General features: G+C 46.8%; 2 protein-coding genes across 2 annotated transcripts; one reads left to right on the top strand and one right to left on the bottom strand.

Moving 5' to 3' along the window:
- Nucleotides 1–19,123: 19,123 nt before the first annotated feature.
- Nucleotides 19,124–36,138, top strand: LOC119390740 (somatomedin-B and thrombospondin type-1 domain-containing protein). The gene is made up of 4 exons (XM_037658431.2): nucleotides 19,124–19,522; nucleotides 26,375–26,569; nucleotides 29,861–29,977; nucleotides 33,492–36,138. Exons 1-4 carry the CDS (start codon nucleotides 19,216–19,218, stop codon nucleotides 33,773–33,775), a joined length of 903 nt encoding a protein of 300 aa, XP_037514359.1. The 5' UTR covers nucleotides 19,124–19,215; the 3' UTR covers nucleotides 33,776–36,138.
- Nucleotides 36,139–56,117: 19,979 nt separating this feature from the next.
- LOC119390739 (fatty-acid amide hydrolase 2) lies at nucleotides 56,118–100,569 on the bottom strand. The gene is made up of 8 exons (XM_037658429.2): nucleotides 99,813–100,569; nucleotides 80,227–80,440; nucleotides 67,624–67,833; nucleotides 66,883–67,002; nucleotides 65,870–66,027; nucleotides 64,826–64,921; nucleotides 62,251–62,444; nucleotides 56,118–58,504 (listed from the first exon to the last, which is right to left on the bottom strand). The coding sequence occupies exons 1-8, from the start codon at nucleotides 99,999–100,001 to the stop codon at nucleotides 58,084–58,086; spliced, it is 1,602 nt and encodes a 533-aa protein (XP_037514357.1). The 5' UTR covers nucleotides 100,002–100,569; the 3' UTR covers nucleotides 56,118–58,083.
- Nucleotides 100,570–121,896: the final 21,327 nt, after the last annotated feature.

Raw genomic sequence — 121,896 nt, 5'->3', positions numbered from 1 at the left:
GCAGCACCTCCACCAGATGTCACGTGGTCCTGACGTCGACGAAGAAAGCAGTCAGCACGTCCGAGATGAAACTGTTTATTTGGCCGAACTTGTGGCCGGGAAACTGAAAAGCAATACACTGATAGCGGCGAACAGAGAGTCGACCGTCGATCAACTGACAAGCGGTCAAGCGCATCGGCTTTTATACAGGCGCTATCGAACTTTCCAGCAATATAGCTGGTGGCGGCGTTATCTCTAGACAAAGCTGGATCATTCGCGTGCGGGGCGCAATCTTAACAAAACGATCTACTACACTCGCGAAGCTTCTCGAACACTGCTTCGCGGGCAGCGTCGAGCGTTGACAACCGTCCCTGCCGGTCAAACCCGAATAGATCAAAACAAGACAAGAAGTGGGCGTGGCAATATTATAGGCGCCTGATTTGCTTCTTGCGCAACCAGCGTTTATTCAGATATTTGTGAAAGTACTTGTGTCGCTAGGTCTTTTATTCGTGCCTTGTTTCCCTCCTCAGGATCTAAAGAATCCACCAACTAGAGCTGGGAACGAAGACCACGAACTTTCGTGGCCGTTTTTTTTTTTTTTTTTTGAGCTCATGGACACAGCGATGTCAGGAAGGCCGATCATAACAGCGCAAGGGGTGATTGCGTCAGCTCTTGCCGATGAACGAATGGAGAACTTGGAGGACGCAGTGAGTACTTCAATGTTATACTGTTGTAAATGCATATAGCCCTTTACCGAAAGTTGCACTGCTTTACTGGATATTTTTTATCAACTACTAAAAGCGCACGTTGCTTCACGGGGATGGAAAGCCCAGTAACTGCGCATTTCACTGCATATACATTTTAGCATTATGTAGTACACCACTTGTGGAGCGACCCTTCTATTCATACCAAGACAAAGAAATGAAGTTATAATGAGACGTATCAGAAAACTTGAGCCGCGAAGTAATGATCGTGTGCGTATTAGATCTGGTGCAGTTATTTGTGTTATAATTGAAAACGTGCATATAGACACACTGTTTGAATAACCCTCTGAAATGTAAAAAAGGCAGAAATTGTGGAAGCTTGAAGAGATGAAAAATTCGTGAACACGGGGTGTCACTGCAGCCGACGTTTCGGCAAGGGGACTTGTCTTCTTGAAGTTGCAGCCTTGCAGAAGGCAAGTTCGCTTGTCGAAACCTCGACTCAACGGACACCCGATGTTCACGAATTTTTCATCCTAAATATAAGTGGTGACCAGTAATCGCTGTAACCTGTTGTATTTCGTTAAGGTTGCACATTGTGTTGCATAAAGTGGCTTTTGTTTCGTGCAGAATGACCAGCATCCCAGGGAGGCTAACAAGCGGAGACGACGAGAAAAAAAAGCACGACGTGATGGAGCGCCTCCTCACCAACGTCGAAAAATCAACAGAACTGATGGGGAAGATGTTTCATTTTTTCATGAGGCGCGCCGATGAGAACTAGCCACCGAGTTGTGGTTAGACCATGTACGTTATGTAACAGCAGATACTGTCACTTTTCCCAAGGCTTTGTGGTTACATTTATTAATAAAGTAATGCTTGATAAATAAAAGTCCAGCTGCTTGCAGACTATGAGCTAATTCAAAAAGCTGGTCTCAGATGACCGCATGGTAGTCATGATCGCTGCATGGCGCACGGCAGGAAAGTATGGCGGCCACACGGTCTCTCCTTTGCGCTGATTCTGGATCCTGGGATGGAGGTTCCGTGTCATGGTCCCCATCAGTGTCGATGTCTTCTTCACGCTCCTCTGGGGATGCGCCACCCATCCGCATGCACACTTGTGTATGTCTGCACACGCAGCGACAACATCTGGTGTCTTGTACACAGAAACTTCCGGTGCCTTTGTAAATACAGATCTCCAGCGACCTTTCATCAAGCCAAAAGAACGCTCAAGAATTGAACGCGCTCTTGCGTAGTCAGTGTTGAAACCTAATGCCACGGGCCGGGTGGTGTCATTATACGATGTTGTGATCGCGATGGGTGCCACAATGTTGGGATAACTGGAGTCGCTTAGAATGGCATATCCAAGAGGGAAAGAGGGGGGGGGGGGGGGAAGGCGTCTTCCGTAGATCGTACTGTTCTTTAGAGCCCGGGTGTCGTGGACGCTGCCTGGGTATCCAACAAAAATGTGTAGGAATATGCCACGATGCTCACAATCTGCCTTGCAACTGAATGGAGTAGAAATGCTTCCTGTTATAATAGTCCCGGTGCATAATGGCTGGAGCTGGAATTAATATGTGGGAGCCATCTTAGGCTCCAACAAAACCATCGAAGTGGCTCAACTTTGACACTAGCGTGAAATCTTGCAGCAATTTGAGGTAGTTGTTCTGAATTTATCATCTTGCTGAATTTCTTCATCAATACTTCCAAGACACTCGTTACTACACGGAATGTTGTCGTCCTTGGAATATTAAAGCACGCTGCCACTACCCGAAATGGTGCTCCATAGCCCAACCAGAAAAGAAAAAAACGCCAGGCCTGCGCGGAAAGCGCAGCAGTCACAGCGAAAGCTCGAAGAGCGGCATTTCCAAAGCCCGTTATAAACTCTCTTGTGGCTACTAATACAACGACACTAGCAACGTACCCACTATGCCACACATCCTATTATTTGTGAAGTTGGGAAGCACCCACCACGACATTACTCGTCATTATGCGGAGAAGCGCGGTACCATCTGTAAGGCATTATGTGCAGTTTCTTGATGCGACGGCTGATGACGATGAAGAATTATGACTGAGCCCTTTGTAATGGGTTGGAAGCTTTAATGGACCCACAAGTTACTTAATTCGCATTGTGTGACGCCCGGTCGTTATTTCACTCTCCCACAACGCTTTATAACATACGCTAACGTGAGAAAGATATAGAGAGAGGGAAGTACCTTTGTTGAGACCCTGAGGAAATGGATCATGGGAGCCTTATGGGCTTCCATAGCAACCAATAAAATTGCACTTGCGAGGAACCCACTACGCTATAAATCATCATAATTTTTGTGAAGTAGGGAAGCAGCCACTATGCAATTTTTCGTCATTCTGCGGAGAACCGTGGTACCTGCTAAACACCTGTAACGCATCGTCTGCACTTTGTTGATGCTGTGGCTGATGACGATGAAGAAATATGGCAGAGCCCTTTGTAATGGGTTGGAAGCATTCAACAACCCACTCGTTGCGCAATTCGCATTGTGTGACGCCTGGTTACAGAATTCGCGTTGTGCGACGCTTGGTGCTTATTTTACTCTTCTACCACGCTATATTGCATATGCTAATGTGGTTCCTTCCCGACATGAAGCCTGTATAGGACATTTCTGCAAAGCACTGTCAAGCACCGGCATGGCTCAGAGGTTGAATACTGTGCTCCCACGCAGAGGGCCCAGGTTCTAACCTCGTTCCATCCTGAATAATTTTTTTTCGCTTTCGTTTTTTTCTTATTTCGAGCGATAGAGGTTACCGACACCGGCGACGGTGGACAATTACCTCGCCGAAAACTGCCCTTGTTGTGATCTCATAACAGCTTTCGCTGTAAAAAACAAGTATCACCGTTGCCTTCTCAAGTACGATGAGCTATACATGTTTGTTGAGCGTTACAGGAAGGCGTTCTCATTCACGTCTTGATTAAGTCAACTGTTTAGTTTTACAGCGAAAGCTGTTATGAGATCACAACTAGGCCCGTTTTTGCGCCGTAGTTGTCCGCCGCCGCCGCCGGTGTCCACTATCGCTCGAAATAAGAAAAAAAAAACGAAATAAGAAAAAAATTTTCCAGGATGGAACGAGGTTCGAACCTGGGCCCTCTGCGTGGGAGCCGATTATTTTACGTCAGATCCATGCCGGTGCTTGAAGCTGCTTTGCAAAAAGGCTTCACAGGGGATATTTGGCGCTGGGATATTTCGTTCGCGCCGTGCTCAAGAAAAGCGCCCCTTCCACTTCTTCTTTTACAGCGAAATCTGTTATGTGATCACAACAAGGGTCGTTTTTGGCGCCGTAGTTGTCCGCCGCCGCCGCCGCCGCTGGTGTCCGTAACCACTATCGCGCGAAATGAAAAAAAAAAGAAAATTAAAAACAAAAAAAAAATGTCCAGGGCGGAATGAGGTTCGAACCTGGGCCCTCTGCGTGGGACCCAGTATTCTACCTCAGAGCCATGCCGGTGCTTGAAAATGCTTTGCAAAAAGACCCTATACAGGCTTCATGTCGGGAAGGAACCACATTAACATATGTAATGTAGCGTGGTAGAAGGGTAAAATAACAACCAAGTGTCACACAACGCGAATTTTGTAACCGGGTGTCATACAATGCGAATTGCGGAACGAGTGGGTTGTTGAATGCTTCCAACCCATTACAAAGGGCTCTGCCATAATTCTTCATCGTAATTTTTCACAGCATCAGCAAAATGCACGTATTGCCTTACAGGTGTTTAGCAGGTACCATGGTTCTGCGCAGAATGACGAAAAGTTGCATAGTGGCTGCTTCCCTGCTTCACAAAAATTCTGATTTATAGCGTAGTGGGTTCCTCGCAACTGCACTTCTATTGGTTGCCAAGGAAACCCATAACGCTCCCATGATCCATTTCTCCAGGGTCTCAGTAAAGTTAATTCCCTCTCTGTATCTCTTTCTCACGTTAGCATATGTTGTAAAGCGCGGTGGGAGAGTGAAATAACGACCGGGCGTCACACAATGCGAATTACGTAACTAGTGGGTCCTTTAAAGCTTCCAACCCATTACAAAAGGCTCACTCATAATTCATCATCGTCATCAGCCGTCGCATCAAGAAAGTGCACATAATGCCTTACAGATGGTACCTCGCTTCTCCGCAGAATGACGACTAATGTCGTGGTGAGTGCTTCCCAACTTCACAAAAATTTTGATTTGTGGCGTAGTGGGTACGTAGCTAGTGTAGTTGTATTAGTAGCCACAACAGAGTTCATGATGGGCTCTAGAATGCCGCTCTTCGAGCTTTTGCTGTGACTGTGCTGCGCTTTCCGCGCAGGCCTGGCTTTTTTTTTTTGTTACGTAGAAATTGAAAAAAAAAATCTGTGAGGAGGCATATTTTGATGTTTCATACTTGCATATGATGGGCCGTATTCAGAAATGTAGCTAGTGGTTTGTGGATTGCACTAGCGTAATTCATGAAATAAGTACGAATTTTGGAAAAGAAACGACGTTCAAACGTAAAATCTGAGGATGAATATTTGCCATTTCGAAGCAAACGTAAATAAGAGTGCTATGTAAAAGTCCTTTAGAAAAATAATTAATATTCATATCTGCGATTTGATACACATATTGCCCCGCAAAAACGGGCTCTATCAACTTGAAATTCAGAAGTAGTTAGAGAGGCGGCCAAATCCCGATGATATTCACTGAAGGAGCTAATTAATAACATTGCGCATCGTTTTAGATAGCATATAGCGCTGATATTTTTTGCTACATTGTTTAAATCGTGAAAACTAATTTCTTTGCCCCTAAAATATGTGGGGACCATCGTTGGACGTGAGAATACTTTATTAAGCTTGACTTATAACAGCTGGCTCTCTTTGAATCCGGTGACTCTGCTCAGCTACCATGGCAGGCACTTACTGAATAACTCTTCAAGACACTCACCACTTGTTTCACTCTTTCTCGCTGAGTAGTAGAAGTGTTTTGTTTCCTGAGAAGTTTCAACAGAAATGAACAATACAATGTGCTCGTCCCCTAACTGTCTCTTCTCTGTCTCCTTTTCACAAAATGTATTTCGCGCCGTAAAGAAGTACATTTGGTAAATAAAAGCACAAGCTGGCCCAAAAATAAGTCCTTTTTTTGGTATAATTCACGACTTTCCCCTGCAACCCCATATAGGAAACTCCTTAAAAGAACACAGCAGAAATATAGTGCGCTATTCGATCGGCATTCTAATTTTCGAGTATTCGCACTCCTAATAGAGGTATGCAGTTAACAAGACCAAGCGTCTTCTGCACAAACACCACGCAGACATCGCACGTCGCTAACAGGGCCGCATGAAAGTTGTCCTTGATCGGTGATAGAAAGTAACGCGCATCGAGGGTCGCGGTTACTTGTCGCTCTTTGCTGGCCGCCAGCATCGACTATCCGACAAGCAAGCGCCAGGAAATTGCTCTCTGCCATGCGTGCGAATGAAAGACTTGCTTACTTCTCTTGCTTGCTTCTCTTGCTTACTTCTTTAACGATTGCTTACTTTAACGACTGCTAAAACTCTTGCTTACTTCTTTAACGATTTCCTCGGTAGCATCAGGAAGCAAAACAAGGATGCCTGTTCGAAAAATTGCAAGCATAGCTCTGCCAGAATCATTTAATTATTGAACGACTATGGGGCTGCGTTCACTAATATTTTTTCCCGTAGCAAAAAAAAAAAAAAAAAACGTGGGCACGGGCTCGGAAGCCCACTAATTCTTGTTTGCTTCCTGTTAAGTGAGAGTCATTCGAAATTCTAGTGGGTGGATACAAATTAAAGCTCACGGTGTTGAATTTAAACGCCTTAACAAGCGCAAAGCAACGCTCACACAAAGAAGAGAAACAAGACAGCCCGTACTCTCTGTATATGTATCTTGCTTGTGTTAGTGTTCTTTTGCGACTGTCATGTCTAAGCTTAGTTATCACCTACTAGACCGAATTTGCGCGTTCAGTATTCGTGTCGTTGGCTGTAAGTGCTGCTAGCACCGAAAAAAAAAAAGTCTAGAAATGGAGTGAGCCAGAAAGATGCTCCGACACGTTTTAAATGAGAAGCATTTCATGATGAACCCAAGGCAGTCTGAGCGTTTGTATCTATCTATCTATCTATCTATCTATCTATCTATCTATCTATCTATCTATCTATCTATCTATCTATCTATCTATCTATCTATCTATCTATCTATCTATCTATCTATCTATCTATCTATCTATCTATCTATCTATCTATCTATCTATCTATCTATCTAGCCGCCTACGTCTAAGTAAGAGGGTTTCGCGAATACGAGTGCCTGGTCATGACATGAATAAAACGTGAAAACCCTGTCGCGTACGTCGTCAAACGCTTTCCTCCAGACACGTGTGGCACATACCCGCTTACCACGGGCCGTGGTGCACGGTTATACGCCACAGGTGATTGACAGTTTATATCTACCTAGGAACGGCGAGAACAGACATTGAATTTAATTGCGTGAGCGTTAAGAAAAACCGACATCGGGCAGCGTTCATCCGACGAATGCAAAGAATAAAAATTAGGATCCCAGCAGGAAGCGGACCCAAGCATTCCGCATGACAGTCAGGTATTCTACCACAGAGCCACGCCAGGTCTATAAAGTGTTTTGGAAGAACACCCTATGCTGGCGCAATGTCAGTGGAACATCAATTGTAGTTGTGATGCTGGCTATCTAATTTCATAACAAAGCAATAAACACTCATGTACTTCTGTGATACAGGCACCATGTCCGCCGCGGTGGTGTTGCGGTTACGGTGCTCGGCTGCTGAACCGAAGGTCGCGGGTTCGATCCAGGCCACGGCGGTCGCATTTCGATGGAGGCGAAATGGTAGAGGCCCGTGTACTTAGATTTATTTGCACGTTAAAGAACACCAGATGGTCGAAATTTCCGAAGCCCTCTACTACGGCGTCTGTCATAATCATTTCGTGGTTTTGGGACGTAAAACCCCTGATATTATTATTATTATGATACAGGCACCATGTCCGGTTAACGTCAATTGTGGCTCCAGTGATGGCTCCTCTTTTATATCAGTGTAATGAACAGTACATTTGTATTTCTATGATTCAGCAAGCTATATTCAAGCGTTGCTCGACCCCGGAGGAATACGCTAACGAAAGTTACGTATGATATTCACACCATCGCACCGTAGCATGAATTTCGTTTAGATAACACAGACGTCTGTGCTCTAGCGTGAATGCTGATATTACTTCGTACATTAAGTTACCATTTAAACGTCAATGTAGTCGGCATTCCTGGTAAGCCAACGATGTGCACACAACTCCTCCATTTACAAATTTAGAAAAAATGTCGATCGACCTTGTAACGCTTGAATCAAAGCCAAAAAATGCAGCTACTGGCTGACTACTGGCTGACTACTTCACATGGAACCTGTTCCCACAAGGCGTGGGATCTGCCAAATTTTTTCTATGCGCGGTCGTCTCAAGGAAGTGTTAGAAAGTATGGCAGAAATTAACAAGCACGAATTATCTTTCTCAATGCGTGTAGGAGAACAGCGACTTGATGACGTTCTGTTAGCGTTTCGAGAACGCGACAGGTGGCTGGACGCTTGTCTTGCCGGAAGGAAATTTTAAGGAAAAAGTTAGTTTCGTCGAGAGCGCGAAGCTATGAAATTGTAATGGCAACAAATTTGAACGTTATACGATGTAAGGCTAGCGGCTAACTATTCTAACATCTAACCTGGCTTGACTCAACAAACGCCGACGTTAGGAAACACTGCCGCTCCCGCTAGCAAAGCGACCTTCGTGTTGTCTATCACAACATGGCGAACGGAGCAGTCAGAACAGCACGTTAAAAGGTGTGAGTCCTTTGCTGATATCTTTCAAGGTAAAGCACGTGTTACCGCATGGGGCCTAGCAAAGTGCGGAGTTCGTGCCCGAGCCGGACAACAAGAAAGGTGTCTGAAGTGTGCTTACCGCTTTCAGTATGTCACAGTATCAACTATTCAGGACTTGACCCTACATTAGGTTAAGTTAGCGAACCCGTGATATGTGTATGCGCTTGATACGAATAGTTGAGGTGTTCAGTTATTTGATTCGTTTGTCTCATATAGGTTTGTCTCATGTTTGAGGCACGTGTACTTAGATTTAGGTGCACTTTAAAGAACCCCAGGTGGTCAAAATTTGCGGAGCCCTCCAGTACGGCGTCCCTCATAATCATATCGCGGTTTCAGGACGTTAAACCCGAGGTCTTATTATTACAGGCTGCTCAATATTGATGCGTCCTGTTCTTCTAGTTATTTCACATCTGCAAGCATATCAGCACTAGCAATAGCAACAAGAACAAGCTATATACAGTCAAACAATTCTTTTTGTAGGTTTACCACATATATAGAGAAATACTCGAGTACTTCTAAGCCAAGAGGTATAGTCAAGTTAGGTCAGTAAGAGTTCACAGCCGAATTTCGTCGGTCTCTAAAGTTCAAAGTGAAATAGGGTTCCATTTCGAAACTCCAAGTCTTAGTGTTCAGTTTCACTATTCAAAAACACGTCCTCCATATCACCTTCCACGATTGTATTGGGACAGCGAATGTATACGCCAGGCTCTCGACCCAGTCCCTCCCACTGTTAACAGTTTTCTATCCCAAACAATGGACACAGCTGTTACAGCTAACGAAGTGTGAGTGTAACTAACAACCGCAGTGTAACAACGTAGCACCGAATTATATGTTGAGATAATCACACATTTTCTTCGATTTTGTGCGATGTCTCCGTATTCTTACTCCGGTGTTAATCTGGTGGATCGGGCATTACCCATTAATAATTTCTGTGGCTTATCTTTAAAGATCATGTTGTATTGCTTGTTCTATGCACACTTATATTAATTTCAATAATTATTTAATTTCGTTCTCCCTACGCGATGCCCCTCCTACATGGGCCCTTTCCAGCCCTGCAATATTTCTGTAAAAGCCACGGTGCAAAATATATCTATCATACACCGTCGTGACACCAGCGAAAAACGTGCTCCGAAAAGCACGTTCGCCTATCTTAGGGGCGGCGCTCTCTTTGAAAGCCCGGCTTAACGTCCTCGCTCGCCATTTAATGATCGTAATTAAGCGCAAGTGTCGGGGCGGTAAATTGCCCTTGAAGACGGACTCCCACGCCACACCGAGCCGAGCGACCAAGGCCACGAACGTGACGCCCGCCCACCTAACGTGCGTCTTCTCCCTGCTCACTGAGTGCTAAAACTGTATACCACGAACCGATCACCCGTCGAATGTCAACAGCGGTGAATTGACAACGAATGATACTGCCGGGCCTAACTTCCTGCGGTCGCTTGCTTCAGCGCGCAGCTGGAAAATGGGTGTTGATGTGAAGTGGTGACACTGAATCACTGTCGTTCCCAGAAGGAGCCAGTGAAGCTGGCATGGAGCCGGAAATTGCTCAAGGGGCTCCGGGCACCGCGTAGGAGTTGGTCGTGGTTAAGTGTTTCGTGGCGCCCATTAAAAGCCAGTATATGAGCTGGTTTGCTGGTTCTCCTTTTCTTTATTTTTTCTTTTTTTTTTCTAGCAGGGACACTGCAGCGTGCAGAGTTGAGGGTGATTAAGGCTCTCATTATAGAACCACGATGCGGAATTGTTGCATGGAGGCAGCAGCTGCGGAAGTGCGCTACATACCTGCTAGTCAACGCATCACTATGCGAAAAAAGAGAGAGAAAGAAAAAGGCTGCAGCGATGGGACTCAACCAAGCGTAATAGGAGTCTTGTTTTTAGAAGGCCTAATAGTGTTGCTCTAGGGCCAGCCGTTTGTATGATACATTCGATACAGTCGTTTATGCGATATTTACGATAAATTGTGCATTCCTGATGAATTAAAGCGGAATGTAGGTGGGGCATAACCAGCAACACCGTATCGTGCGCGATTTATGTAAAATATTTATGTACAATATTTATTTACGCGATTTATGTACACACTACTCGGCACCAGCTTCATACGTTCATATCATTCCCATCTAGGTCGATATTATAGAATTTGTGTGCGTTGCTCAGCACGGTAATTATTTCTCCTGTTTTGCCTTATCCTGGATGTCAAGAAACCATACGCGTTGGTGAGATGATTCTTGGAGTATAGTATAGTCAAGTTGGAGTGCAATATTTGGCTTTCTCGCAAGATGCGTTTGTAACAATTTCGGCGTCATAGAAAAAAAAAGAACATTCAAGAATACGTAAACATATTGCAGGCAGCCTCTTCTTCTTCAGTGGCTGATCCTGAAATCCTGAATGCTCACTTTCTCACTACGCTATCAAGTCTTGCTGCGAATTATAGGTTAAGTACTGAGTTGTTGCATGCATATCGGTGAGTGCAATAGCTCTTAGCGTATTTGTCATTGTTAAATAGATAGCAACGCCGAGGATGCGTTAGGAAGTGTAAAGAGCATGTAAAGCATTCAAGTATTATTTTTATTTCTCCGCACTAATGCAACGCACTATCACTTTAATTGCTAGACACTGCGGACTCGATAGATCTCATTCAGTGCTGACCTGTTAACTTTGCCATTAAAGTGAGAGTGTTTGTCGTCTTTCTTCTGGATACTGCTATAAGCCTATCACTCTTGATTTGTACTTTTCCATCTCCTTCTAAGTAAAATAAATAAATAAAGTGAACATAAGCATACATACTACGGTCTTTCTAGTGATCTGTCGAATCATAGCTCTCTCTTCACGCTCTCCTTCTCTCTTCATTCATATGTACGCCACTAGAGTAGTGGCTGCTTAGAATTTTCGCATAAGTTAAAGTTCGGTTCTCGAGCTCCCGGCAATCATAATTATTGTGACGGCCATCTGAAGCTTCTCGAATTAATTAGGAGGTCAGCTTTTCGATCTTTCTTTAAGTAGTTCTAGAGAGGATGAACTTCGTTTTTTTTTCCCGTTACTGTGACTTTTGAACGTTGACTTTCCCATCGTTGCTTGTCTTATGCACCACAGGCGCTCCTTAATGAGGCAGCTCGGATTATTTCCTGCATTTGTCTGAATGCGAGTAGTATGCATGTTTAATGCGCTTCTTTTTTTTTTGTGCGTGTGGAATCGTTCTACGTACTGAACTGAACCTGCACAGAGGTTCTCTGAAATGAAGAACTAATCGAAAGCATCCTAATGGCACAGTTTCGGTAAGTAACGCGGACGCCACGTAAACATGAATAATCATCGCGTAAGTACGCGGTGCCGAATTAGGCGGTTTGTGTTCGCCAAATTCTATACAGACAAACGGAACGAAATGCCACACAGAAGTATAGCGGCGCGTGAAACACCAGCAGAATCGTTCTCGTGCAATCTCCATTAGGTAGTAGTCATATGCAGTTCATCCACAAGTAGGAATAACATTTTTGGGCTGACTTGAAATGCGTCCAATACTGTGGTAGGTGTTAGCTACTTTTGCTTACGTATGTACATAGAGCACTGTATGCCAGGCCCGTAGCCCGGGGGGGGGGGGGGGGCGCCCCCCCTTTTCGAAATTTTGGAGAAGTAGGTGTTCTTACCAGAAATAAATAATTAAAATAGGTGTTTTTCTCAAATAATCATGGTTTTCAGCAAGTGCCCCCCCCCCCCCCCGCCACCAAAAAAAATTCCTGGCTACGGCCCTGCTCTATACAATACGTCTACATCTCTGTTAACTACGTTTTCATACGGTAAAGTACGCAGAGTAGTGCATCCAACTCCTCCCCTGCCTTCCTCCTCGGCTTTTCACGCACCTTCCTACGGCCAGCCAAAGTTTGCCCGGTCTCTAACGACTGCGCGAACCCTGCTTGACCCGTCTTCCCTGTTTACAAGACATGCCCTCCACCGAAGTGTAGCGGCACCGCGCTGCGGTGCGCGACGCATCCAGCGACGGTTCCACCCGGCTTGGCCGCCGTGGCGACGGCCGCTTGTGTAAACACGAGCCCGCAGATCCACCAGGGATGAGAGCCCGAAAAGGACGGAACCCCCCCGCAAAACGGCAGAAAGCAAAGCGTAGCACAACGCGGGGGGACTGTCTGAGAGGGGGCGAGGAACACGTAATATCGCTCGCCGGCGGCATCCGAGCGTTCTTCCTTCCGGCGCCGCGAGAAGAAAATGGCCCGTCTATGGTGCGCATATGTGGGCGTGCTTAGCGGCGCCTGTCCCAGCTGGAAGACAAGAACAGCGACCAGATGAGGGCCCCGCGCGTTCACGCGTCCCGCTCGCGTGGTACGCATTTTTCACTCGTTGCTTTGTCGGCGATTTCCTGCGGCGCGTTTCTTCTTCCGAGCAGTGCACTCCGTGTGCACAGCGTTGGTGCATTTCGCTCCTTCCTCCTTTCCGTGCTGTCCTCGCTTTGCCATCGCCCGCCATTGTTCGCGCCGCCAGCTCCCGCCCTCCGTTTATACACGACCCCTCCTGAGAAGCCTTCAACACCACTCCGCCTTTGGTCTTCTAACACACAGCCGCATGCATACTCATCGCATGAGGGCTCTTTCTTTTTTGCCCGTTCGGGGTGTGCGGTGAAAGTCTGCTCCGGCGGCTCATCACAGCGGGGATGCCCCTCCGACGGCGTCGAGATCTAAGAGCTGATAAAACGCTTCCGAGACGTGCGCCCGCCCTGACAACGGTGGTAGCCTAAACTTGAGCGATCGGAAGGCGCCGAACGTAATGACCGACAAGAGTGTGACCAGGCTGGGCAAGAAAGGACGTATGAATGGTTATACCCCCTAGCGTTCGTTCTTCGGCGTTGCAGTTGCATTGAGCAAATTTGATGCCTTTCTTCGTACGTTTCGCTTTGCAATGTTATGCGCACTGTGAATTTGCACAGCGGCTTTCGGGATACTTCGTATTCCCGTAGTGGCTGTACCTGATGCACAGGGTATGTTATTTGCTGTAACGACGCGTTCTGGGGCGCACGCCACCTGCTTCTTACAGCAGCGCGAATCTAATACAGTGGGCGGGTATGAAAGTATACCAAGCATGGCATGATGGAACGTTTGAGAATACGTCTTCGTAAACATATACCCTGTTGCTAATGAGCCAATAAATTATTTCATTCAGTTTACTTGAAAAAGAAACCACATGAGCGAGCGGCAAATACGAGCTACCGCTTAAAAAGTTCATAAGCCCGTAGCCTTACTGCAACGGTTCACGGCAGCATAGGTTGCACAAATTCAGAAAAACCACGTCAACAGTGCATCGAGACATGGTTCACTTGCGCTAACCGGCCTTTGTTTTCGAGCTGTTTGTAAAGCAGAATAGCAGACGTTGCAAAGTCATGGTTCGCCTGCATGTCACTGTTCGCCTATATCAGAGCCCATATCGAGCTATGGCACTGTTCTGTGGAAGCCGTGCAACTAATGTTATGGTTTAAACAATTATTATGGCAGCTTTGCTCTAGTGGTGCCAAGGCTGAATGAAGAGTGGAGCTGGCCGGTCTTCCTTGTTTCCCTCTGTTTCTCTTTATCTCTGTTTCTTGTTTCTTTTTTGGTATATGTTCCTTTCTATTTCTTTGTTTCTCACTCTACATTGTTTTCTCTTTCTCGCTCGTTCTATATTTGTTTCTTTTCGCTTTCTCTCTCTCTATTTATCGCTCCCTCTTTCTTTCTCTCTCTTTCTTTCTTTATTCCCTTTATTTCTCTCTATTTTTCTCTTCCTCTCTTTTTTCTGTCGCTCTCTTTCTTTCTATACATATTCTATCGCTTTCTTTCTTTCTCTCTTTTTCACGTGAACGTTTCGTTTGACACTAGCACCTGCTGTACACGGCAGTGGGGCTTGCTCTATTCCTGTGGCGCATGCCCAACCCAGGCGTTTTGCACGACGGAGCACAAGTTGGCAATAGTTTAAACAGCTTCCTGTAAAGAGAATGAAGATAGCGCGTGCCAGTTCATGATGATGATAGTTGTTACGACGGAGCACAAGTTGCCGATAGCTTAAAGGGACTGTCTACCGTCCTTCATCGCTTTTTTGTTTTATACCGCAATAGAAAGCGTACCGTCTGAAGTGTCCAACCTTGCAGCGGTTTCTCTGGAAAGTGAGTAGAAATTTTTGAAACAAAATTTTCGATCTGCGTTGTTTTCTTCCATTGGCGTGAAACATGCCCACAACATTGGTTGGTGGACGCGATGATGATTGTAGTGCCGGTAAAAATTAAAACCGAAAGCACATGTGATTTCTGTAGGATTACTTTATTTTCGCTGAACACTATTGTAATGAATGTAACAGTCGTTTTCAGCGCGCTAGCGCTTATATGAAGCCCTATTATACGATTACAGAATAGTTGTTTTCCTGTAATCGCAGTCTATTCGTTTATTTTAGCACTGCTGCCGCAATCCAAGTCAAGTCGATTCATCAAAAAAAAGAGACTATAAATGCACACCTTCACAGCGCACCACATGTGAGACATCCTAATAACAATACAGCTGCACAGTACGACCAGCTCGGTGAGCCGCATGGCATAGCGCATGAGTTAAAGCAGACAGAATCGAAGACGGCGCCGCAAGCAGCGCCACCGGGCGGTTTTTTTTTTTTTTTTTTTTTGATGCGTGAGAAAAAAGACAGCAAAAAATTACTCTCTGACGCAGCCATAAGCTGCCTGAAGTGCGTGAAATACAATTTCAAGTTGTACATGCTTGTTTTTAAGCAGAGTGAGTCTACCTGCGAGGATTTCTTGTCCTACCAATAGATTGACCGCATTGCTGTTGGGTGACGCTAGCGGTCATCCTTTCACGATTTTCAACATCAAATTAAAAATATAATTCCTTGCTTACGGGGCAAAAGCGTGCTCGTTGCCGCCGATGTGACGAACGATCTTCTCATTTTCACCACAATCAGAAAAATTTTCCCGAGCGGTAGACAGTCTTTTTAAACAGCTTCGTTATTAAAGAGAGACCAGCATCTCCGCATTTTAAGATGAACTGCAGATTATCTGTTGCACTAAACCAGTGAAGCAGAGCCGTTTTATCGACGAAGTTTTCTGAGCGCTAAAAGCTAGGTAAACAAATCGAATTGTTACTTACATAAAGCTGGACTCAGCGCGTCACCATTATGTCAGTTTTGCGGTGAAATAGAGACAATTGAGCATTTCTTTTTCTTCTGTCAACGGTATTCTAATCAGAGAAAAAGATGCCTCGTCGCTCCCCTTCAAAAGTTAGGATTACAAATCAATGTTGCGCAAATTTTATCATTTGGTGGCATTATATTAGATTATAGCCACAGGGAGGTCCACTCTGCAGTGTTTGATTACATACAGGAAGCGAAAAGATTACCATGCTTGTGTATATTGGCTTATTTTCATCATTAATTACAACCCGTTGTGACATCCGTCAAACGTCACATCTGATAGTTTGACGGTTTGCTCTATGCAATTTTCAAGTATTAGCAATGGTTTTTTTTTTTCTCCTTTAGTCTAAAGTTACAGCGTTTGTCTTTAGATTCATAAGTATTTAACTCAAAGATCCTGCCGCCCGGTTCATGGCCCATCCCCCTTTGTGGGTGAGCGCCATCAGCAAGAGGTCATAACCATCATCAATAATAATAGCGTCGACATCAAGGAGAATATGTGATAAAACAGCAGAATGAACGCTATGCTCACTGCTCAATAATTACACACTTGTGGTAAAAACGATAAGATTCAGCAATTTGGGTTCATATTATGAAGACCTTTCACAACGCTCTTGCGACTCACAATACATGAGAAACAGGAAGAAGTCTTCCCTTTCTATGTTCTGGGCGTTGCTGCCATTTTGAGGACCTTTTGACACTTCTTTTTTAGCAAGGCGCACAAACGAGTATGGCGCTCTTTACGCGATTGGCTAACGGGTAAATGTCTTACACCTACAGTGGCTGGCCTGCCCAACCCATCCTTCGTCCGGAAATCTCATTCGCGGTCACTGCGGTAGATATGGAAGTAACCCCACCCAAGTGCAGCTCTACTACATCCCTAGCCCAGGTTGCAGCTCTGCTGATCTTCAGTAACATTTTTTCTTCAGTCCATGGACAAAATTAAAGATATATTATTTGTTTTAACTCTGTCGGTGTGGAACTTTATTAGGACCAGGATTGACCAGGGTCTGAAGTCATTCGTAATGCTACCAAGCGCGAACACTATACACACAGGACAGGCGAGAGAACAAAGACGCAGCGCATTCTTCCAACTAAAGTGAATTCTAAAGGTGCGCCCATATACTATATACAGGGGAAATTAACCTAGCAAAAAAACTAAGAAAAGCCCGGGTGTAAAAAAAAGACAAAAAATAGTGCCAGGTTAGGAAAAAAATATTACGTCAGCCCCATGCAGTATGAACGCGCTTTTCCCTACGTCTCGCCAGAAACAAGTGTTCTTTATCAGAAAGGTATTTTTTGCTTGGTTCTTTTCGTTCCAGACAGCTACCTTAGTTTTCTGTCATGTCAGCCGATGCAGCCCCCCCCCCCCCTTTTTTTTTTTAATGCTGGTGCGCAATAAAGCACTCGTTGAAGCAAATACGGAGTGGCGAGGTTGTGTGCAAGTTGACAAACGCGTGACTATATATAGTAGGTTGCTCACGGGGCTAGCCATATGGTGATGCAAGTTTCTCATACCGATGCGCAGAGCGTGTTCTCAAGTTAACTTGGACAAAAAGACACCCTCAACAAAGCGAGGCTGCGTGGTCCATCTTCAACCACATTTCACATTTCAGCGCCAAAAGCGTTACACTGGCAAGGGGAGGGTGTTGCTGCATGGAATAAAATATATTTCGTTCACCCCATGTGCTTACTTTTCGGTCAACCTGTGTCGCTGGTTTACTGTGCGGACAAAAACAAAAAAAAATGAGTTAGTATGCATGTTTGTCTTGGCGGGTACTCCAGGATTTCGCATTCATAATCAATACGCTTTGACGTGTAATGAGGTTTCTTTAGGTAAGTCTCCTTCGTAATACCACTTTTAGTGAAGTGCACATAAACCTTTCAATCTAAGTGTATTACGACGCGTACAAAGGGATTCCCTCCTATGCTCAGCCTTCATTGCAATGCAGCTCTCCCTCCTTCCGTACCGCCCCTAGACGAACATGGCAGCTCGGTTTTGCAATCGCTCTGGAGCGTGAATGAAGGTGACCTTGGCGGTGTCGCGCAAAACATAGGCATCCTTCAAATCGGTCGATCACAGGTGACATATGCGATAAGTTTCAAATTCACATGCTAACGTCGCAGATTTCTTGCATATTCAAAATGTTACTGTTCATTGGTCAATAATAATTCTATTCATAATACAGCTTCTGTTCTATTTGGCTACAAATTTGGCGATCAAATTAAATTAAGTAGAATGGCTATTTTTAGCTTGAGTTATGGCTCCTTTTGAAATCCACCCAACGGCTACCCTGGATTAAAGGTGGCCCGTCATCCTCGCTTTCTTACCAGTGAAAAAAAGAAGACGGCCTTCAAATGCACCGACTGGGGAGCCTCAAGCATTTTTTTTTGAGCATTTTCTCCTGCAATCTCGCCAATATAAGGATCAGCAATTTCATTTTTCTCATAGGTTGATGATGCTGACGATCGTTAATGTTCAATTACAAAAAGAAAGCAATCCGTGGTCATGTCCCGCTAAATAAAAGCCGTCTCTTGACAGACCTACCAGGTTTTCTTGTAGATAGTAATCTAATTAATATGCTTTGTTATGTAGACTTCAGGAACCTGTGTATATTGTATGTCGGGTTATTTTGTGCATGAGTACAGATAAATATATTCTTTTACAGACTCCAGTAGACATCGCTTATGAATTCTCCTTCGCTTTCCAGGCTAGTCACCATTAACCCCTAACATTATATATAATCACTGGATGCTATTCGTGCCTTTGTATTGCACTTTCTTTTGTTTGGCCTCTTCATTTCCGAGCAACGGATTTCCGACGTTGTCACGGTGGTTATGCGACGTTATTCAGTTTTCAAATCAGTTATGGAAATGAGCGTTAGTGAGAGAAAAAGACAAACCCTGCTGACTTTCTTTTCTTGCCCTCGCCTTCGATTCTATGAATGCGATGCCCCTGTTTACGCGAGGTCCGGCACCACGCGCGTGACACGCACTTTGAGCCGATTTCGCGAAACCGCACTGGCCACCCGCCGACCGCCGTCCTATTATAACCCCAGCGCTAATGGCCCCGTAGTCGTACGGCCATCACCCCCACTGCGAACCACACAGAGTGCTTACTAGAACACGCAAAACACCCTCCTTCGGAGCGGTGAGGTTCCCACTCCCTTTCACCATCGCGGATGCCCTCCTTCTTGGCGACCAGCTGTGTCATAAGTGATGGGAGGGATGACACTACGGGACTCCGCTCGCTACTCCTCTCGCCCTACCCCGTATAAGCACCCCCTACAGTTAAGACCCCTCTCCAGCCCATCCTCGCGGACGGAAAGGCGAGGAGGGCAATATGAAGGAGGAGGAGGACGATCGACGTCTTCGGGCCTACGGCGAGCCCGCGACCACACACCGCCCCTTTGGCCGTGAGGGCAGAGACGCCGAGGAAGCCCGAGCCACAAAACAGAACACGCAGTAGCGCCGACAGAGCAGCAGCAGCAGCGACAGCAGGATGACACGCTTGTCGAATTGGTCGGCCCTCGGCTTCTGGCTTCTGCTGCTGCTGCTTTGCGGTCAGGCCGTGCTGGCCGCACCGGAGCGCAGGCACCGCGGCGACGGTTCGTGCCGGGCCGCGGGCATGTGCTGTCCTGGACGCGACGCCTCGTGCGTGGTGCGCAAGATGATGACACACGCATCCATCGGCGTCACCGGCGGACCGAACGCTCTGGTCGAGGAGCGCGACGAGCAGTCCTGCTACTGCGACCACGCCTGCATGCAGCTCGGAGACTGCTGCGACGACTTCAAAGAGTCGTGTGGAGGTGAGGTCATTTTTTGTTTCTTTTTGCCACACCATGCAAAATGCACGTTTCCATGATTTGAAGTCTCAGTCTTTACAGCTGCACTGGGAAGTAAAGCCGAATAAGACCGGATGGACCCAATGTTTTGCTAGTCACAAATGCATGTCGAAACGGACAACCAATTTATGTTCACTTTTCTGATAATTAATCACTTATTAGGGGACCTGATATTACGGTCTCGACATCCCAGCTTTCACTACAGCTTGTGATGAAATTCGCAAGAACAAGAGTTCATACATGATGAAACCATGCTACGTGTCACATAGAAATGATCACTCAAAAAAAAAAAAATAGGCGAAATCAGCAGTCGTACCGATGTCTTTGTTAATTATTTTGTTTCCTTTTACTTTTTCGTCACTACAAGATGGGTGCTCTTCGTGAATGCGCAGGGACTGCTGCGCGAATGTGTGTCATTTTCGACTGTAGAACTGTGTGTTTTTTCTTCCTCACCCCCCTACAATGATGCCCACTTGGGCGATGTAGGTTGCAGTAATAAATAAATAAATACACCCCGCAAGCCTCAGCATCGTTGGACTATCCGGGAAGCGAATAGAACCCGCGACATAGTGCTACTGAAAAAAAAATGTGGAAAAAGAGAAAGCCAGTAGTACCCACGTTGTTAAGCATTCATAATCTTCAGTCCTGTTCCATATATAGCACTCTTCCGGTAATACCCATTCTCATCTTAAGATAGGCATACTTCCGACTCACCTGTCAGTCAGTTTGTTTCCCTGTCCCTGTGTTAGCATTATATTATCATATAAGTTAACGTGAACATCATTTCAGGCTTGGAACTTCATCCGCCCATAAAAGCAAAGAAGTAGTAATGAGAATGACAAAACAAGGGAGAAAAAAAAACTGACCGGTTGTATTATTACTATTGTTGTTTGCTTGCTTGTTTTTTTGTTTTTTTGCATATTCACACCAATTTCTCTTCAGGGCGAAAATATGTAAAGAGTTCAATTGACCTGAAGTGCGCTCTTCATGGAGAATGCGTGCTGCTTTGGAAGTGAGCGCGTGTTTGTGTGAATGGAGCACAGTTCCTGCATTCACATGTCAACTTATACCTTCTCGCCGACGTGCTAAACCGAATTAATGAACGTAAGAAAAAAAATTTTTTTTACGAACTAAGGTGTGTTGACTACGTTTCTGCAGCTGCTTTTATATCACTGAAATGATCAATTTACCAATGAAGAGAATAAGCGCCAGTTAAAACAACATTCTGCGACATAGCTAACAAAAACAAGGTGATGTCATTGATAGGCATGCTTGTGGCGTTGTTGAAGGAAGCACATTTCGCGAAATCGCGAAACTTTCTATTAAAGCACGTAAATAAATTATATCTTGACCTTTGACGTTCCGAAACCACGATATGACTTGAAGGCATTCCTTACGGAAGATTAAGTTCAACGACTTGGACGGGATGTCTCTGTATTTCGTGTGCATCGAAAGCGCCCGCAGTGGAAAGGAAACGAACCAGCTATCTCGTGCTCAAAAGACCAACTCCACAGCTGTTGAGGATTCACGAAGGGGTTGTTATTTTTATCAGTGGCATCATTTAACCTTGCGGTAATCACGTAAATCTTTTCGCTGAATAAAGTTTCAAATGAGTCAAGAAGTATCTCATTTTCACTAGACTTTTTCGACCGCCCTCAAACATTTGGAAACTTGCAGAATGCTAGCAAAATTTGAATGGGCAGATCTCTATTGGGCCAATTCGCTGCGCCATATTGCGTTGCCTTCAAAACAAGGTCGCTTGCCAGGGCGCTCTCGGTAGCGAGGTCATTGCATTCAGCAGTTCCGGGTGAGAGATATTACGTTTGGCTTTGTGTTATCAACTTCGTGCTGATACGAATGTCGTTCTCGTATTGCCGCTTCGCTAAGACTTAAAGCATACATAATCAGCTGGCGGAAGTACAATTGGGGACAGCGCGTTTTTCTATTTACTCCTTCTTGCGAATATCGCTTACCACCATATCTCCAGGGTGTCAAGAGCATTATAATGCAAGGACACTAAATGTATTTCCCATAGAAAACATGTGCGTCCCATATATGCAAAAAAAAAGTAAAGGCACCTTCGCACTATAGGTGTGGCAAGCGTGAAGGAAGTGAGGAGCTGCTGCGCAGCCTTCTTTGTTTCCCTTCGGTTTTCTCTTTCCTTCCTCCTCTCTTTCTTTCTTTTTCTCTCTTTTCCGTTTTCTTTCTGTATTTTTCTCTCCTTATTTTTATTTCTCTGCCTATTTTCTCCCTTTCTCTCTCTCACTTTCTATTTCTCGCTTGCTTCCTCTTTTTTTATTCTTATACGTGGCTTTTCCTGCTTTACGCCAAGCGACTGACAGCATACGACAGCCCGGGCCCCTAAAATGCCCCGCACCTAATATCATCATCAAGGCGCTCGAAGAACAAGAGGAAGAAGACTTCTCCTTGACGCGAGCGCGCACTCAGTAGTGCTACAGTTAGGCTATGCTATTCGTGATTTTGCCCGCGTTACGCCAAGCGATGACGGCATACGACAGCCTGGGCGCCTACGGCAGCCCAGGCGCATTCGCTCCACTTCTCCTAACAAATCCCGTAACGGGGCAAAGAGCAGATATGAAGGTGAAAATAGCGGACTGCATAGTAGATTATACACTATACAACAACGCATTCTCCGCTCTGAGCGGGGAACGCGAGAAAGACAAAGTGACATAAAAACGAAATATGGTTGGCGAGGACACCCTAATGTTTCCACGCCTGAGCACGCGAAGTTATAGATGTTGAAAGTGCGTATACATGCAGGTCTAATTAAACGTTTGTTGAGAAATACAGGATACACTGCACGTGAAACGGAACAGAGGCTTTCCAGCAAACTGCGAGAAGTTTTGCAAGGGCAACAGCATGTATATACAACAGCATGTAAAGCGCCAGTCCTTGTCTTTCTTGTCTTCGTGGTCCGTCTTCATTTGCGCTTAAGTTCTGTTCCTAAATGTATATACACATACGCGAAAGTAAACTGAAGCCCATAGCGTCGTACTAGCCCGTAGGCACACATGTCTGGGCGTATATTCGAAACACAGAAAAGAACAAAAACATCAGATTAAGTGTTTATTTTACATTCGAAATAACAAAAAAGGTACGTTACCACATCGTAATAATGGCATCTGTTCGCGTAAAAGAAACAGTAGTTTAGGTACGCGTCAGGATGTTCTTTAGCCAAAGTGACCTTTTTTTAATGCGACGAATTTCTTAGGAAACTGCTGCGGCTTCTATCTATCTATCTATCTATCTATCTATCTATCTATCTATCTATCTATCTATCTATCTATCTATCTATCTATCTATCTATCTATCTATCTATCTATCTATCTATCTATCTATCTATCTATCTATCTATCTATCTATCTATCTATCTATGTAATCGTGTGGCCGGCTACGACCTTTTTCGCCGCGTGAATGAAAAATGAATTATATACAATATTTTACCAATGCAGCTTTATTTGGCGTTACCGTCCAGCACTTTTTAAGCCGTTAGTAAGGGAGGAAATCATCGAAATACAGTATCATTGTGACGGATGTTAAGTGCAAAATAGTTTGCGTGCCAAGATTTCTGAGCACGTTTAACCACACTAGATTGTTGAAATTATTTCAAAGCGTTGCTATGACGTCTATCATATCCGACTACACAACTGGGAACTATTCGAAAGTTTCGTACTTGCCTCGGACCTACAAAAGGCTGTTGTGTGCAGCTCAACATAAAGTGCCTTAAGAGTAATTGTTTACTTTGGTAAAAAATAATAGGCGATGGGAGCTGGTCGGAGTTCCCTCACTTGAATGATAGACATCAGAGAATGTTTATTGTAGTTCTTGTTTTTACGCAAACGAGGAAGAAACATTGAGTATAAAACTGACGAAGCGAGACAGATGGGATTGGAATAATTTTGTTGCCTTCATTTCGACGAAACAACATCACCCAATACCACGAACTGCAGCATGCGCAACAGCAATGCATTACCCGTTGATTATTCGTGGTTTTCGGAGAGGTTACCTTTTCCTTGGCTCCATTGCACTGTACCGCGCTATAGTACCAACTCGACAAGTTACCCTATTCATGCCTGTTTTAAATTGAGCCGCAATAAAGCCACGGAGCTTTTTATGAGCGAACGTCGGCATAAAAGTAGTAAACAGCTGATCCACAACAAATAAGTAGATGATAGGAAGGTCTTTGAAAAAAAGTATATGATTACCACAAGCGCAGTTAAAATGCATTGTCTGTATTAATAATATGTTAGTTCTGGTGGATACAGTGTCGGTTGTTGCTATGTTTCGTCTAGTCACCGACGACCTTCGGTGACATCATTAGAGTTTACCGCCGAGATCGAGTCAAATTGTTATTGAAGCTCGCCTACAGGCTTTCTTGTGGCCCGTACGATCAGTGTCATAGAACCTGCGTATGCTTCCTCTTGACGCTCTACTATTGCCCACACAGAATCCCCCTACACACACACACACACCCGAAACTTGTTCTCCTTTATTTGCAGGCATGAATAAAATCATTTGTTCGAACAAGTGGAACGTAATTTTGAAGCAAACTGATTGTAGTAAGATATATTTGAATTATTGACTTACTGAACTTCTACTCTATAGTTATAGGTTAGTTCTCCGGCGCTTTGCTCAGAGTTGTTGGCTGTCAAACTGCGTGTCGCAACAACAAATTGTAAAGTACTCTGCATGACGCAGTTCAAGCCCTCTCTGGACGGACTGGGCCTTTCAACTTTCGTTAGCTCTTCCCAGAACACAAATTACTACACCGAGCCTGCGGATACTTTTCTGATCAAGGGACGTTGGCAAGGAAGGCAAAGAACCCCTTTAATTTTCTTCGCCTGGCTGCTTCATTGGAGGGAGCCTACGTAACACAAGGTCTTTCCGTCTCAAGGGCGATGGCAAGAGATCTCAAAAAAGAAGCACGCCTTCACGAAGAGAAAGCGAGAGAGAGTGAGAGAGAAGCACGGTTGGTCGAACTTAAGTTATGCCTCGAAGCACAAAGGCCTTACCGCAGTGCCGGTTAAACCATGCCGTCATTAGACAGCGTGGTGGAGCCGGGTCTGCGACTCGACTCGGGGGCAGAGTTCACTGACTGGCGCTTCAAGGACAGATGCTTCGCCCACGGAGGGAGGGGGGATTCCTCTCCGGCTCCTACGGTTCGTTCACATAACGGGCGTCCTTTGTGGTGAGACCGGCGACCCAGTATAACCGCGTGCTCGCCTCCGGGCATGCAAAGAGATATCCGCGTGTCGCGTGTCTGGCAAGGCTCCAGCTATAACTGTGCTACATGCAAACGGCAAAGAGAGTGAAGAGAAAGTGAGTGGAAACTGACGCCGCCCTCTCTGAAGTGCCAGAAGGGTTCAGCGGCTGATGACCCCAGCCCAGGAGGGTCTCTAACCGCAGCGTCAGCAGCTGCTCGGTGGAGATTGCCGGAGGCACGGGTGTCACGATGCACGTGTTCCTCCGGGACTATGGATGTGCGAAGAAAGTTAGCACCTTCTTCCGTCACGAAGCCGTACAGGCGCTTTACACTTCGCCCAGATAGGCTCGTACGCGCAAGAAGTTGTTCCGTCCTCACACATTCGCGAGCAGTCATTGTTCTCAATACATGATTCGCCGTCAATCTGCCTCCACTGGATATACTATAAACGTGAAGGCCCTTCTGGCATTGTCAGCTTTTCTCGACTACATGAGCAGAAATCGTGGCAACACAGCGAATTCAAAAACAGCTGCTCGTCGCTGGTTGAAATTCATAACTGAAGCCCGATCGTGTATCGGTCACTCTGGTGAACAGTTTTCGTTAATGTCAGTTTCTAAAAACAGGTCCCATTGCACTCGTAGACTTCGAGACCTCCTCATGTATATGAATATTTTATAACTGTGCTATTGTCATGATCAAATGCTGATTCCTGTTTTGAAAGGCTACGGTATGAGTAGGGTGCTATAAAACACGTCTGGCTTGATGATTAGTAAATCTCAGCAATAAATGCCAGAAGAAACATAACAGCAACGAGCAACCCTGGCCTCAAAGTATCGAAGAGAGGCAATGAGGTGTGTATAGTCCTTGTAAAAGTGACACCTAAATGGACGGCTTGAAAGACAAAGCTCTTCAAATGCAGCAGCAACTAAAGTAATCTGCTTTATGTGCGTCTAACGCACACCCCACTTGAAGTACGTGTTGAGGTTTTGCGCAGCTAAATAGCTAGTCTCACAAAAATACAAAGGACAGCGCCAATCCATGGACCATTTAATTCCAGTCGTTGTGTGAGCCACTACTCTTCTTTGTCCTTCGTCCTTTTGACTGGTTGATTCTTTCTGCGTGGATCCTCGCACATATTTCCCTTCGAGGGAGACCCAGTTATTCTACCACGACTTTACGCCATGGCGTGGCGCACAACGCAATTCCATTATTTTCATGTCACACATTCCTGCCCCTTCTCTGAAGAAAGAAAGAGGCCAGGTATTGACGCTCTATTTACCCCAATGCTTCATTTCGCATTCCTACGTCTACAGAAAATGCGGGTGTTCGTGGACTCTCCTAAGCCACTAAGTGTTTGCATCGTTTTAATACGTTGTTGACTTTAATACGTTTATTGCTAACCTTGCCTCCTTCTTGAAATTATCCCTTAAGGGACAGTACGTAAGTTCTAAACAAAAAAGATGAATAACGATAGGTTAATACGCAAGCTACTTAGGATGAACGATAAATGTCACCCCAGTACTTCACCTCAGCAAGTGCACCCTCAGCTAACGGCTCACAAAACTGATGCGGCTATATTTGTTTGCCTATAGTGTCGGACTGCCGGATGTCCGAATGGGGCCCGTGGTCCGAGTGTGACGCCGACTGTGGACCTGGAGGCATGGGTCGCGAGCGCACCATCCTAGAACAGCCACGGAACGGGGGTCTGTCCTGCGGTGAGCTACGCCAAAGGCGCGGTTGCTACGGACACCGGTGCAACAGCAAGCCTCAGGACAAGATCCACAGAGGTGAGTTCAGTACTTTCTATAGAGACGCGAATTACAGCTGACCAGAGGTGATTCTGCGGCTGACGCATATTGCACTCACGCACCCCTTCTGCATTCATATACCTTCAGTGGTATATCAGCAACCTGGCTTGTTGATCAACACTGGTTCGTCTTGACAACCGGCTGCTTGCAGGGCTCGCAATCCCAAAACAGTGACCCATACAGTCGTCAACTCAAAACTTAGTGGAGGTATTACAGCTAATTTTACATTTTTGGGTGTCTTTTGAACGTGACCAGGAATGTTCCATACGCCGCTCACCTCTTCTACTGTTTTTCGCACATCCGCTGCATCATTTCTGTGTTCTTTCTCTCCCCTTTCTCTTCCAAAAGCCTCTCTTGATGTTAAACTCCCTGTCGTTAACAATTCATTTATTTTATTACCTCTCTTTCTTTCCAGTAAGTATTGTGCAATCGGACCCTCGGTACTATAGACACAAAACTTTGCGCCTCACATTCGCAAGCTTCTTCGAGTAGGGGCAATAGGTGTAATATGTCGGAAAGGGTAGGTGGGAGCGAATCGGCCTGATATGAATGAATGCGTATGCACATTCACTCGTTAAGCTATATTTAGCAACGTTTCAGACGTGTAGTACATAGTGTCCTTTCAAACCTATAGGTCGTAGCGTACTTATAGGTGTCAATGAAAGAAGCCAACCATGCGTCGCTCTTGCATACGTCAGACGCGCATTTATTTATAGACTGCACTCGGCGAGTGCGCCTCTTCCGGCCATATTAACGCAGGGTGAGAAAGGGGAAAGGAGGCGAGGGGGGGGGGGGGGCACATTTGCCCCTAAGCGTACATCGCGGTGCAAGACCTCGTCGCGCGATATCTGTCAACCCTGGGCGCATCCCCCGCGCTCAATCAAACGCACGCGGAAGGGAGCGAGGGTAAACAGACGGCGGGCACTGCCGCCACGCGCGACGTATACGACGCTCGTAACGACGCAGATGGGGTCCTCTGAGAGCGGCGTGCAAGTGCTCGGGAGTGCGTCCTTTGGAGGCGAGTGTATTGACATTGGCGCCTGCTTCGCGTCTCGAGACGGGAGGTTACGACGGCGTCTGGCAGCGTCGGGGGTCGCACGAATAGTGCACGCCCGGGTGGTGTCTGAGGAGATCAATGCCCCGAGCCCCCTGCCTGCTTGGCGGAGAAATTGTTCGTTGACGCGCGAAACCCGTGGACCAGCAGCACCTATATTTACACGAACGTCTAGATCTAATGCTAATTGTAATGCAAATTTCAGGCTATCCCGATGTTGGACATATCATTAGCGACGCCAGCTGACCAGATGAGAACAGTACTTGCGAACTGCAAGCGTTGTGAATTCGGCCGCAAAATACGCGCGAGCGGGAGCACATCGTGACGAGATGCATGTACATATACATAGCACCGCACATGTTTTCGCAGGAAACGTGATACTTTTTTTTTCAGAAAACAGGCGGCTTTAACAGTGACAGGTAACTACGTGCACACAGTGTTGACAGGTATACCAGCTCCATCACATAACGATGCTTAAAGGCTTCTACCACAGTACAGATCTTTTCATATAAAATTCGTTGTATGAAAGACGACAGCCTCTTTCATTTTAGCAATGTCTGTCATGTGCGCTACAACCCTAGTTTTCGATATTCTCTCAGCTTTCTCCTTAGAATAAGGACACTGTGCAAATACCCGGCCTTGTCAACGTAACCTTGCACAGGGGCCGAATTCACAAAACTTCTTTTTCGTAAGAGCGTTTTCCCATTGGTTAGCCGCGGCTTCGCTGACGATATGTCCTGCATGAAGTATTCTCCTAGTAGTATTCTCCGACTGAAGTATTCTCCTACGAAAATTTTAAGCGTAAGAAGTTTTTGTCAATATCGGCCCAGACGCTTGGTGTCGTAAGTGCCACTTAAGAATTATTGTTAAATCGCCTGGTTGTAAAGCATCCTCTCCACTGTCTTGTGCGCCTTATTTGTCTACCCTGTTCTTGAACTTCTTCGAAGTAAGGCGAAGTTAGCGAAGGCAGGTTGAACTTAAAAACGAAACGCGTCGAGCAGCCGTCTGAGTGCAAGAATGCGCAATATATTCTATAACTATAGCCAACCATCGAGATGAATGGCCCAGAGCCAACGAAGAGCGCAATAAGACCAGGACTGTAAATCTTACGTGTGAAGTCAAGAGAGCTATAATATTTCCTGGACCATGCATGCAGATATTTTAGCAGCTCTAAGCTTGCTGCTTGCGCCGACTCGTTTTTTAGTGGCACTAGCAACGAGTGACTCTTGTTGCTTTTCGAAAAGCTTACTGTTGAGAACTTACTTCCCGTTTTCCGAATATTCAGAAAACGCATTTCAAGAAATAAAAACTACTACGAAATAAATGGTACTGGCCCAAGTTGAGAGTTATATTGGACACATATATATCGGAGCATGAATTTACTTAAGATAAAAGCCAATTGACTGTAAGGATAATTAATGAATATTAATTCAACGGATTCACTGAAAGTGCGGACGGTTTTCTTGTGAGCAACTGGGATCGTTGCGGCCCCTGGTGGTACTGATCTCTAATTATTAATAATAATTGTCGCGGTTTAACATCCCAAAACCACGATGGGATTATAATGGACGCCGTAGTGGAGGGCTCTGCAAATTTCGACCTCCTGGGGTTCCTTAACGTAGACCTTTATTTAGGTACACGGCCTTCAAGTACTTTGGTCTCCATCGAAAATGCGGGCGCGCCGCGCACGGGATTCGATCCCGCGACCTTCGAGTCAGCAGTCGAGCACCGTAACCACTAGACCATGCAACGTCGCGGGTGCTGCAGATCTCAACCGCGCGCTCCTTTCTGCGTGACCACTGAGATGCGCCTCTGCAGTGCGACGAAACACCGTTAACCCAAAGAGTACACCAACGCACAGTGACGCTGACGTGCGAGTGCCACTAGCGAACACCTATGGCAAGGTTTAGGGTAGCCTGCGATTTGTTTCATTACCACAGGCTATTGTAAGCAAAATAAGCTCCATCATACATTTATACTAATAGCGTCGTATGGTAAACCTATTTTCCGTTTTATGTGGTCTATAAATTAGTATAAAAGTGGGTGGTCTGCAAGGTCTCCCTTTTCACGTGCGCGCTTGCGAATGCCTGATGTTACGCATACGTTGTTTTTCCCTCGCCGATCCAAGGGGTTCGCGAAATCGTGATTTTCTTGAAGAAACGCTATGAAAAAAATGTTACAGCTAACGTTTACTGTCGTTTTTTCTATCGTTTCAGAAACGGCACTGCTTCTGCCAGTGACGTTCTCCCCACTGCGTTCCATGAACGATTCGTACGACATCCGACAGAACCTCAAGTACTTGCCCAAGAGTGAGCTAAGCAAGGAGAACAACATCCACGGCGAAGCCGTAAGTGAACGCCGATTGTCGGGTTCGGGTGCCCTGGTACAACAACGCCCGCGAAGCTTTACGTATTAATACACTGAATCTTACGTTCATGCTGTGAAGCGTGTCATGAAGGATGCCATTTCGAAAGACAGCCTCGAATACTAAAGCAAGCAAATTGTGGGGTTAGAACTTTCTCTGACTAGCGAAGGCGAAAGCCTTAGTTGGACTCATAGCGGTGGGAGTAAAGTCTTATTCGCACTTGCGACTTGCACCGGTCGCGCGAATATTTAGGACAGGCGACCAAAAAGCGACTCAAGGCGACCGATGTTCACGCCTGCGTACGCCTTGTACCCGTCGCCGCACGTAATTCACGTCTTCTCGCATAAGCTTGCATTTCCATTGCCCCGCAAAATAGGCTGACGTCCTGTTCCTGCGCATGTGATTGGTTCCGAGGTTTGCGACTGCAGTCGCGCGACGTAAAAATCGAGCAGCGAGCGACTGATCTAAAGTAATCGCTTTGCGACCAAAGCAGGCCATTTGCGACTAACTTGGTCGCGCGACCAGTAGTAGACGCAGGTGTGAACGAGCATTAAGGTTCTGAGCTCGTACAATAGAGTCTTCGAAATGCGACAGCAGCGCAACAACCCACACCCCAAAGAGCAGAAGCTGCCAAAGTGGGCCGGGCTTCCACAAGACGCTAACGCAATCCGCGCGTCTCCCCCCTCCCCCCCCCCCCCGTCTACACTGTGCATGCTTGGCAGGCCATCGCCGCAGGACAGGTGTGGAGCACGCGTCTCACCCAATGTCTCGCTCTTCTTCACGCTCTATACTGCGCTGCTGCTGAGCGTACGGCGCAAAGACGAAGTGGACTAAGTGAACGGCCAGCTCGAGCGCTCCCAGTACTCTTTTCTTATTTTATCACTCATGCGAATACCGCAAGGACTAAGTGGACTTCTGCAGGTATGCATAATGGAGAGGGACAGAGTAAGCTCAGCATGAGCCATTAACGCCTGTTTTCTATTCTCAACCTTTTGCCCCAGTTCGCAGTAGCAGGCTAAAGAGCTTCTCAGGCTGTCCTTCCAACCCTTTTTATAATTTAACCCTTTGTGCGACAGCGGGGTACATACGCCCCACTTTTCGGTCTGCATAACAATTTTTCTCCAACATCACCCATTGCAATTATCGCAATGCTAAGTCACTCATATCTTACCCAAGTCTTCGTAATCTCGAGAGAAGTTATTTTATCACGCTTTAGAAGGGCGGAATAAGTGTCACAGTGGCGTTGAATTTGATCAATTCTTTTAGATAGCTTCTGAATTTCCCTGTTTTTCAGATAGATAGAACATACCAATCAAAATGCCGGATAATTTCCTCTCTTTCCAATTTTTTAGAGAGGACATTCTAGCTTCCAGTCATCACGTCTTTTCGTAAATTTCCTAAATAACTTGGCCGATAAATGCATGCAAACGCAATCATCTGCGAAATCATCCTTCAGCGTAATTGCGGATATGGCTTCGTGGAAATATTGTTTCTTGATATCATATACCTCTGGAAAAGTAGGCACATATTAAGGAACAACAGCCGTACTCCATAATTTCGACAGCCATAGCCATAGCAAGGACAGGCAAATGGAGGAAAAAATGGTCTGTGCACACAGGTCGGCAAAAAATGTGGAGCTCACTCAGACTCACTCACGAAACATATCTTACCCTTAGGGCTCACTCGGACTCAAACTCACCAAGCTTTTTCTCATCCGGGCTCACTCGGACTCAGACTCACTATAATTTTTCTCAACCGGACTCACTCGGACTCAGACTCACCAAAATATATTTCACCCGGACTCACTCAGACTCAGACTCACGGCTCGATCTGAGTCTGAGTGAGTCTGAGTGAGTCGACTCATGAGTCTGCTAGCCTATAACTAGCCTTTTTCGACCATGATGTCAATGCTCTTTAACGCCAATATCTCGCATAATCGGTGCGCTACTTAGCGCATTTTGATCTCGTACCTTCAAAGACGAGTTATCTGAGTTTGCAGTTAAATAAGGACATTTTTATTGAAAGAGATGACTCGCACGTGATATTTTTATCAGTAACTTCCCGTGAAAAAGTTTGCGGGGGGAGGTCAAGGCACCTCCTCCCTGCTCAACTCATGCCTCTGATCAATAAATTTTGAGCTGACGTATGAACGGTAGTGCATTGAATTATGTGGGAGTATACGTGAGTATAAACGTGAGCCGACATAAGGCTGATAGTGATGCTGAACTTGAGTAGATAAGACCATAGGTCGGCAAAAAATATAGAGCTCACTCAGACTCACTCATGCAATATATTTCGCCCTTAGGGCTCACTCGGACTCACACTCACCAAAATTTTCCTCAACCAAACTCACCCGGACTCAGACTCACCAAAATTTTTCCCAACCGAACTCACTCGGACTCAGACTCACAAAAACTTTACTCACCCGGACTCACTCAGACTCAGACTCACGTCTCGATATGAGTCTGAGTGAGTCTGAGTGAGTCGACTCATGAGTGAGTTCGCCGACCTATGTCTGTGCATGTGGTGAAGTAAGCATCACAGGAAAAGACCACTGCGCTATGAAGGCTCACAAGAGGCGCAGGTACAGGTGGTGTTCAACTGCTCGAACGAGATCCCCACAACTTTCCTCAGCACAACTTGAGAAGCGATACTCTGTGCCACTTGCTACGCCCGTTTAATGCCAAATACCCGTTGATGAAATCGCGAGATGGTGCCTTCATGAGGCAGTGGAACAATGTTTTCTCACGTTTTGAAAACACTCTCATGGGTCAGTGGGACATATACATCCCACTTTTTTTCAGTAAACCACTGCCTTGAGTTTCATGAAATTTTTTTTATACTATTTCTTTGTAGTTTACATCAATGTGCCGCAGCCGGTTATTATATCACCGTGTCAAAAATACAGGCAAACCTACAAAGGGTGAACGTTTCTTTGTCTCCCCTTCTCTCGCTCTTAGAAAAGCTGTAAAAGTAAGAGAAAGAAGCTACTGGATCTTTTCCTTTCTAGATTCAAGTATTCCTGTTCTTACGCTACATTGGTTTAAGCCGCACTACATACTTTGCAGTTTGTAGTGTGGTCACAATTTAGCCTTTAAAGACAAGAACAATTTAGCATCACAATTTAGCCTTTAAAGACAATCTGCATGTACAACATTTTGACGATTTTTGTATGTGGCCAGGTGGTTGGTCAGCATTCTGCAGGAGACTCAGGTGTCTGGTGCATGTGCCATAATATAGAGCACACGTCACGCCACGTTCTCGTAGTGTTCGAATCCGCTAGCCGGTGCGATGACGGCGAGCATTTTCGACCTCAAACGTGACCGAAGCATGTTGTCGTTGGTCAGAACTGCTACACGAAATATGTTTGCTTCATTTTAAAGAAACAAATGAATCCGGTCTATGTTCATTGCATACCTGCATACTTTCGTAAAACAAAAGGTAAAAACCTAGCACACAAATTACAGATTCTTTGCACTGTCGTTCACGCAGCTACGTGGTGCTCTTCGAGGTGACCAAGTCACGCAAGGCCTGCGAGGCTCTGGAGTCGTTCAACCAGCTACGCGAGGGACAGCGGCTGTGCGTTTCCTGTGAGGTGACGGCCATGCGCAAGCATCTGGGACACCGCTGCACGGGGCACGGGCTCGAGGATCGCACATCGCGATTCGCTGCACTCGGTCACCTGCACTGCCACGGCCGCTGGCAGCGTCTCGAGCGCACTGACAGATGCGCAGAGGGTCGGCAGCCGGACTTCATCTTCGTCTAGTCAGCTTTTCCCACTTCATTATTTTAAAACAACGCAGCCTACCAAATGCAGACGATCGGGCAGTCTTTGAGCAGCACATATGTGTCACAGGGTTGTGCATGTCCTTTGCGTGGCACTCGTGGCCACAGCTGATCAATTTTGTCCCGCTCATTAGTGGGAGACCCAACAAAGAATGGTGCAGAATACGACAGAAAAAAGTGTTTTGTTAATAATATTACTTGGCATTGACGCCAAAATTGCCAGTCGTCACGACGGATGTCACTCTTGCTAGAAGACGACAGAAGAACTGCATAGGCCACGATAAAATTGACCCTGTTGCAAAAACACGAGGTAGACGCCACAGCTTCGCATCATCAACCCTACGTAGCATTTTCTACCCTAGGCATTCTGCCGCCACAACAATAAGAAGCAATAACCTGCTTGTCTTAGATTCTTTTTTAAATTTTTTACTGAATTGTGCGAAACGAAACATGGGTTCACAGGGAAGCTGATGCAGGCGCCGCTTCCGTGAAGTTCCACACTTAAGATCACTCACTGCCTCAACGAGAGTTTTAATACGTTCTCGCCCATTTTATTTCGTGCTCTCGCTTATCGCCAACAGATTCGAGTGCACTCCGATTTTAAAGTTATTTTTGAAAAGTTGAGATGCATTATTTATTTCATTCTGAGATATCAGGATATGGAAAGTTTCTAAGGTTAATGAACCTGGAATATTGGGCAGCCGCTTGCAAGGTACAATGAATGTGTTAAGCGAAATTGTTGGCAGGACTCAAAGCTCTGGTGTGTTGCCGATCACCAATGCATCCACTGAGCGTTGACTGTTCGGCGACGATACGAAAGTTCTTACAACGAGTCGGAGTACAGACCAAAGCCTAAGGGGCAAATGATATCTGCCGTCTGATGACGAAATTAGCCGCCACTGCAAAGAATATTCGCGAAAAGGAACAGCAATTAAAGCTGTGTATAGGATGTAGCTACCTTGTTACAGTCTTCTGAGAGAGATTGACAGCGATATTAAGACTCCGAGCGACTGTCAGTGGTTCATGGAATTCCGAAAAATAAAGCAGTCACTCTAAGATCATGAACTTACACTGCCGGCAAACACCCGGATCATTTATTTTTTGAAAACAGGCAGACATCTTTAGGTTGCCTGATGTCGAATACATCGAAGTATTTGTTGCCACACCAATGATCATCTCGCAGCTCTTTAGAGAACACACCATCCTGGATTAATTAGCTCTTCAGGCTATGTGTGCGGGGAACGTATTTCTTCAGAAAATATTTCGAGACCTTGTTAATTAGTTTGCAACTAAAATATGATGCATTTAATTTCATTCATTTTATGCATCGTGTTATGTATACAATTAGAAAGATTGCATGAGGCGGGCGAGCAGTAGCTTTATGTCGTTTGCTACATAACATCGTTTTGACGTCGTATTTTACAACGAATAATATTCTTCCCACTTTCATCAAGCGTGCGCAGCAAGCTATACAGCCATATTAAAAAAGAACCCCAGTTACGCTACACAATTCACAAGCTTTCTCCTTGTTTGGGCGCAGTAATCCACCGCCTCACAATATAATGTACTCGCTATTACTTCTCACTACTTCAAGTTCGATAGCAACTTAGCAAGGTATTCTGAATTGTGCCTTCGTTTTATGAAAGCACAGTAATTTGCTTGCTTCGACAAGCTTGTAGGCGCCGAGTATGCATAGACAATCAAAGACACCGCAGTCTCAGGGCATAAGACTTGCCTCTTGTGGAAGCGGTCATAGTCCTTACCTTTACAACAAAATGCGAACAAAATGAAAATAGAGTAATTGAATACAACAAAATTTTTTATAGGGACATGAAGGGACCACTTGAGTAAGAGCCAGTACCACAACTTCACAGATCAGACAATCTTGCTTTTCTAATACACTCCGAAACTTGAAGCAACAGATAAAGTGTTCCTATTGAAATCGATGAAAACATGAGTCATTAATAATGAAAGCATGAATATTCGTAAGATGAATTATTTGAGGGAAAACATTTTGAGAAAGTAGTTACAAAAAATGCACTGTCATCAACATTTCACATACATACCTTGTATTTGAGAACGTTTTGGAGAAAAAGAAGCAGAACGTTGTTGGTCGCGAACATAATTAGTTATCTTAAATGTAATGAAATCAGATCTCAGCTTTTCCGTTGCCTGGTTGCACGCGATGTCGCTGCTTGTTCAACTTTTGGTGCTCCTTTATTTTTATGGGCCAAGTACTCATATACAGCTCAGAATTCAGCCTACAGTGCCTTTTTTTACACTTGTTGGTGTTAGAAGTGTCCTTAGACTAGCCAATGTCAATAAACATTTTTACTATTTCTGGATGACTATTACTTATTATGGGGCTCTGTTTGTTGGATCAACTCGCTTCTGTACCGACAAAACTGCTCGAGAGCACCTCGTCCACAAACCCTGCGTAGAGCGAAGGTGAAAGCCGTAACAATGTCTTTAGATGTTCCAAGATGTTCGTTTTACACTTTAACTGATATTTATTCGTACACCTTATGCCCTAGAAAATCAGCACAAAAAAAGGAAATAAAGATAGAAACAGTGAGAAAGAGAAGTACATAGAGAGAGAAAGAAAGAACTAGAAACAGACACAAAAAGTAGATAAAAGAAACCGAGAGAAACAGAAACAAAAAGAAAAAAATAGAAATAAAAAAACAAGAAACGCACCCCAGCTGCGCTCTTCCTTCAGGCTCGGCACCACTAGGGCGAAGCTGCTATACATTTTTCTATTTTTATCATCTCTTTGGGGCACACTAGCTTTGGGTGAGGATGGTTTTATGGAACACCATCACCAGCTACACAGGTCAGTGAATACAAGCGTCGTTTCAAAAAAATTAAGCCGACCTAATGTTTGATATAGGCGTCTTTAATGGCAATAGCCCCTAGCGTTTGGTGAATTTTGGGTTCACTTTGGCTAGATTTTAGAATGAAAGAAAATCAACTCTGGAATGGGCATGTGCCATCTTGATGGCACATACCCACAAGAAAGCATTCTGCTCTTTCAACGAACTCATGCAAATAATTTAAGCGCACTCAGCGAGTTGAGCTGCGCTTAACTCTGCTTCTTCTTTGCAATCAACTCTAGCAACGCCAACGTGATCACGAAGCCGGTCTCAGAGTCCACATAGAAAGAAACGCACGGTGGACATCTGCTCCGTCAGCTGACGCAACGATCTCAGCTGTTCACAAGAAAATCCTACGCTCATTCTATGAACTCATTCAATTTTCATTAATTATCCAGACAATAATGGGCCATTATGCTAACTAACCTTATGCTCCGATATCATATGTGTCCTATACTGTTCTTAACCTTAGCTATTACCTACGTTTTATATAATTTTTTATGAAACGTTTATTGGTGCTTCCTCCCATTCGAGCGAATCGCGCAACCTCCGGTTTACTGGGGACAAATTCCGGTACCCTCGTTGAGAAACAATGTCGAGTAAAAAAGGGGGCGCAATACAAAACAGGGCGGCTGTCAGGCAGGATGAACGTGCTTTTCGAGAGCTCCGGAACGACAGCGACAGATAAGTGTATTTGCATGATTTCAGTTTGCCTCTGTCTGTAGCTTTCTATAAGGCGTTAGCGTAAAGCCTGATTGGGTCTATTACTTTGTACTGTTTTTTTGTGTATTACTTTCTATGTGGTTGCTTTTTGTTTCTGCCACCACGTGGCTGAGGTCCGCGCGTAGACTGAGCACGTGCATGCACAGGTGCCTTGAAGTGTAGCGTGTTCATTGATTTTGTGGTTCCTTTTGACATAGGGCAGTGTATTTAGTACGCCGTGATTATTTGTGGCAGTTTTCTAATACGTGGGCATCGGTGAACAGATCTAGCGATGGTCAAAAAGACCGTAAAGTGTTCAGGGTGCGGGGTAGGTTGGAAGATGGAAGTTTGTGCGGACGAGAAGGCAGAAGAAGCTGACGCCAAGTGTAGACAATGCGAATTCGAGGAGAAAATGGGGAACATGATGGCTGTCCAGAGTGGGCTCATGGCGAGAATCTCGGAGCTGGAGAATGCGTTGGCGACAGAGCGAGAAAAGACGAAGGCCATGGGAGAAAGTCTCGGGTCAGCCGAGGAGGGCCTATCGAAGGTCGTCAAAGGCAACAAAGAAGACGCAGGTGACGGTGGAAGCATTAGGGCGACGAACCCCCGTGCGGGAGAGGCGAAGGGAACATCAGGCATGACAAATGCAGGTGCAGTGGTCACAGAGCCCAGCTTCCGAGAAGTAGTTTTGAGAGAGGGAGAGAACAAAGCCGCAGCCGTGACTCACGCTAGTCACCCAGACAGCAGCCAGATGCAGGATACAGAAGGAATGTCTGGGCGGGTCATTATTGCCGGTGACTCAAATTTAGTTCGATGCGCAGAGGCAATCAAAGAAAGGGTGAAAGGAGATAAGAGAGTCTCGATAGGGACATTCCCAGGACATACGCTGGGGACAGTCATGAGGCAAGCGAGTGAAAAACTCGCAGCTACAGCTCACAGACGTAACCTCGTGGTAATTGCGGCAGGGCTAAATGACGTGTTGCATCAAGAATCGTCAGGACTAGCGACGACCTTGGTGAAAGGGGTCGATAGCATGCGCACCGTGTCCCCCCAGGTGCAAATTGTAGTATGCACAATACCGGAAGTACCAGTGCGCAATATGAACTTGCAAAAAGCGGTTGTCGACGCAAACAAAGAGATATGGCGAATTAATCGAGAGAAGGGTTTCGAGGTAGTGGATATAAACAGGGAGGTGCACAGGTGGGGCGGTTTCCAAAGAGAGAGAATTTACTTCGATAAGAGGCTTGGTCATGAGGTGGGCTGGCGACTGGCAGGACGCGCAGTAGCTTTTTTGGGGGGCACGCGGGCCCTTCGGAGTCCGGGGTAGCTAGTAACAGGGAAAACAACGAGGACTTTTTGACAGGTGGTATTGCGAAAAATCCGAGAAAAGGTAAAAGAAAAGGGATAAGGCGCGTGTTGCAATTAGTTACATAAACATGCAGGGTGGCAGAAAAAAGGCATAATGGTTAGAGCTTGAGGAGCAGTTAAACAAAGAACAGATAGGCGTTTATGCGGTTACCGAAACACACCTTAGAGACTCGGAAGAGCCACCACATATTGAAAATTATGTTTGAGAAGGGTTCAACAGGACCATATCAGAAAGGAAAGGTTGGGGTGTAGGAATGCTAATTCACCGTGGCGCCAAATGGGTTAGAGTGAAACAGACGTGTTCAGAGCACCTCTGGGTTTTCGGCACAGTAGGCGGAAAGAAAACGTGGCTAGGGGTTGCCTACTTGTGGACGGGAAATAACTGCAGAGTAAAGAATAAGGAGATAGTGGATTGCATGAGTGAGGATATTAAGGAATTTGGTAATGGGGCCGAAATCATCCTTCTAGGGGACATGAATGCCCACATACACGACCTTGACGGATATACAGACACCAATGGAACGTTATTACTAGATCTCTGCGAGCAACATAGTCTGTAGATAGTTAACACGGGGCCTAAATGTGACGGCCAGATCACGTGGGAAGTCGGAAACAAACAGTCAAGTATTTATTATTGTCTCATGTCTGACGGAATTTATCACAAACTGAGAGCAATGAGAATAGAAGAGGAAGGAATTAAAAGCTTGGGTAGTGATCATAAACGAATAACATTACAAATGGGATATAAAACTGGAAATGAGAGCATAGAATCAAAGTCTCGCACCTCGTATTTAAATGACAAACAAATAATAAATATAGCCACAAGAGTCGAGGAAGAAGTAGGCAAAATACCAGGCATGGACTGGGAGTACAGTGAGCTATGAGATCTAATGACGAAAGAGATAGGGAGAAAGAAGAAAACTATTTGCTGGAAAAGAAAGAGGAAGCCAAAAAGTTGGTGGAACAAGGAAATCCGGGAAGCGATCGAGAAGCGGCGTGAAGCATCACCAAATCATAAAAGGGCAAAAAAGGACAAGCGACCGCAGGACGAAGTCAACGAAATATGGGAAATAGATCTAGAGAAAAAATTCATTGTACAGAAATTGGTCGAGGCAAAAATTAAAGGTGAAAGTGAACGCTGTTTGACACAGATTCACGAAAAAAAGGAGGCCGCACCTAGGATATTTTGGAGCCACATAAAGGCGCTAGGTAGGAAGTCTGTCACAACGCAACAACATATTCTCGATGAAGGAGGAAATCAATTGGAAGGGTACGAAGCGCTAGGTTACATTCGAAAGGTAACAGCCGATTCGTTTAAAAAGAGCGTCCAGGGGATTTCCCCGGTGAGTAAAAGTGTGGCGGAGAGAGCAACCGAGGAAGAGCTAGTGCTAGAGAATTTCAATTGGAAAAAGGCTGAAGGAAAAATTCCAAAGCGCACTGCCGCGGGTTTAGATGGAATTCCCGTTAGCCTCATTTACGAACTAGGAAATAGCACTAAATAAGCACTGCTGAAAGCTGTAGAAAAATTCTTAAAGGATAGGCAAATACCGGATAGTTCGCGAAAAGGTAGAATGAAATTAATCTATAAAGGCAAGGGAGAAAAGGATAACATTCGCTCGTATAGACCACTATTACATCGGTACTATACAGGTTGGCGATGCAAGCAGTAAAAATTAAAATAAAAAAGTGGGCAGAACACAACGATATTGCCACCATTCCGGTGTGACGCAGCTTAAACTCAGTTATTCATTACAACCATTATGTGTTCGCCGTCAAGTGTCCTTGTTATGTCTATTTCATAAGTACGTCTCCAATAACAAAACATCGTCGTTGTAACTTGAACGCCCCCTCTACACATCACGCCGGTTACATAATCATCTCAGCTTCACCCGCATCTTTGGTAACACAAACGCGTTTAACACATCAGCACTACCGCAAGCCATCCGCATGTGGAATGATCTTCCCGATGATATCGCCTCTAATAGTAACCCTAACGCGTTTCGGCAGAAACTTGAGATACATTTTCACGGTGTAGAGTTGTAAGTTTTCTTTTTCTTTTTCTTTTTTTTTTCATCGAACATTCAAACTTTTATATTGTCAAGTGGTGCGCTCTGTTTTGATTAACGTGCTGTAATCTGCTATTCGTGTACTATTGAATTTTATTACGAAGTATTTTTTTGTTATTGTTATTAACCTGCACTGTAGCTTTGTTCACTGTGAGATTTTGTTCATTATCTGATTTCACTGTAACCCCCCTTACTCAATGCCTTCGGGCCTGTAAGGTATTTTCAATAAATAAGTAAATAAATATTTTGGGAGAACTCCAGAATAGATTTCGAGTCGACAGGCGGTTAGACGATAACCTGTTTGTTCTCACTCAGTGTGTAGAAATATCTAAAATAGAAAATAGGCCCTTGTACAGGGCTTTTCTAGACATCACTGGGGCGTGCGACAACGTTAATGAGGACATTTTGCGGGATATATGGAAAGGAATGGGCGTAGGCGACGACTGTATACAGCTTTTGAGGGAGATATACCGAGAAAAAAATTGGCCGCGTATCTGCGTGCTTCGCTGCAAATGTCGTGTAAAGACGATAGAAGAGGCGCTGTGTGAGATATGGACGCCATCTGGCAATACGTCGGGAAACATGAGTGCTGTGTTGCGTGCTGGTAGTCCCGGCGCAGCAGCAGGCGAAGACCGGTGGTGACCAACGCGACCGGCGGGGACGCCAGCCAGCCCGAAAACGCGGTTTGGCGCGAAGCGCTGAAGCAGAGATAGTGTAACAAAATGTGGATTGATGGTATTCAATGATCCTTGTGATCAGGCAGTGTCAATACAGAGCCAAGAAATACCGAGGGTGAGCGAATACAATAACCTCGGAGTATAGATAAATGGGGGGTGACAGGTACACGGAGGCACAGGAAAAAGCCTCGGCAGCAAAAGGAAAGAGGAATGCTGCGATAATGAAGCACAGAGCATTGTGGGGATACAATAGGTACGAGGTGCTTCGAGGTCTGTGGAAAGGTGTAATGGTTCCGGGGCCTACTTTTGGGAACTCAGTGTTGTGCATGAGGGCAGAGGTGCAATCGGGAATGGATATAAATCACAAGGACTGTGGGACGCCTCGCGTTGGGTGCTCACGGGAAGCCGACAAATGAGACTGTAAAGGGCGATATGGGATGGGCAGGTTTTGAGGCGAGGGAGGCTCAGAGCAAAATAAGGTTCGAAGAAAGGCTAAGGAATATGAAGGAGAGTAGATGGGCAGAGAAGGTGTTCCGTAACTTGTATAGGAAGAGCGTGGACACACAGTGGAGAAACAGAACTAGGAGGCTCACTAGTAAATATACGGCTGGTAGTGTAAGCAGTATGTCAACAAAGAGCGTTAAGCGAAAAGTCAGAGAGGCGGAGAGGATTTACTGGACGGCAGCTATGGAGAAAAAACCGGCTTTGAGTAACTACCGAAAGGGCAAAAATGAAATAACGAGGGAGGCATTTTACGATAATTCAATTTGAAGCGCTTTACTGTTTGAAGCGAGATCGGGTTGCCTTAGAACGGGTAGTTATAAAGCGAGATTCAGTGAAGAAGAAGAACAATGCACGTGCTGCGGGGAAGATCAGGAAACGGCGGAGCATGTTCTGATTGAATGTGGAGACATCCACCCAGGTGTACGTTTGAGCACGAGCCTACATGACGCCTTGGGTTTTAGAGACAATGGAAAGCTGAACACACCTGCGATTGAAATAAGTAAGAGACGGTTAGAGCATTGGTGGCAGAAAACTAGAGAGAAAGGACAAAAATAAATATTGGAAAAAAAAATAAGGACATTCTGCCGTGAAGGGCAGAGAACGGAGCTGACTACTTAAGTTCTTTTTTTGAGTAAAATAGTTTTAATTGAAGTAAAGACACTAGGCCAACGCTAAGAAAAAGAAGAGTAAAGGTTTTTTTTTTTTTTGTCGAGCCTGGTGGCACACTTGTCACCGCCCCGTTATAAAGGGGACGCTCATAGCATCCATCCAGATAAAGAGGGGACCGTTGCCAACTAACCCAAATGGCTGTTTTGCTACAATGTCGAGAACTGCTAGCGCCATAAAAAAATGCCGTGCTCTGACGCTGCAAACGGCCACAACGGCGAGACCATCAGCAGACAGGAAGGCGCGGTCGCTCAGACAGTCAGGTTACTGAGACGCATAGCCAACCGACACAGCGGGATGAAAGAGGGCAACATGACCAGGCTAGTTCAGACCTTCATAATGAGCCGAATAACGTACGTGGTACCCTACCTCAAGTGGCAGGTCGCGGAAAAGACAAAGATGGAAGGCTTAATCAGGAAGGCTTACAAACAGGCAATGGGAGACCAGCGCTGGATAGGTGGCGCGCCGAAAAAGGGCGCCTGGCGGGGAGTCACGACATAACTCAGCCGCTCGCATGGCCTCCCCGCCGCCGGCTAATCTCGGAGGCCATGCCGCTCGTGCTCAGACGACCGGCCGCACTGTACCACGGTGAGCGCACGCGCGTGCGCCGTTCCCGTGCTTCATTTTGGCGCGAACAGCTCAAGCAGCCATTGCGCCAGTATTACTGCTCTATGGTTTAGAAAAAAATAACTTTGTCTGAAGGCTACTTTCTCAGGAAAGCACTGGAAAACGGAGAGAAGCCCTGCAGAGCAGACTACGTCTGTGCATACGGCGTCGAAGAGACAGTGCTGTGCCGTGGTGGCGACTCCATCGTCAACATTTTCTGGTTGCGTCCTGGGATTTGTATCAAGCTAGTGCAGGCTCATAAGCCTCCATTGATAAGTACGTGCTGCGTCGATACCAGCTTCCCACTACCGCAGTAAAAACAATGTAAGAGACAAGGAGTAGGTGCGTCAACGTTTTCTGCCGTGGTATATGTATGCCCAACCCGCGGTAATGTATGCATGCGGACGTTGATCAAGTAAACCACCGTGCTAGCATAGCATGTATGGTGTCGCGCTGTTATGTTCGAGGGCGCGGATAGATTTCCGGCCACGGTGTCCGCATTTCGATGGGGTTGAAATACAAAGAACACCCGCGTACTGAGATTTATGTGCACATTAAAGAACCCCAAGCGGTCAAAATTAATCCTGATTGCCACACTACGGCGTGCCTCATAATCATGCCTTGTTGGAACGTAAAACGCTAGCAATCGTCGATGTTGATCAACACTACGTTTATTCTAAGCAGACACAGGCAAGTGAAAAAACTAACACAGTACGTTAGTCGAATTAAATGTCGAGTAAAAATCCAAGACATTTGACCCTTTTCAAGCGAGGCACAAATTGCGATGTCACTTCGCCGCGGCAGCCAAAGCACAAAGAAGCTTTACCGCATCGGCTGACTCCAGAAAGCTAAGCTTCGAGTAGTCCGCTGCTTTGTTCGTGACAACAACTTCGTCTGTAGCACAAGTGAAGTTCAACGGAGGCATCCATCGCGTGCGTATTTCTCATAACAGTTCAGCGGCTTAAGCGAACGTGCCCCCGTACGCATCTCGTAGACAGACAGCTTTCCTTCTGCGTAACTGTTTGCAAATAATGTAGACTAGCTGCCTATCATATATCCACTGCACCCGGTGTCATCAGAAGGAGCTTGGTGTTGGTCAGATGAAAAGATGTTACATATGCCGCATGCTGCTAATATGTACGTTTTATTTACGACAAAACAACGATTAAACTCTGCTCGTTGGCCCGTTTCACTGGTGGCCCTCACTATCGAAAAATCTAGCAGATACGCGCACATCGGTTAGAAACCAGCCCGACGCCTCTAGACAGGAGAGCAAGAGCAGAACATACTGTGCTCGCCTGAGTGCCGGGATGCAACGCCGCATCCGTTCCTATTCATATGATTTAGAAGGAAAATCATAGAAGGATACATCCCCCGTCATTTCTACGTATTGTGGCACTTGAATGCGCAACAGTACTGCCAGCATCCTTTAGTTTTGTTTCGCCGATACGCGCCCGCATCGCCTCAACCAGTCGCCACTCTCCTCCGCGGGAGCGGCTGGAGTATGCGCGCTTTGGCCGCCAGGGCGGCACTGCCCACACCGCGGAAACTCCAGCGCTGGTTCCCTATAGGGCTACCGATCAACACGAGCACGAGTAGGTTACTAGATCTGGGTCTACACAACACGCTGGGAGGATTGATAGAGGCACAGAACATGGCGCAGTACGAACGATTTTCCGAGAGCACGATGAGCAGATACGTATTAGAGAGGTTAGGAATCGGGTATCACGCTCAGCACGGTGTCAAACTCGACGTACCCAGCAACGTCAGGGATAAATCGGTCGTTGTCCCCTTGCCGAAGAACATGCATCCCGAATACCACAGGGGTCGGAGGGAAACAAGAGCACAGGACATACAGAAGAAGTATGGCAACTGCGGCCAGATACGCACACAGGCGCGGCTTCGAGGCCGCGGTAACAGATCATGAAAACGCTTGCATGACTAGCGTTACGGTACGCACGGATTATGTGGAGACAGCGGAGGAAGTGGCTATCGCGCTTGCGGTGGCCACCACCACGGCCGAAGTGGTAATCAGCGACTCCCAGACCGCAGTCAGCAACTTTGCCAATGCCCGTGTCTCCCCCGAGGCGTTACGAATTCTGCTTGCAGGCAAAACCGAGAATAGGGACGTTTATATCTTATGGGCGCCCGCCCACACCACTTCGCTCGCCTGCAACGAGGCGGCGCACGGGGCGGCTCGAGGGCTTACGGACCGAGCCGCCACCGTCACACACCGCAGTGGCGTAGGCAGAAATTTTTTTCGGGGCGGGGAGAGGCACCTCCTTGATCCGACATTGGGTCCGGCGTCGAGTCTCATTTTCTCCTCTGTATCACACGGGGGGGAAAATTTCGGAGAGGGGGCACGGGCCAGGTGTGCCCCCCCGCCCCCCTGGATACGGCCCTGCACCGCCGCCGCCTCGGCCGCGACGTCGGGCGGGGAGTGGGAGTATCGCCTCACTAGTTTCAGATACATAACACATCACTACAGACTGGCCAGGTGCAAATTTCCGATACCACACCAAAAAGTGCACAAGAAGCAGGCGGTCGCGTGGCGACAACTGCAGACCAGAACGTTTCCGAGTCTAGTGATCTTGAATCTCTGTCACCCAGAGCTTTATTCGGCGAGCTGCAAGTTTTGCGAGGCCAGGGCAACCCTGGAACACATGTTATGGGAGTGTGACAGAGGTGGGTGTGATGCAGGTTCTTTTTCTGTTTACGACAGCTCTCTAAGACCGAGCTTAGGAGAGCTTTATTGAGGACAAAACCGTTGGTTTAACAAAGAACACACACAACTTTTAATTATACACTGAAGAAGAAATAACTATACATAGGCAAACGCTTAACAAAAAGGTCACTTCACGCGGTAACACGCTATTAATAACAAACAAAAGGCATGTTGAAAGACTTAAACTGTACAGTCTACTTCTGACGCGGCTGAGCAGAGAAGCGTGGAATAAAACCAGTTCAGTCTCACCAACTCGCCGAGGCTTGACGAATGGGGTTGACAGGTCTGGCTGGTGTCGACGAAGGGGAAACGGTGGCTGCTGGGCGACGCACTGAGATGCCAGGGCAATCTGGCCAGGCAACTCGATGGACAGCTCGGGCCCGTAACCCAACTGCTGCTGCTACGTTGCCTGCCAGCATTGGAGTGCGAAGGCCTTGGGGTGGAGTTCTCGCACCATGTCTATGGCCTCTCACGGGAATTCGATGGTAGGAGGCCACGGCCGGTTGAAGTCTTGGTGGCTCGGGTCCGGAACCCGACGGCCCCTCTTCAGCGCCCGGTCCGGTGCCAACCTTCTGCTTGCATCATTCCCTTCGAACTCCCCCCTGAATCCTCTGAGGCCAGGCTTTTTCTGCCCTCGGGCACACTTGTCCACTCCTCATTGGAGACTGCTGGATCTCGGTGTTGGCAAGTGATTGGCCCCTGAGATGATCCGTGTTGTTTTCTTATTGGGCCACTTGTCCGTCGAACCCTTGCGCCTCGCGCCCTCGTGAAGGTATTCGTCGTCGTTGTCTTTCATTCAGCACTGTTCTGATCTCCGCGCGCGCACTCCTTCTCGTCTTTCTTTTTATGATGTGCACTTTTCAAAGGCGCACAATTCGAACGCGCACTTCACTCATCACAGTGGGGTTCCAGACGGAGACGCAGCTTCGAACCTAACGTGCTGGGAGACAGCACTGCTCAGCTTCGCCCTCAAGGACCAACTCTGGGCCGTCCAGCGGGCCGAGGCAGCCGCCAGAGCTCAAGGGCTCGTGGCCGACACCTAGGTGGAGATATTCGCCCAAATCCTCGAAGAACTCGTCGGGCTTTCTTTAAAATAAAGTTGGTCTCTCTCTCTCTCTCTCTCTCTCGTGCTCTGACGTCACACCGCGGAGCAAGGCGACAACGAATCGCTGTCCCGTTGTGCAGTACATAGTACTGTAAATCGCGTACTTGTTATTCTAAACCCATCTGGCATATTTATAGTTCTTAGGTTCTTTTTTTCAAGGTCCTGGAATTTACTGGGTACTCTGAAACGTCTAACATTTGTTCTCAGCACCATCGTCAGCTTTTGGAAAACACTAAAAGATGAATTGTAAATCTTTCTTAGGGACAGCTTACTAGTCTACGAAGGAGCTAGAGTAAGCAGCTCCTTAAATAGTCTACCAATTTTTAAATGCGGAGCATTTTTTAGCGAACCTCAGCTACTTTGGGCATTTCTATCTACGTATCTACCTATCTATCTATCTATCTATCTATCTAGCCGCCTACGTCTGGGCGCTCTCCTGGTCGTCTCCATAACTTGTAATATACCAAAATCGGCACAGCAGGGGATCAGTGTATGACGAACACGATTCACTGGTCATGACATTATTAACGCAAAATACCTGTCGCGTACGTCGTGAAACCCTTTCTCTCAGTCACGTGTGACACATACCCGCATACCAGAGTTCATGTTATACGGGTATGTGCCACAGATGGTAACAGTCTCAATCAACGCAGGAACAGCGAACACACACATTGACACGCAAGGAGAGATATAATAATAATTATTGTTGGGGTTTTCTGCCCCAAAACCACGATATGATTATGAGAGACGCCGATAGCGAGGGGCTCCGGAAATTTTGACCATGTGGAATTCTTTAACGTGCACCGAGATCGCACAGTACATGGGCATCTAGCATTTTGCCTCCATCGAAATGCGACCACCGCGGCCGGTATCGAACCCGCGACCTTCGGGTCAGCAGCCGAGCACCGTAACCGCTACACCACCGCTGCGGTCGCAAGGATAGTGAGGAAGCTGATGACAGAAGACCTCTGGAAGACGCTCAACTACCATGCACTCGTTCACGTGGTCCGCGACGTGGTCCACGCCGATTACGCAAAAACCGAGGTCAGTGCTTCCTACAATAAATCTGCCGAGAGAACCAGGCATGTCATCATTACCAGTGACTTCAACATTGATTTATGAAGCCCCAACAACGCCTGGTCTTTATACTGCGTGAAAGAAGGCTTGAATATGGACAGGGCATCAAGAAACCTCGCTGCCATGTCCAGGACAGGAGGCATCATAGATCATTTCATCGTAAGAGGCATCCAGGATTTCCACCAGCTGTGCTATACCTCGCACTTCACTGCAATTAGACCCCTCGTAGCCACGATCACGAACGGATCCGATTAACAAGTCCTGTCCTGCTGCTGGTGCTCACTGATCACGGTGATGATGACCTTGTTCAAGAACTGCCAAGAACACCTTCTACACATACACATGGGTTCGTGAAACGTGCGTGCGTTCTCCGTCATAACGGACAAGTATAAGCATAAGAACTGTAACGCAACTGTAGCAACCGCAACTGTGACTGTAACGTACGTGCAGTGCGCCTGCGTATGCCAATCGGCTGTTTGTATATCTAGGGAAACTTTCCTGAATGAAGCTTAGTTGTGAGTAACGCCTGTCCTGTGCATATGTGTTTCTTCTTTGCGCTGTTCGGATTCGCGCTATTCAGTGTTGAAGAATAAAAGCACTACATGTCAGCTTAACGGGTCTTGGTAACACGCATATTGCTGTTGGCATCGTTACGCAGCTGTAAACAAGTGATTATATAATACATATGCGACACTTCAACATATAAGTGTGCGTATGCCACTTCCACATTTCTCAAGCGTAATACCGTAACGTTTCGCTCAACGTGAAAAATTACCATCCCGCGCATGCTTCGCATAAAATCGATTTCCACGGTACGTGGGATCTGCCAAATTTATTTTTTATAAACACACGAGCTGTGAGGGACAGCGTACCGCTCTCCCGCAGCCCATGACATATCTTTCTTTTTTTTAACTCTGTGTTAAGATAAGAACCAACGCGAGGTCCCTCTCACCATTGTTGATTTCGATGAAATTTACTCTGGGAGAAAGTCTTGGACCCAGAACGATGATTTCGATAATAATTTCCCGGGAAAAAAAGTTTCGTTCGTCTAAAAAGAATACAAATTATGGCCGCAAAAACACTTTTTCGTCGATTTCGCAGTTCCGGAACTTTAAGCGCACCTAACGAAAAAAGAGTCCAGTAGTTCACAATATTTCCTCCTTTCAAAGAGAAAGTGAAATTAAATCTTATGTGGATCTTAACTCCCTCTGCTGTTGATTTACTTTTGAGGGATAAAATCCCAAACATGGTAAACGGCAAAAAATAATTGTATTTAAGGAACTACGGTACATATTGATTTTGATATTAAAGATTTCTTTTAAAATAATATTCGCGGTTCTCGCTCGCACTGTTGTACCTGAAAATTGTGCTGAAACGTATGTGGCTTGCCAAAATACGCCGAGGTTTGGAAATACGTTTTCTCAAAAAAGCAATTTATAATCTTTTTTTTATAGATCTCTGTGATTGAACCGAAGGACTTTGTCGGCGATTCGGCGTAAAAAAACACGTTGGATTATTTGAGTTGTTAACAAGTTATGAGGCGTAAAATGTGACCAACTAAGCCTAGGTGCCGCGCCATCAATTATGTGCTCAAAATTGCGTACATGTCGTTTGAAAGTAATTGTACCCGACGTAATTACAAATAAGCTGTTAAAAAAGAATACATTCGCTCAGATTCCACGATGCTGAGAGCTTTGTCTTGCGGTCCGCCACTTAGCAAAACGGTTTGGTTATTGGAAATATGTCTCTTTTTTATGGGTAGAAAATTTGTTGAAATCCTCTGCATGGTTGGCTTGTGAATCAGTTGGCCGCACGAGTGCCGTACTGCGCGTAAAGTTGCATTGAAAAAAAAAATTATTGGAGAACAGACAGATGTACCTCGCATGCAAAGCCAGCGCTCGACCTCTGAGCTGCTCCCCCGAATACTTTGTCACATTTTCCATCGATCGCACCTTTCCTAGAACTACATAAGCGTCTATCTCATTTTACTTGCGCATTCTTTCGAAGTGTTTCATATATGAAATATGATAGCTGAGGCCGCACCTAATTGATAGTGTGAATTAAATTCAGATTGCTGAGTTCATTTGAAGACGAAGACGCTGGAAACGCGGTTTCTCTCGGGCTGCTTTTTTTTGTTAGTGTATTGTTTCATATACTGTGAGGGTGGAAGTTTGAGGTAATCTCAGGGGTCCTAGGTCCCGTGTTGACCGATCACAAGTGGCAAGATAAAAATTCAACAAAGCGAAATATTTTCTACGTCCAGCACCAGTGAACAGTATGAGGTACACCATCATTGTTTTTACCACCAGCTTCTCGACGAATCTTATGATTGTGTATATGCGTCAATATCTGGTATCATGACTGGAGTGTCATCGCCGCGCCGCGGTTCATCAAGTGGCATCACCGCATTGAATGTCTAGCATCACGAGTCATGCAGAGAACGCGTTCTGTTTCTGAGACAGCTGCTGTCTTGTCTTTACAACCGTTAGCGTCCTCATCATAGGACGTACATTCAAAGAGCGCAGTGGAACGCGTGTATTAACGCAACGGCGTCAAAGAGCTCGTTTCGCAGGAATTCCGGTGTCGGCGTCGGTGTCGGCATCGTTAGTTGTGAACGAAAAATCATCATCTTGTCCGTGACCGAAAAATCGAGAAAGGTGCCAGTAAAACAAGTAATAAAAAAGTTCGGTTCGAGTGAGAATCGAACCCAGGCCATCAGCGTGGCAAGCAGGTGTTCGCCTACGGAGCAACGCTATTACTTGAAACTGCTTCGGAAAAAAATACCTTATGAATGTCAAGGAGTGGAAGGAGTCTCCTTAACGCACGTAATATTGCGTGCCAGAAGCGTAGAATCGCACCAGGCGTCAAAACGTGTGAATTGCGCAGCGAGCGGGTGTTTTAAAGGCCCACCCATTAAAAGTGCTCAGACATATTTAATAATCATCAGCAGCAAAAGCATCAACAAAGTGAACAGCTGCGTAGGTTCGCGTGTTGCCTTACGGACGAGTAGTGGACCCTTTGCTGATTCGCAAAAGGAAGAATTATGGCGTAGTGGGTACTTAACTGTACTTGAAGTACGCCTCCTAGGATAGTTTGAAACGGTCATATTACGCGCACAGTCGTTCGTTTCCTTACGGCACGGTTGAGGCACGCACCTATCGAGAACCGATGCCAGGCTTGCAATTGAGAAGGCGACGCTGACGGGGCCCGATTACGCTATCGCGTTGTACTCTTCGACGCGGAGCTCAAGCGTCCTCCAAGTTTGTGTACTAATAGCTGCGGCGCTCAAGAAAAGCGAAAAGTTTTGAAGCGCTCATTGCAGGGGTTGACTGCGAGGAAGATAGCAGCGTAAACGCTGTATAAAATGGAACACGGTACATTATTCCAGCGACGCCTCTGTTACTCCACGTCTCGGAAGGTCATTCATCGCGTCACGATGACCTTGAGCTGCCCGAGCGCAAGTGCAACACAAGGCGCGTCCGCCCGGCTTTGGCAAAAAAAAGCAGTCCCGCTTGTCTTGTCACCAGTGATGCCGAACTATAGGTAAATTGACTATCAACAGCATCGATAGCTTTTTTTAAACTACCGATAGTTGAAATAGACTATCAATAGTGCTACTATCGGCAAAGTATCCGTAGTACGATCGTTAATATTACTATAGCGATATTACTGCCACGCGTGTTTATTGCTTTGTTTTGATGTATTCGAGTTTCACCCACAAAGACTGTTACCAACGTTCGACGCAGACCGCGCCGTAATGTCCGTAATGTTTCAGACGCTTTACAATTGTTTGAGATCATTCTGATATTATTACGCGCCGGACGCGAATGGTCAAGTTTATTCGAGAGCTTACGCCAACACCAGAGATAACGCTGGAAGGACTGATGCATAAAAGACCCGCGTTCCACCGATGATCAAATTATTCGATGGCCGACGACTGTTCTCGCCGCTATCAGTGCGCAGCGTGTATCGCTTGTATTTTGAGTTTTGATTTTCTGGGCACAAGTTCGCCCATATAAAGAGCTCCGTATTTCCCTGTCTTGCTGCAGGGCCCGTATTCTCAAAAGGCGACAATCGCAAAAGTATCGCCTCTTGTGCGCGCTGATTGGCTATTGAGCAAACCGGAAAAGTTAGGGCGCCATCTGGTAATTCCGCCGACGTCAATTTTGCGTCATGGTGCTCGACGGTGCTCTCGACATATTTGCAATAAGCGAAGGCACCGTTAAACGTCGGTTCGTGGTGAAGTCTAGCATTTTAGTGACGTAGGCGGTAGCTTCTAGTATTCAATCCCCGGTGGATATACGCAGCATTTTTTACGCTGAACCTTTCATCGAGCATTACCTTGGGGTGTTATCAGCACTCGTTCTCTGCCAGCGCATGTTTTTTCGTGGTTTGAACGTCCCAGGAACATGAACCGTGCGTTGCTCGCGTGGCTTATCGCGAGCCGGCAACATGTTGAGATCTTGAGACGATGTCGCTGCGGCGGCACGCTACATCTGAACTCTCCGAGTACGCCGTGTTAAACTCTCAACGAAAATACGTTTCACGCAAAGTTGCATTCTTTAAATATTATACTGTGCATTAAATAATTGAACAAAAAAATGTTGAAAGCACTTTCAACACGTCTTATACTTCAAGTAGCCACAGCCAAGCCGGCCAAGCCTGGCCACTGCGTAGAAGCAGCAGCACACGCTCGAAAACGCCGCACTCGGGTTGCTCTGCGCTCGTACGGTGCGCTCACTCCTGTGTTGTGAGACATTCGTACTACCAACGGCCAGTTGCAACAATGACGTCACAGGCAAGTGTTTTTTTTACTTATAGAACGCATCAAATTCTACGTCACCAAACGCGACACTATCGCCTTTTGCGATCGTTTGAGAATACGGGCCCAGCATTCTTCACCGTCACAACCACGTGACAATACTATCGATAGTGGTGTGAATAATGACGCTGTTGCCCGCCGGCCATATAGCCAAAATATTTGCCATAGCCTACTATCGGCTTCGCTTAATTTATGAGCAATTTTCGGTGAGAAAAATAAATTATTGCCGCAGTGAAAATGGCGGAATATGTCCATCAATAAATTCATATCCAAAAGCAACCAGTTACACCTTACAATTAACAAGCTTAGTTCTTGATATCACTTTTATTTTGAAATCATATAATATAACATAAATTTGAAGTCGCGAAGTTGCACCACATGTAACGACTTGCTTTCCGCTACAGCTGAACAGTTTGACTTTATGATCATGTGTCAGAAAAGCACTCTCATGAAGAACACAAGCGTGTCAACTTTCTTGCCCTTCAGCCTGCTCCTCCGGCTCCACTATGTACCACGCGCGCGGGGAACCAAGTTTATTCTGCAATGAGAGCAAGACGTTGCAACTTGCTGCGGTGTCTCGGGCTGCCGCTGTCATCGCGATGAGAGGCATGACCGTGCAGACGTGGCGTAGGACCGCGCAGTGGTCCAGGGACCCGGGGGGTCCAAACACACTTGCTATTAAAGCTTTTCTTTCTCTCTCTCTCTCTCTCTGCAATGAGTCCGAGCTGTTGGCTTTATACTATCGAGAGTACCATCGAAATTACGACCGATAGCGCTTTCGGAGTATTTTTTACCATCAATAGTTCGATAGTGACTCGGCCATCAATGGTATCGATAGTACCATCGATAGTTCTGCGTCACTATTTCCGCTCTTGGCTCTCGGACAGCTCGGGGTGCTACAGCCGCAACCGCTGCTATTTAGTCCCTGCGCCTCTCTCACTCCAAGTCACGCCACGTCATGCGCTGTGGAGAAACGTTACAGCTGCGCTCTTCTCGCCGCTACGCTACCACGTGACTATGCAAAGGCTTAACGGCTGTTTCACCACCGCTTGGACGCTTAGTCAAGCCATTGGTGGTGCGGCGGCTGAACCATCTGTGCGTGTGCTTCAGTGGAAGCGATAGGCGAAATCCAATCACCGAGTAGATTAGACGGCAGGCTGCGAAATCTCAAGCAAAGGCAAAGTTGCCTGCTGAAACACCGAAGCAAAGGGAGGCCAGATTTAGCACGTTCTAGAAGCATACCAAGCGCGTAAGCGTGCCAAGATTGAAGATATAGTGCAGCCGCCGCCTGTGTCCTTAATCGTTGCGAAATCAAGCGCAACATTCCTTTCGCTCATGATGACTAGGTTTAAAAGAGTCTCAGGAATCTTTCCTTAAAGTAGCGGCCATATCGTTGATTCAACAGTTCCGAAGGGAAGGTCCCTCAATGCTGGATGTTTTCGGAAGCACTCTGAGAGTGCTCACGTCGGGCAGGGCGTCCCTGTAGGGGTTCAGTTTGCCGGCCGCTGTTTCTTCACCAACTTGCAGGCAGCACGGCAATTCAATCGAAAGATGCACACCGACATTAGAGCTCGTTGATTCTGGCGCGGCCGCTCATTGTGGCATCCAAGATGAACAACGATTCCTAGCCATTACATAATTGCGTGTGCTCACGCATTCTGGCGTAATTATTGAGGAACGTGGAAAGTACTGCGACAAAGCACTGCCATGTTGCTCGTGTTGCAGAGGTCGGGCGACTACGTCGGTCGCCAGGTGATCATTGTCGTTGGTCGGATTCGGTCGAGGATCTTTCTATGATCACATCGTTAAGTGCCGAATGCCTCAGCTCCAGGAATTGGTCACTTCAGTCAGTGATGATGAAAGGAACCTGAAGCCGGGGTACGGTGGCGGTTATTCGATTTAGCGATGACGCCGTTTCCAGGAGCACACGTACGGCACTAGTCGCGAAACAACTTGATGCGGGGACGGAGGCACCGTGGCCGTCGGTGTCGTGAGTATGCCGCTGCGTGGTCACCGGTCCACCTAATAGCCTCTGTCATTCTCAGAAGTCGCTGCGAATTCAGGCTTCATAAAACAACACCGCTTCCTTGAAAACTACTTTCCTTCTGTCGTCAGCTGTGGTATCGCTTCCGTTAGCTGCGCTATTGCCGGCTGCGTTTTCCCAAAATTAGGCACGCTTCGTCACATTCTGAGTATCGAGGCGCTTCATTTGCTAAGGGTAACCGGTAGGTTAGTGGTTAGCGCGTACGGCTACCAAGTGCACATGGTCGCCAGATTACTTTGATTACTTTAGATTACTTTAGAAGATTACTCCAGCAAAGCCGGAGTAGTGTTCGAATTGTCATTCATTTCCACATCGAAACCTGCAGTATAGTTTAAGAGAGACATTTCTTTTTAATTATTATATAGTGTTCAGGAGATTTTGGCGCTTCTTTCTAGCGCCGGCTACTCTTTTTCACAGATAATAGTACTGTAATCGGCCGAATGTGAAGTGCGGCGCCTGGCAGCCTCTAAATAGGCCTATGAATAATGCAGTGCTCCGAAGAGACAATCGATGTGCACGCGGTATGTGGTGTTTTTATCTGAGATGGCGTTAGCATTCATTAGAATTTCACTGAAATAAATACGGCTAAACAGAATTACGGCTGCAATGAAACAACATGTTCTGAGACGGTTGATTAGGTCAATCTTTTTTCTGTGACAGACAACAGAACCAACATCCAGCGCTGTCCTTCAGAGCAGGCCCGTAGCCAGGAATGTTTCTCGGGGGTGGGGGGTGGGGGGGGGGGGCTTTCTGAAGACCTTGATTATTTTAGAAAATCGACTATTTTAAATATTTATTTTTGGCAAAACACCAGCCTTCATCGGATTTTCTCGGGGGAGGGAACCCTAGCCCTACCCCCCCAGCCCCCTGGCTACGGGCTTGCTTCAGAGTGTACAAAAGCGGTTCCAAAGTGCGCATACTTGTTCTGGGCAGAGTTTCTGTTTCTTACTGAGCAAACTCAAAGATTATTCAGTCCTATTCGGACACGAAAAAATGACACTCGAAAAATAGGTACTTTAGGAAGAGGTTTATTTTCTTCTTCACAGGTAAGTACCGGCATACATTTCACAAATGACTGCGCGGCACGCACCATTCAAAGGGTCGAAGTGGCTGCTTCGGTAATCCGGGTTTCTGTATTCTGAAGCTCAGCGGCACCTGCTCGTACCGCCTGTATAATGTGAACGCTACAAAGCCCACCTAAAGGCATTACAACGCAGTCTGAGACTTTGCTGTTACATCCGGCGCCGGTGGCGCAGAACACACGCACGCTCTTACAACGCGCACTAGCTACTTCGAGACAGTCTCATGCTTCCTTACCAAGCTCAAGGAAATATACAAATTGATAACTGCGGTATAAACGATGTTTGCATGCACTGTGCGGATGCACTACCTTACGTTGCTGATACGATCGAAGTATACTGCGCGGTAGACAAGACGGACAACTAGAAGACGGAGACAAGCGCAGATTATCAACTGAACGTTTATTTTTTTCACATGCTACATATATAGGAATGAAACATAAAAAAAGATGATCAAAAGAAAGCTGTTAACAAACAAAGAAAAGCATAATTTGTACACTCGATGCACGATGCAGAAAGTAGACTCATTGGCCATGCGCGCCATTTGCCAGGAACTGAAGCTCTTTATCAAGGAGAGCAACCGACGGTTTGCTAAGGCAGTTGTCAGGATCCCGCGCCATTTTCTCGGCTTCAATGATAACACGGGTACGCTCATCTTTGTGATTACGCATCACTACTGTGCCTTCGAACTGCGCATGGTAACTGCAGCTGCTGGCATGCCGAGCCAAGGAACCCTCATTGCCATTGCGTACATTACGTGGGTGCTCACGCAGGCGGTCATTGAGGAATCTCCCAGTCTGCCCGATGTAACACGCTCCGCATGATAGCGGAATTCTGTGCACTGCTGATACGATAGACCTGCGACAGAAGTAGGTACACAATCAAAGTCATAAAAGCTGCACTGATATACTTAAACATGTTGTACCTACTTCTATATTTTTGTCAGGTACGTTGTATGGTTTCGGCTATTTGTAGATTTTATCCTCTTTACTTGTTTTCTTGTCGTTTTCATGATATTTATATCCCCACACGTGAAGTACGAATACCTCCATCTAGTAAGGATTAGCGTTGTGCCTCTTTGATATTATCTCGCTGCGTTAAATTGTTCAACGGCTCCTTTCAGTTGTTCAAAACACGTTGTTGCGTTGCAAGATACGAAGAGGCAGTCAGGTACGTCTATACAGCCATGGCCTCGTCGGAAAGCTCGGAGTCGCCGCGTTTAGGCCAAACAACATTTGTATTAACATTCCAGCCGAGTTCCAGCAACGTTACAGTCTTTATAACGTGACGCTGTCCATTACAAGCATACGATATTGAACACAGTGTAGCCAAACAATTATAAAGGCTCCAAGACTTGAGGTCAGCGACATCCGGTAGCACTGCAGTTCATTCATCCGCATGCAAGACAGGCGATAATATCTAACTCGTCGTGTCCCCGGAAGAGATTTATCGCTGCACATTATTATCGCAATCACGACAAATTTAAAAAAAAAATGTTGCTGGTAGTCCCAGCTGATTCATCCAGATTGCTTCATGCCCCACTCAATTTTTCCACTCTTACTCATGCGTCACCTGCCAATCTGTACCTGTTTTCTCTATAGAAAGTTAAACACGTTGCATATAGATAACTGGTCTTCTCTAAGCAACCACCCAAGTTTGGATCTTTGACACGTTTTTCTTAGCTTCCAAGCTCTCGCACATATCAACAATATTTTGCTGTATACTACATCGGGCCTGTGACACTGTGTTGTAACAGTCCCATAAGCTTCAGGATTTGCCCGAGAGAGTCGAAACATTGCAGGGACATGCGAATGTCAATGTAATTGAGAGTAAAGAGCAGTGAATATACATTTCAAGAGTGAAAAGTACACGGTCAGGATTCTCGCATTTCAAAATCGCGTTTGATACCGGGCTCTTTGTTTATCCCGCACATTCCCGGTTCAGAAGCTGCAGTCTTACCAAGCCGCAATTTATCTACAGTTTCGCGGTCTGGCTGGCAAGCTCGAAAGGCGCCTGCCAGCCTCCAAACGCCTCCTCGAGATCTGCCGCGACCGCGAGGCAGAGCCTGTCCATGTAGGGGGCAGCGACCACTTGGACTCCGACTGGCCGACCGTCCGACGTCATGCCTGTCGGGACGGCAGTGGCTGGCAGGCCGGCCAAATTGGCAGGCGCCGTGAGCAACACGTGCCCCGGCCGCAAGGCGTGCTCGTTGTGGAACGGTGCCGGCCCCAGGGCCGCGGGGCAGATGAGCACCCCGTCCTCGCCCAGCGAGGATAGAAGGCGCTCCTGGAAGTCCCGAGCCATAGCCAAGTATCGCCGCACGTAGCCGGAGTCGGGCTTGGGCATCATGCGCTCGATTGCGGTGACCAAGACGGCCGGAAAGGTGTGCACTGACCTGTGAATGAGTTATGCTCGGTTACAACCTTAGTTATGTCGGAAAGATCGAGCTTCAAGCCAGAAAGCAACGAAGGCGCTGATGAAGTTTCTGCGAGCGGCCCGCCTCGTTGAACGATTGTGACGCTCCTGTGTGTGTGTGTGTGTGTGTGTGTGTGTGTGCGTGTGCGTGTGCGTGTGTGTGTGTGTGGTGTGTGTGTGTGTGTGTGTGTGTGTGTGTGCGCGCGCGCGCGCGTGTGTGTGTGTGTGTGTGTGTGTGTGTGTGTGTGTGTGCGGGCGCGCGCGCGCGCTTCCATCTTTATCCCATTCCTCTCTTTCTTACGTTTCCGTCTCCCCTTACCTCTTCCCCAGTGCAGGGTAGCAAACAGGATATGTTTTCTCCTCCCTCCCTGCCTCTCCGCATTACATATATCTCTCTCTTTCTCTACAAGCTTAAAAAAAATGGCAGCTCCGCCCATAGTCATCGCTGCCATCCCAGAGGGAATTTTGATTTCTCCATCCCATAGCTCCCACTCATTTCTGTAACGTCAAGCATGTTTCGAGTGTTTCAAATGGTTGACTTTCCCATAGAGGCACACGTTCGTGTCGATGTGTTTAAGCCGGAAACTTGAACGGCCTTGCAAATTTCATCAGGAATTCTGTCATCTCTGCTCAGCATAACGTAATGTTTTGAGTACTAACGATTAACACCTTATATGCGCAGTATTTAAAACAGCCGAGGAAAATTACGGTTCGAGCGGAAACCAGCTAGCCCGACTGTCTTTCACAGGTAAAGGGCAGCGCGCCGCGGTTTGGTGGGTGAAGTTGACATTGTTTCTTATACTGTAACCGAGTATAGTACACTAGATGCTTTTAAACAAGGTGCACGTTTCACCCAAGGCAACGATGAAGAAAAAACGGCAGCAATCGCACAATGAGCGCGGCAAGTAAATCATGTCCTACATGACTTGCATGTCATGATTTTCACGTTACCACCTCTGATTTACGTGCATCATACCGTATCGTTGCGCATTACTAAATTTGGTGTATATAAAGGCAGCGATACGGCCGCGAGTGCACCATGAGCGCGGCATGTAAGTCGTATCGTACATATCATGCATGTCACAATTTTCATGTTACCATGTGTCATTTATGTTCGAAATACAGAAATGTCTCATCATAGCAGTTTTTGTATGTATCCATTCGTTTAAACGGCCACGAGCGCCCCGAGACCATGTAATGTAAATCATGCTGTACATGACATGCGTGTCATGATTTGCACATTAGGACCTGTCAGTTGTGTTTGTCGTGCACTATTGTCATGCCATACCAATTTTGTTATAAATTAGCGAAACGGCCGCAAGAGCCCCAAGACCGTGGCATATAAATCATGCTGTTCGTGACATGCATGTCACGATTTTCATGTCATGACCTGTTATTTAGGCTCGCAATACGGTCATGTTATGTCATACCAATTTTGGTATACATTCCATCAATAAAACGCCCGGGAGAGCTCAAAGTCGTAGGCGGCTAGATAGACAGATATATAGATATGCTCAAAGTCGCAGAAGTTCACTAAGAAATGCTTCGCATTTAAAAAAGGAAGCGAACCTTTCTCGGCGCCCGATGCAAGCTGTGCTGCATGCTGATTCTACGTTCGCGGTCTCATTTACCCAACGACAGATTTTGCCTTTCTTATCAGCTGAATAAAGTTTTCTGTGGTTTTGTCGCTGCACACTTCATAGCGCTTCTGACGGCCAAGCCAGTTGTCACAGCCGCGGCGAAAAACAAGGACGGAAACTGCAAGGCAGGCACGTTAGTGGCGCCGCGCATGCTCAGATGTGGCCCGTTTCGAACTGAAAATGTCTCTCGTGCGTGACGCTCCGTTGTACAAGACATGAGTGTAGACCACTGTACATTTGTTTTTATATATTTCTCGATGAAACAGAGCTCCGTAAAATATTGTGGCAGCACTTCGCGTTGTTCATTTCTGCATTTTATTGCAAGTCATCTCTTGTGTGAGACTTATACACGGAACGAACTTTCGTATTTTACAATAAAACGACTAAGAAGGACATGTTGAAACTAACACCAAGGAAATCATTTCTGTGATTACAACCTTCGCATTTCACTGAGTTCTTTCACTCCCCCTTCCCCTCTCCTCAGAACAGGGTAGCCAGCCTGTCTGAGAACTGGCTGACCTCCCTGTCCTTCCGTTTTTCTCCTCCTCCTCCTCCTGCTCCTCCTCTAAGATACTCAATATCGTAACACGCACATTGATGGTTGCGCAGCGCTCTTATATAGACGAAGGAGAACAAGCGCACGTTTTGCACTTGTCCTTCGTCTGTATGTGAACGCTGTACGGCCTTCAATTGGAATGCTTACTAACGAGCTCAGTTTTCTATCTTTATTCATAACACACGCTGTGAAAGCAATTGCGATGTGCTGATCCGAAAAACTGTTTCTGAAAATTGCACTATGACATATTTGTGGATCTTCAGAAATCTATGTCGCGTAGGGTGCGCATCCCGCAACATGCATAGCCAAAATCCAGAAAATCAGTCCACGCTAACCTGAGATTGCTTAAATACTAAATTTAGCCTACGCAGGGGCCTACTTCAGGCATTCTAACCACCGTATTCTCAAACAAGCATCGACTCGAATTTCGTCCTTCACTTGAGTTGAGCACAGCGCCGCTGCTCGGCCGAAATTGACGCCGCGCTTCTAAAGAATCGCTGCAGATTATCGCTGATATGCAGTGACTTGTACTGCCTAGAGACGGCGGTCCCATCGATTTCCTCAAGTCAATGTAGAGCGTTGAGTGAAGGGACGTTCTAGAATACGGGGGTAAGGGCTTTCTTTACTTCTGAGCCATGCGACGGTTCAATTTTCTCAAGCACTACCCTTCGATACCCATTTAACGGTACCCAATAGCACACTTAACCCATCCTGGTAAGAACACCATCTTAAAGGCAACAAATGGAAAGCTGGTCATTGTTCTGCTTATTTCCGTGCATGTTTCGTTTTGTATTTTATGTAACTGGCCCGTTACACGTGTAACCGTCTTAGCTTTAGGTGCACGTTCAAGAACACCAGATGGTCAAAATTTCCGGAGCCCTGCACTACGGCGTCCCTCATAATCATATCGTGGTTGTGGGACGTAAAACCCCCCTGAAACATTATTGCACGTGTAACCACCGCTCGGTGCAGGCTGCGCCGGGATATCTGGGAACGTTACCGATTCTTTTAGGCTCTTCTGATAAGGTTGCGCACACAACTCGAGCAATCGATTTAAATTTGCAACTAACACCGTCGCCTACAATAACGCTGGAATCTTTGATCCTGCGTATACTGTGTAAGAGGCGAGTTGCACGAACGATAAGATTATCGACGATCGACGACCGTGTATCGCCGCTATCGTTCTGTTGCGAGTGCTGCTTGCTTGTACAGTGCGTGTTAATCTTCTGGGCAAAAGTTCGCCTAATCAAGAGTTGCAACTTTACCGGTTGAGTTTTTCTTCTTCACAGTCACAACCAGTAGCATCGTTATATTTGTTCACTACTAACTAGGCAGGAATGCATAGAACAATGGTGTAGGAAGATTCAGTAAAGCAAGTTTCCCATGTTGAATACAGCTTCGTCTGTACAAGTAATAATAAAGTTAGGTACACAAGAATGCTTTGAAAACTGAGCTTTGTAGAACACTGCCATTTCAAAATAGGTGCACATATTATGCAACATCAGTGTCACCATAATCATCATCAATTACCTTCCGCAGAGGATTTTCAGTGTTTCGACAAAAGTGTTGATAGGCCGGCCGTCAGCATTGGTGAAGAGGCGGGTCGCCGGCTCGCCCTTGCAGGCACTCAGCTTGGCCAGCCACATCTCGAAGCCGCACGAGAGGGCCTCCAGCTTGATGGGCTCCGCGCTAATGCCGTGCTGCTCTTTCAAGTGACTGGCCGCCTGCGTTCAATGTTAGAAGGAGGCCCATTCAAGCCACGCTTTCCTTTTGTAAAGCTCTCCGTGTTTAGCTGGCCATGCTGTTGCTCTTGGCTCTGCCCTGTTCATTTTTCTTTTCTAAGTGGCATTGCCTGCTATATTCTGATGGTGCGGGCTGAGGCTTTATTCTTTTCATACCTCACAATAAAGAATGTTGATACCTGCTGTTTGAAACGACTAGAGAAGTGACTCCAGTGTACACACAGCTTTACTTTCACTTCACTTTTACAGCGAGGATATACGTATATGGCTATGTTGTATCTCTGTGCAAGAATTCCTGCGCAGTCATGAGCCACGAAAATTGGGAAAACCCCACTAGTCACCACTGCTCCACTAAAAATAAAGTGAACACGCAATCGGCAAACACGAACGTACCTGCAACACAAATTAGGCAAACCCGACTACTCACCGCTGGTCCAGTAAATATGAACAAGGGAATACCCGGGCGCCATACACTTATTAAGGTCGTGCACGAAACGCGAAGCACGAAATTGAGAAAACGCCTGGTTCCATGAATACGACTTTCAAACTCAGCCAAGGTCAACGCCGCCCAAAGGGCTACAGCGAAACGCTAGAGAGTCGCGTTCGTGAAAACGAACACCGGCTCAAAGTGAGTCTTTCGTGCCGCTACCGCCAGAGGCGCTCCAGCTAGCTCCTTTTTGGCGGTATCAGCATTGAAGTTCAATGCGCGTTCGCACCGAGAGCGCCGACGGCGCCGAGCAGCGTCTGTGTGTTGTCTTGTGGTGCGACCAATCCTCCTTGGGTGCAACACGTTGACTCCCTTGTCGCGGCGTGTAGCCGAAGCGTGCAGACTTCACGTCGTCTTTGCCTAAACTAAGACGTGCAATAATGTTAAATCTTCGCAGACCAATGGTCTCCAAAGCAACCAAGCTCGAGCTATCGATCGACAAACCTAGTTTAACCACTTCAGCCCCGCCAATTCTTTTCCCGTGACGTACGCAAGACAACATTCCACAGTTCGTTAGAACTGCATTGACGATACTTCCAAGCAATTACTACCCGAGCTTCTAGAAGGAACGAAGAGGTTCGAAAGGACACGGGGGGACCAGTCTTGACGAAAACAAAAAAAAACGCTGAAGTCGAACCGTTGAAAGCCTACACGGATACACTGGCTGCCGAATCGTTAAGGGCGAAAACAAGCCCATTTGACTGATGAACACATTCCTAGAATCGCCCAACGACCGTGTTATCTGAACTTTTTCACCAAACACTAATTACAGTGTTTGACAGCAATTATAAGGGCAGTCACGGTACCCGTATGTAGCTCCTGCGAATGATGTAGCCCACCTTCCGCGAAAATCAAATATAATAACGGGGAACATTGAGTGGTACTTCTTCAAATGAAGCTTAGTCGATAGGACGGGCAAATACGCAGACACGGCACCATAAGCATGTATAATTATGTATGTATGACACATAGAGATAAGGAAGAGAAGCATAACTTACACAAAAGTACGAGGAAAGTGTCAAGTGAAACAGAAAAAATACGATGAGAGAAGAAATAAGCACACGGCTGAAGTAACGTCTACGCTCCCCTTAACTTTATGTAGGTGCGTATTGAACTCTCTGGGACAACAGTACCAGCCATGGGCTCCACGACGAATCCAGATATCTGCCCTGTTAATACGTGGCCATTCTAATTTAATAAATAACTGTGTACGTCGCAAAATGTACTACACGCTGATACCTTAAATTAGAGGCTATACCTTACTGCTAAGCAAGATTTTAGCATTTTAAGAAATCTCCTGTTCAGGGCACATTTCTCCCCGATGGCACGCAACATCCTTACAAGACAATTTCATCGCACTGGTAGCGCTCAGCGTTTCAGTCGCAAAAAACAAGATGCAAACATGTGCTACGTGTGTTTTGTATCGCATGAATTATTCTTGTATAATACTTACGCTATTTTAATTACCAAGTTATACAAGTTATGTCGCTCTTTTTTTTTTCTGCGACTACTTATTTCTCTGCTGCCTGTACGGTCCCCCCGGTCCCTTCAAGCTATCTTGACAGCCGTTTTTTTTTTCTGGGGGACCCCCAGCTTTTCTGAGTTGGAAATGAAGTTCAAAGTTATAAAGTTCGAGTTCGAGTTCCAAAGTTGAAATGTCTGTATTCCAAAAAAGAAATTCCGAATTATCGCTTCATACGCTGGAGATAGACGCAGTCTGTGTACAAAAATATTTTACGTGCACACTGTTAAAAGGCAGTGACAGAGAAAAGATAAGCATTGTACTAAGTTTCTTGAATGAAAAGTGAAGGTCAGCGAAGTGTTTACGTGAGTAGAAGACATGCAAGGCGCAGTATGTCGCTCCGCATGCACTTACCTTCCGCACTGCTTCGCGCATGTCGGGATGGACGCGGCTGAAGAAGCTGCATCCTTCGTCATCCGCATAGAAGACCTTGATCTCACTCAGATCAACCTACAAGTATACACAAATGGGTACGAATGAGCTTATCGCCACTCGACCAGGGCCCAGGTTCGAACCTCATTCTACCCTGGACGCGTTTTTGTTTTTCATTTTCTTTCCTTTATTTCGCGCGATAGTGGTTACGGACACCAGCGGCGGCGGCGGCGGACAACTACGGCGCCAAAAACGACCCTTGTTGTGATCACATAACAGCTTTCGCTGTAAAAGAAGAAGTGGAAGGGGCGCTTTTGTTGAGCACGGTGCGAAAGAAATATCCCAGCGCCAAATATCCCCTGTGAAGCACACAAAAGCTATCCGTCGGTACGCGTGAGATGACTTGCCGTTTCCACCGACAATACACTGCCACGACTCACTTTTATTCGAATTTCATCACTCCTCGGCACGGGGCGTTGCAGTTTCGATCAGTTGAAATACTTGAAGGAGCGGTCGCCATTTCCGTGCTGCCGATGCGCTTGTCCTATTGGAGTTTGATTATGGATATTTCAAATTACCTGCGAAATTCTCAAATTCTTAAAAATTGGGGTGGTTCATCAGTTGTGACGCCCTGCTACTTTTATACATGAACAAGTGCCCACAAACCATAATTAAAATCAACATAATAGGCTTTTATGTATTAGAACTTTCAATGTCAATTAGGCAGCGGCAAAGCAACCCTGCCCCGACTACCGTTGCCCCGACACAGACTTCATCTGTGCAGGCGAAAGCGCTATGACGGTATGGCACGCGCTTATTGTTATAGCTTTTTTTATGAAAATATCTCTATTAGCTAAAACAAACACCATATATATATTTGTAGTCAAAGTGCAAGAAACTTAAGACGTGGAAGGCTTCATAACAAGGGCATGGTTCTTCGCCGCTTTTGGTTATGCGCTGACAAAGACCGAAATACCAAAATAACTAAATAAGCCGAGAGCGGCACATAACTTTGTTCGTGCTTACCTTTTTGTCGAGCTGCATACGCGCCAATTGGTCAGGTGGGAGCATGACCTTGAGCATAGCCAGCAGGTCGCAGGCGTAGCGAGTCATGGGTCCCGTCGAGTACAGCTTCATGAACTCGTCGTTGAACGGGTGTCTGTGGCCGTCGTAGGAAAGAATGCCTGCGGAGCATCATGCGTGAGACGCACGTGGTCAAGGCGTTCGATCCTCATCCAAAGAACAGCAATATTTTCCTACGTCTCAATCGACAAGTTCTACAAGAGCAAACGCTCCAACGCTCTGATCGGTTTATCAGATTACCTCACTTTGGCCTTCCTACAGCGGCTTGGAGTGCATGAATTTAAAAAGCCCTTATCTCTCCTCTCTGTCTCCTCCTCCACTCAGAAACAACAGGCCCTTTTCTGAAGAAATGAACACATTATCATCATCATCATCATTATCATGCTATAGCAGGGTAGAAGTTTGGGTTAGATGGTACTCCGTTAGTGTTATGGCAGTAAAAATGCAAAAGAAGGCAGGACGGCAAGAAGCGCTTGTCCTTCTCACTTGTCGACTGGTCTCCTCTTTTCCACTTTTGCTTTTTACTAAGTCGTCCTTATCACCACCAACGAAGCCATCTAATCCGGCCTCGGTGCACGGTCGCGTGAAAAGTGTGACAATTCAAGGCGGGGACAATGCAAATACGCATTACCATTTGCAGGAATTAAAGCACAATGACAAAAAAGAGACAGTTGCTAGCACCCACAAGACCAACCCGAATGTTGGTTTGGCGAGGAGCTTTGCGTCTTTGAGGTTATCAAGCAGAGAAGTACCAATAAAAAACGTGATGTGGATCCAACGCCTACGTTGGGCGCCGGCGGTGGAAAGTCATTGACCGTAATGAACTGGAGCAGTAACTTAGCCAGTGGGAAACATGTGTTCAGTACAAGGACAAAGAGAAACTTCTCAGAGGCGGGGAGCCAACAAAGAAATTTTCCTCCTGACATTAATCAGAATACGAGAGTCAGCAAACCTACCAGGTGTGGTCATGTGCCCGAATGTACCACAGTATGTAGAAGGGAGTCGTATGCTGCCACCAATGTCGGTACCGATGCCCATGAGAGCACCCGCTGCAGAGATCAGGCTGCCTTCTCCTCCTGCACTGGCACAGAAAAGCTAATGTAAACTGCGTTGCACGAACTGTACCACCAGACGAACTTTTCTTCAGAGTGACCGTTTCAGCGGTATGTAAGTAGTAACTTTCGAAGGAAGCTTCTCTTCCTTTTCTTCGAAAGAGCAGGTAACAGAATTCTCTAAATATTTTTATGCAAACACACATGTAGCATGACCAAGAACACAATGGGACTGTAACCGTTGTCTCTTGTGACATTCATCAAACTACAAACTGCGCTCAAGCCACAAGCGATAAAATATTGGTCTTTCGTCTACAGAAGTAAGCACGCCGGTCTGTGCGTTTACAGTAGAGAGGGTTCAAGAAAGAAAACAATTGTCGTAATTTTCCAGAAAATCTAACACGATGGCGCCTCATAAGACGTTCTCGCCCATACTGACGACGTGTAAAGCCATGGCAGTTGAACTTGTACAGTGTTGACCACTGTTAGAGGGAACACGCGAGCTCGTGGCCCGCGCTGCCAAAAAGGAACTTGTCACGTTCTTACGTGTCGTTTTAAATAGCGGCCCGGACCTGTACGTAAAGCGGAACGTTTACAGCCATCGCTTTCTGTGTTCTCGCGAATGTGCACATTCTTCAAACTCACCGCTGCTTCCCCCTGCTGCGCGGCGAGTATCGTGTGGGTTGAGTGTGCGTCCGTACAACTTGTTGAACGACTCTGTCCAAAGGCACAGCTCAGGCGTGTTCGTCGTGGCTACCGGGATGGCGCCGGCCTCCCGAAGCAGCCTCACAGCCTCGGCATCACGCTCAGCACGGTCACCCCGCCACGCTGGAAGTCCAACGTCCACGACTAAACCTACGTTGCCGAGGTGACACGGAAGAAAGCAAGAATTATAGATGCGTAAGCTTATGCAACAGCAATGTACTTACTACAAGGAGCAGACAGCAAGGCCTTGCTGTCTGCTCGGCATACAGCATTCGCACGAAGCTTCCCAAGTTCCGCATATCAATGTTAGAACCCCGTTAATTTTTCACCTACCACCAATCCCGAGCGGCCCGAGAACTGGCTAACGTCGGTTAAAGGGGCCCTGCAACACTTTTTCAGCATGGTCAGAAAACGCTGCCGATCGGCATTTTAGGCTCCTGAGAACGCGCGAGCCAAACATTATAGCCCAGCACGCGTGCACGCTGCATGGAACTTACAACTACTTATCAAAGTCAGCTAGAAATCATTCGCTCTTCTCTCGACAAATGATGCCATAAAAACAAATGACCACGCCATCAACCCAAATTCCACGGTCACTGCATGATTTGAGCATCGTGAGCTGCATAGCTACCGTGGCCGCCGCGGGAGGCCGCCACGTGGCCCCGCGCGCGCTCGCGATCACAGTGAAAGCAAGCCGCGCGTTTCAAGAAAACAGAAAAGAAAGCGCTCAAGGTCTGACGCGCGCTAACAAAGGCACGCACATTGCCCCCTTTTAACGCGATAGCGTTAAAGAGCTCGTATCGCAGAAATTCCGCCGTCGGCGTCGGCGCCGGCACCGTTGGTTGTGAGCGAAAAATCATCATCTTGTCCGTGACCGAAAAATCGAAAAAGCTGCAAATAAAATAAATAATAAAAATGTTGGGTCCGAGTAAGAATCGAACCCAGGGCGTCTGCGTGGCAAGCAGGTGTTCTACCACACAGCCACGCCACTTTTTTTTTTTTCTTTTTGATCATGGTATTTAATAGAATGCGTATGAAAATAGTACACAGTATCACAACAGTAGAGTTACACTACTACAGACACTTAGCGACAATGAAAGTACAAGCACTTCCACAAAACTGGAAGACTAACTTATAGTCCTTCATTCCAGGGAGAGTTCTTCATCAGGTGTTGCACAGAAAAGGTGGCGAGGCTAAGCACCTCGCCAATATTGTGTACCAGTCCGGTCTGAAATCAAGTTCGTCGTAAACTTCTTTTAAATTAATAACCATTCGGGTGAAATGTATACGTGACGAGGTGATCGGCTCTGCGTTACGGTCCTGCATTCGCGTCTTCCACAAACTGTGCATACCAATAACAAGGAACATATCGTACGGCACTTCATCAAGAGGTGTTGGCATCAAATAACGAATAGTGTACGACCTCTTCTTGGACCTGCACGGAAAGTAACTTTGATGCTTCCCAAAAATACGCGTCCTGTATACAGCTGTCACAGTACGAGATGTAATATCGCAGTAATATTGCGTGGTACAAGCGTACATTGCCATCGGGCGTCACACCACGTCAATGTCATAACGACTTGGTGGGTTAAAGACAGCCACCCATTACAAAAGGCACACACATTATGCGCGTATTCCCTTAAGACCACGTAATGGGTGCATCGCAGCTTCGAAAAAGGTTTTCGCGCATAATTGCTCCTGGTTTAAAGCATGCTACCCATTACATAAGGCACACACCTTAGTGCGCGCATTCTGTTAAACACTCGTAGTGTTCGAAGTGCGCACTAGGGGCCATCCCCCTCCACAGTGGCGTAGCCAGGAATTTTGTTCGGGGGGGGCTCACGTTGCAGCGCGACCTCCTCATTGAATTTTTAGAACGACTAAGTATATGAATAACATTTATTTATTTATTTATTTATTTATTTATTTATTTATTTATTTATTTATTTATTTATTTATTATATCCTCAAAGGTCCCATATGGGACTTTACATGAGGGGTGGGCGTCATAAAATGGCGGCATCGATGAAGGTGTATGTTAGGATGTGGTTGAGTCTGCTTCCTGGATGGCATTTTTGAAGCGCGCAAAATCGCGGATGACTGCTGCTTCGTTCGGAAGGTCATTCCAGTCTCGGGTGGTGCGCAAAAAGAAGGGCTGCTGAAATGAGGTGGTGTGGGCACATGGCGGAATCACAGCATTTGGATGACTTGTGCGATGACCTCGATGGACCGGCTGGATGAGGTGGTTGTCACGCGGGGTTGAATAAAAGAATCTGTGAAAAAGGCAGAGACGTGCAATACGACGACGAAGAGCGAGGGTAGAAAGATTTAACTGGGATTTGAGGGCGGAGACGCTCGAGTAGCGGGAATAATCTGAAACAATGAACATGGTTGCTCGGTTCTGTACTGACTCAAGTATTTCGATATGATTAGTTTGGTGGGGGTCAAAGACGGCAGCTGCATACTCAAGTTTTGGTCTGACAATGGTGTTATAAGCGAGTAGTTTAACGGAAGGTGGTGTCATGGAAATGTTACGGCGTGTGTACCCGAGAGCGCGGTTATCGGAGTGAATTATGTGATTTATATGGTCGCCCCAAGATAGGTTACTCGAAAGATGGACACGCAGGTATTTAATCGAGTCAGTAGCAGCTATATGACAGTTGCTGATTGTGTAAGTAGCCGGCGTGTGGTTTCGGCGACGATGGAAAGAAATTAGTAATGTTTTTTTCGCATTAAGGGACATCAACCAGGTGGTACACCACTGCTGAATGCGTGAGAGGTCATGCTGTATATAGAGGAGACATCAGTGGGGTTATTTATAGGGCGGTAGAGGACACAATCATCAGCAAAAAGACGGATGTTAGATTCAACGGAAAGCGGAATATCGTTAATGTATATTAGGAATAAAAGAGGCCCTAGGACGATACCCTGGGGCACGCTGGACAAGACATGCGAGAGGTCGGAGGAGTGATCATTAACATGCACGAATTGTTTACGGTTTGTTAGGAATGCTTTAATCCAGTTAAAAACATGCCGATGAAGGTTTAGACGCGAGGTTTTTTGAAGGAGACGGGAGTGAGGTACCATATCGAAGGCTTTTTTCAAAATCTAAGAACAGTGTGTCAATTGGGATGTTACGGTCCATATGAAGGTGAATGTCGTGCAGGAATAATGTTAGTTGTGTCTCGCATGAGTGATCTTTCGAAAGCCATGTTGGTTTGGGTGAAAGAAGTTTACGGATGATAAAAATGTAGCAACATGAGAAAAGATGACGTGTTCCATGATCTTTGAACAAACACTAGTGAGCGAGATTGGTCGGTAGTAACGTGCAAATGAGCGGTCACCTTTCTTGAAGAACGGAAAGACCTTCCCAACTCTCCAGTCTAATGGGACTTCACCTGTGTCGGGTGACTGCTGAAAAATGATTGACAATATGGAACTACATACATGTTTAGTATTTTTCAGAATTTTGGCGTTTATGCCATCTATACCGCATGACGAAGAGTTCTTTAATTGGTTAATAACTTTTACAATTCCCTCTGAATTGAATGTAATCTTTGGCATTGGCGGAAAAGCAAAATGCGGAAAATCAGGAAGTTCGTTGTTAGGTTCGTTAGTAAAGACTGAACAAAATGCAGAGTTGACGGATGGAACGTCGCAGTCGGCAACGGGGGATCCAGAAGTGTCACAAAGAGAGACTGTGGTTTTGTCGTCCGGTTTCATAATTTTCCAAAAGCGGCGTGGGTATGTACATGTATTACCATGTACATACATTGTCACTGGTATTACCATTAATATGTATTACCAGTGACAATTTGTATTAGATGCTGCAAATCACTTCTTGAATGCTGCCCTCTGTTAAGAACGAGTAAGAAATGTGTTTTTTCGTAAAAATATTATGTTGGCATGCCCGCAAAATCTTTCCAGGAATAACTGTCTTCAATCTTTTCAATATTTGTGTTTGTGTGTGTGTGTAACAGGTACGGCAAATATCACGTAAACTTCGGAACTGCATCAGCTTTGAACTGAAGAGGTGCCCGATAACAAAAAAATGAAGTCCACGAAATAACCAGGATTTTAATGCAGATTGTTTACGCAAAATGTTAATCTTTTTGCACAAATGATGCGGCCAGGGAAAAGCAAGAATGGGAAAGTACACCTCGAATACGGGCAAAATATAAGTCACCGGAAACAGTGCGCAGTATGCTTACGCAAAACTTCACAAATGTACATTTAAATATACAATCAATAAACGGAACTAAGCAATGATCACTATACATAATGGCCAACTGATATGTCATTGGGCCAAGCTGCTGTCTCGGACGCACCATGTAAACAGAACTATAAAGGAAGAGCGCAGAAATAACGAAAGAAACTACTTCAAAACTGTTTTAAAAGTGCGAACCACTATTGTGCACTCAATTTAAAGGAAGGTTGCCGCTTCTAGTTCAAAAAGCAATGAAGAACAAAAACGACAAATGAAAGTAACAAACAATGCTGTTAGTACGGCTTCTCAATAGTTGAATTTGTTTGGTAACGCCGCGTATGCCGACCTCTCAGTGAACAAGGTGAAGCTGTCGATTGGCTGGTAATGTCCACCTGATGCCCGTATTCTTATGTTTATATTAGGTCACAGTGTTAACTGCTGAAAGGTACAAAATCCTCACGGCTTTAAAAGGTGGTGAACAATAATATTGCGTCAGAATTACGGGCTGATTGACCTGAACTCTGCAACAGTAGTGTCTTTTCCTTTCGTTTGCGCTGATTTTTGTCCTGCTCGGTATCAAAGGACAACGTTGACCCGGCGAGGAAGCTTAGCGAAGCGGTCAATGACTTCCGACACGCTGATGTCGACATTTCTGTGGGCGTACAGAAGTGCCTGGCCAACCATGCGTTCCTCAGACATCGTGGAGCGTAAGTAGTTCTTAAGTAACCTCATGCTTGAAAACGTTCCCTCTGCGCTGGCAGTGGTCACTGGAAGGGTGACTAGAATCCGGAGTAGCTTGTACACATTCGCACAGAACCTGCTGTCGCAATGAGAGAGGGCATCGGTTCCTGTACCGGGGCTCTGGTTTGCTGCTTTGTTCGCCCACTTTGTCCACCATAGTCGCAGTTCTCCAAAACCAGCCCTCGTTTCGACGTCATGCGCAAAAACGGTCAGGAGATTTTCTGCTCCTTTCTCCCTATCATCTTGCATTGGTGGTATTGCGGATGATACAATTAATGAAAAGTCCTTTAGAAGTGTCCTGTGCTGTTCGAACCGTTGGTTTAACTGGGCTAGTACGTGGTTCATGAACGGAATGAACAGGGTTCTGCGAAAATATTCTTCCGCACTTTCGAATGCATTGCTCCCAAGGTTTTGCTTCCGGACACCGGCTCGACGGCTGGTGATCTCCACATTCAGTTTTGCTGCCAATGCCTGCATTTGTGCAAATATTTTTTAGAAAGAAACATTCGTGTTCTTGCGGTCACTTTCAATTGTCTGCTGTATCACTTCTATGTCGTCAATGGCAGCGCTCATGTCGATACTCCTCGTCTGCAGCTTATTTGACAGGCAAAGTCAGTGCTAACACGTGTTCCGTCACATGCAGGCTTACAAGGAACGCTGGTGAAAAGAGTGCCAACATTAGACTGTTTGCCTGCACTGGACTTTCGCCATTTCCGTTAAACTTAGTCTCCTCTAGTGCTGCGATCAACGGCTGAAAGAGGCTCACAAATGAAAGCACTGCATCGTGCTTCTCGGCCCAGCGCGTTTCGCATAGTCCCAAAAGGCGCTGCCTTGTAGGCTCAGGACAGCTCAAACTTATCACTTTTCGCAAAACGTGTGAGCGGCTAGAAGATTTACGGAAAAAGGCTGACGTCGCCTTCAGAGTCCCAAAACAGTTTCGAATGTCTGTGATGGAGCATGCTGCACACACAACTAGATAAAGGGAGTGACACGCGCAGTGAATACATAGAGTGCGGCTGGATATTTCTCACGGACAGCAGCTTGAACACCATTCGTTTTGTCGGCCATCGAACTTGCACCACCGTAGCCTTGACCACGGAGATGCTGCATGTTAATTCCCATTTCTATAAGGAGCCTTATGATGGTGTCGGCCAGGGCCCGGCCATTTGGTCGTGAATTGGCACAAAGCCTAAGAACACTTCTTCGATTCCGTTCGCATCCTTATTAAGGTACCTTGCACAAACAGTAAGCTGCTCGATACCCGCAACATCCGTCGTTTCATCAGCAAGTACGGAGAAGCAGCCTGCAGCGTTTACTTTTGCGACTAGGCTTTCCTTGATGATTGCAGCAGAGATTTCTATAATGTGGTTTTGTACATATAAACTAAAATATGAGGCCTTATTTGGGCAACTTTCCAAATGCTTTTTTTTTTATCTGTGTCGCCACAATCCGCGCGCATGCGAAGCAGCTCTTTGAAGTTGCCTGTATTTGTAGAGGAGGCTATGCTTGAATCCATGGGACCACTGTCTCTATGTCCACGGAGAGCCACACCTTGCCACCCGCAAAAGAGAACTGTCTCAACAATAGGCTGTAACTTCCTTCGGATCTCTCTTATTTGAATTTGCCTGCCATGGTCCAGCTGATCAACAACACTGGGCACACATCCTGAGAAGGTTTGAAGAAAACTATCGGCTACCAGATGAGCGTCAGTGTGATATTTAGTGACTTCATGCGCACCGAAGACTTCGAGGGCGTGCTTCCACTTTTGAAATGGATTGGATACGAGGGCCTTAGTGCGCGCATGTTGGCCCTTGCCAATCTCACTTCTGCTAAAAAGGAAACACACTCGGCAAAACGCACCCTCTTGAAGCGCTGAGAAGCTAAGCCATCGGTACCTGTCCAGCCAAGCCACGTAAACATTCGTTTCTGCTTAAAATCGTTCATAGACTTAAACATATAGCCTTGCCAATCTCACTTCTGCTAAAAAGGAAACACACTCGGCAAAACGCACCCTCTTGAAGCGCTGAGAAGCTAAGCCATCGGTACCTGTCCAGCCAAGCCACGTAAACATTCGTTTCTGCTTAAAATCGTTCATAGACTTAAACATATAGCATGGCGGAGGAATCCAAGGAGAAGCTAGCAGTTGATGTTTTGTGTCATCATCCACTTTTGAGCCATCTGTGTAGAGCCCGATATCAAACTTGCTTCTGCTAACATTTTGAGGGTCATAAAAAGATAAATAATTAAATAAATGATAATAAGGCTGAAGCCCAATAAATCCCACCACCCGGGTGACGCCGCTGGTTGGTGGTGTATGAGAGCACGAAAAATTTCAGGGGGGGCTGAAGCCCCATAACCCCCCCCCCCTGGCTACGCCCCTGCCCCTCCATGCGTATCTTTCAGCGCGCTCGCTAGTACGCATGGAGAGAGAAAGTGCTTGAAGCGTGCGACTAATAACTGCGCTCGTGCTTGACGGATTCGAAAAATTTTCGCGGCTGTCTATTCGCGAGACAAGAAACACTTTTAATGAAGCCCTTGAAGTACTTGGAAAAGTGTTGCAGGGCCCCTTTGACAGGAACCATTTACCTGGGAGCCAACTCGGAGCTACACTGGTGGCCGCTTTTCGCTAAAATCTAAATTCGGCCGGCCGTCATGGGCGGAAATCGGAACCGCGCTTCCGAGTTCAGCAACGTGCGAACATTGTTTAGCCAGAACTGAGGCAAACCTACAGGCAGTGTAATCTGATCACGCGTCATGCGTTAGAAGTACTACGTATATACTACGCTGCTGTGCACTTGGACGTGTGGCGCGCTTTCCCTTGCATTGTCATGTTGGTGGTTTACTTAATATGACGCTCAGAGGTAAACCAGCAGCTTTCAAAACCAACGCTGTTCTTAGGAATCACTAGCATTAGATTCTTTAAATACAACGTTAACCCTACGAACGCGAGTCATCAGTTACAATAGCAATTTTATTAAAGCCGTTCTGATACAGCTGGTGATTCTCAAAGATCAATGCGTAGAAAATACGAATCCTCAATAAATAACCCACATAAAGCCAATATGGGGCAGGGCAACGGTGCCGTACAGACCGTGAGCCAAAGCCAAGCGTAATGCTAACTTGAAGGGGTCGTGAACTACTTTTCCAAGCAATCATCGCATGACCGCCGTATCGGAGTTTGCTGCTTCGCAAATCGATTACGGCAAAAATGAATCGAACTCGTCAATAACAAGCGGATCCAGTTACACGGGTTTATCGTACGCTTTAAGCGCATTTTCTCTTTTTTCGTCATGACGAGAATGCTGGACGCTACACAGGAATGGATGCCATGTGGGAAAGAAGTTACCACAGCGCGCGTCATGACCTGCAGCGCGCGTGTTGAAACGCGATGCTCTCCCTTTCTGATACCTCTTAGCGAGTGTGGTGCACTATATACGTAATGTTGGCAGACTATGGAGCCCTGCGCCGGCACGTAGCAGCACCCCGCGGCAAGAAGTGCATCTCATCCAAACGCCACTTTTAAATAATGTCGGCTATTGGCAAATAGCATGCCACCCACTGTTCAACGTCAAACAGCGGCGCCAGCAGCTCCGGAGCGAGTGCGGATGGTCCTCTGTATATATAAAAAGATGGTTGATCCCTCCGTCATAGGAATCGGAATAATACGAAAGTAAAGCGTGCCCTTACAGAAGTAACTTAACGTTTACTGTACGTTGATATAAGAGAGTTGAACAATGTATACTGATGTCTGGCAGCTATAGCACCGTTTAACGTGGATCCAGCCACTTTGATGATTGGTGGTACATCTCCATCCCGACGACTAACGCCCATGTTAAATTATTAAACAAGCCCTTGTGGTAGCTGTAGTAGTCAACAGTGAAAGCGTAATCAAAGAACGAGGTGTGATAGCCAGAAGAGCGTCGCATATTGGACGCAGAACTTGGTCGCCATCCCGCGGCATGTTAAAATGTGATTGAACACCGCGGCAGGACTAGAGGGAAACGCAAAGCGCGTCGTGCCACCCCGGTAACCCGGCCATGATTCTTCTCGGAGTAAGCGCGTGAGCGGGGAACGCGGTGTTACAGCCAGGTGAGGCAGGCGCGCGTTGCAGAGCTATTTTTGGTTTGGATTAGCGCGATGCTATGAGCGAGGCCGACGCTTTTACGACGCTTGGGCCAATGTCGCCACCTCGCGGTGCGTTAAGGCATTGACAAAATTGAACTTCTATTGAAAACGCGCCTAATGGGACGGACGTGCAACGCGTTGCAGTTGCTAATCGCGCAGGCCATAGTAATGACGAATTACATTACCTTGCCGCTCCCAGAGGGCAACACCACCCCGCTGACCGGGACAGTGGTAGATATAAAAGGCGCGTTTGTGAAGCCTCTAGAATCTGTGACCATGGCGTAGTGGATAGCGTGCCCGGCATCTGTTGTTGCGGACCGAGCGGTCGTGGGTTCGATGCCCGATGACGGAACTTTTTTCTTTGCCATCTGAACGTGTACTTTTTCTCGACGTCATTTCCGTGACGGAAATACGTCATTGAAGTCTTGGTGGACCCCGGCATAAAACACTTTCGTGTTAAAAGAAGGCGCCTGAGAAAATGGCAAATTCGCTCTCCACTTGTAAGCTCTCCTTGCCGGGCTCGACTGCAAGATTTGACTGAGATGTTCATAGCAGTGTCTGCTATACGCACGATGTGTTTTCTCGCCAAGCCCGAGGGGTGGTTCATGACCCCTTTAACAACAGAAGCAGGACAAGAAAACGAACCTGAAACACGGGACGCGCCGATATTCGAGCAGTGTTCGCACCGCGGCCATCTTATTTTCCGGTTTGTAACGTCTAGCGGCAGCGTATGGATAGTGAGCGTTGGCGTTGCTTGGGCACCATACGCGGTTTTCGTAACTTAACGTGCGCACCTAAGCGGATAGCGTGTGACGCATGCGCAATGGCGACAAACGCTAAGGCAAAGATTTGCGTACGCCTTCTACAACAGCCAGCTATGTGCCAGTAAATCAAGGCCTGGGGCGTCGGTCCGCTCTCTCGATGCTGGAGGCAAACGCACACACGACCAACTAGAATGTGAAATGGTCACTAGCAAGCGTGTTTTTCTTGCAGCCACCCTCGGTAAACAGGAACACGGCCTCTTCAAAGGTTACAACATGCTCCGCCAGCCCGCCTAACCAGGCGAGCGCGCCATTGCCCTTGCGAGACTGCATGTAACGTGACGTTGCCTTATCAGCGATCGAGCTCTCTCGCTAAGCTATGCTGTATTTCTCGCTTGAAGTACAAGGTCAGGGTCTCACTTCTTGCTTATTTTGTTTTCTATTTTCTCGCTTTTTTTTAAAAATATTCCCTGTTCGGTCCTTACCTTCAGGATCCTAAATCCAAGAGTCAGGCCCCTTCGTGCAACAAAAACTTGCGAGCCAGTCCTTTCCATGCGCACAAACGCAGCGGGAATTCTTTGTTTCTTTCCTCGGTCGGCTCTTTTGTTTTCGGCAAAGAATGAGTAATAACGCAAGAGGAAAGCGAAACGTAATCGCGTCGTGCTGGGAAACTCCAGACACGAAACAGACGGGCACCGATTGTGTACAACATAGAGTACATAATTTTATATATATCGTCGCACACAGCACAATGGAAACTGGGTCTTCACGCGAACGAAATCAGCGAGCCGTGTGCGCCGGATGTTTGTGGAAGGAGATGTTAGGAAATTGAGTAATGACGATCCGGTCGCGCACGTCAACGAAAGACGGACCACATCATTTGGATCACTTGGCGATGAAGCTGCAGTGTGATAGATAGATAGATAGATAGATAGATAGATAGATAGATAGATAGATAGATAGATAGATAGATAGATAGATAGATAGACAGATAGACAGATAGACAGATAGATAGATAGATAGATAGATAGATAGATAGATAGATAGATAGATAGATAGATAGATAGATAGATAGATAGATAGATAGATAGATAGATAGATAGATAGAATATACAAACGAAGCTATGCCGAAATGTGTATGACAGCCAGCATAATATGCATTTGAATAGCTTGAGGCCAGAATTTCGCGGCGACATTAATTCCGCATTCAGGAGTGCTTTGAAGCAAGAACCATACCCCTATATGACTTTTTCTGCCGCAAGCTTTAGCCTATTCGACGCTGAAATAAATAGGTTTGGAAAAGAAATGCGATAGTTGAGTCTTAAATAATAACCAAGCTGTACAGCCTTGTTCTGGCGCCTGATGAGGAATACTGCAATAAATTACCAGTTAAATGTTTCAATGTAGTATGCCCATCCTTTGAAATGTGGTCCGAAAGTATCTTACGTAAAACGAGAGAAGAAACGGCGGAAGAACTACCGAATCCACCACTTTATAACATCGTGCAAAGGTGGCATATCGCGAAGTCACACGTGCAGCAACTTGACGTGAGCTCTTGTCCTGTAGCTACTTTCTTTCATTTTATTCTAACTTTACATGCGATGCGCTTCTCGGCAAAATCGACCAAGCGAACACGAACCATTTCTGAAAGATCAACGCCAAGTAATCACAAACTGTCAAAGTAGGCATTGACTCAAAATTGTATTGGTTTAGTGATGTTTAGTTCGTTTAGTGATATTTATGGATATTCAATTAATTAAATAATTAATAATTAGTTATATATTTAGAGTAGCCTGTGGGTCCTATGTCAATGCTGCCAATTTTGTCAAACATTTCCTCCAGCGTTAAGGATCGCCTGTTTTCGCGATAGAGCCTTGACTTACTAATACGACTTTGCCTATAGTAGTAGTAGCACAAAACTTAAATATCGGCGCTGGCAGTGATGCGTTCTGCGACCCCACAAGATGGCCCTCAGTCGGTGTTTAAGGCGACCTCTTGGCCTCTTGCTGTGACCCGGACTTGTACGTCCGGAACACAGCTGGCTAGCAGGTCTCCCACTTTGGCAAGCCCACAAGCTCTTGAAGTTCTTGGTTGGAGAGTACGCCGGGCAGTGCAGAGAGATGTGTTTTATTGCGGCACTTTGCCCACGTTTCGACCAATCGTGTTTGAATTAGTCTGGACTGATTTGACATGGCATTACATTTCTTAAATGGCACACTGCAAGTTAACCAGCATCAAAGGCGACGACGACAAAGGAAAGACCGAAATCCAAAATTTCTCACTACTTACATTGTTTACCTCGTACTAGGTATATTACCACACAAAATTCGTGGCTGATCCACAAAATTGGTTGTGAATCATTGTCGGAGGACAGCAATAACAAATTAGCGCATAATAGATAGCTCTATACTTAGTGCAGGGTCGTAGCCAGAAAGTTTTTTCGGGGGGGGGGGGGGGGGGAGGTGGTTGTCCCTTGATCTGAAGTGCGGGTTGGGCAGGCAGATGCGATCGAGTGTCATTTTGAGCTGTATACCATGGCAAAAAAAATTGGGGGGGGGGGGGGGGCACGGGCCCGGTGTGCCCCTCCTTGTGTACGTCACAGACTTGGTGAATGTTTGTATATTTCATTCGTCGTCGTGTTCTGTGCTGGTTAAATGGAAGTACGCCAAACCAAACTAGTCCAAACTGCATCAAGTAACCTGTCACCCACCTTTAACCATTACGGAGTTCTTCGTGATGAAAGGCACTCCAAGCAGAGGCTTGGTGCGCTCGAGTTCTTCGGGCGAGCTCCTTCTGACGAGCTCGTCGGCTGCCCGGGCCTCTTCCACGGCGGCCTCGAAGCGCTCGTCCACCACCGCGTTCAGCACGGGGTCCACTTCGCGCACGCGGCGCTGGTAGGCGACGATCACATCCTCGCTGGTCACCTGCGCCAGTGTACGCATCGCGCTTAGAACGGCAGTATAACCAGAGAGGGCTTCAAGAGATTCAAAGTTTCCGCTATAATCCCTGCAAAACATGTGTCGAAAGAGAATTAAAGAAACAGCACAACCACCGCGAACTCTGCTTGTGTCCGCCATTTCTTTCTTTTTTTTTTCAGTACAGTAGCATTACTTGACTCATTGTGCGACCTTGCTGTCATCAGAAAGCCGTAGTATTTCGTACTCTTCAATCAAAGAAGTAGCCACAGGTAAGATTCGAACATCTGCACCACCACCAGTGCTCCTGCTCCGAAGCCACGCGCGCTAGCCACTACGTCACCGTTGCAGCTTTTTTTTAAAAAACAGCGGATCTGTTCTACTGCTGGACTGATGACAGATAAGTGCCCGCGTCGCATGTCACGCTCCGGTAAGTGCGAAGTAAGTATACATCCATAGATGGGATAACTGCACCGGCCGCGGGCGACGCGGTAGCCTCAAAGTGAGGTGGGGAAGGGGCTGCTCGAGTGTGAATAGGGCCTGAAGTGACTGTAGCAGGGGCTGGTGTGGCAGGGCCTACCACACATACTTTCCCGCGCATTACTACTATAAAAATAGCATAATCATAGACACATAAAATCACAAGGTAAACACAGCAGAACCACATCTCCGCTGTTTGTGCAGATTTCACTGGGTGGAACTGGGACAATTTTTCTTCGTTACAAGGGAAGCAATAACGGTTCACTTACATTAAGAGTTGAAAAGGTAATAACCATGTACATTCAAGGAGACGTCGACACATTCTATGCCACTGCCCATCATACCAAGCTCAACGACGTAGTATGGAAGCCAAGCTCCGTCGCCAGGATTCAAGACCACTGACAGAAAAGAAGATCCTGGGACCTTGGCCTACGGTCTCGCATATGCGCAAGGCCACGAAAGTCCTCTTGTGCTTCTTGAGGACCACCGGACTTCAAGAGCGCCTGTGAACTAACAGCGCGAGTTCGTGTTGTGTAGTTTCAAGCTAACTGTTCATCCATCTCTTTCTTACTCTTCTTCTTTCTTCTCTACCCTTTCTTTCCTAATATTCCCCCTTCCCCCATCCCAAGTGTAGGGTAGCCAACCGAGTCAAAGCTTCGTTAACCTCCCTGCCTTTCCTCTTCGTTTCTCTCTCTGACTCTCTCTCATCACAACTACAATTCTGGTTTTTTTAGACATATAGGGAAACCAAGATCAGGAAAGGCAGGGAGGTTAACCAGACGAGTATCCGGCTTGCTACCCTCCGCTGCTGGGCATAATGGAAGGGGGGAAAGAAAAAAACTGTATGCAGTTTCACTCAACGGGAAAGCTGTAGGAAGTGCGGAGCTGTGATTGGCCGCCTGCCCTTCGGCGACGCTCGCGTTCACGGGCAAGCGCGTGCCGGCGTTCCAAAGGTGCAGCCTGCGCGACGTACATGGCGGGAAAGTAAACCTTCCTCTGTGATGCAGTCTCCCCTTTTCCTTTCTTTCCTACCCACACCAGTCTGAGGCCCGTGTACTTAGATTTAGGCGCACGTTAAAGAACCCCAGGTGGTCGAAATTTCCGGAGCCCTCCACTACGGTGTCTCTCATAATCATATCGTGGTCTCGGGACGTTAAACCCCAGATATTATTATATATTCATCACAATTACCCCATTTCTCATCATCCTCACTTCCCCTTTTCGTCCCCTTTCCATACTATACTATACACGACTGTGCCCTGCTTTACCCTCACCTACACAATAATAATAATATCTGGGGTTTCCGAATATTTTCGCTTGTGCACGCTTGCCCGTTTAACGTCCCAACACCACGATATGATTATGAGGGACGCCGCAGTGCAGGGCTCCGGAAATTTCGACCCCCTGGGGTTCTTTAACGTGCGCCTAAATCTAAGTACACGGGCCTCAAACATTTTCGCCTCCATAGAAAATGCAGCCGCCGCTGCTGGGATTCGATCCCGCGACCTTCGGGTCAGCAGTAGAGCGCCATAACCACTAGACCACCGTGGCGGGTTTACCTCACCTCCTCCTTTCCTCCCTACTCGCCGTCAGTTCCCTTTTCCACCCCTTGCTATGCAATACTATACACGGCTATGCTATGCTCTATCCTCCCCCTCCTCCTTTTCCACCCCTTGCTATAGTGTACTACGCATGGGTACGCTAAGCTATACCCTCCTCGTCCTCCTTTCCTTCCTCATTTCCTTCTTCGTCACCTCCACACTCTCCGCTTCGCCCTCACTCCTCTTTTCCACCTCTTCGCTATACTGTACTATACACGGCTATGCTATGCTCTACCCTCCCCTCCTCCTTTCCCTGCTCCTCACCCTCACATAACGCCCCCTCAACCTCACTTCCCTTTCCCGTCCCCTTTCTGTAGTATGCTATAAATGCTATGCTATGCTATGTTTTGCCTGCGTGACGCCAAGCGACATGAGATGACAGCATACGGCAGCCCAGGCCCCTAAAGTGTTCCGCACTTAATAGAAAGACAGAAGGAAGACGAGCACTGCACGCACAAAGGAGTACAGTACTCACGGATTGAAACAGGACAATTTAGGGCTAAGCGACGCACATACTTTCGTTTCCACTGTCTTCTGTTCGGGTCATATCGGCGTAATTTTGCTCAAACGCGTAGATCGGAGTCAACATTGTCTTTAGAGACAAGATTTGTCGCGACATCACGTTGTTCTGCCTCGAAAAATTGCGCATAGCAGGCGTTATACTTAAAAAAAAAATATGATGCCGCGTTTGAATCTGTGAGTACTGTACAAACGGTCACTGAGGCCGGAGTTTCTGCGACCTACACGACTGGGATTTTATGAGCCAAAACCACTATAGGATTAAAAGGCACGTCGTGGTGGGGGACTGCGGAATATTTTTGGCCACCCAGAGTTTAACAGGCCCATAAATTTAACTCTACGGGTGTTCCTACATTTCGACGCCATCGAAATGCCGCCGCCGTGTCCGACAGTCCCAACCGCGCGCTCTAGCTTTGCATCGTGACACTTCCCCTGCTAAGCTACTACGACGGGTACAAATAAAAATCAAACCCAGAACCACTGAACAGAAATTTTGAAGTAATATCCAGTATCTTGCCTTTACAAATGCCAGAATTTACCCTAGGACCTCGCTTTGGCCTGAAATCAATCGGGAGCAAAAATAAGGAATGGCGATGCGAAACCACCGCGTCAAACAAACAAAACAAAAAGAATTGGTCGCCATCCCGCCCTGCGAACGTCAATGTCCAGCGAAGCTGTGTGAAACACCACACATGCTGCGGTGACAACTTTCCGCTGGCAGGGACCGAACCTGTGACCTACGGATTGCGTGCCCGATGCTCTTACCAACTGAGCTACAGCGGCGGTCGTCCCCTCGTCCACTTATCGTGTATGCAACCCCGGGATTGTCAGTCGGCGCCGCTCTTAGCCACGACGGCGAGTGTGGAACACTGTTTGTTTTTGCTAGATGACCTCACGTATCACGTGAACCTTTAACGAGCGGTCCCTGCCAGCGGCAAGTTGTCTTTTTGTCCACGTTACTTTCTTAACATCTACATCACAATTGTTACAATACACTTAAAAGTGTACAGTTAACGCTCCCTATGCCTTCCTTGGGTTTATTATCTGCTGGTTTTCATTAAGGTTGTCTCAAACAAAGAAGCGAGCCCTCAAATTTTGCCTTCCTTCATTTAACGTAACTCTTGATATTTAGCCTTTTTCAGACATGTTGCTGACGTTTAAGTTATTTTAATTTCTTACGGGCAGCACATATCATCTAGGCGCCGGTTGCAACAATCAGTTCAGAGATCGCTTCTGTGAATCTGTTTAATAACCACGCTATATATATGGCCTCACGAGAATAAATCCGGTGGTAGGCACTTTACACGTTCTCTGGATTCCGGAAAGTAGACGGAATTAAACGGAGTGGTGCCATGTCGCACAGTTTCTCGATATTCGGATGCGTCAGCCAGACGGGTCAGCAATATAGCGATTTTGAGAAGCGATACTGAGTCTCAGAACACCCTAGCTTGAAAGAAACGCCACTGCTGAATCTATCTGCGCCCAATACTTTGAAACCGCCAATGTGGAGGGGCTACTTTCAAAAGAAAGCTTTTAACTACTCCGTGCCATCATAATTGTCAATAAGCTGGCAGTACAATTACTACGCATTGCCGCGATTTAATTGACATACCCAGATAAGCACTTTGGATAAAGGACCAGTGCGCTCATATGCAGGTGCACATCGACGCCACCACAACGCGCCTCTGTCGCTGCCTAATTATCGAAGGACATTTGGTGCCACCTTCATTGATGAATAGCTGCCACTCGCAGCTCACCTTCACCAAGCGAGCTGGGAGCTCTCTAACTGGAAGGTTTGGAGCCATTGTGTACATAAGGGTATACATGGTCACATGAACCGTTTTCGCTCGAAGCATACGTAGTCACTGAAATCGCTTAAGCGGTAAGCGAGCGAGCGCTGTACTGCGCTTTCATTTCACATAATTCAGCCCGCCTGTGACGGCTGTGTTTACGTCATCTAATCTCCGGCGCTCATAAAACGACGGGGTGTGTACCCCGAAGTGATATGCCTTGAGAGTTCCTTGTTGATGCCCGCGTCGTGCATCCTGCTTCACACATTGCACCGTCGCGGATACTTCCTTGAACGCTGTTTATGCCACGCTATATAAAGAGGCTGTTGATGGCACTGCGGCGTAAAAGTGAGGTAAGAAAATTATTGAGTATGCATGCACCGTAACTGCAAGGTTGCGAATGGCTCGTCGTTCATGGAGCCCATATGAACGCTATTCGTCCTGAACGACTACAGTTCTCACAAAAGAAAAAAAAGTACTATCAAGGAGCGAGAGAATAAACATCTTCGATAAAACAGCATATAGTTCAGCATCTAGCTGAGCATACAGCATCTAGCTCTATCTAAAGCGTGTAAGCCTGGTAAGGGTTGAGAAATTTTGGCTGGAAGAAACACTTTGTTGACTATAGTCATAGCATAATGCATAAGCAGTTGGGAAGTGCAGTTGAAGACGTATATAGGCTTCTAGTTTCTCATGTTTTGTACACCCTACGCAGGGACGGGGACGCGTGGCAAATCACAAAAATGGAGAAGCCCTTGTTAATTTCTATATATAAATATAAAGTCTGCGTCCACGTCTCAGTGCTAGCTTCAGGGAAGACACGAATTTCTTGAATAGGCCTCATGACGAAAAATCACCACTCGTGCTTTTGAGTGCAAGGTGTTACCGTCGTTGTCGAACTCCCCGCGTTCGTGTTTCATCGAGCGTGCAAAAAAAAAAAAAAAGTAGCGGTTCAAGCTGCATTGAGGAGGGAAAATAAAAAGGTTTCGAATAAGAATAACTATATACGGTGGAGATACACGCGACGTTATTTAGTTTTAATTTGATGTGGGGGAAATTAAGTGCAACGTAGACAAGCCCGCTTTCTTTAATTGTTATTCAGCGCAGCTCTGTCTTAGGCACACTGGTGTGTGGCGTCTGTAGATGCTAAAGACCGTACACGTGCACACTCATAATCATATGCTATTTCGAAAGAAGGAAGCTAGCAGAATATACGACCATTTATCAAGGCATAAAGCAGCGAAGCTTCTATACGGAAGGCACAGATGTTAGCCAACGCCATTATTGATTGCTCCTCGTTTGCCGACCTGCGCGCGATGAACATAATCCGGATTGATGGAACATAGCCAACGACTCTGTTTGCACTCGCCATATACGATCTTTGCAATTCGGAGACATGTGGCCTCTCATGACGTCAGCACTCTTTAAGCAATCGCCTCGTTGAGCTCATCCACTCTGAATACGCTGCATGCACTACATTCAAGATAACGAAAGGTCAGTTAAAGGGTGTTGCTGTATGTAGTGGTCAGTGATTGTCCAACCGGAGAAATTAGGTGCACCGAAAATTGACCGCAATCCCGTCCTGAGAACGTGAATGTCCAGCGAAGTTGTATCAAACACCATACATACCGATTGGGGGGTATGTTTTATTATTGCTATAGAGTGATGGTAGTGATAATCGCTTTGTGGTCTCTGTGGTAGCCCATGATTGGTTCCGCGACCATTTTCAGCAAAACGAATTTGTTCCTTTCGTAGAGCATTGTATTGACGCTGTTCTTCTGTGAGTGAGTGGATAACTTTATTCAGTTCCTGCAGGTTTCCGGGCTGGGTTCCCGCCTAGGAGCCGGCCGAGAGACCGTGTCACTAAGCAGCTTTCTTGGCCTGCTGGATCGCCCAGAGTTGATGGTCTAGTCCTGGGCACTCCCAGAGAATATGCGCTAGTGTGGCCCTATTGGTGCAATACTTGCATGAGTTGGTTGTATACAGAGCAGGGTAAATGTGTTTTATAATTACGGGATTAGTGTAGGTGCCTGTTTGTTATTGCCGCCATTGAACGGACTGGGCGGGGCTAAGTTTGGGGTGGGGCGGGGGTATTCCCTTCGCTGAATTTTATAGTGTTGGGTAATATCGCTGAATTTGGTTAGTCTATCTCCCCACTCCCATTCGTTCGCAAGGGAGTCCTTTCGGGTAGTGTCAACCGCAGCCGCAGCTCGGAACGTGAGACCTCGAACTACGTTGTGCGCCACCTCGTTAAGGTTAACCTCCGTGCGGTCGACGGGTGTGTGGGCGGGAAACCAGAGGACGTGTGCATTTCGTTCGTCAGAGCGGGTTTTCCTTTTAGTGGGGACTTGCAATGCCACTGCAGAGATCCTGCCATTTGCAAAATTTCGTACTGCCGTTTGTGAGTCACTGATAATATATTGGGCATCGGTGTGAGTAATGGCCAGCGCGATAGCTACCTCCTCCGCTGTGTGCTTACTTTCCGTGGTCAACCCACCGCAGTCTTAGAATGAACTTCATGAGTTCCTAGACGAGTCTCCCTTTCATATATGAAAGCGGGAAACACCCGCGAGGAGAAGTAAGCTCTGTTCGACGTCATTTAAAGCGCTCGTGTGAAATGCAAAGCAGCTACAACCTAATGCTTACAGGGAACGCGAAGGAGGGTGTTCCCGTTGTTCACAGGCGCCTTATCCGGTTTTGATGCTTGTTTTGTGGCTTTCTATATTGAAACAAATACTGAGCTTTATGCTGCATGCCTCATTGCAAAGCAAGATATGAGGTTTGACTTCAATTGCTAAAGGGCCCCTAAACAACCCAGAGGTCGAAATTTAGTTATGGCGTTGCAGTTGTGCGTGAGTCGACAGCGAACGCTAGCGGAGTTACACGCGTTTGCTCGTTTCGCTCTTTCCTTCGCTACGCTACGTTCGTCGGCTCGTCTGTCCACCTGTCCGAATGCCCGTCCTCAGCATCCGAGGTGAAAACGCAAGGAGCGCGCGCATCTGCTAGCGGAGGAGCATGTGAGCGTCTGTAGTGATCAACTAGTGGGACTTGTTTGTGCTGAAGACACGAAATTTTCAGAGAAACGAGAGGTGTACACATTCACTGGAAAAGGAAGGAATCAGAATGCAATTGAACTGCTGAAGAGCCGGCAGTGATCTGCTGACACCTAAACGGCGGTGAGAGAAAGATTATAGAGATTGAGTATTTGCATATGTATAAAAAAGTGAGTATAGAGCATGTATGTAGTAAAGAAGAGAGCAATTTCTGTGTTTATGACAGGACGACTATGCAGTGACCCGAGGAGAGAGCTTGAGGAGTGACTCCGTGGAGAGATATTGACAACCCGCGTGCAGACTCTGCTCGGCTGCGTAGCGAAACCAGATGGCGAACCGCAACGTGTTGAGGAAGTCGCACAGTGTTTTTTTCAGCCGCCTCCCGCGCGTCAGAGCTAGGAACCGCGTGGTCATTAGAGCAGCTGCGTGCTGCTTGGCAGCAGCTCAACAGTTGTCTCCGCGATGTCTCAAAAGTGATGTCATACAGGAGCAGCAGTTGTCTCACGGTCTTCACGCCATCTCAGTTCTTGAAGTCGTACGTATAGCCTTGCGTTCAAGGTGATCCTACCAAATATAGCATGTCTCCTTCCATGGTAGGTGCATATAGAAGTTTTTTTTGAGAAATAACGCCGTTTGGGTTATGAAATACCGCCAGCATCAAAGCTCTTCTTTCCCTTCTTCTTCACTTTCCACAAGCTCAGAGGCCCGGGTGACTTGGAAGAAGAATGCGTCCCAGATCAACCTTTCCGCCCTTTTACTCGCTTATTGCAATTCAGTTTGATCAGATGGGTGCCTCCTTTTCTGCAACACTGCAGCGCTTCAAAAGCACTATTCCCTCTTCTGACGCCGAAACCTGATTTCACAGAAAAATCGCGGTTATGAAGGTAACTGTCGTTGCTGCAGTACCTTCTGTATTGCAGACTTCTTGGTCCACGCCAGCAAAGTGTGTTGCTTTTTACATTGGTCACCCGAAATATTATATTACAAAAGCGACAATCTCGCTTCGACTGTGTCATTGTGCACATTGCGATTAACGCATAGAATGATGGCAAAAGAAAAAGTGTATGCTGCATCACTACATTATCCGCATGCTGTACTCTTCGGGCACAAAAATTACCAGTTTTCACGCATCTGTAAATGGGATGAACGGCGCAAAAGGAGTCGAAGCACGAGCGAAGGAACGCAAAGGATGAGCGCTGAATAACAGCTGAATGTTTTATTGATTCGGCGCTATATAAGGGAAAATTCAGTTGACTGACAACCTTCAGTTGTTAGTCAGCGCTCGCCCCGTGTGTTCCTTCGCTCGTGCTTCGTCTCCCTTTGCGCTGTTTCTTCCCATTTACAAGTGTGTGGCCAACTAGCCCAATGTAGCACATTTCTGCAGTTCACGCATCATTTCTCACGTCATCCTTCTACAAAACAACAAAACCGAATCAAAACGACAAGAACACAAGCGCCTCCTTCCTTGTTCGGTCAAGGTTAATGCAACTTCGCCGTCACCGTAGAGGTCAACGTACAATCAGCAACAGCAACCACGCGAACGACTGCCGACGTCTGACAGAAGCCACTGCAGACGAGGATTGCTGTGTGGTTTTCTCGGCGTTTCTTTGTTTACTAATGTCCCGAAGCATTCTGCTTCGGCGTCTATTTCGGTTCGTTCCTTACCAGCCAGCCGGATAGCCCTTTTCGTTTCACGGCGAGCGCACGGGCAGCAGGATTACGGGAACAGCTTACGAACAAACTCTAGAGGGCGCAAGGAAAAGAACAAAAACAAACAATGATAACAACGAAAGAGGCTTTGACCGAAGAAGTCCCGAGTGCGCTGTCAGGAAAGCGACACAGCAGCCACCGCCCGCTCACCTCATTCTCTTCCCTCTCACCCCAGCATTCCAAGGGACGACTGCTAGCCGGCGCACTTCCCCGACTTCGGTTCACTCATGTGTGCTGATGCACGTGGACACTTCGAGTGGGCGACCACTTCAGACTTGGCGCTCACTCTACGCCCGTCAAGCGTAGCCTGCAGTGCGTATGCGCGTGTGTCAAGCGTGCGTCAAGCGTGTTTGCAGTGCGTATTCAGCGACCCCATTTCCAATATCGAAGCATTTCGTCTTTCGTGTTCTATCTTTTCTTTCGCGTTGCCGTGACGTTACAGTATGGATACAGGCTTCACAACGAAGCGACGAAGTCGAACGTCGTAAAAAAAAAAAAAGAAAAGAAACGTATTCAGGTCACTGAACAGAAAGGGTGAGCTAAGCTAGCCACATTTTGCATCTGGGATTCTTTACGCCTGTCCATCCGATTTCTTCACCGCATGTGGCCCCGTGTGTGTTGTCTCCGCCTTCTCGAATTGATGCTGCTGCTGGGTTGCACTCGACGGCCCGTAAATATAGACTGTTTTACGGATGAGTTTCGGTGCCGCCATATTGGGCTGCAGCCATAGGCGTGCGCACAGGGGGGGGGGGGCAGGGGGGGGGAGGCGGCCGCCCCCCTCCTAATCACCTAAGAGGGGGGCGCAAAATCTGCGCCGTACATTGACCCTTCTAGTCACCAAAGAGGGGGGGGGGGGCGCAAAGTCTGTCCCATACATTGATTTAGTAGGGTGGGAGGTCGCTGCGATGAACCTTTCCCCCCCTAATGGGCAACCCTGCGCATGCCTATGGCTGCAGCCTTGCAGTTTTGTATCTCTCTCAAGTCACAACTAAACGAAAACAGTTGGATTTGTGCATTCGACGTTTCAAGGCCTTATTGATTCACGTCGCGATATACCAAAATAAAAAAAAAAAAAACATTCGTTTAACAGCCCAAGATGGCGGAGCCCGTGCGTCTTATGTAAAATCGTCTCTGCTACATTGCACCCGTGGCGCTCGAACCCTTTCATCATTTCTCGGTTACGTTCGTCGTTCCTGGACCTCTACACACTTCTGCAGCCTCGATTATGCCAACGCTAACAGGTAAGGCTGTACGGTTCTGGCTCGGGCATCGCGTTTACATATTCATGTGCCTTCCCTATTAGTACGACCGATAACCTCACGTGGCGAGCCAAGTGGAGGCTCTTGCGAGACGCTCACATGCTTCATGTGTATGTACAGTGCTTGACCGAAAAGGCAATCATCCGCTATCAGATATAAAATGTTCCAGGGCAGTGCACCCAACGAAACTCAACGAAGGAAGCTCTATTCGCGCTGCTGAGGTTTCCGAGGTCCGAAGGCCTTCGTGATAGACCTTAACAAAACCGCTTGTTATACCGCTGCTTTACAGTACACGGTTACGTGCTGCTCATTTCGTTCATTTGGGACATAAACAAAGACTTGTACAGGATATTGCAAAGAGTATTTCGGATAAAGTACTCATTATTGCGCGAAAAATACATCTCATTAGGTCCTGAATTCAGAACAATACCTGACTAGAGCACAGAATACTGGGGAAAAAAAGTATTTTCTTACTTCGAAGATACTCCCGAACTATGTTTCCTTATGAAATATGAATGACAGAGCAACGAAACGGTCTACTGCCAGCAAGTTTTATTGGCCGGCAAGATGGTTTGTTTCTCCAACTGTTCATCCGAAGGCTTTTTCATACGGTTTTGCAGTGCTCAAAAAGGCGCCCCACACATCGGCATGAAGGAACGGCCCCATTGTACCACAGGAAAAGACGGCGAAGCGCACGGCATTTTGAAGAAGCTGTGACTTCACTTGTGTCACTTTCGCAAAGGTACGCTGGCAGCACACGTGAACATAAGAACCATTTCGTTTTGGTCAAGCGCCGACTCAGTGCAGGATAAAATGTCCTCCTGCTCCGCTGCAGAATGCAATTCCTTCTTTGTCTCACATCGTGTAACTGGTGTGCATGTGTTGAGGATGTAGTTTCCTTTGTGTGTGAGCGGATGGGTCGCTTTAGATGACGTACGGCGGGATCTATCGTTCGACCAGGACGTAAGGCAGCGCAAGTTTTGACAAATTTGTGTCTATGCAAACATGGGCGAGTTTCAGTGTACACAGTCTTACTGCCTGCTTATGTTCTACAAACCAAATGTGTCTGTAGCGGCCAGGAGGGGCTGGTTGGTCTTGTGCTATATGGCTAAGGAATCGGATTTTCCTCTCACCTATTCGAAATACAAAGCACAAAACACTGTCCAATTCAGTCATAATAGAGCAAAAATACTTCTATCTCGGAGCATTTCGAATTTTAAAAAATACCCTGAAAATATTTACGTAGTACACTTGACTACGGTTTTAACATGCGTAAATCGAGTCTGCGCAAAAGCCCCAGGAGTATCTTTATTGAGTTGGTCAGCAGTTTGGTTCTGGTGGCCTCAGGTGACGGATAGCAGTCTGTGGACTCGGGGGGCATCCGCGACCTCGCAGACGACCCAGAGCTGGTCGTTCAACTCCAAGCTTTTGAGGGCCGCCTCCCTAGATGATTTCTTTCTTTGTTGCTCATTTTAACGTGGAAACGTACCAGCGAGCCCAAACAACGAACTTGCTGCTATCACCTCGAGACCTCAATCGATAGCAGTGCCCTTCAGTGAGTGTGTTGACGAGGGGGGGGGGGGACGTGCTTCAGCACGTGCTGCCCCTGCGAGGCAGGCCCCTCCGGCTGGGATTCCTTCCTTCGGTGTCCATCGTTATCGTGATGCACGTGGCTAGCCCGGTCGTGAGAGACGACACGTGTGGCTCCAGAATTTGGGGGAAGTCAGTGAAAGCTGCTCCTCTCCTCCTCACATGTGGCCTTGGCCTCGTGGAAAGCTACCGGCAGGAATGCGTTCGCGCGCTTTTCTTTCTACGCGGCTTCCTGTTAACAGCCTTTCGCGGAGATCCGTATATCGCTTAAAAGGGACGCTAAAGAGCAAAACAATTTTTCTCATATTAGTAAAGCAATCTTTCACGATACCAAAAACACCACGCTTACTGCGCGAAGACGCTTAGTAAGTGAGGAAACGCCCAAAAACAAAATGTTGGTTCCGACGCCACCTTGAAGTTTCCGCACCATTCGGCGTGACGTCACATGATTCGACGGCGCCTACTTAAGGACTGCGTATTTCCTAATCGCTAAAAATGAAGCATATTGTCCTCTGAGGGGGCCATAGACTCAACATACCAAGTTTGGGGTAATGTTGTTGAGCCAATGGCGCCAAAATACGATAAGTACACTTTGAAATCCGTGACGTCACGCGGGGAGATTTCGGCGCGAAATTTAAAAATGAAACTTCGAACTTTATTTCCTCCCCTATTAATCAACCTATGATGGCGAAATTAAGGACATTAGAGTTCTCAGAGCACAATTTATCGATCTAAACCGATTCATTGTTTATCTTTAGTGTGCCTTTAACTTGACCACAATCGCGGCTTCCGACCCTCAAAAAAGGTGCATTTTCAAGTGTTTTTTTTTTATATACGGTCAGCCTTCGAGAACACCTTCGACACGTAGACGCTCGTAGATGTGCGACAAATTTGCCTATTCATTCTTTTAATTACTCCCGCGGATTAAGAACCACATGCTGGCTCGAGACGATCTCGTGTCAGCTACAGGAGAGTGGTGGGAGTATCTGATGAATCACTGAACGTGACAACTAAAGAAAAGAAACAAACAAATCGTGTGATTTCGTGGAAAGAACAAATGCTCTCAGCACAATATGTCAACAAAAAATATGCACAATTCAGAATATGTTTTGCTCTCTATTCCATCTGCCTGATTTTATGCTGGACGCGCTCAAAAAAATAAAATAAAAAAGAAAGCCAATTCCTATTTCGAGCTCGGGTAAGGGGTGTTCTTTTTCTTTCTTTCTTAATCTATAGTTTCAACATAGCGAAAACTAATTCTAACATTCAAGGCAGCCTCACCGTGGCAATCAGATGTCAATATTATCATTCCCAGAGCTTCACCTACGGGATCAAGAACATAATACGTTTGCAAATTAAAGTTTGAAGCAACCAAAGATTTTTAAGGCCGGCGCAATGTAACTTTCTTCCATTCATTCTAGTCTTTTGTTATCATTAACTGTTCGCGACGGATTGATTCTGGACGTAATGCGAAAGGTTTACTTTCCAACAAAGATTCGTGCATGCAATGTGCATTGCACTACCACGTCTCGATAACTTATCGAATAACAGGACATTTTTTTCAGTCCACTTGAATACTAGACGCTGCAGTTAACAGAAAATTTAATTACAAATTGACAGTGTTCAGCATTTGCTTATTGACAAAAATAAAGGTACAACTGTTCGAACACATTATCTTAAAAGTTTTGCCACGTTTAGTAGTAGAACAAAGTCTTCACAAAAGTAAGGTTTTTTAAGTTATTATGAAATGCATCTAAGTTGAGAAAAGCTTCCCTACGTTTACGCGATAGCTAGATTCCTAGAAGGTATACGTAATGACGGTTCTAGGAAAGCGCTTAGCAACTGCCATCGCAAGTACGTGGCGTGGTTGCGCGAAGTGCATCTACGGGTCTGCTTATATTCTATGTATAAGCGGTAGCGCATTCGCCTCAATCGCCACCTGAAATAGTGCAGGAAAATTTCGAGAACATGAGCGTGCGCCATACAGCTGCCCCTGGCAGGGGAAAGAAAGAAAGAAAGAAAGACCTTTGCTTTAGAAGCCCGCTTGCGTCTTTTTTTAGCCAGAATACTTGCCAGTAGCCTATAACACCTTGGAATGTGAATGTTGAAATGTGCGCGTGGCGTAATTCGGATTGCGCGAAATGCGCTGCTAGTACATCAAATGCGCTAAATTGCAGGCTGTACCGCATTTGATAAGTGGCGAAAAGGGGGGGGGGGTTGGGGGAGGCGAGGTTGAAGCATTCAAGCCTCACCTCTGGTTACACCGATTGCACTGTTATCCTTATAATCTTTGTAGCAAGCGATCGCTCAGAAATAATCTAATATTCAAAATCTCATGAAGACATGAGTGTGGTACGTAGCGTACGTGCTATTGCGAACAATTATAGTGAACGCTTCAAGTCTACAAGATAACGCCTGTGGCAATACCGAACAATTCCTCTTTGTCACTCCTCTGTAGCTACAGAAAAGCGGCTCTGAGGAAAGACACAGCGATTGGTCTCCACGGTCGACGACGTCTGTTTTTCGAGAGGCAGCTGCGCAATGTTGCTGCGCCCTTTTCTCTGTATGGGAGTGGTTTCCTCGGCTCCAAGGATGCGCGTCCCATTACCGGAATTGATGTTGCGTGTTGGCTGCAAGTGCATTGCTTCAGGGGTTGTTGCTCTGCTGGCGTGTGTCGGCACTATGTTAGCCGCTACCCGCTTCAGCAGTTCTTTCCGGAACAAAACGCAAACTATTTCTCCATGAGCCGGCAGCAGCCAGGCAGGCAGGCAGGCTTACGAGGACAACCGGCGTGATTTATTATGTCCGAAGTGACCGAAATACGGGGAGTCCGTGCGCGTGGCGCTCGTCTACCGTCAGCACGCATGTAAGTTTCGGCCTCATCGAAATCGGGCCGGTGTGAACGGCAGGGACATAGCCCGAAATCTTTGTCGGGGGCGAGAGTCAATCACCCTTTATGTATGTTTGTGCGTACGCTTGTATGTGCGCGTGCATATAATATATATATATATATATATATATATATATATATATATATACACACCGTCTATTTATAATTAGATGGATGTTAAAGAGCCCCACCCGGTCGAAATTTCCGGAACCCTCCACTACGGCGTCCCTCATAATCACAACGTGGTTTTGGGACGTTAAAACCCAACAATTATTGTTAATATATTCAACAACTCATTAAAAACATACCAGTGCAGAACACTGCAGGCAAGAATGAAATACTAGCTATGTATTTCTAATCAATTGACCGAGAAATTTTTTTTTCCACATTAGCCTATAAGTGGTGAACCGACTGATGATTTCCCTTACGTAGCCACCATCAATATGAAACGCTATCCTTTTTGGATACTGCGAGCGCCAGATCCAGTAGGCGATGTCCAAAGCTTGACGCTTGTGACGTAGTTCCAGCTCTCGTTATCGCTTTCGACGCGTCTATCGAGTAGAACAACGCCTGACCGAAAGATCAGTGTAATTTTATTGAGCGGGCGCAATAGTCGAGTGGCCAATTTGTACACGATATAGCCTACTACAATAACGCCCTATTGGCGCGAAGAGCGGGGCAATCGTGCAGTGTTCCAGCAGTAGCGTAGCCAGGCGGTGGTACCCCCCCCCCCCGCCCCCCACCCGAAATACCTTTCTGCTGCGAGATACAGAGCGCAAAATGACACTCCACCACACTTGCCTGCCCCTCTCCACTCCTCCTTCAGATCAAGGAGGTGCCCCACCCCCCCCACGTCGAAACAAATTTTTGCCTACGCCCCTGTGTTCCAGTACACTCCATAAAAAAAAAAAACGACAGCAGCAAACACCAGCATCTGTCATCGGTGGCGCGGGTGTAGAACAAGTGCGCTTTTACGTGGAGCAGTTTGTCTGACCCTCCTTGTCCTCGCTAAATCAATAAATCAGTACAGTGATCTATTTCTGCTGCATGTAACGTCCGTAACGCTGAAGCGTACTGCTTCGTTGAAGTGGAGCGTGAAACGATTGGGCTCAACAAAAACTAATAAGGAGGGGAAGACAGAGAAATACACACAATGAATAGAAGAAGCGCGAGATAGGAGAGTTCATCGAGACAGATTCACCGGCCTTACGTGTCGAATAACCTCTAAAGATCTCCGCCAACAGATGCGTCCGACGTTGAGAAATGAGGAAAATGGATGAACCCAGGCCTTCCGTTCTTTTTTCTTTTTCCTCGCGTTCCTGAAGGGCGAGGCTATCAGTTAGTTTCAAGAGCGCGCTCATCTTCCTGGAGCGTGAGAGGCACAACGGCCTTCTGTATGGACCCTCACGAAGCGGGAAGGAAAAACAGAAAGACGCCGACGCTTGACTTGCCTATCTGCGAAAGGGTTGGGTGGCGTCGTCCGCTGTACGCGGTCGCCGCATAATCCAGAGGCCTTGACGCCCCGCATTGCGTAACGGGAGCACTTGGTGAACAAGTGAGCGAAGAACACTACGCGCAGCCTACAACGCTCTCTGAAGAAATTACGCTCGCCTGAGAATGTGTACAGGCAGCGAAGGAATACGTGGACGAGGCAATGTATTAACGAATATGATAAAAAAAATCACCGCAAGTCAGATCGACCATGTCAACTTAGATCGACCAAGGGATCGACCATGTCCTTGATTGACTTCTCGATTTCCTTTTTGATCGATTTCCTTTTTGTTCATGCCACTGTAACTGAACAATCCGAAGTAAAAGTGCCCAATGAAGCCTCACTAATACTTTTCTGGGCATAACGTAATAAGATTCCTTGACATTTCTTTGACATTCCAGGAGATCCTGCCAGCAGGTTCCGGAATTTCCGTAACCCTTGCTAGGTTTTCACGCCAAGCTCTCTAATGTTGTAAAAGACGGAATGATCATATGTCTTGGCGCAAGTCCAGTTTTTCCAAATAGCGCGTGCACAAAATCAGCTTACACTGCTTGCGCTTATTACGTGTTTATTGATGGTAGGCTGTCCGAACGCTGCGGTGGCCACGGTATCTTCCATTTTGTACGTAAGCCATGAAAACGAGAGGAGACCGTTCGATATTCCATACACCCATTCTACGGGCTCAAGGAAGTAGCAAATAGATGCGTGGTTACCGTTGGGTTCGTGGTCGCAACGAATTACGTAAGTTACGTGTCGCCTCGCATAGAAGCAGCAGGTAAACGACAAAAGAATGGGTGATGAGGTGTTACGTAAAACTCAGAGATAAGGTCGAATAATTCCGCATGAACTATTTATAAGGCTCCGTTTAGCCACACTCGCTTCTATGAAGGACAGAGAGGTGGTTGTAACGGAAAAACATTATAGGAGTATGAATAGCTAGCCACACTGTCGGTGGCTGGAGGCCCATCGTAACACATTTCGTTGCACTATCGCGATTTTAAGTGAACTCCAAAACTGGATGACATAGCGTTAACGAACACAATTGGACGATCAAAAGCGTTTTATGGTGAATACTTGGCGCTTGAATAGTTGCGTTGGAGAGCCTTATCTTGCAGAGGCGGGAACGCCGCACCAAGGAGAGCCGCAATCAGACAAAAAAAAAAAAGAAGGCGCACACGCACACGCGAGGCGCTCGCCGGAGCACGTAGCCCCGGCACTGTAGAAATCGAGGTCCGTCGAGCTCTTGTCCGATGAACCTCGTGTGAAGCCGCTTCGTAGAGTTCAGACACGTCAGAGGCGCTCGAAGAGCGCACTTGACTCGAAGATGTTCAGCAGCGCACTGAGGGCACGTTTCACGGTAGCCGCATGCGCACTGGGGAACAGGAACTCGTCGACGCTGTTGGTGGCAAGTCCCTGTTCACGGTAGCTCCTGATGAGGGCACGGCGTTCCTCGGAATAATGCACGCACTGCAGCAGAATGTGATCGAGCGTCTCAAGCTGCGAGCAGTGCGCGCATTTCGGGTCACCACCACGCGACAGCCGGTGAAGCCGGCTCCGGAAATTTCGACCACCTGGGGTTCTTTAACGTGCACCTAAATCTCAGTACACGGGCCTCGAGCATTTTCGCCTACATCTTAGGTGCGGCCGCCGCGGCCGGGATTCGTTCTCGCGACCTGCGGATCAGCAGTCGAGTGCCGTAACCACTAGAGCACCGTGGCGGGGCTACTGTATGCACTTTCTTTCTTTCGTCTGTTCTCTTTACCTAATGGTCTATCTTCACTTCGCAGCACGAGAAACTGAACGGTATTGGCAGGGCTTCCCTGGAGAGTTTTTCTCTTGTTTCCTTTCCTATGTGGTCTTTCGTCTCTGAAACGAAACGGCATGGACAGGATTTCCCTAGTGCGCTTTCTTCCAAAGTTACTTTGCTCTCACGAACCAAACCTAATTGGGGAGGCTTCCCAGGAGAATCTCCTATAGCTGACAGTCAACGCCTGGCGATGCGCCTGCACTCAAACGGGATCGACGAGGTTTCACAAGAGATGAATTGTCCCGCACGGTGGTTTGGGTCAGTCGAAGCACCGCGAGTTAAGTGTGACCGAAGTATACAGTGTCCCTTTCTCTGAACGCTTTCTCGCTTTAATATTTCGTCGATTCATGCCGGAGTACGGCTTTCAGCAACGCAACATCACAGAGCCGGAGTACCGGTGTACTAAGGGCACACGTGAAGCAAGGGACATCTTTGCACGTACATGTCGCAAAGGGATGACTTCTTTGCTCTACAGTCAGAGATCAACAGAAGTCTCTACCAGGGTCACGAAGACAGCGGTGCCGACATACAGTGTCATACTATAATTACTGCACGGACGCACTCGTTTTCCGATTATTCAGTCACATTAGGAATAATAGCTAATTTCTCAAATTAATTCATCATTCCGCTTGCAACATCATATCTCGCAGTGGGTTTCCTTACTACGCCTGATCTGTGCCTAATGAACTTGAAGTTCCAAGCATTCCGAACATTCTAAACGAATAATGGAATAGATCGCTTGCAATGACATCACGGCAGCCGCTATGCTGTAGTACCAACATGGTGGGAAGCTGGAGTTGTGACGTAGCGTGGCTGTTATCGGTACATCGCAATTCTGTCCTTATTCTGACATGGAGACCACTTACGTTCCAGCAGCATCTTTATGACGTTGAAGTTGGCTACTTAAAGCAGTGAATGTGCAGCGTTCCCGTCATGCTAACCACCTCTTTTTAGCACCAGTGCGGTAAGAAGATGCATCCGTGACGTCACGCTAAAACAAACATATGAGCGGGCCCGTCCACAATCGCGAGCTCTGATTTATTGAAGATGATTTATTTGCAATGCCACAGAGCAGTTTGAATGGAGAAGGACAGGGTATGGTTAAATTCACGCACTTCCGACTATTCCCGTGCTAGCAGAACCAGAACCAAAAAAGAACAGAAGCATAAAAGGTCAATGCACTCGCTCACCCGACCGTGTCGTATGGCATCAGCCAGCACCACAGCCGGCGCGAGCAGCAAAGGGTCGCGCGTCCCCTGAACTCGATGCCTCCGCCGGGTCAAGTTGGCCACGAACAGCAGCAACTCCGAGATGCGGTCCAGCACGCGTATCAGCATCTCGGAGACCAGCGGTCGCACCGTCGCCAACACGGCAGCCATTGCACCCTTCTCTCGAAATACGCTGTATCAATCGAGCATCGAAACACAGCGATGGACGTTTCCACAAAACACGCGCCACGAAGAATCAGTCCCGAGTGGCGCGCGCTGTTTGTGTGTCACTCAGAACCAGTCGCACGAACGAAGACCCACTTCGAGCGCCTCGGCGCACAGAAGTGCGCGCGCGCGCATGCCGGCACCGGAGGTTCAAAGTTCGATCGACAAACAAGCGACGATGTCGAGCGTTGAAACGGGAGCACCAGACGAATATGTAAGGACTCGATCACGGCCTGTCTAGCATCAGGCACTAAGACGCGCGCCACGCCAAGCTTTTACCGATAGTCCGTCGTCGTACACCGTCGGATACGAAACCGGTGCAGTGTTCTGCGGCGGTGTCACGCCGGCTTCGAAGAGATACGAAAACACACTGCCGGGCGCGCGCGCGCGCTCGTTGTTCCCGAGCTGCACGTCGAAGCGGGTCAGCTGGTGGCACGACGCACGAAAATCAAATGCGGAAGAGTGGCCGCGCAGGAGAAGAGGGCACAGGTGACGAGAGAGGGGACGTTGTTGCTGCTGCCCTGGCGAGTGAAGCACACAAGAGACGACGGCGAGACTGGCGGCCGACAGACAGTACGGGACCCCTCTCACTTCTAGCGTAGAGGGAGGGCGCGGGACGGCAGAACTCCGCTCGCGCCGTCTCGACGGCGCCCCACGGGCAGGCGCGCCCTGAAAGAAGCTCCCCCCGGCGTCTTCTGTACCGGCAGTGCACCTGTGCGCAAAAAAAAGGGGGCAGAGGGGCCTGCCCTCCTCTCATTACACGTGATATGGGGCTGCGAATTCGATCTTTTTCAACTGTTATTACGTTGCAAACTGTACACGGCCACCCATGCTTTTCCATTTAAGGCAAAGGCGCAAGGCCCAGAATGCGTTGAGGAGAAGAAAAGCTTTATTATCATGACTTGGGAGCTTGAAGCAAGCGTGCTCGCGGGCCTCCTCACGACCACACAAGGCGTGTTTGTGTTCTGTCGCTTTGTAATGTTGGCAGCCCGGTCGGCAGACATGATCTATGCGTTACCGGATCCCCAGAACGCAGCAGCGTCTTCCGGTCCTCTTTGTTCTTCAGCTGGTCTACGCCCCGCTGGGGGAGGGAGGAACCGTCGGGCAATGAAAAAGGACATGGAGAGCGGAACAGCGAGGTCCAGGGCAAGAAGGACAGGCGAGGAAATGCGGGCGATAGTGAGAACGAGGGACACTGGGAGAGAGCTTGTCTGCAATTTTCGCTGAAGTACTGCCTCTGTTTACGACTGCACTCCATGCTATCATAATGGAAAGCGCTCCGCTGTAGTTCTTGCGTATGTTCTCCAGACTTGTGCATGTGACAGAAAAAAAAAAAGAAACCGCGATGAACACTATTTGAGTGAAAGTGAAATTTGTGCGTCACAAAAGTACCCCATCAATCACTGAAAGATAGAGATAATATTCTTTAATGAAATTGCCGCAGATGTTAGCCTAGTTCATAGCCTGGCTTTCTGCTCCAGGTGTCCGGTGATGACTACGATATATGCAATGATCACTTATACACATAAATAGTACCTACAGTCATAAACACACATATATATACAAAAAAATCATTCACAAACTTTCGTTAAGCCGAGTGTTCCTCAAAAACACTGCCTTACTTTCCTCAGAAGTTTGTGCCAAACACTCCTTTGTCCGCTCACATCAGAAAAGTCGTTTATGAAACGACATTGTCTCAAGTGGAACGGTGCCCACTTAGGAAAATCCCGAAATTTGCAGTGCCGCGTACGATGTATACTTCGCTTTCACGAGCCGAGTCTATTACGCTACTTCTACAGGCCTTTAGTGTATGATTAAATCTTAGCCATGTAACCGCTATACGAGCTAAGATTGGAGGCTAGTTGATTATAAATAGGTGCAGATCGCAGCACGTTCAGAGGCGTACGCACACGCACAAAAGACGCAAGAGGGAAGGAAAACCCCAGTACGGAGAGGACCATGCTTATCCTATTTGTGCTATTGTTTTTCTTGTGTTTTTTTTTCTTGAGTGTGTCTGCAGCAGTAGCGCGCTGCAGTCCACCGCTCAACGATGTGCGCGATCAACATTAGGTGGTAGGAGCCACAGCCATGTCGATAACCGGCTTCGCAAAACAGGGAAGGCCGCATTCAGAGCCCCTTTCGCAAGTGCAAGTAGCTAAGTTGGCCATTCGCATAGTGACATTTCCAGTGACTTCTGGATACAATAACAAAAAAAAACACTTTCAAAGTAAGCGTTCCTGTAGATTTGTGAGCAGCGTCGTGCCGAATATTCGGTGTGCAACCGAAATTATGACAGAATACGAAATTTCAGGCGCGAAACGCCATTTGTCTCTAGCATGCCAACAAACAAAAAAAAAAGGTACAGGCGCCGCTACTCCGAGTTCTATGGTGGCAATGCAGATGGCTAGGTTTGCAAATCCCCTGCATGTAACTCTCGGGTATTTCCAGGCTAAGACTGATTTTATGACTGTGCTTCGCTGATTTCTGTTCTTTACACCGAATCTTGCTTTGAGAAACACAGAAATACAGGCTTAAAAAAATACGGCAGATCCCACGCACTGTGGGAATCGATGTAATGCGAAGCAGCCAGCAAAGAGCCGCATACATCGCTTTGTTTATTTTTGAGCCGAATGAAATCATTCATGCCATGGCATCTAGTTCACCATATATGGCATGTTTGCCATGCACGCGTGCATGCATAATGTGGTATTGTCACAAATTAGCGGGTTATAAAAGCGCGCGCGAGGCCGCTTTCAAACTGCTACGAGACAGAACGGCGCGAACCGCTCGCCAAGAAGCGCGAAAAGACGAAAAAACAAGCATCAAAAGACGCCGGCGCGCCGCATCCTCCTCACCCAATCGAGTCAGGCGCAGACGACGCGATCAAACGCCCGGCAAATCCTGGATGTTTCTAGAGGGAAGGGGGGACGCATCCGCGAGCGATGCCGCCGCGATTCGAACCTACGAGAAAGCTCTCGCCCTTTCCCCAGGCTTAGCTGTACTGCACGCAGAAGAACTCTCCCGACGCTTCTAGAAACCGGGGAAGAAGGGATAAAAGCGTGCAAACGACGAGAGTCGAACAGCGAGGAGACAGTTAGCGAAGGAGTGAGCGAGTCAGTCGGCCCGGTGATGGTGAAGTTATGCGAAGTGTGGCTCCGTTAGCCAAAGAAGACGTGTATGATGGTGTGCGGTCAGTCGGTCGTGGATCTGGAAGAATCCGATGACGAGGCCGCGTGAGCCGTGACAAGTCACGACGACGGTTGAGCTACGACGATCAACGCTGGAGCTGGCGTGAGTGTTTCCTTGAAGAGAAGCATTCGATTACCGTCCAAGTATTGCGGACTGGATACGCCATTGTATATTCAGGACTTTAACGGTCATTGAATAGTTGTAATGCATACGACTGCATTCGTAGCGTGTGATCTGTTTGTTTAGCTCCCGTTGTGTAAACACCATCTGAGTAATATTGTGAAGTTGTAACTGGTACCAGCCGAGTGTGCATGTGTTTGTGATATTGGTATTGCCTTAACTGAGAATATATTTCGTTTTCGTTTGTGTTATCGACTCTCGGCTCTGACTCGGTCTTTGGACCACAACCGGCGTTCGCTGGCGCACCAAAGGACCAACTCTAAATTGTCCGCGCTTTCGTGGTGCGTTTTCGGAGGGCCGTGACGCCAACCCTTAGAATCCGCCCGGCGATTGCCGTCCCCATTAACGGGATTAGTGACAATTATTCTGGCGTCCGCGACACAGGACCCTTTTGGTGCACAGTGTGTCCAAAGTAGGGAGAAAGAACCTTGAGACGTTGATAGTGCTTGCGAACGATTTTTGAGTGTTGCGCCGCGTTCTCGCTAACCTGTGTGCAGAGAGTGTTTTGTAATTCGAAGTTAGGCAGAGATTTTGTGCACGCGGCTAGGTTTTGTTTGACGGGCATCATGGATCTCGAGAAATTAGTTGCCCTTGGTGAGAAGATGGGTTTGTCTGGGGCCGAATTACGAAAGTGGGTCAGCCAAAAGGAAAAAGAAGAAAGAGAAAGAGTTAAGGAAGAAAAAGCAGCAGAGCTTGAAAGAGAGAGGCTGGCAGCTGAGAGGGAGAAAGAAGAACGAGAGGCGAAGGAGCGACAGTTGAAGGAAGAAAGAGAACAACAATTGAAACTGGAGCTGGAGAGAGAGAGGCTAGCAGCTGAGAGGGATAGAGAAGAAAGAGAGGCGCAGATGGCTGAGAGAGAAAGGCAACGGCAGCACGAATTGGAACTCGAACGGCTCCGTTTGCAACAGCGCATAGAGACTCCCGTGCAAGCTAGAGTGGAGAGCAGCGAAAGGGAAGATCATAGCTTCCGTTTGAACCCAAGCAAACTGCTTGTGGCGTTTGATGAGAGGAAAGATGACCTTGATGCATACCTGCACAGGTTTGAGACAATAGCTAGAAGCCAAAATTGGCCGGAGCAGCAATGGGCAACAGCTTTGAGCACTTGCTTGAGTGGCGAAGCGCTCAGTGTGTACGGTAGGCTGACACCTTCCGATGCAGCTAATTACGGAAGAGTAAAAGCTGCTTTGCTGAAGCGATTTCGATTCACCGTGGAAGGCTTCCGTGATCGGTTCCGTACGGGAAAGCCAGCTGATGGCGAGACGGCAACGCAGTATGCCGCGCGACTAAGCCATTATTTTGACAGGTGGATCGAACTTTCAGAGACGGCACAGGAGTACGGTGAGCTTAGAGAGCTTCTTATCAGAGAGCAATTCCTCACCAGTTGCCACCCGAGCCTGTCGCTGTATCTGAAAGAGAGGAAAGCTAAATCGCTTGACGACATGCTTGAGTTGGCCGATCAATTCTTAGAAGCGCAAGGTGGCACGAATCTGGCCAAAGTAAAAAAGGAGGTTCACGAGGAGTCGAAGAAATCGGCACCTGACGAAAAGAAGCGTGCACCGGAGAATGTTCCGCGATGCTTTCTATGTAACCGGATGGGCCATCGCGCTAACAGTTGTCGGACTAACTTCTCACGCCCCAGTGTGATGAAGTGTTTTAAATGTGGACAGACTGGGCACAAAGCAGACGCATGTCGAATCGATGCGAGTAAAGTCCACCAAGCAGCTTGTGCGTATGCCCCGCCAAACGAGGGAACAGAAGCGATCAATGATGAATTGGCCGAACTGAAAAGCGGGAAGAAGATGGATTTCATTGGTGCTGCGGTGACAACAGACACAAAGAAAGAAATGCCGACAGTTAAGGGGAAAGTTGGTGGAAAGGAAGTCACGGTATTAAGAGATAGTGGGTGCACCACTGTTATCGTACGAAAGAGATTGGTCCGAGAGAGTGACTTCACAGGCAATAACCAACCGGTTTGCCTGCTTGATAGTTTTATTCGAATGCTTCCCGAAGCCAAGATTGTGGTTGAGACCCCTTACTTCAGCGGGAGAGTTACTGCCCTGTGCATGGATAACCCCCTGTTTGACCTAATCGTGGGAAACATCGACGGAGCTCGAGGGCCATACGATCCTGAACGTTTGGGAGAAGCCCCGAAGATGGAGCCCTCGTCAGTTCGGGAACCGCGACAAAAAGAAACCGCGGAAGAGAATCTCAGGAAGGATGTCACCAGAGCTCATACTGAAGCCGAGGCGTCAGAGAACGGCAACAATGCGGCACCAATGGTCACTGCACCGCCTGTGAAGACGCGCCGAGTAGGTGACATTGCAACTGAGCGGCCACCATCATCTGCGGCTCAAAAGATGACGAAGGTGGTCCTCCAATCAAAACACCACGACGCGCAGAAGTCGGCGAAGCACCGCGAACGTTCTAACGAACGCGACCACGCCTTGCCGGTGTCGAATGTGTCGACGGCAGCAGAGACGCCCCCTCCGGCACCGTCAAATGGAACGGCTCGCAAGAAAAAGAAGAGAAACAAAAAGAGAGCGAGCGAGCACCGAAAGAAGGGGCGCAAGCGCGGCACGATTTAAACATTACAGGGTGTTGGAATTGAATTTGTTTGAAGTGTTTTGAGTTTGAAAGTGTTTGAAGTATTATTATACCCAGTGTCGAGTGTGTATGGCTAGTGAGCCGAAGAGCTACTTGCGTTATTTTATGTGTACAATGCTATTGATATAACTGTATATGCATTATAATTGAAGAGCTTTGCTTTGTGCGTTCGCATTGTTTATACGAAATGTATGATGGCGTCTTGTACTTATGTACTTGAGTTTATCTTTTGTATGTTGTGACATTGAAATGCCCTGGAATTGTATTAAGAGTTCTATTATGAATGTGACGCGCATTGTGAGTGGACTGAGTTACGGACTCTGTATGTGGGATATTTTTTGGATGTGTATGTGCGCGCTAATTTGTGTTGTTTGAATATTATGTGATAATATTCTTGAAGTGGGGGGCAGTGTCACAAATTAGCGGGTTATAAAAGCGCGCGCGAGGCCGCTTTCAAACTGCTACGAGACAGAACGGCGCGAACCGCTCGCCAAGAAGCGCGAAAAGACGAAAAAACAAGCATCAAAAGACGCCGGCGCGCCGCATCCTCCTCACCCAATCGAGCCAGGCGCAGACGACGCGATCAAACGCCCGGCAAATCCTGGATGTTTCTAGAGGGAAGGGGGGACGCATCCGCGAGCGATGCCGCCGCGATTCGAACCTACGAGAAAGCTCTCGCCCTTTCCCCAGGCTTAGCTGTACTGCACGCAGAAGAACTCTCCCGACGGTTCTAGAAACCGGGGAAGAAGGGATAAAAGCGTGCAAACGACGAGAGTCGAACAGCGAGGAGACAGTTAGCGAAGGAGTGAGCGAGTCAGTCGGCCCGGTGATGGTGAAGTTATGCGAAGTGTGGCTCCGTTAGCCAAAGAAGACGTGTATGATGGTGTGCGGTCAGTCGGTCGTGGATCTGGAAGAATCCGATGACGAGGCCGCGTGAGCCGTGACAAGTCACGACGACGGTTGAGCTACGACGATCAACGCTGGAGCTGGCGTGAGTGTTTCCTTGAAGAGAAGCATTCGATTACCGTCCAAGTATTGCGGACTGGATACGCCATTGTATATTCAGGACTTTAACGGTCATTGAATAGTTGTAATGCATACGACTGCATTCGTAGCGTGTGATCTGTTTGTTTAGCTCCCGTTGTGTAAACACCATCTGAGTAATATTGTGAAGTTGTAACTGGTACCAGCCGAGTGTGCATGTGTTTGTGATGTTGGTATTGCCTTAACTGAGAATATATTTCGTTTTCGTTTGTGTTATCGACTCTCGGCTCTGACTCGGTCTTTGGACCACAACCGGCGTTCGCTGGCGCACCAAAGGACCAACTCTAAATTGTCCGCGCTTTCGTGGTGCGTTTTCGGAGGGCCGTGACGCCAACCCTTAGAATCCGCCCGGCGATTGCCGTCCCCATTAACGGGATTAGTGACAGGTATATACCATGCCAATGAAACGTATGTTCTGGTATATACGCTGCATGACCGGTGATTTATGTTCATCACGCACTCCTGTCATGCAATACCAATTTTGGTATATATCCAGTCATCTAAACGGCCGGAAGCGCACCATAACAGTGTCATGTAAATCATACCGTACATGAAATGCATAACATAATTCGCACGTTAGGACCTGTCATTTATGTTCATCATACAGTCACATCGCACAATACTAATTTTGGTGTATATCAAACGAGCGAAATGGCCGCGAGTCCACCATGAGCGTGGCATGTAAATCATGCCATACATGACATGCATGTCATGGTTTTCATGTTACCACCTGTCATTTACGTTCGGCATACATTCGCGTCACGCAATGCCAATTTCGGTGTATATCAAGCTAGTGAAACGTCCACGAATGCACCATGAGCGTGGCATGTAAATCATGACATGCATGTCATGGTTTTCTTGTTACCACCTGTTATTCATGTTCTTGATACATTCACATCGCTCAATCCCAATTTTGGTGCATATCAATCTAGCGAAACGGCCGCGAGCCCACCATGAGCGTGCCATGTAAATCATGTCGTACATGACACGCATGCCATGATTTTCATATTACCACCTCTAATTTACGTTCGTCATACAGTCGCGTCGTGCAATACCAATTTTGGTGTATATCAAGCCCGCGAAACGGCCGCGAATGCACCATGAGCGTGGCATGTAAATCATGACGTGCATGACACGCGTGTTATGACTTTCATGTTACCACGTGTCAGTTATGTTCGTCATGTCGAAATGTCTCGTCATACCAGTTTTCGTATATATCCATTCATTTAAACGGCCGCGAGCGCCCCGAGACCATGTCATGTAAATCATGCCGTACATGACATGCGTGTCATGATTTGCACGTTAGGACCTGTCAATACGAGTATGTTCGCCATGAACTCTTGTCACGTCATACCAGTTTTAGTATCAGTGCTGGGCAGTATCGAATATACATGTATCTTAGATACTATCTTAGATACTCGTTGGGTATCTTGTATCTGTATCGCGATACGTCTCGCAAGACGTGTATCAGTATCTGTATTTCCGATACATTGAAGAATGTATCGTGTATCTTAAGATACAAGATACTGCGATCGCACCACCACCGGGTGAAACAATAAACGTTGGCTGAACTCCGCTTCTCAAGCTGGTACTGCTGCCACTGTCACCAGAATAAAACTAAAGGCAGGGATATATTATTTTACCTTTACGCCAGAGTTTTCCAGCAAGGAGAGGCGAAGAGCTCCTAGCTTCCCTATTGGTGCAGCAGAGTCACGTGGTGGCGCTCGCGTCATCTCGAGAGAGAAGCGCGCGAATGTCTATGCATAGCCGACATTTTTTTTCCTCGTTTTTTTCTTTTCTTTTTAGTTGTGTCAGTGTTTGGCATAGAGTTTCCTACAATACTTACGAGAGGGAACTCTGGCGCTAGTGTCTATGGGAGCTGCAACGCATGACGCTTCAGCCAGCATGGGAATGATGGGTAGTACACAAATTTGTCTGAACTTGGTTCTTTCGGCTCCGTTGGCCTCCGCGTCGGCTACATCCGCTTTGTCGCAAAACGAAGTTCAGCAAAAGTCAGCAGTTCCACTTCACCACTTTAACTTTTTTAGGCTCACCAAATCAAACCTGGTCACGAAGTTCACAACGGTCCTTTTTTTTTATCCGAAACGAACGCCAAAACACAGCAATAAACAAAGCCATAAGTACGTTTGAAGCCGCAAGCACGAAGAATAGGCAAATTTGTGTACTACCCATCATTCCCATGGTAGCTGAACGATCGCAGCGCCAGAGTCCTCTCTAGTTAATTTTAGGAAACTCTATGGTGTTTGGCACTTGGCCCTTCCTGTGCCACGTACTCCAATGCGTGCGGCGTCTTTCGCACACATCCTGATGCCGCTGTGGTGTCGTTGTCAAAGTTTCTCTCACGTGGTGCTTCATTACGAAGTCTGAATGATGCAGGGTTGCTTAGCGTATCGTGGCTTTCACGCATCGGCAATTTGAAGGATTTCGCGGATATAAGTTTCGCTTACATGCATTCAGATTGACTTATATGCAAATAACAATCTGACAGCTACAGTACCGTGCACCGGTAACGATGCTGAATCTAACAGAACAGGCACCCACCTAACCAATGCAATCATGGTGTACGTCTCTTCTTTTATTCAAAGGGTTTCTAAAATCATAATGAAAATCATAAGCACAAAATCATAAAAAATCATAAGCACAAAAAATCATAATCATGTGTTTAAAATCATAAGCACAAGTTCTTTCTTAGCTGTCTTTCTTTTCCATCCCATACATAAACTATGTCTCTATATCGTTTCTGTTTCGGTCTGCTTACTGCAATATATCTTTAATGTGCTGCCAAGGTAAGCTCTTTGCTTTATTCTTACTTTTGAACTGCCTGCGTCATTTGTGATACGGTTTACATAGTTATATTCGACTTGAATTTACTGTCATGTAAAGGCGATGTTGAGAACAAATATATAATTATTCGGGCGTGCCTAGAGTATACAGTAACAAATTATGCTTACTGCTAAGCAAATTAGCGAAATTGAGTTTTCCTTGTAATAGCCATCTTAAAGTTGTTAGCAAAGGGATTCGAGAAACCAAATACTCCGTTTTTCTCGTGATCGTCCCGACGAGCCGTTTTACGCTATTTTCCATAGGTACTGAATTTTCTATAGTCTAACCTTTAATGCCTATTAGGGGTTATTTCTCGCGGTGGTCTATTGGTTATGGTGCTTGACTGCTGCCCCCAAGCTCGCGGCGGCCGCATTTCGATGGCGGGAAAATGCTCGAGGCCCGTGCGCTTATATTGAGGTTTTAGAACCTCAGGTGGTCGAAATTTCCGGACCCCTCCATTACAGCGTCTCTCATAATCATATCGTCGTCTTGCGACGCAAAAGGCAACAATTATTCTCAATCATATCATTAGCTCTTAAGTATATCGCTAGTTCTTGCGGTGGCCGTCTGTATCGTGTTCCTATGCTTATTCAATGAAGGAAAGCAGATGATTTTTCAAGGGCTCGTTTATCTTTGTTAGACACAATATTAATGAGAACTAACAGACAATAACGTGTTTCATACGGAACCACTTTTCTATTTTACTTAGATATATGTGTTTTCCTTGTTTAAGCTTCCCTAAATTCTTTCGTATACTATTACTAATCACCAGGTAATCGGAGCTATAAGTGCCAATAGTGTGAATAGCGGCGGCGTCCTGCGGCGTTTTGTACAACTGTACAATGCGTCTGAAAGGTTTCTGGGCTGCACACGTCCTGGCTGCCGTACACCTGTCAGGTGATCCGCTATGGCGCAAACCAGTGGCGTAGCCTGAAATTTTTTTCGGAGGTGGGGGAGCGGGGGCACGTCCTTGATCTGCAGGGGCGTAGCCACCCAAAATTTTTCAATCTTGCTTGCGTATATATACACACACATAAAAACGCACGCACGAACATACATAAAGTATGGTTGACCCCCCCCCCCCCCCGAAAAAAATTTCTGGCTACGCCCCTGTTGATCTGGAATGGGGGCCGGGCAGGGGGCAGATGTGATCGAGTGTCATTTAGTGCTCTCTATGCCATGTCAACTCTACCATGTCAACTCTGCCATGTCTCTATGCCATGTACCTGCACGCAGCAGAGGGTGCTAAGAATCTCTGGATACGGACAGGCCGCCATTGGAATCTGAATTTGGCTACGTATAACGCTGAAACTTTATCTAGTGAGGCGAGTCTAGCTGTACTATTCGAGGAATTAGAGGGTGTTAAATGGGATGTAATAGGGCTCAGTGAGGTTAGGAGGCCACAGGAGGCTTATACAGTGCTGAAGAACGGACACGTCCTATGCTATCGTGGCTTACCTGACAGAAGAGAACTAGGAGTGCGGTTCCTTATTCATAAAGATATAGCTGGCAATATAGAGGAATACTATTGCATTAATGAGAGGGTGATATGTATCGTAATTAAGTTTAATAAGAGGTACAGGATGAAGGTGGTACAGGCCTACGCGCCTACATCCAGCCATGATGATCAAATGGTTGAACGCTTCTACGAAGACGTAGAATCAGCAATGAGTAAGGTAAAGACACAGTATCCTGTACTGATGGGCGACTTTAATGCAAAGGTAGGCAAGAAGCAGGCTGGAGATCATGCAGTTGGCGAATATGGCATCGGCTCTAGAAACGCCAGAGGGGAGTTACTAGTAGAGTTTGCAGAACGCAATAATTTACGCATCTTGAATACCTTCTACACAAAACGGGCTACTCGCAAGTGGACGTGGAGGAGTCCTAATGGCGAAACTAAAAATGAAATAGACTTCATAATGTGCGGCCACCCGGGCATTGTACAGTATGTGGAAGTAGTTAACAAGATCCGATGCAGTGACCATAGAATGGTAAGATCTAGAATTCAACTTGACGTGAGGAAGGAACGGCAGAAACTGATACGCAAGAAGCCGATTAATGAACTAGCTCTGAGAGGGAAAGTTCAGGAATTCAGAGTTTCACTTCAGAATAGGTACGCGGCTTTAACCGAGGAAACCGACCTTAGCGTAGACGCAATAAATGACAATCTGACTAGTATCATCAAGGAGTGTGCAGTGGAAGTCGGGGGTACAGTCGTTAGACAGGACACTGGTAAGCTATCCCAAGAGACGAAAAACATGATTAAGAAACGTCAAGCTATGAAAGCCTCAAATGCAACAGACAAAATAGAGCTGGCGGAGCCTTCGAAGTTAATCAATAGGCGTAAAGTAGCCGACATAAGAAAGTATAATATGGAGAGAATTGAGCATGCTCTAAAGAACGGAAGAAGCCTCAAAGCTATGAAGACAAAACTGTGCATAGGCAAAAATCAGATGTATGCATTAAGGGACAAGGAACGTAAGGTCACAAACAATATGGATAGAATACTTGAGGTAGCGGAAGAGTTCTACAGAGATCTGTACAGCAGCCGAGGCATTCAGGATGATAACGTAAGAAGGAGTAATAGCGCAGATGAATCTGACATCCCACCAGCATTGACAGGAGAAGTAAAGAAAGCCCTAAAGGGAATGCAAAGAGGCAAAGCAGCTGGTGAGGATCAGGTAACATCAGACCTGTTGAAAGACGGTGGAGAGATTTACGAAGTGCCTCTCGACGGGGAGGATACCAGAATCTTGGAAGAATGCCAACATCATCTTAATCCATAAGAAAGGGGACGTCAAGGACCTGAAAAATTACAGGCCCATAAGCTTACTGTCCGTTGTCTACATGCTATTTACAAAAGTAATTGCTAACAGAATTAATACGACATTAGAGTTCAATCAACCAAGGGACCAGGCAGGATTTCGTACAGGATTCTCAACGATAGACCATATTCATGCTATCAATCAGGTGATAGAGAAATGCGCGGAATACAACCAACCCCTATACATAGCCTTCATAGATTACGAGAAGGCATTTGATTCGGTGGAGACATCAGCAGTCATGCAGGCACTGCGGAATCAAGGTATCGACGAAGCCTATATACACATAATGGAAGAAATCTACAGCGGATCCACAGCCACTATAGTCCTCCATAAAGAAAGCGACAAAATCCCAATAAAGAAGGGCGTACGGCAGGGAGACACGATCTCTCCAATGTTGTTCGCCGCGTGTTTACAGCAGGTTTTCAGGGCCCTACATTGGGAAGAGTTAGGGATAAGAGTTAATGGAGAGTATCTCAGGAGTCATGGGCCCGGTCACGGGCACGCTAGCTGGTCGGTAAGCAGAGCAGCGACTTCCAGCAATTACAAAAGCGACAAGCAAAAACTGCTATCAGCGAAGTGTATAAAGCGCTATCATGTTAAGCAGCCAAAAAATCGCCATACGTTGTCTCTGAATGAAACTGACATAGCTTGAGCTAGAAGTACAATACTTTTGCGATACCAACAGACATTACATTCAGATGAAACAAAATTGCTCGCATGAATGAATGAATGAATGAATGAATGAATGAATGAATGAATGAATGAAGGAATGGTCACTTACAGAAAGTTATTGCGATTCAGTCTAACTCTTGGGAAAGGGAAGGATGGCAAAGAGGTAACTAGGTGAATAGTGGCGGTGGTAGCCTAGGTGCGATGCATGACGGCGTTTATACAGCCAAGGGTCAGAGCGCTGAGTCCTTTAGAGTGTCGCTACCGGTCGGTACCGTTCAGTGTGTGCATGTCTTTTTACTTGGTCCGGGGCTAAGGCACCGTGTGACGATATCTCGCTTGCCGGTCGGCATCGTACATTACCAGAAAAAAATGGAAGATCTCAGCCGAGACGCCTGTCCTGCGGCCCGCGGAGTAGGAATTTACTGAGGCAGCAGGATATGCGGCTGGGCATCCTCGACGCTGTCAGCTATCGTTGACCACTTGTTTCGGGCCACACGCCCTCTGTGGAGCTGTCGCGTTCTATTACAAGAACGAAATCGGGCCTTCGGCCTTTGCATGAGCACTAAGTATGGAGCACGGTTGGGACTCAGCGCAATAGCGAAGCTCACGGTGACGAAGCGGTTACAAAAAATTTGCAGTGGCTTAGCTGGGCCAGGATATACGTAACGTTAGCAAAGGTTCAGCTGATTATTCTTAGCTTTCCAGATTTTCTAGGATTATTAGCCTTCTTCTGTTCATTCCTCGAACGCTGAACCGCTAATTGCCAAGCAACTACTTTGGGATCCGATGAGATAAGCTTCTCGGATCTTTTGCGCTCTCCTTCTTCATGGCTTTACCCACCTGCAAACGCCAGTCAGAGCCGCGATCAAGCGGCCCCAGCGGAGTGTCAGACGGCGACTGCACAGCGAAGGCGAATAGCTGCGCACGCGCCGGCGCCACTGTGTCTATGGCTATGACGTCACTCCTCTCGAATGCGGCGCAGACCAGCGGCGGCGGTGGCGGAGTCTGCGCGCGCGCCGGCGCCAGCGTGTCTGCCGCGCCTACGACGCCACTCCTCCCGAACGCGCAGACCAGCAGCGGCGAGCCGCGGGCGGCGGTGTCGGAGAGCGCGTGAGATCCCAGCTTCGGTGTGTGACATCACTGATCCTCGCGCATGGGCAGCACTGCTCATGAGGATCCACGCGCAATCGGCTCCGGCTAGGCAAGTGTAGCTAACGCTACAAAAACCGTCGTCGTGTTTCTTCGGCGGCAACCGTTGTTCGTGTCAGCTTAACGGAACGGATGAATCAATAGACAAGACGTTGGACAGGACGGGCCGACAAGAAAAAGTCAATTCATAGCAATTAAGTTACTGTCGCTTTCAAAAGAAAAGAAGAAAAAAAATTGGCCGCGTATCTGCGTGCTTCGCTGCAAATGTCGTGTAAAGACGATAGAAGAGGTGCTGTGTGAAATATGGACGCCATCTGTCAATACGTCGGGTAACATGAGTGCTGTGTTGCGTGGTGGTAGTCCCGGCGCAGCAGCAGGCGAAGACCGGCGGTGACCAACGCGACCGGCGGTGACGCCAGCCAGCCCGAAAACGCGGTTTGGCGCGAAGCGCTGAAGCAGAGAAACGTCCGCACTCAACGAGTACTCTCCACACACTCTTTTATTTACACGTCGCCTGGGTAAAACAGGAACGCCAGAGCGGCGCCCACAACCGGCAGCCTGAAGGCCGCCCACAACGCTGCTTTTTCATTTTTTAAATATTTTTTTCACCTTCTTGGCCTTCTCAAAACTAAAGTTTTTCAACACCAACCCATGGCATTCGTAAGTGCAATACAGAACCGAAACCGAAACACAACCATGAGCTCGTGCGAAGGGCACGGAGGAAGGCAAATTTCAGCGCAGTCGCATTTTCAGCTTTGTTGAAACAGCGCTCACTAGACGACGACGAAGTAAAAGAAGGCACAGGACAGGCGCTGCCTGTCCTGTGCCTTCTTTTACTTCGTCGTCGTCTAGTGAGCGCTGTTTCAACAAAGATGAACGCATACCAACTCGCTCAAGCTTCCATTCTTATGCATTTTCATCGCAGCTTAAGAAACTAGGGTCCTTAAAATTACGTATGTATGCATTTTCTATTAAAGGAACACGCCACCTAATACTTACCTAGTGATGTTGCACCTCAGATATGCATGATATTTACTTTTTGATCGACAACGTTCACAAGTATGAACAGCCGTACCAGTTCAAGACGGCTGGCCCTTGGGCAAGTGGTTCAACTTTGGCCGAGTGGCTGAATCGAGGGACGTTCCGACAAACAGAACGACAGACAGACAGACAGACAGACAGACAGACAGACCAAAATTTCTGCGTTTAAGTTCCCCAAGAAAGACTATCGTCTTTAAAAACACGTAGTGAGCATGAGCGGCGCTGGACGCATATATAGCACCACTCTTGAATGTGGTATATTGCGATCGACATACTGCTGTCCAAATGGAATGTCATCGCAGTAGAGAGTATGCAATAAAAAAACTCAGTGGTTCAGACATAAGAAAGGGAAATGAGCAAGCGATATAGATCGCACAGGATGGGTAAAGCATTCCAGCGTTCTTAATTTGCAAAGCCTATCTTCGAAATGCATTTCAATACGTAATCGACCAGTGTCGCCACTTGGCGAGTCCAGATCCCACTCTCGAACACATTTACAATTGCCGCATATATTTTCCTTGCTGCTGGCCAGACTGGCCTTCGTAGAGCAATTCAGGTTATCGTACAAGCCAGAGGTATGCAGCCATGGCGCCGCATGTGTAAGACAACTTGTAACGTGACCCCAAAAATTCACCGGAAGCATCCGAAATGATCTCGTCGCGCTGCAGCTAGAATTATTGACAAGAACTCCCGACCCCATATGGTGGCGTTGTATGACCACTGGATACCAATGCAAGATAATACTATGAAAAATATCATGTTTTTCTTTTCTTCTATACGGGGGCGAGTTTCCTTCGTAGTACGGAAAGCCGAGCTAGTTGGTACGAATTCATAGTGCAATAGCGCAAAAATGTATATATGTATATATGTGTTTTTCTGAAAAAATAAACGTCATTTGAAATTTAGCGCCTGTATCGTCTCTCTTGCCTGTGTCCCTGTTTTTTTTGCGCTATTGCACTATGAGTTTCCTTCGCTGAACCTATCACCTTCCCTCCATTGAGGCCATAGGCTATGGTGTCGAAAGGATTACTTTAAGAACTTTGCCATTCACTGACGAGCTCTGTCCTATACCAGAGAATTTATTTCTGCTATCTAAATTGAAATACATGAGAAACTCGATTTTTACGAAGTGAGGACCACACCCCAATTATTTCTTAAATCGGGAAGTTCGTAAAGTCGAGAAAGATTTCTCGGTCTTTCGAAGTCTAATACTGTAACTAGCCACACACACCAGGAGCGTAGGAAGAAATTTTTTCCTGGGGGGGGGGGGGGGGGGGGGGGCTCGTGACTAGGGCGGCTTGACGTTTCAACGTGATATCGTTAGAGTGCAAGCTTGAAGAGTAACTCATCAAAAAATACACAAAATCACTCCTTTTCATAATAATTTATGTCACGAAAAACTTCCTTAAATCGGGTTTGGCGCCAAGTTAGTTTCATTATTTCGGGTTGATCCACCATTGAACCTTATATGGCCACCTGCCGGGTAATGGAAATTTCTTCGTTAGATCGGGTGAGAAGAAAACAAAGAACAAAAAGATGGCTTTGCCTTCGAGTCATCTTGAGAAGAGAACAATGTTTTTATTTTCATCTGAAATGATTTACAAAAATTTCTGCGAGAACATCCGGATCCGTAGCTGTTATGGCTAGTTAAGGATCCGTTACAGACATTGCATATTGTGGTTTAATTAGCGAGTACAATGCAATCTTAACGGAATGACTAAGAGGTCGTGTAAGTTTTTAAAATTTTGGTGATGCGTTTTGCAACCAGCCATAATTCAGCAGATGCTGATGAAGGTTTATGCCGTTTTCTGACGATATCATCATCATGATCCTCTCGCGCAGTTCGGACGGCTTCCATTCTCTTGACTGCTCTTTTTCGGTTCAACTTCCTGATCATACTCCCATATTCATTGCAGAATTATTGGCAATTGTTCTAGCACTACGCAAACTTCCCTCAAGTGAATCAACAGCAGCGATAATTGCAGATTCTCTCTCAGTATGTACTGCACTTTCTGCGGCAACAAATTTAACACTCATTAGTATGTTTAATCACCTAATACCTGCAAACTTACAAAAAGTTCAGTTGCTATGGGCACCAGGCCACCACTGATTATATTTCAACGAAATGGCTGACTCATTAGCCACAATATCCTTCAGTGAACCCCTCATCCCAATTTTGCCAGATGCGGCTTGCACGACAGCATTAAATTTCAGAATTGCTTGTTTGCAAAGCGAAATAGGCAAATTCTCATTGGATAAATTTAAAGACTTTGCACATCTAAGATATTGATGGAATAAATAGCGGAGTTTATCTGGCCAGTTAGATGTTTCTTACACCAGATTACGATCAGACTACTACGAGAGTACTGTCTTAGCTGCAAACGCTCAAACTCTTTGTTTACAGATATGGCGAATCTTTGCTTAAAGGAAAAGGCTTATGAAACTAGAAATACAGAAATGTGGAACGTTCCTTACTTTCGTACTAATTATGGTTTTCAGATGCTTCGATGTACTCTTCCGCGAATTCTAAATAATTACATTAGCAAAGGTATAGATGTGTCTCATTTAAGTGTCGCTGAATTAACGGCTCTTAACGTAATTAATTTGTTGTATAAACAATGTAGCAATTATTTGGGTTCAGAAGATTGCAGCAGGTTTCTTTGTTGTATAAGCTATGTATAAAAAGTGCATGATATTGTGATGTCCATTCAGCTGCTGACATTGTTCACAAAGGGGGCGGAGGATCCCTCAAGCCGTCATTACGGCTTTTCCCTCCGCCTCCTGTTACACTGTACTGTGACGAAATAAAGCAATCACTCAATCAATCAATGTAGAATTCCGCAATTGAATTATTACCTACATAGAGATGGACTGAAGGCGTCCTCGTTATTCATGTTTTGCAACGAAATGGAAACAATAGAGCATTTCTTTTTATTTTGTTGCCGCTATTCTAATCAGAGAAAAAGATGCCTTGTAGCTCCATTTCAGAAGTTAGGATTAGCAATAAATGTTCCAGTAGTTTTATCATTTGGCGGCACTTCGTTAGGTTATAGCCACAGGGATGTCTGCTCTGCTGTGATCGGTTACATAAATGAAACAAAAAGATTACCGTGTTAGTCCTATTTTTCTCTGTTCATAATCTTGATTTGAAATCTGTCATTATTTATCTTAGAAAGCCCAAACGATGGTCTCACCGCTTGCTCGTCAAGCATTTTCATTTATTCGATGTTTCATTTTTAATCAAAATTTCCAGATTTGTTTAGTTTCATAGCTCTTTACCTTAAGCATCCTGCCGCCCGGATCATGGCCCATTCTCCTTTGTGGGTGAGCGCCATCAGGAAGAGGTCATCATCATCATCATCATCTCTGCAATCTGTAGCCCACTCCCGCTCTTGCAAGTAACTCATACCGGTTTCCAATCAGCAGCAAGGATGCCACGTAGCGAGCGCTGCAAAAGCATGTTTCAAAGACATCGGGCACTCGATGACGACAGAAACACAGTATCAAGCGGCCAGCTTTCCGAGCAACCAGGTTGGAGCTACTACAACCCCTCGTTTGAACGCAGCCAGGGTTTTGACTTGCCTGTACCTTTCGATGAGCCAGACTTGCCGTTCTCTTACTGCCAGAACGCGGATCCTTACGCCATCGAAGCTGATTGGTTGGCAGCTCAGCGAAGTATCTCGGCCGTACGCGAAGGTACACGCCGTACGATGACGAAGCAGTTCCAGGCTTCAGAGTCAGAACGGAGTTGTCAGGATGAAACGGTATTCAGCAGCGCCGTCACGCCTTCAGCGAGGGGCCCCGCTGTTCCGCGAATCCCCGGATACGCAGATCCTTCCACCAGTACTACGATGACGGGCACCACCGCTGCTAGTAGTGTTGGCAGTAGTGGTAGTGACAATACCGGATTCAGCGCGCACGGCATCACTTGCAACAGGGCATGCTCCGACTGGGACCCGAGGTGCCGTATCGACGCTCTTCGACGCCTTCACTCCCCACCCACCAAACAGCAGGAAGATCAGGTGTCCAGGTGGAACTGCGTGCCCGTGGTCATGATCTCGCTGGTGGTGGCGTTTCTGGTTCTTCTTTCCTTGCTCGCGATGACGCGGACGAACCGTATGATCGCCTCGGTTGTCACCGCTGACCGCGTGAACACCTACCACAACCGGCAAAAAGCCGTATCTTCTGTTCCCGGGGCTACTGTCAAGGCATTGGCGCATTCCAAGAGCTCGACCATGGCCAACAGTACAAAATGGCATGGGTCTGAGACGACCAACGTCGTTAGCGTCAGTAGCGACCCAAGAGAGGACGCGAGCTACACGCCTGATGCCGAACCCGAGGTCCGAAAACCAGTTCCCTCCAGCAGCAAGAGCACGCGGCACAGCAGGACAGCAAATCGTGCAGCCGTTCCCAGGACGCCGTCCGGTGATCGCGGAAACACCGAGGCCAGGGAGAATAGCGAAGACCACTTCGCTTTTCCTTTCCAGTACCCGGTTAGTGCTGGTGCGAACAATATCGCTTAGGGGCATGTCCGATCTTGTATACGGGAGGAGCGGAACTAGTCGCCGATAGAGCAGCGATATCGCCCTGGCCATCATATGCTTCTGTACTCGTCATTCGTGTTCTCGTTCGTTTTAACCGACACGGCTATGAACGCGCGGCCATTTATTTTTCTCGCCCTCTTCATCTTCAGATGTAGTACACTTCAGAAAGCGAGAAGCGCTCGCTCTTTTGCTTAGCACGTGCGTTCTTGCTACTTCCGCTACTATCCGCGAATCTAATAACAGCGCATCAGAGTTTCGTCTATATTTCTTTCTCATCATGCAGAAGCGCCCCATGTGTGACGACGTCTTCTACACCCTCTGCCAGCCGAGTCCCCAGCGCGAATTCCACTACAGGCGTTCGATGAACGCTTGCGTCGAGACGGCTGCCGATGTCGTGCACTCGTGCAACCGAGGCGACAACAGATTCACCTCGTTGGTGCACTGCCGCCAAAGATGTATGGGCGTGGGTCGACGGCCGGCCAGCGAGTGCTTCGGTAAACCATTGTTTACCAATTGTGCCAGGTACGCGCAGGAATGCACGCGCTTCCATTGTGTTTTTTTTTTTCTGGCTTTAGAGGTTATGTATTGTGTTGGTAATGTGGAGTACCCGGTAACCTTAATGCAATAAAACCACATGATATTTTTCAGTTCCTCGCAGGGCTACATTGCTTCACTCTCATTCTGTTCTTTTCATATTATTCATTATTCACGACTGGTCGATCTCAGCGATGATGTGGATGGAGCGGCTGTCACACTACTCAAAGAAGCACGAAAACTCAGAAGATTGCAGCAGAATCATTTAGTCATATTAGTAGATATGCGGATTTCATTTCCAAATATTGACATGTGTTCCGTTTACGCGATGTACGCGAATGCCTCTAGCCTACCCTGTACCATTGTGGGTGCCTCTGTAAACTAAGGAATGTCTTTATAAGAGATTTACGCACATATAGCAGACTATTCTCACAGCTGTTGGTACCATTTTCAACGATGCGACGACTCTGTGCCGGTGTTGTTCCTATAGTAGGACTCTGCCAGCGGTCAGAGTGGCGCTCCAGAACCCACGCTATCGCCGGCACTTTATTTTGTGGTCTGGCCCACAGAATAAAGCTGGAGTTTATCCTGTGGTTTGGACCACAGAATAGTCCCCTCGAAAAAAATAATTCAGCTCCGTTACGTCTCAAAATCATAATAATATTGCCACTCTAGAAACAGAACGACGCTCACGAAGGAGACTATATTGCGAGGCATGGCGTGGTGATCGGGACCTCCGAAATAATTGTCACCCTATTGGGCAAGTTATTTCACAGGTAACCGAGGAAAGAGCGCTAAACGAGAGAGACAAAGACGGTACAAAACAGCGCTTGTCCCGTGTTTGGCCCTTTGTGCCTTTCCTTTGGCGCTGCTCATGCCCGGTTAAACAGCGCTTTATAACGAACGCCACTATCTACGTACGCACAAGATTCTTTTCTTTTTTGTATCACTTCTACCGATACGCAACAACTGCGGTCGGGACACAATTCAGGGCTTTGAGCTCCGCAGCACAGCATCATGGTCACTTGATGCGGCAGTGTAGAAATTTTCATTTCTCAATATTAGTGATGTGCCGTTAATTCAAAAACCCGCCAGCGTAAGCGCCACTAGGCTCTCTACATTAAATTATTTAATACTAAACTATAACATCCTGTACGTGCACAGGATGTCTTTGTTTCTTTAGACAATACCGATTTTTTAAATAAAAGTGCTATG

This window comes from Rhipicephalus sanguineus, chromosome 4, assembly GCF_013339695.2.
Source record: "Rhipicephalus sanguineus isolate Rsan-2018 chromosome 4, BIME_Rsan_1.4, whole genome shotgun sequence".
In the NCBI taxonomy this organism is placed as follows: Eukaryota; Metazoa; Arthropoda; class Arachnida; order Ixodida; family Ixodidae; genus Rhipicephalus; species Rhipicephalus sanguineus.
This window is presented reverse-complemented; position numbering and strand designations above follow the sequence as displayed.

What these genes read in the sequence shown, in the direction of transcription:
- LOC119390740 (XM_037658431.2), top strand. Translation starts at nt 19,216, where the DNA reads ATGACACGCTTGTCGAATTGGTCGGCCCTCGGCTTCTGGCTTCTGCTG. An exon ending in CTTCAAAGAGTCGTGTGGAG is followed by an intron (nt 19,523 to 26,374) that starts GTGAGGTCATTT and finishes GTTTGCCTATAG; the next exon opens with TGTCGGACTGCCGGATGTCC. An exon ending in TCAGGACAAGATCCACAGAG is followed by an intron (nt 26,570 to 29,860) that starts GTGAGTTCAGTA and finishes CTATCGTTTCAG; the next exon opens with AAACGGCACTGCTTCTGCCA.
- LOC119390739 (XM_037658429.2), bottom strand. Translation starts at nt 100,001, where the DNA reads ATGGCTGCCGTGTTGGCGACGGTGCGACCGCTGGTCTCCGAGATGCTG. An exon ending in GTATGCAGCTCGACAAAAAG is followed by an intron (nt 64,922 to 65,869) that starts GTAAGCACGAAC and finishes GTATACTTGTAG; the next exon opens with GTTGATCTGAGTGAGATCAA. An exon ending in CTGAAAATCCTCTGCGGAAG is followed by an intron (nt 58,505 to 62,250) that starts GTAATTGATGAT and finishes ACTCATTCACAG; the next exon opens with GTCAGTGCACACCTTTCCGG.